This window comes from Colossoma macropomum, unplaced genomic scaffold, assembly GCF_904425465.1.
Source record: "Colossoma macropomum unplaced genomic scaffold, Colossoma_macropomum, whole genome shotgun sequence".
Lineage (NCBI taxonomy): Eukaryota > Metazoa > Chordata > Actinopteri > Characiformes > Serrasalmidae > Colossoma > Colossoma macropomum.
This window is the reverse complement of record NW_023494800.1, coordinates 32,691,161-32,818,323: the sequence shown is the minus strand read 5'-3', so window position 1 is coordinate 32,818,323 and position 127,163 is coordinate 32,691,161. Positions and strand designations below refer to the sequence as shown.

Here is a 127,163-nt window from a genome sequence, read left to right as displayed (position 1 = left end):
TGTCATTATAGGGACATAAACATGTGCTGATGATGAGATGACCCATTTGAGTATCATATCAATAGTATTTCTAGTACTGTATTTTAGTACCTGAGAAACATATCCAAAATAAGACACATGTTAGCCCTACAAGATGCTGAGAAATGAGCTATTATGCTTTTATAACGGCTAAATTAGAGTACTGTACTAGATCGCAGCAGGCCGTTTGCTCACCAGGAAAAGAAAGCTTGAACACATTTTTCCCTTCTTATTCTGTTTATAACAGTTTTCTGTTAAATTCCACATTGACTACAAGTTCCTGCTTAAGAAATTTAAAGCTCTTCATGTCCGAGCTCCAGCATATCTTACTGATCTGTTGAAGCGTTATAGCCCTTTCAGAATGCGTCACTCAGCTGAGGCAGATGTATTTCCAGGATTTCTCACGGCTCAGGTGGTGGAAAATCATTTTCTTATATGGCTTTGTGCAGGCCATGTCAAAGCATGTGTTAATGGAGCTGCTTTGTGCACAGGGGCTCAGTCATGCTGGAAAAGGGCCTTCCCCAAACTGCTGACACAAAATTGATGGCATATAATTGTCTAAATATCTTTGTTTGCTGTAGTATTAACATTATCCACCACTGGAACTACCTGAAAAACAGCCCCAGCCCATTATCCCTCCTCCACCAAACTTTACTGTTGGCACTATGCGTTCCAGTAGGTAATAATAATAATAATAATTTTATTTATATAGCACTTTTCATGCCAGTGGCAGCTCAAAGTGCTTTACAAACAGGTGATAAAACAGTTATACAGGAAATCATTAGTATTTATTTAGAATCAGAAGAAAATGAAACAGATCAAATGAGAAGATAAACACCACAAGACGTGAAGTTTTAATTAAATGCTGAGTTAAAGAGATGTTTTTTTATATGCTTCTTAAAAGTGAGCACTGAGCTTGACTGTCTAATAAAAGGTGGAATTGAGTTCCACAGTTTAGAAGCATAATAACTGAAAGAGGCCTCTCCATGTTTTATGTAATTTACGGAGGGTATTTGTACAACGCCACTAAGGTAACGTTCTCCTGGCATCCATCAATCCCAGATTTGTCCATCAGACTGCCAGATAGTGAAACGTGATTCATCACTCCAGAGAACATGTTTCCACTGCTCCAGAGTCCAGTGGCGGCGTTCCTTACACCACTCCAGCCGACACTTGGCATTGCACATAGTGATCTTAAGCGTGTGTGCAGCTGCTCAGCCATGGAGACCTATTTTTATGAAGCTTCTGATGCAGCTCTTATGCTGATGTTGTTTCCAGAGGCAGTTTAGAGCTCTGTAGTGTGTGATGCAACAGTGGATAGGCGATCATCAATTTTCATGGGTCCACTGCTTCAGGGCTGAGCTGTTGTTGCTCCTAGACACTTCCATTACAATAATCACACTTACAGTTGACTGGGGCGGATCTAGCAGGGCAGAAATTTAATAAACTTTCTTGTGGCTAAGATGGCTCTATGAGAAAGTCGCTGCGCTCTGCAGTACGACCCATTCTACTGCCAATGCTTGTCTACGAAGACAGCATGGCTGTGTGCTTGTTTTTATACCCCTGTTAGCAATGAGGTGTGTCCACACATCTTTGGCCATATAGTATATATGAAGAGAGAAAATAATGTGTAAGTTCCATAAATTGGGAACAACAACGCTAAAAGAACCTGCCACCCTTGAGAACTGAGAAATGATTATCCCGGATGTGAGTTTGCTCTTGCTTGTACACGTGAACGAGAGATGGGGTGGCTGTTGTAAGAGGAAGAAACACAAGCAGTTCTGCCAGGCTCTGTAAATGATTAATTTGGCCTGCAGCAAGAGTGAGCAACTTAAGGTTGGGGAATGGGGGGAAGAGAGCGAGAAAGAGACACGGAAGAAAGAGACACAGAGGCTGTCGATAACCCTGTAGCAGCCCTAAATATGTTAAGAAATCAGAAGAAACCTAAAATCCCTTAATTATGTCTTAAAAAGTGGCACAACTGACCAGAATGTGGCTCAGAAACACCATGCTGTGTCATTATGTCATTACATCATCCACCACAAAGAGAGCAAATGGAGGTCCAGTAGCTACACAGTGATGAAGCAGAAGCCTAGATTAGACTGCAGACGCCAGACAGGTTCAAGAAGGGTTAATCTGAATAGCCTTGTTATCCTGCAAGAGGACAGTTATGGGGTGGGCGGATGACATTAAACACTCTGTGTGGACGTGCCCTCTGTGGTTCACACTTTCACACAATGCCAGAATGCTCGGCTTCACCGAGTGAGCAGTGTTTAGCCTTGGTCTTGCTAAAGATCTGGTTTTGTTGCTTTAAGACATCATTCTTAAAGGGGATTTCCACATATTTCTCAAAACTGCTGAATAATTCAGTGTAAACAGTCATTCAGAGTGGGTTGGTGTGAAATGGTTGATTGTAGAGACTCAGATTTCCTCACAGTGGTGGTGATAGGAACCAGGGGTCCCCATTAAATATACATATATCCAAATATAGCCATTTTATTTACGATGTAAAACCACCAGTGAACCTACGCAAGTCTTCTAAGTTTTTATATGTAATGTTAATGATGGCAAAACGTTAACAAACTTGAAAAAACAAGTTTTCTTTGGGGACTATTTTGCCTTACATTGCCCTGCATGTACCCCTTAATCATGAATGCATTCAAATAAATGGATTTAAATACATTTTAAGCCAAAGCTTTATCACAAAACTATCGTTAAACAATGTGTCAGTCATTAAGCAGTGAATTCATAACCATTCCATATAATAACGTTCTGTGAGGGAGCTTTTAGAGGTGGACGTCTGGTTCCTATCACCACCACTTTGAACAATTCTGACTCAGCAAGTTTCATTAGAACAGAGCGTTTCACATCAAACCACTCTGAATGACTCTGTTTGCATCTTAACCATTTAATTATGTGAAATTTTTGAAAAATCAGTGGAGTTCCCCTTTAACATAATGAAAATCCAAGTAAAAAAACAGTAACTGTATAAGGTTACTGTAAAAGGGCACTCCTTAAAACAACGGTAGATGAATAAATATGGACTCACATGGCTTAACTGACCCCTGTAGAACTCAGCAACGAGATGATGACTAAGGACAGGGTGTCCCAGTGTTGCTTAAGTTCAAACAGTCCAGCTTTTACACACTGGATTTATCCAGTTGAGCAACAGCAACTGCTTTCCTAGAATGAAGTCAGAAAATGGGTCAGTCCAATGTGAATTCGCCGTATGCCTCCAAACATAGTGAGGTAAAAATAGCAAAAGTTGATAAACAACACGCATTTGCGTTTTACAGACTTTCTGATGATGGGAGGGGGACTTTTAAAGAACTACAACTGCTTTGGGGTTGATTTTTGCGGGCTATTTTTATTTATTGAATTTTTTTATTCACTTGTATTGAGAGACGATGAGTCTCAGGATTAAATCGGCCTCAACTTCCTCATTACTCAACCGATTTTTACCACATTTGTTTAGTTATAATCCTCAGACACAGATTAATCCAGGCTGCATTAACGGCTCTCGGTAGCTTTTATTACTAAAATTTTTTTATTACAGTTTTATTACAGTTATTATTTAATAACTGATCGTGATCATTAGCCGTCCAGACCAGCAGGAAAGTATTCAGTCTGCACCTGACATTAAAAAAGTAAAAACACAAACTCACACAACAGCAAATCCATCAGTGTGTGAATCACTTCTAATCTTCATACACATAAACATAAAATAAACCCCCAAAACACAGTAAGAAGGACGAAGCTGAAGTCGCTTCCTATTCGCCAGCTTCTTGTTCTTGTTCTTCTTTAAGGTGGAACGGGAAAATTCAAACAAGATGCTGGCTGATGCACCATTTAAGGTGGAACAGGAAAAGAGGAACAAGAAGCTGGCTGAAGCACCATTTAAGGTGGAACAGGAAAATTGGAACAAGAAGCTGGCTGAAGCACCATTTAAGGTGGAACGGGAAAATAGGAACAAGAAGCTGGCGAATAAGAAGCTAAATTCAGGTTGGTGTAAGAAGGTGCTAACGTTAATCTATTATCTACACGGATTAAGGAATGCTATAACTTACCCAGCTACAAAGCTTTAACCATCACTGTAAATAAATAACTACTACATAAAGTTAAGATCCTCTGAATAGACTATTAAATTAAATAAGCTTAATATAAAACCAGAGGAAAAACAATCACATCAACAGGTTCTCTGAGCCTCACCAACCACACGGCCATATCTACATAAACATCACACAAACATGAGCATGGATCACTGCGTTCCCTCTGTTATATAATCCTATCCCACTTTCTGAGAGCAATACTCCTCAAATAGTGTCATTTTGGACAGTATCTTTCTCAAACTGCCGCTCTGTAATGGTACTGAACACAGTCCAGCAGAGATGTTGACCGCCCCAAAATGGCGGCGCCTTTGTCGTGCCTGGCTGGACCCAACGTGGCATCTAGGTCTGTATATCTATGTGTGTAGCACTTACAGTGCGGCACTACATAATATTGCACAACATGACCAAAAACATATTAGACTTTAGTTTTAGGCTAAAATGCTCCGTTAAATGAAGTTTAAGAGTTCTAAACCATGTCTGGAGAAGATATCAGTGCTGGAATGCTAGTTTTAGACTGATGTTCACTTATAGGTTTATTAGCTTGGATGTAGTGTTTCTAGTGCTACACCTTAAAGGGCCTGTATCTAATGCTGCCTTCCAGTCATGCTGGAAATATCCTATTTGTGAGATGTTGCACTGGTCTGAGTGCATCAGACACAGCAGTGCTGCTGGAGTTTTTAAACACCTCAGTGTCTCTGCTGGACTGAGAATAGTCCACCAACCAAAAATATCCAGCCAACAGCGTCCTGAGGGCAGCGTCCTGTGACCACTGATGAAGGACTAGAGGATGACCAACACAAACTGTGCAGCAGCAGATGAGCTATCGTCTCTGACTTCACATCTACAAGGTGGACTGACAAGGTAGGAGTGTCTAATAGAGTGGACAGTGAGTGGACACAGTGTTTAAAAACTCCAGCAGCACTGCTGTGTCTGATCCACTCAGACCAGCACAACACACACTAGCACACCACCACCACGTCAGTGTTACTGCAGTGCTGAGAATGATCCATCACCCAAATAGTACCTGCTCTGTGAGGGTCAATGGGGGTCCTGACCACTGAAGAACAGGGTAACAAAGTATTCAGAGAAACAGATGGACTACAGTCTGTAACTGTAGAACTGCAAAGTGCTCCTACCTGGTCAGTGGAGCTGATAAAATGGACAATGAGCGTTGAAACAAAGGCGTGTGTACTTAATGAATTGGCTAGTCAGAGTATGTGTGCTTACCACTGTTCTCGGTAGTGTAAACACACAGGATTTAGCACCAGCTCTCCGTGCCATTTTCATAGTCAGGGGGATTAAGGCTGTGTGCATGTCCGTCCAGGTGTCACATGAGGACACAATGTAATTTTAGACTTCTGTGTAGCACAAGCGTGACCTTTGACTTCTTTTATGATACGCATGACTTTCAACTTGAACCTGAGCTGTTTGGCATGCACTTTCATGACCTTTGACCTTAGGCTTCCGTCCTAGCCGCAGCACGCATGGAAGCCTAAGGCCATATGCTGTATTAAAGAGGAGCTCCGCTGATTTTTCATTCGGTCATTCAGAGTGGTTTGGTGTGAAACGCTCCATTTTAGAGAAACCTACCGAGTCAGAGTTGTTCACAGTGGTGGTGACAGGAACCAGACGTCCACCTCTAAAAGCTCCCTCACAGAAAGATACTACATGAAATAGTTATGAATACACTGCCATTGTTTTATGATGGTTTCGAGATTCAGCTGAACAGATCTGATAGGATTCCAGTCTAGTGTGGTTGCAGCATTTCATAGCACTAATACGGTATGTCATGCAGTTCTGTTCTGCCTGACAGCCAGAGATCCCGACTGTACTGCTGTATTACCAAACCAAACAGGTAAATCAATCACCAGATTTCAGCCAAAGGCCCTGACTTTCTCAGATTTGCTTCACGCTCTCAGGATATGTTATCATTTTGTTCAGTAGATACTGCACATAATCTGAGGCTTGTATCCTTATCAGTTTCTAAGATATGAAGACTTTGAAAAAAGGGGCATGGGCTTAATTTTTGCCTCAAAATGACATATATATATATATATATAGTGCAGAATTTGATTCTGTCTTTTGTAAAATGAGATGCATTTGACACTAGTATTTGATATTTGGTGCATTTGTTAACTGAAATGAGCTCCTTTCAGTGGTATAAATTATGTTGTATAATCCTCAGATTCCACAACATAATTTATTTCCTCACTTTTTAAAATTGGTCATTAATCAGAAAGTTGTTTTTAACTGTAAGACACATATTCAGTTGTGCAGTGAAATATGAGCAAAAGATAGGACATTTTTTCATTGCACTCATTGTAAGGTGAAAATTCAAAGCCATAGTCACAGCAATAGATAGGAAAGTTCAAAATATATGACGTGTCTCAGTGTGGAGATATTGAGAGCTAAAGTTGTTCCAAAAAAAAATGTTTTTTTTTTTTCTTGAAGCAAGTTTTGATATCTCCACACTGAGGCACGTCATGTACTTTGAATTTTCCTATAATAAATGGTTTGGTAGTCAAACATACCATAAGACAATTTTATCTCTCTGGCATCTATAATCCAAAAGTTATGAATTTTTAAATTCTGCGTTTTTTCTATTGCACTGATTGTAAGGCTAAAATGAACAGCCGTGGTCACTTATTAAAGTCTCGATATCTCAGGAAAGCATAAAGACACAAGCCTAAGATTTGAGACTGACCCAGATGACATCCTCCACATGCTCAAATCACATGCACACACACACATGCACACACACACACACACACACACACACACACACACACACACACACATACTGCTACAGCTGCCCTTAATGGAGAATCATCAGCACTTCAGTGCCTATTAATAAAACATCTCTCTCCCTCTAACTTTCCCGCTCTTCCTAATTCCTCTCTCTCTCTCTCTCTCTCTCCTCTCCCTCTCCCCATGGTTATAGGCCTGTAGCCGCAGCTGTCCTTCACATGGGACACTCTAAAAAAGGAGCGAGGGCTGTAACATGTGGGTGACTCAGAAATAAACTCCTGATAGCAGGAATCTCCCCACAGGGCGTAATAGAGTTTATGTCCATTTGATTTTCAAATCAAAAGATGATCACAGATACATGCATAAAATTATTCCAGTATGATTCCACTACTCTACAACTTCACAGCCTTCAAATAATTACTAGGAAACTGTAAAAGCTAAGTAATATTAGGTGTGTTGACGTAGTGTGATTAGTAGAGCTGTAGAAGATTCTAAAATTTCTAAAATAACTGAAAAACTGCAAAACACTCAGAAGTTCTCATAAAATCCATGATGAAAAATGTATATCCAGAATTAAGTTATGATATATGTAACATCTGGAATGAATTTCAAAAGAGATAATATTCAGAATGAAGTTCTGATAAATGAAAATAAAAAGTATGTTCTAACAAAATTAACACAAAAAAAATAAAATATAATAAAATTAACATCTAGAATGAAATCATAATAAAATTAATTTCCAGAATAAAGTTATAATAAATTTAACATCTAGAATGAAATTCTAAAAAAATAACAACCAGAATGAAGTTCTAATCAATATAGCATAAAAATTAAATTTCTAATAAAACTAACATTAAAATGAAATCATAATGAAATTAATTTTAAGAATGAAGTTCTAATAAATGTAACATCTGGAATAAATTTCTAAAAAATGATGTCCAAAATGAAATTCTAATGGGATTAAAACACAAAATGAAATTCTAATAAAACCATAATCTAGAATGAAGTTATCAAATTAATATCAAGAATGAAATTATTATAAAGCTAACATAAAATTAAGTTATAATAAAATTAACACATAGAATGATGTTACTATCAAATTAATATCAAGAATAAAGTTGTATAAAATAAAATAAAATCAGTATCCAAAATGGAATTGTAATAAAATTAACATAAAACTGTAATTATAATCAAGTTAATATCCAAAATGAAATTCTAATGAAATGAATATTCAGAATGAAGTTCTAATAAAATTAATATATCCTGAATGAAGTTATAAACAAATGAATATCTTCTTGTTCTTCGCAAAATACCTGAAATGAAATTGAACCTGTACAGAAGAGAGGGTCCGCAAGACTGGAGCCGGTCTGGTCTGGTGGGCACAGGTGTTGCTGTTTGAATGGCAGATCAAAAAGTGCCTTTTCAGCCTAAAAATCAGCTTGGAAAAGCAGCAGAAGTGAATTCGACACAGACGTCATGGATAAAACAGGTAAAACTGCAGAATATTTACTACAGAGTTCAATCTTAAAACAGTAAATGCAATAGTTCTGTTTAGAACCATGAGGTCTCTATAGAACCATTTCATGCTTGAGTGTTTTTTGTATATGGATCTATGTAGCACCAAAAAGGGTTCTTCTACTGTTAAGATGTCAAGCTTGTTCTAATAGAAATATTTTGGTGCTACAAAGAGCCATTTTCAAAAAGGTTCTATATCCAGCACCACCCCTCTTGAAGAACCTCTTTTTTTAAGAGTGTGAAAAAGAATGAATGGTCCTATATAGAACTTATGGTTCTATGTTGAACAATTCTCTTTATTAAAGAACCGTTGAAGAACCATCATTTGTAAGAGTGTGGAAAATGAATGAATGGTTCTATGTAGAACTCATGGTTCTATGTTGAACAATTCTCTTTACAAAAGAACCTTTGAAGTTCCATCTTTTTTAAGAGTGTGGAAAATGAATGTATGGTTCTATATAGAACTGATGGTTCTATGTGGAACAATTCTCTTTACTAAAGAACCTTTGAAGAACCTCCTTTTTTAAGAATGTGGAAAATGAATGAATGGTTCTATGTTGAACAATTCACTTTACTAAAGAACCGTTGAAGTACCATCTTTTTCAAGTGTGAACTTCAGCAGCACAGACTTGTCAGAATGTCCAGCAGTGTTATGTTAAAGGTCATGAGAGCACTCAAACTGTGTCACTCACAATCTGCTGAATCACTCTCCCTCTCTCTCTCTCTGTATTTCTCTCTCTCTCTCTCTCTCTCTCTCTCTCTCCCTCTCTCTCTCTATTTCAGAGCAGTGGATGGTGGTTTGTAGGTCAGGCGCTGCTATAAAGAGCAGAGGAAAGCTGCCCAGAGCTCACGTGACGACTGTAGGCTTACAGAGTGGAGCCTTTGTCATCTCTGCTTTGTGTCAGTCATAGTAGAAACTTAATACACTGGCAAGCGTCAAATTTAAAGACAGCAGACAGAAGTTTGAACTCTATGTTTGAACAGTACTTGTTCATTAAAATGTGCTGAATTTCATACTATTATCTTTTAAAATGTACAAATTCAGGCTTTAAGATTGCCTAAGCTATTGTTTTAGCTAGGTGACGTACTTTAGTCCATGTTTGTAGATGACAGTGTGTCATAGAGAGTCATAAGCAAGTCTGTTCCATATTACTGATCAACTCCACACGGTTATAGGATATTAATTTTAGATTCGATGTGCATCAGTGTGAAGATATCAAAAGTTGCTCCAAGACAAAATAAACGTATACAGAGACCACCAAATCTCAAATCTTAGGCTTGTATCTTTATCCGTTTCTGAGATATAGAGACATTAATAAGTGACCATGGCTTTTAATTTGTGCCTTACAATGCATGCAATGGAAAAAAGTGCAGAATTTAAAAATTCATAACTTTTGGATTATAGATGCCAGATACATGAAACTGTTCTGTGGTAAGTTTAACTACCAAACTTTTATTATAGGGAAAGTTTACAGTATATGACGTGCCTTAGTGTGGAGATATCAAAATGTATACAGAGACCACCCTTTATTTCTTTAATTTCCAGTCAAAACAGCCTTTAAGTACAAGCTATTCATGTTTCAGAGGATATTTCTGAGGAGATCAGATATAAAGTAATCCACTTCTGTTAGGAAGTAGAACATTGTTTGTTAAAAAAACTGATTAAAAGCCACAAAGAAAATGTGCTTCCTAACAACCATCTGGAAGACCTGGTCGACACCAACACTGCCCCCATCAGATAAACAGCACTTAAAGCTTTCATCTCTGAGAGAGAGGAGAAAATCAAGCTGCTTCAGATCTGAAAACACCCACAGGTGTTTCTGTCCATCCTTCCACTGTGAGAAGACGACTCAGTGCTGTGGGTCTGAAAGGATGTGTAGCTGATCAAGAAGAACCTCACTGAGAAAAGGAGACGGACACATCAAACAAAGAAGCTGAACAATGGACTGACCACCCCAGAGTCCAGACCTCAACACCACTGAATGTGTTTGAGTACTTCAGAAAATGATCAACCAGCTTCTAAGACTGAACTTTGGAGGAGTGTCTGCAGATTCTTTGAGAGTCTAGTTTGGTTAACAAAAGCTGCTTAGAAGCAATTTTTCAAACTAATTAGTAAAAAAAATGATCAAATTAACATTGCATGTGATATTAAAGAACCGTTATACATGTGATATGAAATTATAACAAACTATTACAATACAAAAACAGTTACATGCAAGCAAAAATGCCAATAAAATTGAATTTATCGCAAAAAGTGCCTTAACAACTAGAACAGGCTTCAATAGGCCTACCTTTTGTTTGTGTCCCTCAACATTCACTCAGCTCTGTCACCTGAACAAGTCACATGTTCAAGATCTGAATTTCCTGAAGATCATGGGAAGAAGAAAAGTTCCCTTTATCAGTGTTGTGATGTTGACTGATGAGGTCACTTTGAAAGAACCACCCTGTTTCCTTATTTATAGACTGCAAATCATTAACTAATTAGAAATACATTTTAAGTAAATCATAAGAGTGTCTTTTATGCCCTCATGACTATTAACATGGATGCTATTAACCACATTTTGCACATTTGCTGACTGTATGCTTAAAAAAGTCAACCTTGCTACTTGTTTAAAGGGGAACTCCACCAATTTTTCTGAATTTCTGCATAATTAAATGATTAAGATGTAAAGAGAGTCATTCAGAGTGGTTTGGTGTGAAACGCTCTGTTCCAGAGAAACTGACCGAGTCAGAATTGTTCACAGTGGTGGTGATAGGAACCAGACGTCCACCTCTAAAAGCTCTCTCACGTGAAATGGTTGTGAATGCACTCCCTGATGTCTGACACATTGTTTCATGATAGCTTTGAATGCATTCAACATGGAGTGATACATGCAGAGTGTTGTGAGGCAAAATAGTCCCCAAGGAAAACTTTTTTCAGATTTATGAAATTATTATTTCACCATCATCAACATTCCACATAAAACTGTACTAAAATGTCTATATTTGTGTTGTCGTCATGGCGACCACTGGTTCCTATCACCACCACTGTAAAGAAATCTAAACCATTTCACACCAAACCACTCTGAATCACTCTGTTTTTATCTCAACAACAGAATTCTTCGAAAAAATTTGAAAAATTGGTGGAGTTCCCCTGTCTGTTAGGAAAGAGCGCACAGGAAAGGAATGAGATGTTCCTGAGGCAATTTTTCCTGAGTTGGTTAAATTCATGTTTTCTTCGAATAAATGTAAAAAAATGTGTATTTTTAAGTACAAAATTGCAACCAACTCATAGAATCACTCAGAAATAATGACCTGCAAAATCACTGTACTTAATTAAAAACACCACAAGTTTAGCCAATACAAAAATATCCAAGCTTTTGTCTTTGTTTTCAATGTCTGCTGGAAACACCAGTCTGCAGTTATATTTAAGTGTAAGAGCGTCCCCTCCTGTCCACACCCGGTAACACACACTAATTCCCCCAACCCTAAAACAGATCCTACCAGCACTTCCATTACATACAGTCATATACAAAGTTCCTCTACATATACAACACATCCTTTACAGAGAGCACACTTCTACACATTTTAATACACAATTACTGTTTACATGCTGAATTTAACATCTTGGAAACTTTTCCCAATATGTTAATTTCTGTAATTCTGTAGAGGAAGTGTTGAATTCTGCCCATTTGTTTGAACATTTCGGCATAAATGAGATGTAAGCAGAGTCATTCAGAGTGGTTTGATGTGAAATGGTTCATTGTAGACACTCAGATGTCTTTACAGTGGTGGTGATGGGAACCAGGGGTCGCCATGACTATAACACAAATATAGACATTTTATTTACTATCCAAAACCACCAGTGAACCTACACGAGTCTTCTGAGTTTATATATGGATGTTGATGATGGAAAATAGTCATAAATCTGAAAATAATACGTTTCGTTTGGGGACTATTTTGCCCCACAACACCCTGCATATACCTTTCTGCCATGAATATAGTAAAAGCACATTTTAAGGCCAAAAATATCATAACACAGTGTCTCAGTTATCAGACAGTGAATTCATAACCTTTTCATGTAGTAACTTTCTGTGTGGGGCTTTTAGAGGTGGACGTCTGGTTCCTATGACCACCACTGTGAACAATTCTCAGTACGTTTCTCTAGAACTGAGCGTTTCACACCAAACCACTCTGACTCTGTTTACATCTTAAGCATATGATAATGCAGACATTTTGAAAAATGGGTGGACTTCCCCTTTAACTTATGTTCACTTAGAAAATCAACAAAATGTAAATTGACCAGGTGTATTCAAACTTCTGCATATGACTCTAGTCAGCCTTTGACATTAGAGGAATACTGTCACTATGTAATAATTAAACCTCATAAAGGTTCTAAAGGTGCTAAAGTCAGCGCCATAAATATTGATCTCCAGGAAACAACCAGAACTTTTTTCTCCTGCACAAATAACGTTTCTGCCGCGTCTGTTATTGCGTAATGTACTTATGAAATTTGCGGTGAGACAAAACAATCCCTTCCCTGTTTCACCATGTCTGATAAGGAAGGGCTCATAGTCTGAACAGAACGAGACAGACAGATAGTTGATAACTGTTCTCGTTTCAACTTTTCTCAGCAATATGTAATTCCTGGGGCTCTAATATGAGTTACAGCAATGTGATGTGGTGGTTTGAACCATAAAGCACAGCTTTAGTTGTGTTTTGGATGCTGGTGTGCAGGTCAACTAGCATGGCCATGCCAGGTGACCAGCTAAACCAACACCTGACCAGTCTAAACCAGCTTAGACCAGCAAGGAAGACTCTTACGTTTAAGAACCAATGTTTTCAAATAGGGAAGGATATAATAGTTCGGCTAAAAATAAGATTTTAAGCCAAGACGGTGTCAAAAGTTTGCTTCTTTAGTTTTGCACTGGTGCTACAAGGCTAATGTAGCTAATGAATGAGCTATGGCACATTTGCCTCATACTATGTATAATATATTCCATTTCTGTCTATTTTTTATAGATAAAGTGATGGATAATGTGTCAGAAACCACATTAGCAAGTCTATTTACAATTTTTTAAACAACTTGGCATGGTTTTAGACAAATGTGTGGTGATTTATATGCAGTTACAATGCTAACACTTAAACTGCTTGTTAGCTACATTAGCATCGCAGCTCCAGAGTTAAGCAAAAGAACCAAATTTGAACTATGCGGGCCAAATAACTACATTTGTGGTGAAGAGAAAAATATGTGAATGTCATTTTTCTCCAAGTGACTCCTTAAAAGACCACAGTTCAGAATTCTCCACCTAAGAAGTATTTAAAATACAGCTGATGGCGTGATATGATCAAGACAAGCTGATATGTGGACTTTTAAGGAGTCGTTTGGAGAAAAATAACATTCAATCTCCGCAAATGTAGTTACTCAGCCAGCATAGTTGAAGTTTGCTTCATGTTGGCTAATGTAGCGGAAGCGTTGGCACTGCGCAAGCTGCATTCTGTTGAATGGCTCTACACACTTAAAAGAGATGTCTCTTCAAGGGTTCTTGAATAAAGGGAATGGTTCTATTTAGAACCATGAATTCCATATAACATTTTTGTTCAAAAAGGTTCTATACAGAAGCATATACAACACATTCTCTCTCAATCCCTCAAAAGAACCATTTTAGCATGAAATAGGTCTACAACCCCATTTCCAAAAAAGTTGGGACGCTGTGCAGAATGTAAGTGAAAACAGAATGCGATGATATGCAGATCACTTAAACCCTACATTTCATTGATAATAGTACACAAACAACATATCAAATGTTGAAACTGAGAAATTTCATTGTTATTTTTTTTTTTAAATATGTGCCCATTTTGGTTTTGATGCCAGTGACACATTTCAAAAAAGTTGGGACAGGAGCAACAAAAACTGGTAAAGTTGTGTAAAGTAAAAAAAAATGGGTGGAACATCTCACAACTAATTAGGTTAACTGGCAACAGGTCAGTGATTTAGTACAAAAAGAGCATCCCAGAGAGGCTTAGTCTTTTAGAATTAACGATGGGGAGGGGTTCACCATTCCAGACTGCGCAAGAAAACAGTGCAACAATTCAAGAATCTATAAATGTTTCTCAATGTTTCTCAACAGTTTCGAGAATAATGTTTTATCATCTATGGTACATACTATCATTAAAAGATTCAGAAAATCTGAAGAAATGTCTGTATGCAAGCGATAAGGCCAAAAACCTATATTGGATGGCTGCGATCTTTGTGCCCTCAGGCGGCACTGCATTAAAAACAGACAGAATTCTGTAGTGGAAGTCACTGCATTCTGCAAACCACATTCTGCATGTATTACAGCAGCATGGCTTCATAGTAAAAGAGTCCAGGTGCTAAACTGGCCTGCCTGCAGTCCAGATCTGTCACCTGTTGAGAACATTTGCCGAATTATGGAAAGATTTGACAAAGGAGACCCCGAAATGTTGAGCAGCTTAAATCCTACATCAAGCAAGAACAGGAAAATATTTCACTTTCCTGACTTTATATACAGAATATAAATATATATCGTATATACAACTCATGGTTCTAAATAATACCATTCCCTTTACTAAAGAACCTTTGAAGAACCATTTTTTTTAAGAATGTATAACATTGATAGCCACTTTTGATTCTACAGAGCAATTCAACAGCAGCACAAACACCTGATCCAGGATAATCACTTTATGAGCTGGATCAGGTGCGTTGAAGAAGGAAATACTTGAATCTGCGCAGTGCTGTGGGTCCCAGAAGCTGGATTAAGAAACAATGCTTTACAGCATTTCTCCTCATGGACTGCTGCAGTGGAGCTCACTGATCCTGGATCAGATGGTGTGAAGCTCTGTCACTCAAACAACTGCGTTTCAGACCTGCCGTAAGGTGTTGGCGCTCCTGTAGAGCACACATGAGCTGACCTGTTCAAGGCTTAATGCTAATTACTCAGTATTACATCAGGGCAAAGATTACGGATACTGTGTAAAATCTGGTTTGTAATCTGTAGCCCTGAGTTGGTGTGGATAAACAAGAGGAAGCAGAAAGGAAGAAAATAACTAGACGAGATATTCAGTAGCTCTTTGACACATATGGTCATGAGTGTTATGAGACAAAAAGTTCTAATTGGATTTATGGGATTAGCATTAACCAGTGTAGTTATTGGACAACCATTTAACTATTTAACAGTTTAATGCATTTACATAGTACTGTCCAAAAGTCTAGGCACTAAAGCACATTGTTTATAAACATTTATTTTGGCAATAAGTATGTTTATGCTTGTAAAAACACCATATATCTTTGGCATAGATGCACATAACCATAAATAAACTAAGCAAGTCAAAAGAATTCCTTGCTTTCAAAGAAGTTGTTGAGCTAGTTTTATGTATATAGCTTCTACACAAGCTTTCTCTTTTTCAGCCCATCATGTTTCATCATAATATGTGCACATCTGCGAGAAATTCCCTTTAATTTAAGGTTTTTAGGAATACCCACCTACCAAAACCTGTTGAAAGTTACTGAATTATGATTCATTTATAAAACTGGTCGCACAATAGGACGCTGTCACACAAAAACACAAGATATAAACCACTTTTCTCCGTGGAGGGTACTGGGTGTATTGGTAATGTTACATATTTAGCCTGCACTCTTGCCTTTAGGGTAATATATTATTGTTAATACTGAGAACAAACCTCCCACATTGTGACTTAATACACTGAGGAATGTGCAGTGTTGATGTTACCCACGAGTTCCTGCTGACTGGGTGATCCCTGGGGTCATGACCTGGACAGTATGGGTTGAATGTAAGAGGCTCAGACAGGCCTTAAAGACAAACTACTCAATCACACACACATGCATACATATAACCAAACACACACATATACATATACAGTACTGTACATGGCACTCACTATCTAATACTGCCTATCTACTATTCTCAGGTCGGCTTAGAGCTCAGGAAATGGAGCCTGCACACACACCCAACACGCACACACACACACACACACACACACGCACACTCAAGTTTGTTTTTGTGAACGTTCCATAGACTTCCATTCAGTTCCTGGAGGCTTAAACAAACCTTAACCAGAACTACTACGAGCTTAACCCTACCCATAAACCTACCCTTAACTTTACCCTAACCTTAAAACATGTCTTCTCCATAAAATTTAATGATTTACATTGTGAAAGGAAGAACGGTCCTCGTAATGTGAGTATATAAACAGGTTTTGGTCTCCACAATGTGGCATAAACCAGGTGCACACACACATTTGTTTTATACAATGTCAGAACATGGGGTCATACACTTCCCATACATGTCATATGCATGTAAGTATCTCTATGTAATAATAATCTGTCCCGTATGTATTACATAGCACATTATCAAAACAAAATCTTGCATCTACCTTTTTGTCATTTTGTATTTTCTTATATAACGTGGAAATACCATTTGGCCTTTACGTTGTGCAAACATTGCATGATGACCACCTTTCATCTATTTCATTTCCAGCCATTAAATAGAAGGGCTGAGGGCATCAGAGACACGGTAACCCATTCAAAAATTATGAAGAACTACGGAGAAAATGGGCCTCCTAACAACCACCTGGAAGACCTGGTAGATACCAAAACTGCCCCCATCAGATAAACAGCACTTAAAGCTTTCATCTTTGAGAGAGAGGAGAAAATCAAGCTGCTTCAGATCTGAAAACATCCACAGGTGTTTCTGTCCATCCTTCCACTGTGAGAAATATATATACACACACACACACACACACACACATATATATATTTGTTTAACCTTATTTACTTTATTTTTATTTAACCTTAAACCCTAACTTGACCTCAGTAACCCTTTCAGTTGAATCTGCTGGAATCTGCTCATTAATCAGTGGAACTGTTTTGTTTCTGTTCACTCTTCAAGCCTTGCAGTGCTTTCATATGTTTTGAATAAATCAAGGCCAAGTGACGTCGGTCTGAAAACACAAACACACACAGAGGCTCATTTCTAATTTCCTTTTGTTCTGCAAAGTAGTATCAGAAGAATGACCTCATCGGATGGAGGGCGGTGAGGTCATCGGTAAACACGTTCTGATGTGTCCTGTGGCGGAGAGTGCGGTGGCCACGCCCGCTGTGTCATGCCCCAGGTGTGCTTTTGTACTGAAGAAAAGTACGTTCAGGTGTGCTACTTAAAGGTGCAGCAGCGTTGGAGGCTACGCTCATGTGTGCTTTACTGTAAAAGGTAGAGTCAGAGGCCACACTTGGCTGAGCTTTAGTATTAAAGGTACATTTGGGTGCACTTCAGTGTGAAAGGAAGCGTTACGCTTAGGTGTTTGTTAGCATCTCTTTTTTCTCCGCTCTGTAATTACACGTTTCAGTTGTCGGGAAAGGAGTGCAGAGACATGTTCGAAACTGCCAACCTCATAGTGACATTTACAAAATGACTTTGTTGCGATGGTAAAAACAGAAAGACAGTTCTAAGGCTTATTTCCCATTTATAACCAGTGTGGAACTGTTTCCAGTTTGGAGACGATTGTAAAGACATAAGTAAGAATAATGACTGAAAATATGCATGATTGTGTAGCAGTGAGATATTAATATAATTCCACCAGTTTTTCAAAATTTCTGAATAATTCAGTGGTTGGGATGTCATTTGGAGTGGTTTGGTGTGGAATGGTTCATTGTAAACACTCAGATGTCTTTACAGTGGTGGTGATAGGAACCAGGGGTCGCCATGACTACAACACAAATATAGACATTTTATTTACTATCCAAACCACCAGTGAACCTACACGAGTCTTCTGAGTTTATATATGGAATATTGATGATGGTAAAATAGTCATAAATCTGAAAATAATGTTTTCTTTGTGGACTATTTTGCCTGCATGTATCCCTCCACGATGGATGCATAACAAACAATGTTTTAGGCCAAAACTGCATCTCAAAATTATCACAAAACAAGATCTCAGGTATTGTGCAACATATTAGTAACCATTTCATGTAGTAACTTTCTGTGAGGGAGCTTTTAGAGGTGGACGTCTGGTTCCTATCACCACCACTGTGAACAATTCTGACTCAGTAAGTTTCTCTAGACTTGATCATTTCACACCAAACCATTCTGAATGACTTTGTTCACATAATAAAGCTTTAATTATGCAGAAATATGATGGAATATGATAGAAACATGATGGAATATGATAATAACATGATGGAATCCTTTAAATGAGAGCCGGTAAATGGATCCAGCAGGCATCGAGGCAAGTCATGACTTCAAGTCACAGGCTAAAAGGCCTATTACTGAAACACAATGGCTAATTAGCATTGATCATGAAGAGAAATTACTCAAAATGTCTATCTGTATGTTTGTTCGTTTATTCTGTGAGAAACAGTGAAAAGATAAATGGTCTAGCACTGGTGAATAGAATGTTCTGGTGCATAAGGCCTCATTTGCAGTAAGCTGTGAGAGGTATTAATAACTCACAGACCAGTTAGCACTGGAGCAGCAGGGAAAGCCATCGCTCTCGATCTTCCAAGCGGCTCCATGGCTAAGACGACAGGGGCTTTAGGGACCCTATGTTAGAGATAAGACTCATTTATTGCATTAAACCATGAACATGCTTGAAACTCAAAGCAATGATTCAGCAAAAATCGAATTTATATAACTCCACCCCAATCCAAAATGTAAAAGTGGTCTGATCTGCCAAATATTTTTAGTGTCTGAAGACTGCTTCTTTAGTTTTACACTGGAGCTATGAGGCTAATGGAGCAGTTCCCAGACAGAAAGCACATATCGGTCCACTAGCTTGATAAGGTGGGGACCCCACTGACTGTCTGCCACGTCTTGTCCACCCTTGGACCACCCAGATTATTATTATTGTTATTAAATTCACATAACCTTGTACTTCATGAAATCAACTTAGGCAAATATTACAAGCAATAAATGACTAGGCCTAATATAAAATGATTTTGTTGAAAAGGTTGTTGCTGATTGGTTACAGCTGTATAACCAGCTTTATTTGTGATATTGCTGTTAAAATGATGTACTGAACTGATTTACAAAGGATAACGAAAGAAAGAAATGAAGTAAAAATCAGTAAATTGGTCTGTGAGAGGAAAATGAGGGATGAAAATTGGCATTTTGTCTAATAAATTGGAATTTTGTCTAATACTCTGCTTAATCACCAGTGGAAAACGCTGTCAAAAGGCCAACAATGGCCGACTGTCCTCTTGCTATCTGGGTTAACAGCATATCCTGTAAACAGTTTGCCCAAATCATCACTCTGCGCCGAGTTGTTAAGTAATCTTAAGTAGACTTGCGTCTGTGCTTTCTGACAGTGTATGACACGCAGTTATCTTATGGATTTATTTATCTTACATACATACTAAAAACACTAGCAGCAGCCATCTTGTAGCATTAATTTTGCTTGTACTTTTGTCCATTTCCAATATCATAAAGTGTCAGAAACCACATAATCAAGTCTATTAGAGACACTGAACAGCTCCACGCGGTTTAGGATGAGTGTGATGATTTAGGCATGCGGTTTGCACAATGCTAACTGGTGGCTAGAAGCTTCCACTATTGTTAGCTATGTTAGCCTCAAAGCTCCAGTCCAAAACAAAACCTGTGGCATCAACACAGCTCTCACATTCAGTTTCATGAGGGCTAAACCTCATTTTGTTTAATGTCTGACTGAAAACTCTGGAAAACGTGTAAATAGGTGGTGACTGGCTGTTGCTTATATAGATATTTAACAGGTTTACTTCACAGTAGCAACCTAAATCTGTGACTGCTGACTAATGTCTCAGACATAAATGAAATGAGTCAGCATAGCTAGCCTAATCTCTGCACCTTTGTTGGGTGAAATTGTGTCAAACTGAGTGAAATTCAGGATTAGAAGCACACAATTTTGTTGAAAGTGATACTAAAAATGACAGGTGTCTTAACATGTTTTTCAGTATCGTTCAAAAGGCTGTTATGCTAACAGTCTTAACTAGCAGCGTCTGTCTCATGAACCCATAAACATTGTTTACATCCGTTGTTGATTTCTAATGAAATTGAAAGAATCTTTGAATTTAACATCATAAAAACTTAACATAAAATAGCACGGACAGACTGAGATTGTCTTGTTGAGCTCTATGCAGCCTGCTAATTTGCATGACCTGTACCCTCCGGCCCCGGTGTTATGGTGTCCTCATGTTCAATCTTGCTGTAAACTAGAGATTGATGTTGAACTTTAGCCAGTGAGTTTGGCAGTTTTGTTTACATGATAGTTTACAGGGAGCTGGTTGGTTTATTTACCTCCTGCCGGACTGGTTAGCTTTGGCTAGTGAGGCTAACCACCAAGCATTAAGCTCTATGCCAGTGTTGCCAAAAAAAGAGCATTTCCTTCTTTTATGAGTTCACTTACATTTTGTCAAACTGGCTCTATTTTACTTTTAATGGTGTAGAGCCATGTGTTGTTTTGTACGTTGCTCTATGCTGCTTTTGATAGTGTTTGCACTGTGCTGTCCTGTTACACACAGTCTTGTAAGTTGGAGGCAGGTTTTTTGGAGCCACTGTGGCTCGACGAATCATTGTGCTCCCCCTCACCAGAGCGAAAATGAATCTGATGAATCATTTGATTCACTTGAACCGTTTGAAGGAATCGGTTCGGTAAATTGAATCGAACTGCCCATCTTTAATTGGCAAGTGAGTTTGCTAAACTGAATCAAACCTACCATCACTAACTGGTAAAAGATTATGGTAAACTGAATTTGTCTGCCCAGCACCAGTTGGTACATTGGACTGTAAACTGTAAAGACCTTTCTGTCACAATCTCTACACCGGAGTCATGTGAAGGCCAGTAGTCAGTCCAAAAAAAGCCATGGTGCTTTAGAAAAGCAAGTTGGCCCTCAGTGGATGAAAAGTGCTGACATGGATCTAACAGATCTGTAGATTTGGTAAAAATACAAATTAATAATAATAAAATGAATGTAAATTTTAGCGCATTTGATACACCCTGGGTTGCATTCAGTGTAATTACTGGTAAATATAAAACAACATATATAAAAAATTAATATACCCTTCTGAAATATGTTAATATTATCAATGTTTTCATTTGGATTGCCCAGTTTAAGCCCAAATATGTTTTTCAGTTGGGCAGCCTAACTAGGCCCCAGTAACAAGCCCACTCAAAGCCCATGCTCACCTGGAGCCCAACTAACCAGGTTCAAACCAGGTGGGTCCCTCATGGGTGTGTCGGCTGGGAAACTTTAGTCTGTTCATAGCTCTTGTTGGTCTCTTAATCACTAAACCCTGCATTAGAAAATCTAGATCACTATATAGAACACTATTGCAGTTTCTCAACTCCGGTCCTGGAGGCCCACTGTCCTGCACATTGTCGTGCTTTTCCTGCTTTAACACGGCTACTTTAACTCAATAACAGGCTGTTAATGAGCTGATTATTTGGATAAGGAGTGTTGGGAGCTGGGAAAACACCAAAAAGTGCAGGGCTGTGGACCTCCGGGACCAGGGCTGGGAAACATTGCCCTAGGGTACACTGGTTGTACACTACTTATTATGGTGCATAGTGGGATTGCTCAAATACACTGGTGCCCTGTCAGGTCATGCAATGGTCCCCTAATCATTATACCCTACATTCAAAAACCTGGATCATTCAATGGAGCTTCAATGCATTTTCACTGGCACTGTGGTCACCATACCAACATTTGCATGGCTTCGTGCCGCTGTCGGCTGTGAACCACTATGAGATGCAGAATGGCAATTTATTCAAGCATGTGAATGTGGCATCATAAGTGATTCTGATTACAGGCAACAGAGTTTGTGATGGTAGTAAACCATCTCAGACACTAACATTATACGGGTTTGCTCATTACTTACAAACAACACAGTGCATTATGGGTAACCCCTATGTGCTAGGGTAGATCTGTTGTACACTTATTGCGGTGCATTGTGGGATTGTTTGAGTACACTGGAACTTCTGTGTACTCTGTGTTTTCAGACACCACTACAGAATGGACAACCCCCCAAAATAATGCACTATACAGTGAACAGGGCAGTTTTGGACACAGCTTATGTTTTTGGAACTACTACAGAATGGAGGACCCCCAAAATAGTGCACTATATAGTGAATAGGACACAGTTTCAGGCACAGTTTATGTTTTCAGACACCACTACAGAGTGGAAGACCCCCAAAATAGTGCACTATATAGTGAATAGGGCACAGTTTCAGGCACAGTTTATGTTTTCAGACACCACTACAGAGTGGAAGACCCCCAAAATAGTGCACTATATAGTGAATAGTGCACAGTTTTGGGCACAGTTTATGTTTTCAGACACCACTACAGAGTGGAAGACACCCAAAATAGTGCACTATATAGTGAATAGGGAAGTTTTGGACACAGCTTACGTTTCTGGAACCACTACAGAATGGAGGACCCCCAAAATACTGCACTATATAGTAAATAGGGCAGTTTCGGACGCAGCCTAGGTTGTTTGGACACCACTACAGCATGGCAGAAGCCCAAAATAGTGCACTATATAGTAAATAGAGCTATCGAACATGAATCAATTGAATCGTTCGATTCATTGAACCGGAGGCTTCCAAAGAGTCGGTTCGGTAACTGAATCTATCTCCCCATCGCTGCTGTCCGCGCTCGCTGTAAGCTCGGCCACTGTGAGCCGTGCGGAGGGCGGGGGAGCCGGACTCCCTCATCCAGCGCTTCGGGGAGAAATAAGTCCCAGCGAAAGGACGACAAGTGTGGAAATGGATTCGACAGATCTGTTTTTGACTCTGACAAAACAGCTCGATTACTTTTTCGATCGGGCGACTTTGGAGTAACAAAAGGAAAACGGTCGGTGTGGAAATCTCGGAAGTCTGGTTAAACTTTCTGACTGGAGTTTTTGCTCTAAAACAAATATACAAACAAACAAACAAACAAAAAAAAACAACAACAACCAAACCGCTCGCGAGGCACCGCTTTTCCCGCTTTTCTGTGGACGCAGTGGATCGGAGCAAATCTCTATTGTAATGTTAAAAAGAAGTCGGGAGAGGGAAAAGGCGGCTGACGGACGATCTTTTAAATGAAGTTTAACTCCGACTCTGTCCCAAGTCCACTTTCTGCTGTCTTTTAACTCCACTTCTTCCTCCTGTGAGGTACAAAATGAGGGAAAGGTGCAGTTCTCCACCTCGCTTCGTGACGATGCTAAGCAACGGCTGATCAGGGTCGAGGTGGACGGGTCCGTTTTTAGCATGGGCTGTTTTTAAAAGCTGAAAAACACAAAAAAAGAAGCGGAAAAAGGGGACACAGTGGGTAACGTTAGCAGGACACCCTTCCTTTCCAGTAACCCGGGACCAGCCTGCTATCAGCCCCCACCGTTCCCCCCTGAGAGAGGGGCTGTAGTGGCTAGCATGGCTAGCAGCCCCTCAGGCAGCCGCAGGGACTCGGTGCTGGTCGAAGCTCGGCTCCAGGGCGGAGCGCCGTGGGGCTTCACCCTCAAAGGTGGCCTCGAACACGGAGAACCCTTAATCATCTCAAAGGTAGGCTGGACGACGGAGAAATACAGCTCTCTCCCTTTTTCTGTTTCTGTTTCTGTTTCCCCCCTTTCCATCCTCTCTCCTCTCTCCTGAGCCACGGTTAGCTAACCTGACTCTGAAGTGCTGAAACAAGTGAAAAAGTACGAGGATCAAATTGGCGAATTTACCGTTCCACCTTAAATGGTGCAGCAGTTACATTCTGGCGCCTCACCAAAAAAGTAGGAGTGTCTATCAGAGTGGACAGTGAGTAGCCACGGTGTTTTAAAACGTTTTGGTCCCCGTTCCACCTTAAATGGTGCAGCAGTTACATCCTGGCGCCTCATGTAACTGCTGCACCATTTAAGGTGGAACGGGAAAATTCGAACAAGAAGCTGACTTCAGCTTCGTGTGAAAAAGTGCGTTGTGTTGATGTATAAAGTGCCTGAAAAGGGGACAAAAGGGTAGCTTTGAATAAAAAGGGGGGCAACATAAACATTAATCCTCTTCATGTGCATGTTTTACACGGTAAAGTCAGGGTCAGTCTGTACTTAGACTCACTGTCCATTCTATCAGCTCCACTGACCATATAGGAGCACCTGTAGTTCTACAGTTACAGACTGGAGTCCATCTGTTTCTCTGAATACTCGGTTACCCTGTTCTTCAGTGGTCAGGACCCCCATGGACCCCCACAGAGCAGGTACTATTTGGGTGGTGAGTCATTCTCAGCAGTGACACTGACGTGGTGGTGGTGTGTTAGTGTGTGTTGTGCTGGTCTGAGTGGATCAGACACAGCAGTGCTGCTGGAGTTTTTAAACACTGTGTCCACTCACTGTCCACTCTATTAGACACTCCTACCTTGTCAGTCCACCTTGTAGATGTAAAGTCAGAGACGATAGCTCATCTGCTGCTGCACAGTTTGTGTTGGTCATCCTCTAGTCCTTCATCAGTGGTCACAGGACACTGCCCACAGGACGCTGTTGACTGGGTGTTTTTGGTTCTTAGTTCAGCAGCGACACTGAGGCGTTTAAAAACTCACTGCTGTGTCTGATCCACTCAGACCAGCATAACACACCACCACATCCTCACCTTCCGCTCCCATGATGATGTGTTTGCAATCCCCACCGCCTCCCCATCTCCACCCTGTTCCTCAGTCCTACATCAGTCCTACTACAGCTATGAGGGGGTCTGGCCTTCTAGCTACAGACAGAAGGTGCCCAGAACTCCAGCCCAAGTTCTCAGAGTTCTCCCCCCTCCCTCAGTCAGTCTTCCCTCATACTACCACCACCATGTTGAAGGCACAGTCTGAACTCATAAACAGTAGTTGAGCATGGCTTTAGGTTACTCTACCAGTATCCCTGTAGAAATCTTCAATGTGACGCCCCTGATGTACTAATGTTCTAGACGTTTCTGCCTGAATTCATGTGTCACACTAAGAACCAAAAACACCCAGCCAACAGCGTCCTGTGGGCAGCGTCCTGTGACCACTGATGAAGGACTAGAGGATGACCAACACAAACTGTGCAGCAGCAGATGAGCTATCGTCTCTGACTTTACATCTACAAGGTGGATCGACAAGGTAGGAGAGTCTAATGGAGTGGACAGTGAGTGGACACAGTGTTTAAAAACTCCAGCAGCACTGCTGTGTCTGATCCACTCAGACCAGTGCAACACATACTAACACACCACCACCACGTCAGTGTTACTGCTGAGAATGATCCACCACCCAAACAATACTTGCTCTGTGGGGGGTCCTGAGGGGTCCTGACCACTGGAGTATGCAGAGAAACAGATGGACTCCAGTCTGTAACTGTAGAACTACAAAGTGCTCCTATATAGTAAGTGGAGCTGATAAAGTGGACAATGAGTGTTGATACAAGAAGGTGGTTTAATGTTATGGCTGAAGTTTGAACCACTGACCCTGAGTTATTTATCAAACTGATAAAAAATGTCTGCATAATTCAACTGTTGAGATGTGAACAAAGTCATTCATAGTGGTTTAATGTGAAATGGTTCACTGCAGAGGAGCAGAACGGAGCGTTTCACACCAAACCGCTCTGAATGACCCTGTTCACATCTGAATGATTAAATCATGCAGAAACTTTGAGGACTGAGAGAAATAGAATCTGCTTTTTTCCCCTCAGTTTTCTGTGAGTCATTCACATTAAGTTTCTTATTCCTTTTTTGGGTTTAATTTCATTCTGCTGTGTTGGTTTAGTTCCTGGACTGCTCTGCTGTTGCTCATACCTTTCACTTTCAAACATTTTAGTTTAGACCCAAAGGTCCCAACAAAAGAAGGAAGAGAAGAATAGCTCATAACAAACAGCAGTTCCTGGGGCTGAAGGATGCTGCATATACTAAGACGTTCCACTGCAATTCTATAGGGCACTGGGTCTCAAACCAGCCCTCAGGGACCCCCAGACAGTCCACATTTTTTCTCAATCCCACTGTGGACTGTCTGGGGCTGAGTATTTGAGGGGTTTTTGGAGCTGCTACTCCCTTATTTAGGTTAGTTTCTTGGCTCCCACCTTTACGTCTAACAGTAACAGTAACAGCTAAATGTAGTGATGTTATAACTGAAGTATTGGGGGAGGAGCATGGCTGAAACCCCTCCTTCTTCAAGTCGAACGCCCTATAAATTCACATCCTCACCTTCCGCTCCCGTGTTAATGTGTTTGCAATCCCCACCGCCTCCCCATCTCCTCCCTGTTCCTCAGTCCTACATCAGTCCTACTACAGCTATGAGGGGTTCTGGCCTTCTAGCTACAGACAGAAGCTGCCCAGAACTCCAGCCCAAGTTCTCAGAGTTCTCCCCCCTCCCTCAGTCAGTCTTCCCTCATACTACCACCGCCATGTTGAAGGCACAGTCTGAACTCATAAACAGTAGTTGAGCATGGCTTTAGGTTACTCTACCAGTATCCCTGTAGAAATCTTCAATGTGACGCCCCTGATGTACTAATGTTCTAGACGTTTCTGCCTGAATTCATGTGTCACACGCACTTCCTAATGAAACTGAAGGCCACATGCATCCAGATCCTAATTGAGGACTGCAAGGTCAGATTCTTGGTGTGGCGTCCAGACTAGCGTGAGTAACCGAGTTTGACCATTTACATTCACAGAAACTCACTCTGCATTACAGTCACAAATCACATATAGGGCTCAGGGCGGCACAACGAACAAATCTGGTATGAACTTGATTAACCTTTTGGTAGCTACTAGAAGGTTCTGCTGGAAGCCAAAAGATTGGAGCTGTTTCCATTTAGTTCTTGTGGTTTTGCAGTCTTTTTGCACTGGATCTAAAGCATTTTGCCTGGCATGGAGAATTCTTAGCCACTTGTGCGCTGGAAAAAAGTCTAGAACTTCAGTTGATTAGGGGCTGGATGTCTTTGATACGGCTTTAACTGTATGTCATTATGGTTTTTGGGGAAAGATAAGAGGAAAGCCTCCTTTGAGATTCAGGGGTTTTGACATACGAAAAGAGTCTGTAAAAGTTTTTACAAGCGTTCGAGAACTTTGTGGGTGGTGCAGCTCCAGTCAGACACATTTTACCTCTTAAAGCTCCTACTTGGCTCCACTGAGCGCCGAGCACTGCAGGGGTTACAGACATTTTCACGGTATGATAACCTAGTCAACAGATATTACGGTTTTACGGTGTCACAGTAAGTCAACAATTGTAAAACGCACAGTGTAAAAATTGGTTTGATGTTTTGGCATTAAGTTATCAGAACAATGGAAAATGTTGTCACCTTTGTGCTCTTGAGTGTGTGTAGATTCTGTTCTTACCTAAGAACAAATCCCACATAAGAAAACACTGGTGAATATCAGAGTCTTTGTAAAACTGCATAAGTGGGTTTTAAGAAGAAATGTCTTCTTAAAAATAGGTGCTGAATGAGACCCGATAATCTGTTTTACATTCTGTTAACTTTTTTATTTCAAGTGCAGTGAGCTCAAACTTTTAATGCAACCAAGTTGCATACTTTTGTAAGTTAAAACATTGAATCATTTTTTACAATGCAGAAGCTAAAATACATTTTTTATAGCTTATAAACCACTCACACATGCACAAAATACAACAGCATTAATGCTGAACATTAATGCATTTGAAGAATTTATTTAGACTTGGAACAGAAATAGATTGTAATGTTTAGTGAGATGAGGTCAGATGCAAACAAACATTGTGCATCCTTGTGTATGAAACAAACCAAAAACAAACAACCAAACAACACCCCCCAAAATATTTATTATTACATTTAAATTGTTGCTATAAATAGTAGTTTTATTATTTAATGTTTGCAGGCTCTGTGTTGTTTAAGGCTGTGGTTCTCTTAGAGTAAACTCTGGGCAATCGTGGATGGTTGAAAAAAAAAATAACATAAAAAAACATAGCTAATTTCCATAATACCTCCCAACTCAATGATATCTGGTTCTCATTATAAGCCAAAACAGTGTGAATGTCCCTCACTTTTGGTAATCAGTGTTATGTGATTATTAGCTAACTGCGCCAAAACGTTCATAAACGCTGTGCATGTCGCAATATTTTGATATTTGATTATTCAGGTGAATCAATAAACTAATAACTGATTAATCAGGACCACCGGTGGTTCCAAGACGCACTTCATCATATTCTTCATAACTTTCATATTTCATAAGCCACATTGTAAAGGTGGGGGTCATATGAGGCTGAAACTGTCCTCTTTCCAGTCAAATAGATGGGTGATGTAATTTTAAACCCTTATAATAAAAGAAGCTGAACTCACAATTTTTTTGTCTACTGAAAGTCGACCCATTTTTCCACAAATCTGGGCTATAAACTATAAACAGATGGCGTCTCTTCAGCGATCTGCTCTGTAAAAATTAGTAGTAGCTACTAGCAGTAGTAGTAGTAGTAATTAGCAGCAGTAAATTGTAAGCATATAGCAATATGTGTGATCGTAAAACACATGTTTTGTTAATTTGAGGGGAGCTTTTACAAAAAAATAATAAAATTAAATAAAATATTTACAGTTATTTTATGCAGTTACTGAATAATTTGCCTTATGATTTGATCGTGTAAATTCAGATGGTTAGATGTGAGCTTAAGTGTGGGCCTGTAAATGTTTAGAGCCATAACAGAAATGCTTGGCAATGTACTGGCAAACTGAGATTCCATTCACCAAGAGCTAAATTACCACAATGTGGGTCTTTGTTTAAGCACATCATTTTTAGTCACAGCAAGTAATGAGAAATAGCTGGCGAACGATAAGTGTTGTAATTAAGCAGTAGAACACAGAGGGAGTGTGTTATCGTGAAATAACATCACGGCTGTGATTTGGTCGCCGTAGATCATCACAGCTGTGATGTTATAGTGATAACACACTCCTCGAGTGTTCTACTGCTTTAATACAACAGTTAAATAAATACAGTAATAAATTAATAAACTGGGCCGTGAACGCGGCGTTTAATATGTTTTAATGTTCGCAGCTCCTTCACCAAATTATAGTTCCTTAACGAGCAGCTCGTTGCTACGTCAGAGTAACGAGCTCCGCCCACTCGCTGCTCAGCCGGCAGTTCGTTCTCCAGCTCCACACAGACCAACTGACCGTTTGGGAGTTTAGTGTCGTCTCATCTTCAGAGTCTGACCAAATCGGCTGTCGGTCAAATGTGATCTTAAAAGTGTCCGTTTTCTGTTTGTGGCAAAGTAAGAAGTAAAAACGTTCAAATGGCTTGAGCGTCTCCTACAGCTGTCAAAGTCGTTGCTTAGCAACGGCATCTCAGCGGAGTGATACAGTGTTTGTGAAAAAACCGTGATGTTATGGTGAAATAACAGCACAGTTAGAACGCCTCTCAACCAATCAGCTTGCTGTCGGAACAAAATCTCGTATCTTCAAAATGAGACGTTTACAAGAGAAGGAAAAAAAACATTCTTCACTTTTAATGTAAGTCAATGTAACCAGACTTCTGTCCAAGGAATTTTGGGTCGTTTCTTTTGGTTCATTCATCATGAAATTTACACACAATGTGAAGCCCAACTAATATTTTCAAATTATGTCAAAAACTGAAAAACGACAAAAATGGAGATACGAGGTTTTGTTTCCGACAGCACTGATATGTAGGTTCATATTATAGCTCTTCAGGCTGCAGGTATAACATTTTAACATTTAGATGATCTGTTGGATGTTTGCTGAGTTGTAGGTTGGATTATTTAAGACCAGCAGTGTCGTTTTTTTTGTACGCTTGGTGTGAAGCTGTGAAGTCGACATCCTCTGTGCTCAGAGAAGTGTGAAGAATGAGCTCCAGAGTGTGTCGGGGTGAGCTGAGAGGGGGTTGTGTCATGGCTAAAATAAACAACCACTGGTTTTAGAAACTGTAACAGGAATGCATTAAAATCGGTATTTTCGAAAAGTCAACCATCTGATCAAACGCCGTGACTATTGGTGAAGCCGTCACCCCGTAACAGGCCCACTGAGCGCTGCGTGTGTGTTTTTGCTGATATCAGTGTGGATGTGTGTGTGCACCGATTGCTGTGCGTCTGCTAATCTCCGGCCCCGTGATCAGTTTGGGCTCGCACTGTCCGCATACTTGATTCATTCTGTTTGTTCCGGAAATCAGGGCTGATTCACGCAGTAAAGCAGTGAAGAGACACGCAGGAATGAAAACATCACTGAGAAGGGAGGAGAAGAGAAGAGATGAAGCCTGGATTCACAGATACCTCCTCCTCAGTGTTGTTCCGTTCTCTTGCTCCTTGTCTTCATAACGACCCTCTGTTGTCACATGTCTGTTTGACAGGCTCCTGGTGTTCCAGCGCTGTGGTTTGGCTAGAAAGAGTTTCTTCTCGCATCATGAAGTGTTTTCATCTGTAATCTTTGTTACAGATCTCTGTCAGATAGATTCCTTGTGTTGCAGCACACTGTGGTTTGGCTAGTGAGAGTTTGTACCAGGGGTCAGCAGCACACAGCTCCAGAGCTCTTTTCCTGCCCTGTTGTGGCTCCACAGCTGAATCAGATTTGTAGGTAAAAATAAAATAATCCTCCTTTACAGTAAAATAAAGCTCTGCTGATCGTTCAACACAGTTTAACAATAAATGCTCTGAAACGCTGGAGTTAATGTAGAACTGCTAATCTAAGATCAGCGCACAGACTGCTGGTCACCATATCACTTCGATAATTTGGAGATGAATGGACTTATTTGCATTTATAATCACTCCAGCTGGTTTCCTGATACGTTTAATCTGCCGTGAGAAACTGACGAACACTAAAAAGTCAGTTTCTCAATCGTCAGTTTCTTGTTCAAATTTTCCCGTTCCACCTTAAATGGTGCAGCAGTTAGCTAGCTACACATTTAGCTACATTCTGGCGCCTCAGGCACCATTTAAGGTTTAACTGGAAAATTTGAACAAGAAGCTGGAGAACGAAGCGACTTCAGCCTCTTAATAAGTTGAACGTTGAGAGACATTTTACAAGAAACTGTTCTACTTTTGCGAAAAGTTTCCTGCTGGAGATGAGAGAAAAGCGGCTAAAGCTGAGCTAAAGATTAAAGCAGAGCAGAGTAAGTCTGCGTTTTCGTTTACATTCAATAAAATTACTTCAATAAAATGGACATGAAATGTTGAGGCTCCCGAGGTGGTTGGATTTTTGTTGAAACTTGACAAAATGGCTCTTCTTAACATTTGGGTTGCGAGCCCTGGTTTATGCCTAGTCTAATACTCATCCAGCAAGACGAGACAAAGGAGTTTCAGAGCGCAGTGTACGGTGGTTTTAAAGTATACTGATGCTAAAATCCACTGGGATTGGGATGGGTAGTCCGGTAACTGGTTAGCCGTTATGAGTAAGAACTAATGATATGTTCATATCAAGCCTTTTTTTCATCCGTCCTGCTGTTAAGGGAACTGCACTTCTACATAGGCCATACTCATACGACAGTTGTAGGAAAACAGTCACTCAAAACTCAAAGGTTTTCTAATAGTTACGGGTGGCCAGTATGGCAAAACAATAACATCATCATACTTCCAGACATTTTCTTACAACAGCATTTAAGGGCCCCTGTGAAAAAAAAATAGACTTTGAGAATAAAGTCGTATTTTCTACAATAAAATTGTAATATTTTGAGAAAAAAGTAATATATAGAGAAAAAAGTTGTACTTTTTAGAATAAAATGGTAATATTTCAAGAATAAAGTTGTAATATTTTGAGAATAAAGTTGTAGAATGACGACATGAAAGTGGGATATTACCAGGAAAAGTCGCAATATTGTGGTCAAAGTGTTTGCAAAAGGAAGGTAGCAGCTTCCTCCTGTTAAAATGAGGGACTTTGAGGAGTGGGTAGAGTTATGCTTTCGTTTCACCCATAAAGAAATACTCAGTCTCCCTGTCTCTCCTGGCACATCAGCGCCAGATTGTTATAGTATAAGAAACGGCTGAAACGGCTGAGCAGGTGTTTGTTTAGAAGAAAGAACCAGACGGACTCGGAGAAAGTTGTCTATTTTGTTGAGCTCTCAGGCAGTGCTCGTCTGCAAGGTTATCGGTGGTTACATCTCCGTGCCATTCGAAGAGGGCATGTAGTTTCACAGGAGACAATAAGAACGATAATCAAAATGATCATTCCCGAAGAAGCGGATCTCCATCTTCGTCGTCGCCAGTACAGCAACCGAGACCCCAATGCGTTATTACCGGCCCCCCACACAATCAGCCCACTTTATCCTTGAAATATCGCTTATTCTTGTAGCGTTACGACTTTATTATCAAAATATTACCACTTTATTCTCAAAATATTAAGATTTTATTCTAAAAAACACAACTTTATTCTCGAAATATTACGACTTTATTCTCAGTCTATGATTATTTTTTAACAGCGGCCCTAAAAGCCATCGTATTTTCTCGATACATGATATGCATCACGATATTTCATTTTTGAAGTTTGATAAATTGGAATAGACCAAAAAGAACCAGTGGTGCTACATTTAAAGAAATGTGTCAGAATCTGTTAATACAGTGACTTTTATTCAGCGTTTCAGAGGCTGAACTGCACTAGCAGGACTAAACAGGACTAGTTATGCTTTCTGTGTAATGAAACAGTTGGTCAGTGTTCAGACAGCTTCCACAATATGCTCAGGAAAGCATTTTGTTTGGTAATGTACATAGTACTGATGAATATTGTCATATTGCCTGCGTCTGATCTTTGACCCGAGTGTTCTCAAAACAAAAACATCTAAAATGTCCAATTAACATGGACTGGACTTTTTTGCTGTGTTTTTGTCTGTGATCTCAGATCCAGTCTTTGTGTTGCCACAGGCCGATATGGATATCATTTCTGTCCTGTGACGAATCAGTGCAGGGTCAATCATTGACTTTGACTAAATACTAAATGTGAGTGATATGAATTTGATCATAGTTGTGTTTACGTGGATCATGTTTGGGCCAAGCGATCGCTCATTTCCTTCTAAAGGAAAGTCAGATGTAGTCCAGATACGACTTAGGCTGTGTTCACACAGCAGGTAAAAGTGGCCCAAATCTGATCTTTTTCCTCATATGTGACTCAGATGTGTGTCTGTGTGTCAGTGTGAACAGATAAACACACTGAATCTGACATTTTCAGTTCCGATTTGAGACGCTTTCATATTTGGTACTGAAATCTGATACGTATCCGATCTGTGGCAATGCGACTCTGAACAGCCAGATCACATTCGTCATAATTTTTTATGCTGCTGAGACTCATAAACATTTAGGCTGATGTTTCTGTACAAAAACTAGAAGAGACTCATCCAGACTCCTCCGTGTTTGAAGAGATTTCTAAAGAAATGTCCGAACGCGGCCGCAGGAGAACGAGACTGCAGCGTCAAAGAACAGTTAAAAGTCTGAAAGCAGAGTTTAAAGAATCCGAGGACGCGAACCAAAGAAGTGACCGCTCCCTTTTTACGGTGAGCTCGAACACATTCTGGGTGATGAGCCCAGCTGTCAGTCAGTGAAGCTTCATGATGGCTCCTGTGATGCTGGTGAAGATGAAGCTGATCCTCAGGGAGCGACTGGCGTTCGCTGGCGGTCGTGATTGTTTACCTCTGGATGAGCCGTGATGCTCTGATCTTTTGCGCATGTGGGTCAGTTTAGGAGCTGATCTGTTCAGACTGATGTCTCATACAGATCACATTTAAAGATCAGATTCGGTGAGAAAATCAGATTTGGGCCACTTTTACCTGCTGTCTGAATGTAGCCTTTGATGGGAAGGTCTTAGTGGCCAGTGAAAGACTAATGCATTTTACTTTGCTAGGAGAAGAAGTGACATGGCCATCACCATTAGACATCACCAGAGCCTTCAGGTGATGTGCTCTAGAAGTGGTGCTGCCTGCAAACAGCGTCTCATGCTTTTACCCAACCCAGATCTGTAGTCATTCCTCCAGTCTTGGCCTGCTGGCTTATTTATGGGGAGAAACTTGTCGGCCGTAACAGTCTGTACAGCCAAATATTTGGAACGGTACCCAAAAGCTGTTATTACTTGCTTCGTAGATAAGGACGTGCTGTAGAAATGGGTGAAATTACTGTTGGAACACAAGCCCAGAGGAAGCAATATTTCTAGAGCTAGACCATAATCCTCTAAATAACCATGAGAGGGATGAGAGAGAGAGAGAGACGGCAACCTTTCCCGACCTTGCTCTCTGTCTTGCCTAGGTATTAACCATTTGCCTAATCATTTCTGACTCTGACTGCCTTTTTGTACCGACGAAGTATTCATTCCTGGCATCCCTGGAATAGTTTTGAGGAGTTTTAGTATCGGCCTGGTGAGCTACCGTTCCCAGTGGAGACTTAGAAAAGCATGGGAGAGAGTGTAAACTCCTTTAAACTGTAGGCTTATTAGTCAGTTATTGAAGTTATTGAACTCTACCAATTTTTATCAAAATTTAACATAATTAAATGGTTTAGATGTAAACAACGCCATTCAGAGTGGTTTGGTCTGAAATGCTCTGTTCTAGAGAAACTTACCAAGTCAGAATTGTTCACAGTGGTGGTGATAGGAACCAGACGTCTGACGAGTTTATTGCCTCTGAAAGCTCCACTATAGAAAGTTATTATGTGATATGGTTAGATATGTATGCTGCCTGGTGCCTGACACATTGTTTAATGATTTTGTATTTTGTATTTTAATCCATTAATGGTGGAGGGGTACTTGCAGAGTGTCGTAAGGCAAAATAGTCCTTAAAGAAAACATATTTTTCAGATTTATGACTATTTTACCACTACCAACATTATATATAAAAGCTCAGAAGACTCGTGTAGGCTCACTGGTGGTTTTGATAAGTAAATAAAATGCCTATATTTGTGTTGTAGTCATTGTGACGTCTGGTTCCTATCACCACCACTGTAAACAAATCTGTGTCTGTAAGCGTCTCTACAATGAACCATTTCACAGCTTACCACTCTGAATGACTGTTTACATCACAAGGACTGAATTATTCATAACTTTTGAAACATTTGGTGGAATTCTTCTTTAATCTTAAGACTTTCAAGGTTCAGTAGCTACTGAATTATTCACTAATGACTGTGAAACCAACGTGTAAGTTCTGTAGTGATGAACTGAGATGGGGCCAATACAAGCCCTTAAAGGTTAAGCTTCACCTAAAAGCGAATTTTGTTGAACTTCTCCAGTTTGCAGTTGCCTCTTTTCTGTCTTTTCGGTCATTTTTGTAAGATTTCTGGGGAAATTTTCTCCCCAGTTTCTCCACAAACAGTAACTCTCAAGCTGAAATGTTAGTCCAAAGAGGCACAACAAGCAGATGAGACGCCCTCTGCCCTTATTTGGAGGTAGGGATTTCTTCGCATGAGTAATGACCTCCTTGGTCCGTCGAGTTGTAGAGCCAGAGAGAAAAAACGCAGAACGCTCGGGACAGTTTGTGGAATCTCAGCTGCCGTGACGACCGGGTCCCAGAAACCCATTGTCCTCCGTTTTGTGTTTGTTTACAGAACCGGCAGCGGCAAACAGGAATCCCTCACAATGATGTTTTCTATTATAAGCAGGATGTTATGTAAGAGGAGAACCGAGAATGGGGTTTCAGAACAGTCGCTTTGCACCAAAAAGGCAATATTTGGGATACTGTGCTGGAATGAAGGCTTTCTACCACAGTGCCGACGCCTCTGCGGTCTCCTGAGTTTGTTTCCGTCAACCATCAAACACCAAACTGCACATCGATCAAATACACATGCTGGAGTGTGTACACTGTCCAGTATGGTGGTCATCTCTCTGTGCACCGTAGTGTGGTTTTGCTGAGCTATTTAAACATTTTGCATAGTTACAAAGTTACATCATGAAGTATTTTTACATTCAATTGTTTTTATCTGCTCGCAAAACAAGACTCTGCACAAAAATAGCCTTGTGTCAACTTCCAGGCACAGTGAAATCCTCGTCTAATTACAAACATTCGTGTGGAATGCACTGAAAGTTCAGAATCTACGCTTTAAACAGACTGGTTTCTTGAAACTTATGTGAAACTCCATTTCACTGGTGTTGCAGAAAGTAAAGCCTCTTGCAACTCACTTGAAACTTGTTTGAAACTTCTCTTTGGAAAGCAGTTTACGTGAAACATTGTACATGATCACGGTAAACAATGTAATTTCAGCTGCTTGAGTTCAGTCGACACTGACAAGAAACCAAAAACAGAAAGTGGAAAAAGGTTTCTTGGAAAAAGGTTGCAAATTGGCTGGTAACCAGTAAACTAGCATGGACATGCAAGATTTTTTAAAAAGCTGCTTGTGCCAGCGTTTGTTTTACCTTGTACGTCTGCTCGATTGTGATCAGAGTGGTTCTTATTCCCCCCGTTCACATGAAGATGCCATTGTCAAACTTGTCAAGTTGCATGGAAATTCATAAAAGTCTCAGCATGTAAAGATAGTCTAAGGATTAAGAAAAGGGCTCAGTTTAGCATGAGAAACCGACACCCGGATTTAGGGGAGGAACAAACAGGTGAACCATGGCCCTCTAAGAACTGCAGCTTTCAGTCCACTTCCGTATGATCCTTGGCTCAGTTCGCTGCTGATGGGAACACACTTTTGGAGTGGAATTCCAAAAGGAAAGGAAGTCAGCATGGAGTGTTCACAGTATTTGTCATTTTCGTGAGATTAACCTGATGATGTAGTCATGGTGTTTAGGAAGAGCAGAATATTCAGATGCTGTTTGGCTGCAATGCTAAAATTGCCGCATTTTGTTCTTTTGATTTGACTCAATTATCTCCCCAATTTAGTCGTCTCCAATTCCACCCGCTAGTTAGGACTCCCCCAATCACACGATGCTATCAACGCTAGGAGGGTGAAGGCTAACACAGGCTTCCTCCGAGACCTGTGAAGCAACCACCACTTCTTTTCGAACTGCCGCTCACGCAACGTCACTGGACAGCCGAACGCGCTCGGAGGAAAGCGCCAACCGCCAGATCTGTTACGTCAGCTAACAGACGCCTGCGCTGACTAGCATCGCACTGAGTGATGGGGGGTGAAGGGGGGCCATCCTACCCACCCAGAGAGAGCGAGGCCAATTGTGCTCTCTCGGACTCCCGGCTACGGATGGCTGTAGCATCACCAGGGATCGAGCTCGCGATCTCCTGATGATAGGGCCAACGCTTAGACGGTTTCGCCACTCGGGAGCCCTATTTTGTTCTTTTAAATGCATTCGTTCTCCCTTTAGCAGCCTGTCAGCTGTACTGTGTTCATAGTCCGTAGGTCTTAACGTTTGAATCTTTACGGATGCTCACATTGTTCTGGCAGTACAAGCTGAAATGATAACAGACAAGCAATAAAAGAACGTCTGAAAATATAATTTGGCATATATACTGATTCAGAATCACATTCAGAATTTAGTCTGTGTTTTGACTCTGATCGAGGCAAACACTGAAGTGCTTTTATCCTGACACCTTCCTGACCAAAGACTAAAGTCTGACTCCCTCTCACATCTAAAGACAGTGTCACGGTTTTTAGTCACAGACTATGATTTTGCAAAGACAAGGAATCGTGCAGTGTCACTGTTTACAAGACTGCAGCTAGACTTTAGAGATTATTCCCCATCATGCACCTGGTGGACATTTACAAGCAGATAAACACTTTATCTTCCACTCTGTAGTGGTGCAGATGGGAAGATACGCTGGCTGAGCATGTAAAGATCTGGGGCTCAGTTCGCTGTAGAGCTGTGTATTCTGACAGATCATCACCCAGAATCTTTTTATTAACCTGTAAAATGTGCAGCTACTTTTTAAATGTGATATAAAGATTTACAACACAACATGCAGTGATTCAGCACTGTTGATTGGGTGTTATGAACTAAACCATAAAAAACAAACAGTGTAATAAACAACATTGATGACTCTTCAGTAATACCATTCTTAAAGTCCTCTGCACATTTCCTTACATCACTGTTACACTCAGTGAACCTGAAATATTAAAGCAGCCAGTTTACATTTTAAGACAGTATGATTATTGTGTTAAAGTGGAGCAGATTTGCCGTTTCACACGTGCATTTTCACTCTCTCTCTCTCTCTCGCTCTCTCTCTTTCTCTTTCTATTGCGCCGCCGCAAGCACTCACGCGCGCCCCTGGTGCGTCACTATTTGCATGAGCCAAGACGTAAAACTTACGATAATATTAAACACGGCTGATTTTGTCATAACGTCAAGACAAAACTAAACGGTCGAGATGACGTGAGCGCGATGCAACTCTAACAAGGCTCTCATGATCTTATTCTGACATTGGATATTTGTCTGCGACAGTGAAATCGCTTGAAAAGTCGTTTGGTGTAAGGCCGGCATAAGCTGTCGCAGTGTAGAACTAACACTAATGCTAAACGTACACTAGAGGACTTTGAGAAGAATTTTAAACTTTTGAAAGACTAAAGTCTGACACCCTCTCACACCTGAAGACAATATCACAGACTATGATTTTGCAAAGACTGGGGATCTTGCAGTGTCACTATTTGCAAGAACGCAACTAGAGTTTTGAGATTATTTCCCATTATGAACCTGGTGGAAATTTACAAGCAGATAAACCCTTTCCTTCCATTCTATATAGTGGTACAGATGGGAAAATACATTGGCTGGACATGTAAAGATCTGGGGCTCAGTTCACTGTAGAGCTGTGTATTCTGGCAGATCATCACCCAGAGTTTTAATTAACCTGTAAAACGTGCAGCTACTTTTTTATTTAGCATAAAGATTTACACATCAACACAACATGCAGCGATTCAGCATCGTTAAATGGGTGTAATACTGCTGATTCTTCAGTAATGCTATTCGTAAAGTCCTCTGCACATCTCCTTACATCACTGTTACACTCAGTGAACCTGAAATATTAAAACAGCCAGTTTACATTTTTAAGTTAATATGATTTTTGTTTTAAAGGGGAGCAGATTTGTCTTTTCTTTTTTTATGTTGATTTTAGGTGGTCACACATGCATTTTCTCTCTCTCTCTCGCGCGAGAGCCCCTGGCACGTCACTATTTGCATGAGCCAAGACTTAAAACTTATGATAACATTCAATTTTGTTGCAGTGACTGGGTTAAGACGGCCGTCCTGCCCACCTTACACTGAACCGTCGAGTTGACACGAGCGCGATGCGAGTCTAGCAAGACTCTCATGATTTTATTCAGACGCTGCAAAAATCTGCGACAGTGAAATCGCTGGAAAAGTCGTTTGGTGTGAGGCCGGCATGACGGTGGCACAAAAAATTTAACTCTGGCGCAGCTTTTCACAAACAAACTAGGTGTGAAAACAGCCTCAGGACTAGGATCACTTCATTTATCCCAGATTGGTGGTGGACTTTAGTCCAGTGAGTCCAGAAACTGCAGGAACCAGTGGCTGATGGGAGTTTATGTACTTGCTGAGCAGGGTTGGTGAGTTTATTGTGAGTGCCGGGCGGCGGGTTCTGTTTGGTGAGTTTGAATGCACTGGGCTGTTCGTTGGCTTTGATGTGGCGCTCCATGGCTAGCAGGGCTTTTGTGGTGAATGGCTGAACAGAACTGAAACAATAGCCAGAGAAACCCCCCCCACCACCACACACCCGCTCACGCACACATACGACACCTCCGCCGCCGGCAGGCCGCCGTCGCCACGGCAACAGGACGACCCTGGGACACGGTGTGGGGGGCACACGAGACAGAGGAGATAAGCAACAGCAGAAGGGGTTGGGGGGTTAGTTTAAAGAGTGGAGATTCATCCAAAGGAAGGGAAAGAGAAGAGGATCTTCCTGTGGAGCGATCGAGTAGTTTCAGCATTACAGCTCACTTTTAGATCATCGTCGTTAAGAAATGGTTTGGCAAAATGTCAGATGTACACAGTTTAGCCCAGATGTGGTCAGTCAGCCAAGACATGACTACATTTTCCTGCTTATTAGCTCGAGCTACAAGGCTACCTTTGCTATTAAACACTTGCGGTCAATAGTCACCCAAATTGTTCCAGTAAATACGACCCTAAAACTTGACTAAACCTGCTCAAACTGTGTCCAGTTAAGGTCACGCAGACCTTCGATGTGCTTAAAGACACAATATGAGTTAGAATAACACAGTATGATGTAAAAATGCACCAAACTAGCTGAACAAGTCTTTTTAGACTCTCTTTTGTGTTCACACTTCATGCAGGTTTGCGATTTCTGTTGCTTCTGTTTTTAAACCTATATCTTCAGCGTGAAAAATTGAGATTAATTGTTATTTATGAAACAACAGAAATGGTGAACACACTCATTTGCATCCGTATGCCTGCAAAACATGCAAACACCTGTTGTCTAAAGTGGCTGCCAGCTACACAGTGAAGTCTTGTTCATGTTAGTAGCTCACAGTAACTCACCCTGTGTCCCAAATCACTTTGACAAGCCTATGCGGCCGTAATGTAGAGCTGGGCGGGGTATGAGAGTAGGTTGAGTGAAGTTTTGGGGATGCATTTACAGATACAACTTGGGTGACTATTGATTTTTAGTGGTTGTTAGCAACATTAGCCTCGTAGCTCTAGTGCAAAACCAAAGAAACTAAATTGGATGGACACCAAACATAAATTTGAGTTTTGCCAAAGTGAAATAAATGTAACAAACAAATTAGCCTCTCATTTTTTAAATAAAGGAGTTGATGAAGGACGTAAACACTGGTAAAGTTTCAAAACGCACCCAGTCAATACGGTTCATAAACAGACACTGAGCTGCTAAAACAGACCGCTGTGAATTTACTGTTTTTCACATGTCTTGAGACCAAAACATTAACAAATATCCACCTATTAGGCCCACAGCAGTTTAGCCCCGCCCAGTCACACTGAAGTTATAGGGAGTGTTTCAGCCTGGACTGCTTTTTGAATGAGGCCCTATACAGGACAGCCAATCAGAACAGACTATTTACATATCAGTCTTAAGCCGGGGTTACACTACACAACCTTTACCCCGATTTTAGCCCCAATTCTCAGTCTGGCTGAGTTTGAGCTGATTTTTGGGTCAGTCGGAGTCGACAGTTGGAGAGAGAGTCGAGACGTGTTTGAGGGGCGCAGACTCAGATTTTTGGCATCCCGATCACGTTTTAGACCAGTCGGAGTTATCAGACATGTCTGATTTTTTGCGACCTGAATCTGTTTGTAATCTAGTGTAAACTGATCAACGACTCAATCTGAACAGATTCCTGCAACAGCCAATGAAAACTGAGAGCGAAAGAAGAAAATACAGCAAGTAAACAAAGAAAAATGGTGAAAAGTCTCTCACGTGTGGAGCGAAGCTTTTTAATGAGCTGAGTTTAAAGCACAATCAAGCTTATTTACGTTTAAAACTCAAAAAAATACCAAACTGATTACATTTTTAAATCCATGAGCCCTTAAACATGTTTACCTGCTGCTTCTTTACTGTTTCAGCGCAAACAGCAGAGAAAACAGCAGCAGCAGCAGCTCACGTTTGTTTATTTGCGTCTCCTAGTAACAGGAGAACGCGAGAGTTTGTGAGAGTTCGCATGAGTTCACGTGAGCTCTGTTCGGTTCAGCAGCAGCTTAAAAGTTGAGTAGTGTGTGATCCCCAATCGTTTAGCGTGTGATCCCCAATATTTCAGTCACCCAAAAATTCTGAACAAACCAGTCTGACAGTGTGAGACGCCCAGTCTGTTATGATCTCTTCAGACTTTAAAAGTCGTGTAGTGAACCCAAGGCTTTAAAGGCACAGTGACAAAACAGTCTGTTTACTTCTAAGGGACAAAGAGAGTTTGGAAAGTGGTCATGTGGAAATTAATTACGACGTTTTGATACATAAAATGAGACAAAAGTGGACCTCAGTGTCCGTATCGGCCAGTGCTCAAGGGTCCGATATTGTATTGGTAACTGTACTGGAAAAGAAATAGTGGTGTTATTATATAGTTGGTGTTATTGCCAAAACACGTGTAAGTGTATTTTATAAGTGTGGAAACGATGTGCACATCTCAATGAACTGCTTTATTTAGTGCAGAGAGACAAAAGGGGGAAGATAAGAGGTGGAGAGAGGGAGACTGGTGGATTGAGCGAGCGTGACAGAGAGAGAGAGAGAGAGAGAGAGAGAGGAGAGAGAGAGAGAGATGTTAAGGAGGTGAGAAGCAGTGGTGTAAATGTCACTGAGCAGATTCTTTCACTCTAATCTGCTGTTTGGTGGTGGTGTGTGAATGTGTGTGTGTGTGTGTGTGTGTGTGTGTGTGAATGTGTGTGTGTGTGTGTGTGTGTGTGTGAATGTGTGTGTGTGTGTGTGTGTGTGTGTGAGTGTGTGTGTGTGTGTGTGTGTGTGTGTGTGTGTGAATGTGTGTGTGTGTGTGTGTGTGTGTGTGTGAATGTGTGTGTGTGTGTGTGTTTATATGTGTCAGCACTGCTCTCTGTTCACTGAAGGCACAGAAGCAGCCCCCCCCATTACTTAACCCTAAGAGTTATTAATACTCTTCTAAACTATACTAATTACACATGATTAATTACAGAACCGATTACATAAATTACATTTGCGTTGGATTTACAAGCTGAATCTCTGAATCAGGAGCTTTGATTTGGTACTTTTAACTTCATTGCTTTTATTTAGGTGTCAAAACAGTGATCAGAAAATTATAAACATGTAAAAGATCTTCTGTTTCTGTAAGATATGACTGTCCATATAAAAATAACTTGTCAGCAAATGCAGATCATAATAAAATATCTTCTCCTCTGCTCACAAAAAATCTGTGTTTACATGCAAAGATTTTCTCCAATTCATTCTGATTATAGATGAAGACTGAGGTGTTTATTCTCACTCTACTCAACAATCTGATGAAAACCTTCATTTACATGCTCACTACAAGTGATCAGATCCAAAGTGACGCACATGTGTAGAGAACCGCTTAGTGTAGATGTTACCATGACAACCAGCATCACGTGAGTCCAGTCAGAGTGAGATGAGCAGCAGTGAGCAGTGCTTGTGTTTTTAATAGCTTTAAAATGTCAGACTCAGGAAAACGTCCTTCACATGTCCTTATTAAAGAAGGCCGAGAGGAAGGCGTCGTGTTCTGAGACACATAAGCTGGACGTCCGTCCCACCGCCGTCTTTTAAAGACCAGAGCAGAAACTTCGTCTCCTCTGCAGACCAGTTTCTGCTCCGCCATGTTGAACGGTATAAACTTTCACTATGACGTGACGAACATGATCAGAACGGACTTAAACTTTCCGATAGGGAATGTAATCAGATACAGGCGTTTACACAGATATTATTCTTCTATTTAACTGATTATTTACAGGATTACCCACCTCGATCAGTCGGATAGAAACTGTATTCCGAATGGCCTCAATCGGACTAGTCTAATTAGTCGGATTATTAACGGATTATTAGGCTGCATGTAAATGTGGCAACTGTGCTCCAGGCTGGGTTTGGCAGAAAGAATAAGACCAGACAGCCACAAAGAAACAGAGACTTAAAAACTGACAGAGAAGAGAGAGAGAGGAGCTGAGAGAATGAGGGAGGTCAGGCTGCTGAGTTGTTGATGTGGAGTCTCTGTGGGGTCTGAGCTGCAGATCCAAACATAAACGGCTGGAATACATACAGTACACTTTCCTCTCTCTCTCTTTCTCTCTCTCTCTCTCTCTCTCTCTCTCTCTGTCCCCTCTCCCCCTTCCTCTCTCTCTCTCTCACTGTCCCCTCTCCCCCTTCCTCTCTCTCTCTCTCTCTCTCTCTCTCTCTCTCTCTCTCTGTCCCCTCTCCCCCTTCCTCTCTCTCTCTCTCTCTCTCTCTCTCTCCCTCCCTCTCTCTGTGTCCCCTCTCCCCCTTCCTCGCTCACTCTCTTTCCTCCTTTCTTCTCTCTCTCTCTCTCTCTCTGTCCCCTCTCCCCTTCCTCTCTCACTCTCTCTCTTTCCTCCTCCCCCCCTCTCTCTGTCCCCTCTCCCTTTCCTCTCTCACTCTCTCTCTCTTTCCTCCTTTCCTCTCTCTCTCTCTCTCTCTCCCCTCTCCCCTTCCTCTCTCACATCCCCCCTCTCTCTCCCCTCTCTCCTTTCTCTCTCACGTTCTCTCTTTCCTCCCCCCTTTCTCTCTCTCTCACTCTCTCTTTTTCCTCCTTTGCTCTCTCTCTCTTTCTCTCTGTCTCTCTTTCAATCCCCTCTCCCCTTTCTCTCTCACTCTCTCTCTTTCCTCCTTTCCTCTGTCTCTATCCCCTCTCCCCCCTTCATCCCTCACTTTCCTCCTTTCCTCTCTCACTCTCTCTTTCTTTCTCCCTCTGTCTCTCTCTCTATCCTCTCCCCCTTCCTCTCTCTCTCTCTCTCCTCCTATCCTCTCTCCCTCTCTCTTTGCCTCCTTTCCTTTTTCCCTCTCTCCCTCACCCCTTCTTTCTCTCCCTCTCCCTCTTTCTTTCTCTCCTCCCTCTCTCTCTTGCTCTGTCTCTCCCTTCCTCTCTCTTTCCTCTTTTCCTCTCTCATGCTCTCTCTCTCCTCTCTCTACCTCCCTCTTTCTTTCCCTTCCTCTCTCTTCCCTTACTCTCTCTCTCCCTCCCTCTTTCCTTTTTTCCTCTTTTGTGCTCTCTCTCTGTCTATCCCCTCTCACTCTCCCCTTCTCTCTCCCCCTCTCTCCCTCTTTTCCTCCCTCCCTCTCTTTTTCTCTCTTCCCCTCTCTCCCTCCCTCTTTCTTTCTCTCCCTCTCTCTCACTCTTTCTCTCTCTCTCTCCTCTCTCCCTCCCTCTCCGTCTTTCCTCTTTTCATCTCTCTCTCTCTCTCTCTCTCTCTCCCTCTATCTCCCTATCTCCCTCTCTCCCTCTCTCTTTCCTCTCTCCCTCTCTCTCTCTCTTTCTCCCCACATATACTCTGCCCTTGCCCTCCTCACCTTCCCATCAAGAACTGGGAAGTGCAGACCGGAATGCAGCCCAGGACTCTGGCACCAGTTCAAGAGAGAGAGAGAGAGAGAGAAGGGGGATGAGAGACTGAGTCAAGAGAGGAGGAGGAGGAAGAGGAGGAGAGGGAGAGAGAGTTGAGAGAGGAGAGTGGAATGTCAGCGCTGGAATTTGTGAAGAGCTTTTGCTTGAAAACAAAAGAGAGATACGTGCACACACACACACACACACACACACACACACACACACACTTACACACACACACACACACACACACACACACACTTACACACACACACACACACACACACACACACACACACACTCACTCACACACACTTACACACACACACACACACTTACACACACACACACACACACACACACACACACACACACTTACACACACACACACACACACACACACACACACACTTACACACACACACACACACACACACACACACACACACACTCACTCACACACACTTACACACACACACACACACTTACACACACACACACACACACACACTTACACACACACACACACACACACACACACACACACACACACACACACAAGGACGAGCCGCACACACTCTTCATGCAGGCAGGAGAATGGATGCAGCCTCTTCTCTTAAGATGCAGCTTTTTTTTTTGGGCCTCACTTCCAAACACAGCGCGGTCGGCCTCGCTGCAGCCTGAGCGGGGAGAGAGACACTGGCCTTTGACCCCGGAGCCGAGGGCGACGGGGAGGTTAAGAGAATTAGACTCTTTGTCCGGCCTGGTTTTAAAAGCTTTGTTTGCGCTGGTTTTGGCACCACTTCTGTAGTTAAAGGCTGCTATTCACAGCCTTCTGCCTGGAAGTTAAGTAAACCTGTCCATGGGCTTTTCTTCCCGGCGGCGGCTGTGTCGGCTGAAGGGATAGGCCATGCTTGCTTTCCTGATTATTCTAAGCGTGTCATGAATTCTACGCCTCTTTTACGTCGTGTTTTTGTGAGTGCGGGAAAAGCTGAGGAAGAGAAAAGGAAGGGAGGATGTCGCAGGAAGCGAAACACAACAGGAGGCACCTTTCGTACGTGGGAGTCAAGAGAGCAGAGTGACGCAAATCTAACGTACCTGACCTTCTGGGTCAGCGCCACCGGCCAGCTCTCTGACTTTAGATGTGTTTGACGTGATCTCTTCTTCCGTTCTTTTGTCCGAGAGACGGTACAAGATAGGCAAGACGGTCAGTCGGTCCTTGGACCATAAGATTATGAATCACGTTCCATCCCCAGCCTATCAGCTCGCTTCATAATTCACTTTATAATGCAAACTTTTCTTAATATATGTGGATTCCAGTTCATGTACTACACAATTGTTCACTTTAACTTTATTTATTATTATTATTTATTTATTATTGACTTTAACTTCTGTTGTTAGGGATGCACAAAAAAAGAGAAACAAGGAAGAAAATGTTGGTAAAGAAAATGAGAAATAGTGATTAAATTTGCCTGTGTGCACCAGAATGTAACTGCTGCACCTTTGAAGTTGGGATGGAAAATTCAAATAAAAATCTGGTGAATATGAAACTAACCTGAGCCTGGTTCTCTTTCCTGCTCTGGTTTTCACAGACGTGTTCAAACAACTTGAGCAGCAGAGCAACTTTGAACCATGAAGAATTTGACCGTTTTTATGAGGAACATTAGACAAGTGATTTGTATCACTGAGTGCGTTTACATGCACTCAATAATCCTATCATAATCAGATCTCTGCGGTTATCTGGTTATTCACATGGTCATGTAAACAGCATGCTCCGATTTCTTAGATCGGAGTAAGGTCTAGAAATGCGATTAAGAAATCTGATAAAGACGCTGGATTTTAGCTCAGCAATCAGATTTCTGTACACTTTTTCTACATTTTCTATGCACTTCAGTGCATGTAAACTCTTACTCTGATTTCTTTCGGATTTCTCATTTGGCACATGTGTGAAAACAGGCTGTGGTACCGGAAATAAGAGACGCCTCGAGACGCAGCAAAACACTTTTGGAGCGATGCTGAAACCAAATACATGCTTGACGAAATAAAGGATTTAAATATTCTTCATCTTCTAGATTATGATTGTTTATAGTTTCAGATATGAAGCATGAAGTTTGAGTTTTACGTTACGTTTACATCACATCTTGTTCTGTGAGTTGGCTCTTTGGCTGGTTGTAAAGCAGAAATCTAAGTTACTGTCTGACTCATGTAGACCGGGAGTTTCCCCATTATCTGATTACTCACGTGCATGTAAACAAGTTTTTCGGATTACTGACAAAATCAGATTTTCTGCAGTTATCGGATTATTAAGTGCATGTAAATGTAATGTAAAACTCAAACTTTTTTAAAAAACATTGCGCCACTTTACCTGAAAATATGAACATACATCATCTAGAAGATGAAGAATATTTAAATCCTTTATTTCGTGAACGATGTGTTTGGTTTCAGCGTTGCTCCACAAGTGTTTTGCTGCGTCTCGCGGCAAATTATTTCCGGTACCGCCGTCTGTTTTCGCGCATGCACAGTCTGAGATATCTGAAAGAAATCAGAGTAAGAGTTTACATGCACTGAGAAATCCGATTGCTGAGCTAAAATCCAGCGGATTATTGGATTCCGATTTCTTAATCAGATTTCAAAACCTCACTCTAATCTAAGAACTCAGAGTGTGATGTTCACATGACTATTTGGACAATCTGATAACTGCAGAAATCTGATTATGGTCGGATTATTGAGTGCATGTAAACACACTCATTGTTCATGTCGAGTACAGCACCGAAAATGTCTCCATTAGAGGTTTGATTCCACTGGAAATCATGATGAGTCAGCAAAATGAGTGACTAGAATGTGCTTTGTTTTGTGTTATATGAATAAAATCAATTGAAAAAAGAATACAGAAAAACAACAGGAGCAGAAAGGGGAGTTCCTGCGAACACGCCAACGCCACCTGTAGACTGTTTGAAAATACAGCTAAAGTGTCAAAACATGGTTAAAAAAGTGGAATTCATTGCTTTGGACCACCAGCCGTTCTCTGTAGTCAAAGAGTTTGTGGCACATGCTGCAGCCTACATACTCTAATCATTTTAATAAGTCAATTTTATGTGACTTGATTTTATTTATTGTCAGCTTTTTTGGTTTTTAGCCCGGAATTTTCATTTCAGCGCATCACCAGGCAGTGTAGGCACTGTCACTTTACTGACCCTTATCACTTTATTGACTGTGTTGACCATGTCAAACGTGTTTACTGGATGCGAGTATGTGTGCAGGTATCACTCTCCAGTATGTATGTAGTACCGTTTAATTCTGTTCAGCAGTCGCTACTTTTTCTGTTGTATTATTGAAGTCTGTTGCAATAACAGGTAAGTAAGATGTTCATTGCACTTTGCGCACATGACAATAAAGAGCTTTGATCTTGACCTTTGATCTCAGAAGTTTCACCACAGATCTGCCAAATGGCAGAGATTGCCAATAATGCCATGCTGGGAAATGCGCTCTATAATTTTTTAAATCAAAAACACGGCCTGATAAACTTCCTTCACTGTTAAGGCTAGGGGGCAGCGTGGAGCCTCCTGATTTTCTCTGTCTTTTAAAGAAGGAGCACAGCTTCGCTCCAGAATCCTACTGTTTACTGCTTCATGAAAGGTGTAATATTTTCAGTGGAAATTTTAAACTGTTTCAGTCTCTCATTTAGCATATTTCATGGAAAACACTGTTAATGATCAAAGCTAGGCATCCGGGGTTAGTCTATCAAGAGTAAAACGGGTGGAGGGTGGGGTGTATCTTAAATGACTGGGGTTTTTGAATCACTTATGAATTCTGAGGGTTAGTTAAAAGGCTAACGTGGCTTCTTTTTAAGAACTTTTATTTTTCTGAGTCAACCCAGTCTGTGTAGTATACAGTTAGAGCTCTGCACAATCAAGATGTTTTTAACATATAAAAGAAAATTTAATCTTTTGAAGAGGGGTGGGCTTAGAAAAAGAAGGGTTGAATTAGAAGAAGAGGGGTGGAGTTAGGAAAGGATGGGTGCAGGTAGAGGGAGAAGGGTGGAGTAGGAAGAAGAGGGGTGCAGTTAAAAGAAGAGGGATGCAGGTAAAAGAATGGTGGAAGTAGAAAAAGATGGGCACATGCAGAAGTAGAGGGGTGGAGTAAGAAGAAAAGGAGTGCAGGTAGAAAAAGAAGGATGGAGTTAGAAGAAGAGTACAGTTAGAAGAGGAAGAGTGGAGTTAGAAAAAGATGGATATAGGCAGAAGAAGAGGTTTGCAGGTAGAAGAAGAGGGGTGGTGTTAGAAGAAGAGAAGTGCAGGTAGAGAAAGGGTGGACTTAGAAAAGCATGGGTACAAGTAGAAGAAGTGGGGTGCAGGTAAAAGAAGAAGGGGGGAGTAAGAAGAAGAGAGGTGGAGTCAGAATAAGAGGGATGCAGGTAGAAACAGAAGGGTGGAGTAAGAAGAAGAGGGGTGCAGGTAGAAACAGAAGGGTGGAGTAAGAAGAAGAGGGGTGCAGGTAGAAAAAGAAGGGCGGAGTAAGAAGAAGAGGGATGCAGGTAGAAAAAGAAGGGTGGAGTAAGAAGAAGAGAAGTGGAGTAAAAAGAAAAGAGGTGGAGTAAGAAGAAGAGGGGTGCAGGTAGAAGAAGAAGGGTGGAGTAAGAAGAAGAGAGGTGGAGTAAGAAGAAGAGAGGTGCAGGTAGAAAAAGAAGGGTGGAGTAAGAAGAAGAGAGGTGGAGTAAGAAGAAGAGGGGTGCAGGTAGAAACAGAAGGGGGAGTAAGAGAAAGGGTCAGGTAGAAAAAGAAGGGTGGAGTAGAAGAAGAGAGTGGAGTAAAAAGAAAAAGGTGAGTAAGAAGAAAAGGGGTGCAGTAGAAGAAGTAGGGTGGAGTAAGAAGAAGAGAGGTGGAGTAAGAAGAAGAGGGGTGCAGGTAGAAGAAGAAGGGTGGAGTAAGAAGAAGAGAGGTGCAGGTAGAAAAAGAAGGGTGGAGTAAGAAGAAGAGAGGTGGAGTAAGAAAAAGATGGGCACAGGCAGAAGTAGAGGGGTGGAGTAAGAAGAAAAGGAGTGCAGGTAGAAAAAGACGGATGGAGTTAGAAGAAGAGTACAGTTAGAAGAGGAAGTGTGGAGTTAGAAAAAGATGGATACAAGTTTAACAAAAGGGTTGCAGGTAAAAGAAGAAGGGTGGAGTTAGAAGAAGAGAAGTGCAGGCAGAGGAAGAGGGGTGGAGTTAAAAGAAGAGGGATACAGGAAGAAGAATAAGAGGTGGAGCTAGAAAAAGATAGGTGCAGTTAGAAGACAAGGGGTGGTGTAACACGAAGAGGGGTAAAGGTAGAAAAAGAGGGGAGTTAGATAAAGATGAGTGCAGGTAGAAGAAGAAGGGTGGAGTTAGAAAACGATGGGTACCGGTAGACGAAGAGGGGTGGAGTTAGAAAAAGATGGGTGCAGGTAAAAGAAGAGGGGTGGAGTTAAAAAACGATGGGTACAGGTAAAGGAAGAGGGGTGGAGTTAAAAAACGATGAGTGCAGGTAAAGGAAGAGGGGTGGAGTTAGAAAAAGATGGGTGCAGGTAGAAGAAGAGGGGTGGAGTTAGAAAAAGATGGGTACAGGTAGAGGAAGAGGGGTGGAGGTAGAGAAGGGGTGGAGTTAGAAAAAGATGGGTACAGGTAAAAGAAGAGGGGTGAAGGTAGAAAAGGGGTGGAGTTAGAAAAAGATGGGTACAGGTAGAGGAAGAGGGGTGGAGGTAGAGAAGGGGTGGAGTTAGAAAAAGATGGGTACAGGTAAAAGAAGAGGGGTGCAGGTAGAAAAGGGGTGGAGTTAGAAAAAGATGGGTACAGGTAGAGGAAGAGGGGTGGAGGTAGAGAAGGGGTGGAGTTAGAAAAAGATGGGTACAGGTAGAGGAAGAGGGGTGGAGTTAGAAAAAGATGGGTGCAGGTAGAGGAAGAGGCGTGCTACAGGTAGAGGAAGAGGGGTGGAGTTAGAAAAAGATGGGTGGAGTTAGAAGAAAGGATTGGGGTAGAAAAGGGGTGCGTTAATGAAGAAGAGTAGTGTTGGAAGAAGAAGGTGGAGTCAGAAGAAGGGAGTGTGGTTATACGAATGGGGATGAAGCTGTCTAGGTGGGGTTCAGCCCACAGAAGGGGCTCATACCCATGAAAACGTCTGGGTTTTATGATCGGTTCTAAGACGTATAGAGGGAGAGCCCTTAATGGCCTCGATGCCTCGTGTTTACACGATACATTGGATCAGCTCACTCGATCTGTAGCAGCGCTGCGAGGGACTTTTCTTAACCCGCAGATAAAGCCTGCTCTTTATCTGTGTTTATCGCTGCTCAAATGGTCCTTTAGCCTGAGAGAAGTCTTAATGCAGGTCCCAGAAGCTTTTACTGAATCTGATCCGTTAAGGTCGGCGTAAATGCCGCATACCTCGTTCCTCCGGTGGGACCGTTTTAACCGTTACGCTGCCTGAGTGCTTCCTGTCACTAGACTCCTTAGATAAGGCCGTGCCAGTGTGGGCGTTGGAGGGAGCTGCCCTTTTGTTCTGATCTGGGACCGTGGACACGTCCAGGAGCTGTAGGCGGATGTAATGGATACACGCCGCCCTGTGTTGCTAATGTGAAACCCCCTAAAGCGAAGGAATGAGGGTCCTGATCTAGGAACAGCAGGTCCATTATGGTTAATATAGTCATGTTCATTAGAAAAAAGAAGGCAGGCGCATAATTTTACATTCCTCGAGTTTTTTTGTGTGTGAATATCTCGTGTTTTATAAGCCCACCCTCAGCCTCTGTATGTAAACACAGTGTCTGTTTGTGTGTGTGTGTTTGTGTGTGCAGGTAGAGGAGGGCGGCAAGGCAGGGCTGCTAGAGTGCCCCCTGCTGGTGGGAGACGAAGTGATCATCATTAACGGAGTGGAGCTGAGTGGTTTCAGACAGGAGGCCATCTCTCTGGTCAAAGGCTCTTACAAAACACTGCAGCTCACCGTCCGCAGGTACGAACGCACTACCTGAGACACGCACACAATATCCTTCAGACATCCGTTCATTTGAATATTTTTGGCCATTGTTATTATTATTATTTTTTTTTTTTTCAATTTTTGAGTGATGGGGGGAGAGGGGCAGCCATCCCACCCACCCAGAGAGAGCGAGGCCAGTTGTGCTCTCTCGGACTCCTGGCTACGGATGGCTGTAGCACCACCAGGGATCGAGCTCGCGATCTCCTGATGATAGGGCCAACACTTAGACGGTTGCGCCACTCGGGAGCCCTTGGCCATTGGTTTTGGCCAATTTTTACACTTAGACCAGATGTAGTTGATCAGTCAAGGCATGTGAGGTGCCCAAATTTTGCTTTTTTAATTGAGTGGTGGGGCTACGAGGCTGACGTTGCTAACAAACAGTAGGAGTCTATAGTCACCCAAATCTTAAATACATCCTCAAGACTTCTCTCCACTTGCTCAGACCTTGTATCCCTGTCAAGATTGTAATCTGTAGCATCCATATGCCGGCATGACACACAAAGCAGAAAGGGATTCTGCAAGGCTCTAAATTACACTAGAAGTCAATAGTCACCCAAAACACCTGTTATCTAAAACAGTAGTGTGTGCTGTTCTGTTCATTTTGATAGTTTACAGTAAGTCATACTGTGTCCTAAACCACCTCGACAAGTCTGTGTGACCATAATGAAGTCCTGGATGCGGTTTGACTGGGTTTAGAGAGGTTTCGGGCCTCTATTTATAGAAAAGAGTTTGGGTGACTATTGACACCTAGTGTTGGTCAGCAGCTTTAGTCTCATAGATCCAGTTTCAGACTAAAGAAGGAAAATTCGGACACCAGACATGTCTTGGCTGATCGACTGCATCTGGGGTAAGTGGAAAGTTGAGTACATCTGATTTTTTGCCAAACCATTCCTGTAACCTCAGAATTCACACGACTATACTGATGCGATTAGCATTGATTTTCACTGAGTGTTGAGTTTGTTCTGCTCAAACCACTCTGGCTTTATCACACCTGAGCTGCAGGTGCAGACATTTGAAACAGTCCAGTCATGGTAGCTGGCAGTAGCGCAGCTCTGCCTGCAGGGGGAAGACTGTGTAGAGTTTAATCCTCAGGAACATGCTGCAGAACAAAGAGAGAATGTGTGGTTTGTGCATGTGCGTGTGTCAGCGGGGGGGAGGTCTAAAAATGAGGAGGTTTTCTGGGGACAGAGATAATATGTAATTAAAGTGGGTGAATCTGGGACATGGACTGCAGAGAGACCTCTTTGTCACGTAATACTAATACCCCCCCGTAACCCACACACCCGCCAGACCCCCACTTACAAGCACACGCACTTTTTTACTGTACACATTTACAAAGTAAGAAGTTTTCTGAAGCATTGTAATGGTTATGGTATTGTTCTGTGAATCACTGTAATGATTCTGATTCTTCTGTGAGTCATTTTAATGATTTTGGTGGTTCTGTGAAGCATTTTTTCTTATTCTGATTATTTTTTTGAGAATTTTGGTGCTGGTGAATCATTGTGGTGGTTCTAGTAGTTCCTTTGAACACTTTGTTGATTCTCATGGTTCCTTGATGAATCATTGCTTTGATGATTCTGATGATTTTAGTGATTCTGGTGGTTATATGAATCCTTTTAATGATTCTGATGGTGCTACGGAGCATTTTGATGACTATGATGGTTGAAAGTTTCTGATGATTTTATGAATCATTATTCTGATGATTATTTGGTGGATTGCGATGATGATGATGGTTCTGTGAATCATTTTAGTGATTCTGGTGGTTCTACGAATCATTTTGATGATTCTGATGGTTCTGTAGGGCATTTTGATGACTATGATGGTTGAATGACTGATGATTCTATGAATCATTATTTTGGTGATTCTTTGGTGTATTTTGATGATGCTTGTGGTTCTGTGAGCCATGTTGATATTGATGGTTCTGTGAATCATTTTAATAATTCTGGTGGTTCTGTGAATCATTTTGATGGTTCTGATTATTCATTGGAGCCTTTTGATGATGCTAGTGTCTCTTCAAAGCCTTTTTATGATTCGGATGGTACTTTAAAGCCTCGTGTATGGTTCAGATGGCTCTATGAAGAATTTTGATGATTGTGATGGCTGTGATAGTTCTTTAACATGTTATGATTGGTGGATGGGAGCTATGAAGTTCTTTAAAGCATTGCGATTGGTGGATGTGGTTATGACTGCAGACCTTTGAGGTCAGGTAGCATCGTTTCTGTACTTGCATACTTGAACACACACATTCCTTACATGCAGGCAATCACACACACACATACACACACTTTCCTTCTCCCTGCTCTCGTTCTCTCTCTTTATCCATCTGTCGATTGTCTGTCTTTCTCTCTCAATCTCTCACTCACAGACACTCAGACCTGGCCTTTCTCACGCTGAGGAGCATAGTGATAATGGCAGCCATTGTGTGATACTTGCCTGGATGGGTGGGTGTTGGGGGGTTAACAGGGCTTCAAGTCCAGGGACTAGAGGGACAAATTGAGTGAATGAGTGAGAGAGAAATAGAGAGGGTGTGAGATATTCGGTAAAATTGAATGTTGGCCTAAGCTTAGCAGACCTTTAGTACAATAAAGAGAGATAATGAGAGAGGAAGGCAGCCAAGCTGACAGAGAGACAGACCAACAGACAGAGAGACAGACAATGCGTCCATAGTAGTGCTATAAAGAGGAGGTGGGATTGAGACGGATGCTGATTTGCATATGAGTCCGGAGGTCATGTCCCGAGGGAAGGTGCACATGACAGCGCAGTCCTAAACTCACACTCACACACACACACACACACAGTGGTCACTGCATGCTTCAGGCTTGTCCATGTACTGGTAGCAGAATCCTCTTACTCAGGTAAACGTGAGGAAAATAACTGTGGAAAATGGTTAAACTGGGTTTGGAGGCTTTTTTTTCTTTTGCTTTACCTTTTGTTCGACGAACATCAAGCTTCTGCTCACATACTGTCACTTTCCCTGCTCTCCAGTCTGGAAGAAGAGTGCTATTATTATTACTATTATTATTATTATTATCTCTGTAAGTAGAGTACCGTTCAAGTTTTAGGCACCTGAGGAAATTATATGCGAGAAGCTATTTTTCTGGGCAGTGAACATTTTTTGCAAACGTCAGAATAAAAAAAACAAGTAATGTTGTCATATAGACCGATCAGGCATAACATCATGACCACCTCCTTGTTTCTACGCTCATTGTCCATTTTATCAGCTCCACTTACTATATAGGTGCACTTTGTAGTTCTACAGTTACAGACTGTAGTCCATCTGTTTCTCTGCATACTTTGTTAGCCCCCTTTTACCCTGTTCTTCAGTGGTTGGACCCTCACAGAGCAGGTACTATTTGGGTGGTGGATCATTCTCAGCACTGCAGTAACACTGACGTGGTGGTGGTGTGTTAGTGTGTGTTGTGCTGGTCTGAGTGGATCAGACACAGCAGAGCTGTTGGAGTTCTACAATTACAGACTGTAGTGCAACAGATGGACTACAGTCTGTAACTGTAGAACTACAAAGTGCACCTATATAGTAAGTAGAGCTGATAAAATGGACAATGAGCATAGAAACAAGGAGGTGGTCATAATGTTATGCCTGATCGGTGTATGATATAATAATAGTGTCGTACTGCTACTGATGTCAGTAATGTCGATACTGGCACTTAAAAGCAGTATTGGTATCAGCAATAGAGAATACGTATACCATAATAACTCAGCAGTGACTGAGTGACACATCTTTGGGCGCCGGCAGATGGACCTTAACTGAAGCAACACGTCGGTGGTGTGAGATTAGTTCACGTAGAAAAAAAGTGCTCAATGCAGAATCTTTAACGCCAGTGTTTCAAGGGGAGGCGCTGGCAGTGGCCAGTATACCAGTTGAAATTCTCCCGAAGGTATTGCCCACAAATAAGTGCAGATAACAGAAAGTACATACTGAGCAAATCACGCCAATGTTATCTCTTTTTAGCTGAATATCTGAGTCAGGAACCTTTTATCACTCTTCTCCTGCTGTGGAGTCACAGTCGGAGTTGATGTGAGTCCAGGTTGTTATCGAGGAGGTGAACATTACAGAGATATATAGATGGTGGTGTTTTCTTTAGCCCAGCCTGCAGTGTGCCTCGATTGGTCAGCCTCCATCATTCAACGGTTAGCCGCTGCTACTGACAGCTTGTGAATGACAGTTGTACTTACTTATATCCAGAGTCTGATGCTTGGAGAGAGATATAAGCCCATATGTATGTGTGTGTATATATATATATATATATACATACACACACACACACACACACATATATATATATATATATATATATGTATATATATATATATATATATATCTGGTGTATTACCTACTTCTATAAGTACGTGATTTGTTGCTGCAGTAAAATGAATTGAGATTTTCTGAACTTTATGCAGATGAATTTCGACGGGGCAAAAAACCTACCAGCATTTTGTTTCTATTCCCAACCGTATCATGCAAAAAAGGATCTATAACTGTGGTTAATGTTTTAAAGAAAACTATGATACCTATATATATAGGATATTTCTTATCAGGAGCTGGACAGTGTACAACAACAACAGGAGTGGCCTCGTGCGCACTCACAAGAGACAAACGTGGGGCGAGGTTAGTGATTTGTTGCCTTCAGATGTGACTGTATGGTCAGTGTAATGTGATGTTAACTCTGTTAAGTTGTATACAAGCACAGACTGTGTGAAAATCTCACAGTCGCCAACACACACACACACACACACACACACACACACACACACACACAGAGCAGCTAGCTTCAGCAAACAGCCCGCGCAACCCAGCAACGGTCTCCACGCGGCCCGTGACGTCATCGTTCCCCTCTTCTGAGGAGTTACACAAGGGTGGACTTAGGACTCACCATTCTGGGAAGGAGAAGGAGGAGGAGGTGCACGTGAAGAGAGGTCCGGACAAGACAGACACTTTCTAACGTTCACGCTTCTGCGGCGGAGAACAAGATGTGGAAGTCTTAGAACCCCAGCTGCGTCTGTGGAGAACTGAAGATTTGTTGGACATCTCTGTGCACTTTTCTCAGGGCTCTGTTTACGGCAGGTCATTGGAGGAACCCAGGACAGACTGTGGTCGGGGACAAACAGCAGTAGAGCCAGCGCACTTTTTAAACTAGTGCACTATTTTATACTTTCTGCACACAAGATGCTTTTAACACTAGTGCACTAAACAAGTTTTAGGTACTTATTAGTTTAGGAACTGGGGCATTTTCTGACTTGTTTTGTGGACTTTGTATTTTAGGAACTAGGACAGCATGTTTTTCAAGCTAGTCCACTAGGCCATTTTTAAGTACTTCTTATTTGAGTAACTAGTGCATTTTTTTCCTTTTTTTAAGTGCTTCATACGTTTGGAACTAGTTTACAAGATGTTTTTGAAACTAGTGCAATAGACCCTTTTTAACATACTTCATACTTTTTGAATTAGTGAACAATACAGTTTTCAATCTAGTGCACTCGATACATTTGAAGTACTTGTTATTTTTGGAGATAGTACACAACACGTTTTTCAGACTAGTGCAGTAAACCCTTTTTGAAATACTCCATACTTGAAGCTAGTGTGCAAGATGCTTTTCAAACTAGTGTACTAGACTCTTTTTAAAGTACTTCATACTTTCTGAACTAGTACACTTCTTAAACTAGTGCACTAGTACTTCTTGAAGTACTTCCAACATTTTTGAGCTAGAACAAGATACACTTTAATGCACACATGGATGCATGGACTTAGTGCTTTTGTTGGCATCTTACTCTCCCATGACAAGGCGCTGGGTCAGTGGAGAAGTGAATGAGGGAGATCAGACTTGCGTCTGATGAAGCCGTTCTCAGAGCAGGTGGCATGGAGAGCTCAGACTCCAGCACTGATTCAGACAGGTATGTAGCCTCACCTGTTCCTCAGGCCACACACACACAGACACACAGTTCAGGCCCTGTTTAGATGGCAGAAGGATTTTTGTGTTTGGGTGTTGGTGCGTTAGGCCGGAAACATACTCCACGCAAGGACGCGAACGCGGACGCTTCGAGCTACGCAGACGGGGTTTCACGCGTAGTTGCGTTCAAAATGTTTCACGACGCATTTCATAACGCGATGCAAGCGCGAGCTGCATTCTGAGCGTTATAGCAAGCCTGTCCAAGCGGTCTTGTACCGCCAGCATGCTTTCTCAACTCCCATAGCAGGCGAGCAGTTGAGTCTCACGCAAAGATGGCATAAAAATATGATTAAATATTGCATTTCCAATCCAAGAGAAGAGGTTAAGCAGCTCAATCTCCTCTACTGTCCACGTTTAGCTGTTGAGGCTGTTGGAGTAACAGCAGCATAGATCCCTCTCTGATTTGTACTCTTATCGCCCCCTTCAGTACTGAGTGTTTTAACCTCCACAACAACGTAAAAACGTTGTGCAGTGCGCTGACCGAGCGTTGTCGTTTGCGTTCGCGTCCTTGTGTGAAGTATGTTTCGGGCCTTACGTGTGGTTAAGGTTAGGATTTAGGGTTTTCTTACTATATCACGTATTGTGTGTTTTAAGGAAGCAGTACTGCAGTTGCGATGTGTATTGCCGCATAATAAAAGACATCACTGAACAGTTGATGTGAGGTGGGTAAAGAGTGGTCTGGATTATCATTGACCAAATTAATAGTTTGTGAATCATGTACATTTTTCTTAGGATACCCGCAGAACACAGTAAAACGTTGGCGTTTATGATACGTTGTTTACTCTTGTCGTGAATGCCACTCTTGAGTGCCGATTCTGTTCTTAGAGCAAATGGAGAAAGAAAGAGGAAAGAACAAATCCCAAATATGAAAACAGTGGAGTCAGAATCTTCATGAAGACTGTGTAAGAAATTTCTTCTTAAGAGCGGTTGGTGAATGAGGCCCATTGTTATTGATTAGTGCAGGGGTCACCAAATCTTAGGTGTAGGTTTTCATTCCAGTTAGACAGAAGCACACCTGAATCCACTTATTTAATCACCTGGTCTCATGCTTTATGTCGCTGCTGTCGGGACAAAACCTTGTATCTCCATTTTTGGCGTTTTTCATTTTTTGACAGAATTTGAAAAGGCTTGTTGCCCTTCATGATGTTTCAAAATTTCATGATGAACCGACCAACAGAAATGGTCCAAATTTACTTGGAAGAAAATACTTGTCTATTTACTTCCGTGTAAAGTTAAGAACGTTTTTTCTCATCCTGTAAAGTTAGTGTTGGAGATGTGTGGTTTTGTTGAGATATGTTATGACAGTAGATGGACAAGGGCAAACTAGACGTGAATGTCAAGTCAAGTCAGGCTTTGTCGTCATTTCAGCTATGTAAGTACACAGTGAAACAAAACAGCATTCTTCCAGGAGCAACACAGGAACACAAGTGAAAAACAATACATAAACACAGTGCAGACAATACAGTACAATAAATAAATATGAAAGACTTGAGCTGTGCAAAGGAGGATGTAACATAATATGACATAACAGCTTAGCTGATATCCTAACATATATGAGCATAGCAGTCACTGAGGTAGCAACCAGAACAGCAATACACAGTATATAGTATTTGGTTAATACAGTAATTCTAGCAGCTAACAATGTTAAAGTGAAGTAAAATGTACAAAAATGCAGGTATTCAGATCTGCAGTCATATCAAATGAAGTATTTCAGTGAAAGGCAGTAACTATATTTGAATACAGTTTTACAGATATAATCTGGAACTGCAGGAAGTGGGGAGTGAGTTAGTTCCATGTTGTTATTTACACCGATCAGGCATAACATTATGACCCCCTCCTTGTTTCTACGCTCATTGTCCATTTTATCAGCTCCACTTACTATATAGGTGCACTTTGTAGTTCTACAGTTACAGACTGTAGTCCATCTGTTTCTCTGATACTTTGTTAGCCCCCTTTTACCCTGTTCTTCAGTGGTCAGGACCCCCATGGACCCTCACAGAGCAGGTACTGTTTGGGTGGTGGATCATTCTTAGCACTGCAGTAACACTGACGTGGTGGTGGTGTGTTAGTGTGTGTTGTGCTGGTCTGAGAGGATCAGACACAGCAGTGCTGCTGGAGTTTTTAAACACCTCAGAGGATGACCAACACAAACTGTGCAGCAGCAGATGAGCTATCGTCTCTGACTTTACATCTACAAGGTGGACTGACAAGGTAGGAGTGTCTAATAGAGTGGACAGTGAGTGGACACAGTGTTTAAAAACTCCAGCAGCACTGCTGTGTCTGATCCACTCGTACCAGCACAACACACACTGACACACCACCACCACGTCAGTGTTACTGCAGTGCTGAGAATGACCCACCACCCACATAGTACCTGCTCTGTGAGGGTCCATGGGGGTCCTGACCACTGAAGAACAGGGTAAAAGGGGGCTAACAAAGTATGCAGAGAAACAGATGGACTACAGTCTGTAACTGTAGAACTACAAAGTGTTCTGACCTACCTCATCCATAGCTACCCAGTCAAGGATGCCTTCTCACTCATTTAACATGAAGGAAAACCTAGTATTGGCTGTGTTCAAACACACCCCGTACAAACATTAGCACAAGCTGAATGTGAAACGTTTTCTATTTATTATTATATAGATCAGTCATGATACGTTTACTGATTCTCAGTCTTCCATGTTCTCTCAAATCGCTGTGTCATGTTTACATACTTGTCAATCAGATGTGTTAATCCACCCCGTGAAGCTCGAGACACGGCGCATTAAAAAACATCATCTGAATGTCCTTTAAAAAGGCCTTGACGCACTCAGAGGTTCAGTGTCTGTGCCCTCCCTCATGGGTTTAGGGGCAACAAACCTGGAGCCATACAAAGGACATGAATAGACACATGCCCAAACAACTCAACTGACCACATCCCTTTAGACAGAAAGAGCAAGAAAGAACAATATAGAGGGCCTGAGAGAGAGAGAGAGAGAGAAAGAAAAGACATAGTCACAGTGTGATAGTCAGGAATGCTGTAAATATTTAACAATGCCTTGTTAGACGATGCTTCCTTGCCAAGTGCCTCGCCTTGCACCTGCCCGACTTCTCTCTCTCTCACATTCTCTCTCTGCCTCCTCCTTTTTTTCTCCACTCAGAATTTGCTATTTAGATTGAGAGTGTGGTCAGCAGCTGGGTTGCTGGGTGTATCCGTTTTAACGTTAAATGTTGTTTTTTTCTGTGCTGTTAATATGTAACCTGTATATGCAAAGCAGCAGCAGCAGCAGCAGCAGCAGCAGCACACCACCTGTCCTGACCACTCCTGTCTGATTAGTTGGCGAACAGCAGCTGACCGGAGCTGAAAGTGAGCGTGGCGTTCCCTCCCACTGCAAAATATGACCCACTTTAGACCTGCTGGGTCTCCGCGTGTCTAATTGCGATATTTTACTGACCAATATTGTGACTGCGATTTAACCCCTTAGCAGGCCATGGGATCGTCGGCTGACCCAAAGTTTTATTATCACACTTCTATAACCTAAGAATAGCTCAACCAGTTTGCATAAGCCTGGGAATTTAAGGGGTTAAGTTTATTTTGTATAAATTCAGGTTCAGCTCTGATCTTCTGATCATGAAGTCAAGCACATCTAATTCTCAAACATGTTAAATCTACGGCCTTCTTTATGAATAATAAATGCCACTGCATGCCCCACCCATACTGTGGAAACATTTGCTTTGTCATTATATTTATCCCTTTGTGATGGGCTCTTTTTTCAGGCTTTTTTGGACAAATGTAGTGAAGTTATAACTGAAGTTTGGAGGGAGGAACTTGGCTGAAACCCCCGTTTCTCAGTCTAACACCCTGTAAATTAATATACTCACCTTCCGCTCCCGTGACGAAGTGTTCGCGATCCCCACCGCCACCCCATCCCTGTTCCTCAGTCTTGCATCAGTCCTACTACAGCTATCGGGGGGGGTGGGTCTGGTCTTCTAGCTAGAGACAGAAGCTGCCCAGAACTCCAGCCCAAGTCTTCAGAGTTCTCCCCCTCCCTCAATCAGTCTTCTTCATACTACCACCACCATGTAAACTCACAGAAACATGTATGATGTTAACTGGTGAGTAAGATGCGAACGAGTGGCTTAAACGTAGCGGTGGAGCAGCAGAAAAAAATAAACTTCTCCAACGTTGACTAGCAAGCTGCCTTTATTAGCTACAGCAGTAAAACATTATAGAGACCCACTAGAAAGTTCAAACGTGAATTGAGGTGGTAACGAACAGAAGGAGAGGTTGTAGGAGAGAAAGACAAAGAACTGATTCCTAAAAAGTTAACAGAACTCTTTAGTTGCACAGTGTTTGGTTTTACAAACATAAGAAGGAAGCTTATATAAAAATGAACATAATTTAGCGTAACATCATTAACATAATAATAATAATGTCTTTATCATGTATATAGTCCAAAATGTGATGTTGTGAGTTCGTATCGTCCTCCCCTACTTTGTCTTGTAAAGCCTTGTGAATGATTATAGTGTAGAGTGCAGGAAATCTTGCTGATATCTATCCATCATTTGTCCTGTTTTAATTCATCCATCTTTTCCTGTGTTTGCACAGTCGCCCAGTGAAAGGAGAGAAAGAGAGCGAGAGACTGGGAAGTCAGCGTCGACATAAATTAAACAGTGCGGCCATTGAGTGGCTTTACTTCTGCCCCAGTGGTCAGCAAGTGACAGAAGTGCCAGGTGCACACAAACACACACACATGGTACAGGTTTGAAAGGGAGAGAAAGAAAGAAAAACAAAAATGAGAAAGAGTCATATGCTGGAGACAGAGAGAGCCCAAGAGTACAGACAGAAAGCGGGAGGGAAAGAGGGAGAGAGAGAGAGAGAGAGAGAGAGAGAGAGACTTTGGTAACTCTAATTGAGCTGAACAGTAGTCTGGTAGAATGCTTGGTTGTTTGTTTATGTTTATGTGATCGCGTTCTGCTGGAGAACATGGTGATCCGATAGCATGCACTAGAACACAGTCGTGCTCAAACGGAACAGTGGGTGCTTTGCGAGTTCGAGCTGTGCCTCCAACATATGGTGGCAGCATAAGGGAGACTGTGATTGAGGGAGAACTCTCAGAACTCGAGCTGGAGTTCTGGGCGGCTTCTGCTTGGATCCAGAAGGCCGGACCTCCCGTGTTTTTGGATGGTGGTAGGATTGATAGATGGAACTGAGAGGCAAGGAGGAGATGGGGTGGTGGTGATGTGCGAAAACTTCGTCATGGGAAACAGAAGGAAGAGATGGGAATGTATAGGGTGTTAGATTGGAATGAGGAGGAGCTTCAGACATGGTAACCCCCCCAAACCTCAGTTATTTCTCAACTCCGTTAACCTTCTCAGGCTGACAATAAGTGCGTATACATTTAATAACCTGTTAATAATCAGATTTCTGCAGTTATCCGATTATTCAAATGGTCATGTAAACACCATACTCCGATCTAGAAATAATAAGAGCTGGATTTTAGCTCAGTAATCAGATTTCTCAGTGCATGTAAACTCTTACTCTGATTTCTATCGGATTTCTCAGTCTGTGCGTGTATGAAAACAGACGGTGGATGTCGCGAGACGCAGCAAAACACTGTTGGAGAGGCACTGAAACCAAACACGAAAGAAAGGATTTAAATATTCTTCATCTTCTAGATGATGTATGTTCACAGTTTCAGGTAAAGTGGCGCAATGTTTAAAAAAAAATGCGCCACAAAGTTTGAGTTTTCTGTTGCGTTTACGTCACGTCTTCTTCTGTGAGTTTATTGGCTGGTTGCAAAGCAGAAATCTGATTACTGTCTGACTCATGTAGACCCGGAGTTTCCCTCCTGATTACTCAATCAGATAGATTCCCTATCTGATTACTCAAGTGCATGTAAATGTGTTGATCAGGTTACTGACAAAATCTGATTTTGCGCAGTTATCAGATTATTAAGTGCATGTAAACGCACTCAGTGTCGTATGCAACATCAAAGGACAACATAGACAAAGGAAAAATATTTCATGAACACTGCATGCTAGAGACTAGTAGCATTGTTCTGCAGACAAGTCATGAACACAGCCTCTGATTGGTCGACAGACTCAACATTGACAACAGACAGACAACAGAGCCCTCACAGAAATGGCAAAACACTAGCCTTCCAAGAAGAAATGAAAGGAAGTCTGTAGCATGCAGACAAGCATAAAAAGCAATAGCTCAGAAACACAGTGTTAAAACACCAGGCAGGTATTTCACGAAAACTGGATTTCTCAGCAAAGCTGGATAACTTCAAACTTGATTTTCATCACTGTATCTGCTGTATACATGCTAACTGACCTACAGTGAGATTTCCCAGTTTGAGTATTGAGGAAACGCCCTTCTGATGATGTATCTTAAATTTGTGTGAATACTTGGGGGCTGTTTTTTTTCTCTAGTTGGCTAATGCCTTTGGACTAACCATCAGGGTGACCTGCATGTGCACCCTGGGACCCTGTGTGCTAAAGAGCCTTTTCATATACAAAAAAAAAACAACATACCTAATCAGAAAAAAGTCCTGCATTTCACTGGCAAGCATCTTGCTAAATAGCGTACCCCAGCAAACACACATAGACACAAGTAGGCCAACACTGATGAAAGGCCTCCCCAGTTGGTTGTACTTTCTGCTTCCCATGATCCAAGTAACCTCAGACACAGTCAGTGATGTTGAGGTCTGGACTCTGGGGTGGTCAGTCCATTGTTCAGCTTCTTTGTTTGATGTGTCCGTCTCCTTTTCTCAGTGAGGTTCTTCTTGACAGTTACACATCCTTTCAGACCCACAGCGCTGAGTCGTCTTCTCACAGTGGAAGGATGGACAGAAACACCTGTGGATGTTTTCAGATCTGAAGCAGCTTGATTTTCTCCTCTCTCTCAGAGATGAAAGCTTTAAGTGCTGTTTATCTGATGGGGGCAGTTTTGGTGTCTACCAGGTCTTCAGGTGGTCATTTTCTCTGTATATTTTAATCAATGTTTAAACTTTTAAGAATCACTTATTTTCACCTTCCTTATGCGAGTGGATTATCTTATATCTAGTTTTCTCCTAAATATCTCTTGAAAAATTACATTTCAAGATCACTGACTCAGTTTTCTGTCAACTTGTAAAAGAAACTGGCCTGTTTTGAAGTGTTTATTACCTGTTTAAACTGTAGGACAGATGTGAACTCCTGTTTCAGGTGCTGGGTGGAACGCATAACAATTCCATCTGCAGGGAATCGGCCATGTGTTCCAGTCACTGATGAACACAGCTGTGCTTTGTATGCTAATGGCTTACGAATGTATGCAAAGTCAGGCGCGTATGTTTGCATTGCTGCAGCATGAGCTAACACTGCTTTTCTTTTTACCTGAGAACGACCAGGGTGACACAGTCTGCATCCGCTCAGTGTGTTTGTGTGTGTGTGTGTGTGTGTGTGTTCGTGAGTGTGTGCTACTACGGTGGTGGACAGAGCAGACAATGGTGTAGGGTTGACGACAGGTGTAGAATAGGGCAGGTGCTCCTTGGTTTCAAATCACACGCACACTCACCCACTCACAATTCGCTTATATATATACATTTCCAACCTCCATCTGCCCATTTGCCTGGAAGACTACTACATACAGTCATTTCATAGGAAATATTCTGAATATTTATTGAATCAAAACACGTTTATTATAGAAACCCATGGGCAGATGCTGAATTAGGTTGAAAAACTCTGGAGTGAAAGAGTTGGGACAGTATATAAAATGCAAATTAAAACAGCAAGCAGTGATTTTTAAATCCACTTTGACCTATGTTTAAACAAAAAACAAAAAGGACAAGATATTTAATGATTTTTCTTATCAACTTGATTACTTTTTCAAACATGTGCTTATTCTAAAAGTGATGCCTGCAGCACTTTACAAAAAAGTGTCCATAGGGCCAATTCAAGTCTAGGACCATTGTGAGATGTTCAGAAAACTCCTTAAACAGGTGATGCAGTCATGTTTGGGTTTTGAAAGAACATCTAGGAAAGATCTAGTCTTTTATGAGCAATGATGTGTTGAGGCTCAGTGCATCTGTGAATATTTTGACAGTTTAAGAACAACATTCTTCAGTGAGCATTTGCAGAGATTTTAGGCATGTCACCCTCTGCAAAGCAAAATATCATCAAAACTCTGTGCGTGAAGGGAAAGGCCAAAAACCTAAACTGAATACCCGTGACCTTCGACCCCTCATGCGCCACTGCATTGAAAACTGGCATGTTTCTGTGATAGATATCACCATCTGGGCTTGGGAATACGTCGTCAATAAACACTTCATTGACAAAATTCCCTAGTGTGCTTAGTTTAGACTGTACTAAGCACAGCAGAAGTCATATGTTAACAACATCCAGAAACGCCGCCAACGTCTCTGGGCTTGAGCTCGTCTGAAATGGACTGATGCTCATTGGAGACGTGTATTGCGCCCTGATGTTCATGGAGATAATGGATGATCTCCGGCCCAAAGAAGAGAAACAAAAGCCAGCATCTGTCATTAAATGGGGGCGTATTAGTGGGTAACTTGCATATCTGTGGAGATGTGAAGACACCATTAATGCTAAAAGATATATGCACATATGCACATGCCGCCTTCTAGACAACGTCTTTTTCTGGGACGTTCGTGCTTATTTCTGCGTGACAACGGCAAGAAACATTCTGCACCTGTTACAACAGCATGGCTGCTTAATCAGAGAGTGCAGGTGCTAGACTGGCCTGCCTGTAGTTCAGAACTGTCTCCCGTCGAAAACGTGTACAATTGCAACAAGGCCCGTACAATTGCACAGCTGAAGACTTGTAAAACAGAAGAATGGCAAAAAAATCCACCTGCAAAACTGGATCAGTTGGTGTCTTCAGTTCCCAAATGACTATGAAGGGATGTTAAAAGAAAAGTGATGTTCTGTTGCAGACAAGTTTGTTTATATATTTTCTTCTCATGCCTGCAGTATAAATGTGTATCATCCCACTGTTTATCTGTGTAAAGGAGCAACAGAGAGCTCATATTTGCCCACATCTAGTAGCAGTCCCTCACTCTTTCTCTTTCTTTTCCTTTCTCTTTCTCTCTCTCCAACATTCTCTCTTTCTCTCTCTTTTACTTCATGTGCCCCCCCCAATTCTCATTTCACCCCATATTCTCTCTTTGCCTTCTCCCTCGTTTTCTTCAGTGGTGTCAAGTCTAGATCTACCACATTTATTATATGTCTATATATTATTAAATGGCCTGATCACAGTTATGTCAGCAGGTCGCTGTAATTTGTGCTGACCAGAAATATTTTCCACAGTTGTTAGCCTTCACAGTCTAACAGTGTGAATTAGGTATGTTTCTATCAGTTGAGTTGAGGCAAATACATGTAAGTTACCTCAAACAGAAAATGTGTTTATTGAGACGCATTATGGATTTTACAAAAGCAACAAAACTTCTGACTGTTGCTATAACACCTTTAGAGGGCAGCAGTGAGTAGTGTTCGTTTATTTGATGTCTGTTAAAACCTTTAGAGAGTGGCAGTGAGTAATGTTTATTCATTTGATTTGTTTGTTAATAACACCAGAGAGAATCACTGCTCTCTAATGTCTTCCGGGTTTCTCAAACGCTAGAGGGCGCTCCCGAGCGAGTCCAAAATGAATGGGTTAAGATGGAGCATTTGAGCAAAATCATAGTTTATAAATCTTAAACATCTTTAATGTAAAAGAATACAATCATTTCCTGAACACAGAACAGCATAAAACATTTTAACACTGCTGTTATATAGTCGTATATTGTTAAGAGCTTTTAAACTCGAGTTATAGGAGTTTAAAACAGCGCCTCATGTACGTTCATGATGTCAGTGAGTGTGAACAGCCAACTCACCAGCCGATCAGCACACAGTAGCAGTAATACTAGCTACCTGCTGCCCAAAACCCATTTGCTGTTGAAAAAACAAGTATATAGGTGAGTTTTTTTTTTGCTTTAGTGCTTTTTTTTTCTTTTGTGAAGGACATCCTTCTACTTTTCTAAAATTAAAGGAAAGCTCTGGGTGAGTGATTATAAACTATTTTAACTTTTAGTTTTTAGCCGTTGGGCCACACTTACTGCCATTCATTGAGGACTCGCTCGCGGGCGCCCTCTGCTGTTTAGTAGTCCTGTTTTTGAATATAACGGCGGAAATAAGAAGTGGCCAGGCTCCTCATAAACCGGCTCTGATAAAACCTTTAGAGCGCAGCAGTCGGTAGTGTTTGTTTATTTGATGCTTGTTAATAATAGAGGGCAGCGTTGAGTAACATTTCTTTATTGGAGCTCAGTTAGGAGCCACTAATAATCAACAGCTGAAAGGCCTTTTAGGTAATCAGCCATTCTACTTTAATATTTGCATACAATGAACTAAAAGAAAAACAAATTAAATTGTTAATTGCAGTTGTTTATATGCAAAGTAATTAGCTAAAATTTCGGTCAGTAATTTTCAGGACATTTCGGTGCATCACTACTGAAAACAAGATGTTTAACAGGTAGTTGGTGAATATATTTGTCTCTCTTCAGACCAATTTTAGCCAGAGGAGAAGGAGAGAGAGAGAGAGAGAGAGAGAGAGAGAGATAGGGTGCCTGCAGGATATGAGGAACCTGCTCCGTGACATCACACCTGTAGCTTCCATTCATGCCTGTGGTTGTGCTGATTGGCCGAGGGGAGGGCAGTAATTCGAACTCCGCGCTTGAGCCTCTGCAGTGTTTGGAGAGAGAGCGAAAGAGAGAGAGAGAGAGAGAGAGAGAGAGAGAGAGAAAGAAACAGAGGACATGGAGAAAGAGACAAAGTGGATGTCGGTCACTGTTTTTGCTGGAAATTCGAATGTGAAGAAGAGCTTCTACTGAGCAGCGTACAGTGAGTAGATGTGTCTGTATGTCAGAGTGACAGAGGCAGTGTTGGAGTTTGAGTCGGCTTGCTGGCGTTAGCTGTACAGGTGCTACTCTGTCCACTCTGTCCACTCTGTCCACTCTGCAGACGGGTTGTTGTTTTCTTTTGCTGCTGGCTCACACTAAGGGACTTCTGTCTTGGAAAAAACACTGTGACACCTGAGCCGAGAGTCGGTTCCGGATACAGCGGAGCGCTTGCTCACCTGTGCAGGTGAAACTACACTCACACACACACACACACACACACACACACACACACACACACACACATATATACATTTAGTTTCACTATAGACAGTATAATGAATTTGCTTTTAGATAGGGATGCACTGCTCATGATTTTTTGTGGCTGATTTCGATTTCTTTACAGAAAATTTACAGCCATTTTTTTATTGTTTATTTGGTTAATTATTTAATTTACTTTAATTATTTTATTCACATTCTATGATGTAAATGAACACGTAGAACATATATGTGTAACATTAGTTGCTCTTTAATAGGCCAAACTGGCATTTTAAATAAAAAAAAAACAATTGCCGATTTAAATAACATGAAATCATATGAAACGCCACATCTAAAGTAAGAGGTAACTGATAAACAATGGTGTATAAGCATTGTTCATGAATTATAGCAGCATTCAAATACAGCATCAATTGCGGCATAGATTGACCATCATTAATAATCATTAGTTTCACTATAGACAATATACTGTGTTCACTATTGGATTAAAATTCATTAGTTTTATTGTAGACTGTATACCATATTAGCCATTTTATTAACAATTATTATTTTTTTTTCACTATAGTTTTACTACAGATTATATTCCATGTTAACTATAGTTTTACTATAGACTCTACACCATATCAGCTATAGTTTTACTATAGACTCTACACCATATTAGCTATATTAGCCATATAGCTATATTAGCCATATAGAGTCTATAGCAATAGTTTTACTATAGACTCTATACCATATTAGCTATTCAAATTAAAAATCATTAGTTTTACCATAGACGATATACTACATTAGTGATTATATTAATCAACATTTATTTTACTATAGCGTGTGTACCATATTAGCCATTATATTAATAAATATTATTTTTACTACAGATTATGTCATGTTAACTATAGTTTTACTATAGTCTGTATATCGTATTAGCCATAGTTTTACTACAGACAGTACCATATTAGCTATTTAAATTAATAATCATTAGTTTGATTTTAGACAGTACATAATGTGGTTATTAGATTAATTATTAGCTTTGCTGTAGACAATATTCTATTAGCTTTTAACTTAGTTTGATTATATTGTATTTTGTATTTTGACTCGCAGAATGTCAGAGTTATATTGGAGGGTATGCAGAGTTAGGGCCCTAACATCACAGTGGTGAGCAAATCCTGATCTCCTGTGCACAGTATGAGTGTCTTATCCACTCGGCTGTTTAGCCACTTGCAAATGAATACACGTCTACAGCACAACAACGACATTAACCTCAACTACTACGTGGGAATGACGTGGGAAAGCGTTTGATTAATGTTTGCTCTTTGTTTAAAGGAAGGTGACGGGTTGCAGTGATATTCTCTTTCATGAAGAACCTGCAGTATGTGCATTAGGCCTATAATGAGTCCTTATTGAGAGGAAACTTTGGTGAACATCATCTCTTTTTGAATAAGATGCTATGGCAGTATTTTAGGTGGAAATTTGGTTTGTTGGAGGGGAGAAACAGGGTGGGAAATGCTGATTCAGAGTATTCAGAGTGAGATGATAAAGAAGCTTTGTTTCTAAAGTATTCTCGACGTTAAAAATCCAATTGTGATGATGTGACAGATTCTGTTGGACTTCAGCCCTGCTGAATTGTGTTTGTGTCCCGAGTACAATGATGTTTTCTGTGCTGTAAAACATAGAAAAGGGCAGAGGTTGATTTGAGGTGTTTAGGAGATTTGGATTGACGAGAAATCTTGTTTTTGTTCATCTGAGCTCTTATTTTGTTTTGCTTCATTTTATTTAAAACATTTATTTGACCTGAATAAAAATGGTTCCACTGTCTGTTGCCACATTAGCACATTTTTTAGGTTGAAGGACAAAATATTTTAACAGTAAGAGATGAAATCGTCATGTGGTCTGATTGTGATTGTCGGGATGAGCTCATTCCTTCATTTTGCATGGATTTGAATGTGGATCCTGTGTTTACATACGGAACACGCAGCTCACGTCTGTCCGGGCTTTCTGTCAGAGAGATAGGCTGGTTTTTATCTCTGAGGGGTTTGAGTTCTTCTCTCCTGCGTAGTTCATCTCTGCCTGCCTTCTCCAGTATTGCTGATTTGACTGATTTTTGTATGCTGACATGCCTGATTCCCCAGAATGAGCTCTCTTGAACACAAGCCAATTCCAAATAATTGACTTGAATGTCTGGGTGGGGCGTAGCCTTTCTTTTTTCAAGACACACACGCACAGATTCGCACATGTGGCGTGACTGGAAGACACAGTTTGTCTCACAGCACATGTTGTATGTGATTGTGCAGTGTCTGTGTGTGTAAGGTACAAAAGACCTTCCATTATAGAAGCTCTTTGCAATGAGTTTTGTTTAATAAACTCTTAAGGGTCCATTTGTGTGTCCACAGCTCAATTCCTCACTCTCATAATTACAGAACCTGCACATTAGTTTCATAGTAGTTACTGAAAAATTCATAGCAGAGACTGTAAACTTTATAGTAGTTACTGAATAATTAATGTACTTATGCAAGAAAAATCATAGCAGATACCATGTAATTTATAGTAGTGACTGAATAATGTGTAGTAGTCACTGAATATTTCTTAATAGATATTGAATGCTTAATAGCAGATACTGTGTAATTTATAATAGTGACTAATTAATTCATAGTACTGACAATAATTTATAGTAGACACTCAATAATTTATAGTTGTTTCTGCATAAGTCATAGCAGACAGAATAATTTATAGTGGATACTGAATAATTAATAGTACGTACTGGACAATTTATAGTAGTTACTGATTAATTCATAGTCATTACTGAATAATTAAGCGTAGATACTGGACAATTTATAGTAGTTACTGAATAGTTCATAGTAGTTAATGAATAATTCATGGCAGATACTAAATTTATAGTAGATACTGAATAATTTGTTGCTTAGACTGTGTAATTTATAGTAGTGACTGAATAATTCATAATATTAAATAATGTATAGCAGATAAGGAAAAATGTATTGTTGTTACTGAATAATTCATAGTAATTATTGAATAATTCATAGTAGTTACTCAAAGTTATAGTAGATACTGAATAATTTATAGTAAATACTGAATAATTTATAGTAGATACTGAACATTTTATAGTAGATACTGAATACTTTATAGTAGATGCTGAATTCTTTATAGTGGATACTGAATATTTTGTAGTAGATACTGAATAATTTATAGTAGATACTGAATACTTTATAGTAGATACTGAACAACGTATAGTAGATACTGAATACTTTATAGTAGATACTGAATAGTTTATGCTATGTGCAGATTATAGACGTGCTGGAATAAATTGTAGTAGTCACTACATAGTTTACAGTTAAAATGAAATAATTCGTAGTAGTGAATAATCCATTGTAGTTACTGAATCATTCATAGTACTGAATAATTCATAGTTAACGAGAAAGACAGATAAGTAAAACCCAGGAGAGAGGAGAGTGGAGAGCTCTGAGGAGTGAACGAGTGATGGACGATGGTGAGTAACGCCATCAGAATGTGATGTTTGTGTATTTCTGTGTGTGAACATCTCAGACTTTTGTTTTGAAGGGCTTTGGCAGAAGTCAAACATGTTTGGTTGTCATCTAATTCATTATCTCTTTAGAAAAGCTGTGGAACGCAGTCACGTCTGATCCAGACCAGAGTTCCATTACACTTAAATATTTCTGCCATTGTCCACTTTATCTCCTCTCTTCTTCTTCTCTCCGTCCCTCGTTCCTTTCCTCTTTCAGTTCATTTTTCCTCTGCTTCTCTCGTCTGAGATCATGTGTCATTCTTTCTCTTCTTCCTTGTTTTTCTTTCCTTTGTCTCTCAGGGTTGATGGTGTGAGGTCAGTCTCCCTCCACCTGACCTGGGCAGGTATGCAGGTGCGTTTCAGCTTCAGGACAGATTAAGGCCTGACTGATATGACAGTGTTGTGATCGCTACTAATTTAAAGGTGCTAAAAATTCTGCTGAACTTATATTTATGTTTTATTTTAGATTTTTATTTTATACTTCAGTAGATTTAGATAAACAGTGCGTTACTGACTGATTGTCAATTCTCAATTAGCACACTTCCTAAATTCAGATTAACAGCAGAAATTCAGTGTTAAATAGTATAAACGATGTAGCACTGGAGCTGGATATAACCTGAATCTTTAATAGTTTTTTGGTTGTTAATTATCTCTTATTTTTCTATTTTTCTTGTTTTTCTTTGTGTTTTCTTCATACAGTAGTTTTTGTTTGTGGTATTACATGCTAAAGGTTAAGTTTTTGTCATTTTTACCATGATGTTGCTTGACCAACTGAACTACAACAACTAAATACATTTTCAGTATTTATTGTGTCCACTCTCACGATCCACTTAATCCCAAACACAGTCAGTGATGTTGAGGTCTGGACTCTGGGGTGGTCAGTCCATTGTTCAGCTTCTTTGTTTGATGTGTCCGTCTCCTTTTCTCAGTGAGGTTCTTCTTGATCAGCTACACATCCTTTCAGACCCACAGCGCTGAGTCGTCTTCTCACAGTGGAAGGATGGACAGAAACACCTGTGGATGTTTTCAGATCTGAAGCAGCTTGATTTTCTCCTCTCTCTGTGCTGTTTATCTGATGTCCTGCGGGTGGTTGTTAGGAGCCCCATTTTCTATGTAGTTTTTAATCTTTTTTTCCACTCCAGTTTTGGAAATTCCTGTTGACTTTCTCCTCCTGTGGGCAGGTGGATTATCTTATATCCAGTCTCCTCAGAAATATCTCCTGAAAAATGAAGAACTTGTACTTAATGGCTGTTTTGACTGGAATTTGAATTAATGAAGGGTGGTTTACTTAGTTTTGCATAATATTGTAGTTAAACTAATACTGATAAATACATGCATTGGTAAACGACCAGCTGATGATTGTTATTCAGTTATTAATCTTAAGGCTGGCTTTACATGATGAAGCTTTCATGCAACTTTAGTCTTTAAAACCTACGTGACGCTAAATTACATTTTAGTAGTATGATGTAAAGCATCCTGCAGCTAACTTGAAACTCAGCTAACAGTGTCTCAACTTCATGAAACGTTTCATGAAACAGCCAATCAAAATGGCAATAACACTTGATGTGTGTCAAACTATGTAATTTTAAACCATTGATTTCACCGTATTATTGGACAAGAAGCTAAAACAGAAGATGGCTTATTGCGAGGTTGAAAAGGAGACTTTATATTGACTATTAAGACTTATTATTAAGTTTAAGGTGTATTACTCAGTAGCTACTGCCATAGCTGACATTTCCTGGAGTTAAAGAGTGACCTGCCTGTCTGAGGCTGACGTTTGTCCTGCTTTATGGAGCGTTTGGTCTTTGTTTCTGTTGTTTACACCCAAACAGTCCTAAGCTAAAATATTTTCGGTGATTCCAGTTTGTAGGGTTGGCGTGTGTGTGTTCCTAGTGTGTATCGTGCTTCTATAACCAGGTTATGTCCAGTTGGAGTTTCTGCCTTGAGGAAGTTTGAGAAAACATTTTTTCTCTGACCTTGAAGACCTGTTTACCAACATTGACCCCCCCCCCACAGCTCCACCACTATCTCTCTCTCTCTCTCTCTCTCTCTCAGTAAATGGCTCACCAGGTCAGCATTCCAGTAACAAGTAGAGCTGGTTTAGCTTTCTAAAGACTTTCTCTGCCTCGTGCGTGGGAAAGGTGTGTTTAAATGGTTTTTAAAGGCCACTTTCTTTCTTGTCCTGCTTTCTTACTGTGTTATTATGCACGTCTATTTTAGTGCCTGTATTAGTCTGTATTGAATCTCTGTTGTAGTAAATGTTACTGGTGTTTAGGGCTGAGTATTGAAATCCAGCATTATGAAAATAAGGGTACAAACAACGTATCCTTAAAGCTACACTGGGTAAGATTTGGGGATTTGGCGACCTCTCTGGTGGAAACATGTTAGTGCATGCAACGTGTGGAAGAGCATTTTGTAGCATAGACTGTGCTTCGGACCCCTTCCCCGAGTGGATGAACCTAACGATTGAAAGAGAATTCAAAGAGAACTCCGTCAAAACTTGGTGAAGGACGTGTCTTCTGAGGATGTGAGCGAATTATCTACTACGGTCATCATATTTTTGTCAGTATAATGTTGATTTTGAGATCAGTTGAGACCTAAACATTGAGCTGGACCTACTTTTTGAGCCTGTGTGTGTAAGACTCAATTATAGCTGAAACATCTGACGTAGTTCAGCTTTGAAGGTACAACAGTGGTCTTAAGGTAAAATAAAAAGCCTGGAGTCAGGACAGGATATATAGAGTCAGTGGAACAAATGACAATATATTGCAAAATATATTCATATATATATATATATATATATATATATATATATATATGTATATATATATATATATATATGGTTTGGGTATTTACCCTAACTAAAGGTGCTGAAGACAGAGAACCACAACAGTTACAGACTGGTACCCCTTTGTCCTGACAGTGTAGTCAGTCTCATCAGCATCTGTGAGCCTGTAAATATGCTTATTATAAGCAGGTCAGAGTCGTTGGCATGTGTGGAATGTTTGGGGCAGTGATGAGCAGAAGGCCCCTGACCTCTCCACACACACACACACACACACACACACACACACACACACACACACACACGCGCACAAACTGTCTGTGTCCAGTAAAGCATCTAGAGTGTTACTCCACCCTAGGTGATTCAACTCAGCTCTCAGCTGAGTCTGATTGCAAAAGTTATGGCACTCTGTAGAGGATGTCATTTAGAAAATCAACAGAACATGTAACTTCCGCATACGACAACGTCATGCGTCAATGCTTTACCTCCATTCTAGGCTCTCACTCTCGTGGATTCTCGTTACAGTGGAGCTGGTCGATTTATCCATAGTTCTCATATGAGCACTAACCAGCATAGTCGGCTGAATGTGCTAAAATTATCACTTTAAATGCCGTTAAACTTAACCCTCCTCTGCTGTCACTGCAGACTGGCAGCGTCACCTACAGAGCATCCCTAGTAGCTGTTAATGAAGTAATGATCTTTTTATTTGAGGGTCTCATTTCATAGAGGAAGATTACAACCACTCTTCCTTGTAACTGACTTCCGAAGGGGCAAGGTGGCACTCAAAAACAAGGGGTAGGGGTAAAAATAAGAAGTGGAGTTGGTTTTCGGTTTAATTAAATTAATTAATTAACTTTAATTACATCCAGTTTACATACTGCAACAACAAGTGAAAGTCTTCTAGTTTTGATTTTAAAAATATACATCCACTACACTTTTTTGAGAAGTGTGATTATGCTTCATTAGGAATTAATTTATGATCAGTTCTATTATACATTAAGAGTGTCATGTTTGACCGAATGCTTTACAGTCCATAACGGGTCACGGAATAATTTGCATATATTTCTGTAGAAATGCATAAATTAAAATAATTTAATAACTACTTTAAAACTACGTTATCATGTTGTACAGTCTTTGTGCATCAGCACTAAATAACATTTGGACTGTCAGGTCGATATAAATGCCCAAATAGATCTGCATCTGATTATGAGGCCTTGTAAAGAATGCTATAGGATGTTGATTGTTTACATCTGCAAACATCCAACAGGGGGAGCTCTTGCTGGTTTTGCTCATCGATAAAACGGCACCACGTGTTAGTTTCACTTCTTTCATTTTTTGTTTTTCAGGAGCACAAAACAGATTTTATTAAGAAAACTAATATCTCGGATTGTAAGGAGCGTTTTTAATGAAACTATGATTAAAGCCTACTGTGACCGGATACTATAATACTATGCTGCTCCTTCGGCACAAAGCAGCTCGCTCTGCCACACACTGATCAGATCTGCGCTGTATATGGGATCTGAATTTAGAGCATCTTTAAATTTGAAAACTGATTATCGAAAACAATTAGAAAATATTTTTTTTTGCCAAAAATTGAGCAAATACTGCTTAAAAACGAACGCTAACACACAAACATTATCGTACCAAGTACATCCTACTTTCTGTGTCTCTTCCGAGCTGGCCAATGCACAGATTTGGCTGGATGGTCAGCCTGGCCTATATTATTATAGGGGAAACGCTGGAATCTGCACTTTTAAAGAGTGAGGAATAGTTCTTATGAAATGAGATCATACCTTTGTTTATCTCTGGCGATAAGTGCCGCTGTTAAAGGTTAGTCGTGTTCAGTAGAGTCAGCGGATTGGAATGTTTTGGTCAGACTGAGCGATTGTAGCATCAGTGTCTCGTTCCATCACACTAATAAAAATCAATCAGAGGCTTAACTCCTGTTCAACACTGGCAGCACTGCTAACACCCCGAACTGTGAGTGATAAATGAAAGAGAGGGAGAGGGAGAGTAAATGTGTGTGTGAGAGAGAGAGAGAGAGAGAGAGAGAGAGAGAGGAATGAAAAGAATTCTCTTTCGACTCAGGAATGTAGTTTATTGCAGTGTGTTTAGTTTAACGTTTAATTTTAGCCTGTTGTATTATTAGGCTTTTGTTTTGTGCTGTTTCTAAAGAATGAGTGGAATAAAGAACAGACCAGGACACCAAACTGTGAGCCTGTGTGCCACATTGATGAACTGACAGACAAGAAGAAACAGCGTTTGCGCTTAAATGTGAATTCCACTGAATTTGTAGAAATTTTCTACATAATTACAGCAACAAGTCATTCAGAGTGGTTTGGTGTGAAATGATCTGTTCTAGAGAAACTTACCGAGTCAGAACTGTTCACAGTGGTGGTGATAGGAACCAGACGTCCACCTCTAAAAGCTCCCTCACAGAAAGTTATTACATGAAATGGTTGTGAATTCACTGCCTGTTGTGTGAAACATTGTTTTGCGATAGTTTTGCAATAAGATTTTGACCTAAATCATATTTTTTAAATTCATTCATGGTGGAGTGGTACATGCTAGGCACTGAAAGGCAAAATTGTCTCCAAAGAAAACTTATTTTGTCCAATTTTCCTTTATTTTATTATCATCTACATTCCGTATATAAACTCAGAAGACTCCTGTAGGTTCACTGGTGGTTTTGGACAGTAAATAAAATGTCTGTATTTGTGTTGTAGTCATGGTGACCCCTGGTTCCTATCACCACCACTGTAAAGACATCTGAGTCTCTACAATCAACCATTTCACACCAAACCTCTCTGAATTACCTTGTTTACTTTTCAGTAATAGAGCTGGTGGAATTCAGTAATAGAAAAATTGGTGTAATTTGCCTTTAATACAAAGCACACAAACATAACAGGGCCTGACTAATAGCAAAATGGTAGTTGTAGTTAAACAGTGCTTTGCTGACTGAAATGATTGTCGCTTCTCAACTATCACGTTTCTTAAACTCAAATAAACAGCAAAGAATCATAGTAGATAATATGAATATTGTAGCACTGAGCTATCCAGACTCTTCAGACTCTCTGTTATCATCTGTTATCAGAGAGCATCTGATAGAATCTGCGATTAGTAATGCTCTCATTCAAATACAGCTTTTAAATGGCTTTTAAAGCGACACCTTCCTTCAGCAGACTACATTGGTCAGTGCTTGCCAAAAACTATGGCTAAATCAACCAGCAGCAAACTAACAAAGCAACAGCAAAGTGGTGCTCCAGATCACCTCGAGAGCCTCCACTGTAACAAGAATCTATGAGCTGTATGAACAAGAGCGACAGGCTACGAGGAGTTGAACCATTGACTGTACACATGATAAAGGTTTAGATACATTACACAGTACTCTGCACAAGTCAGAGACCACCTTTCATTTATTTAATTTCCGGTCAAAACAGCCATTAAGCACAAGTTAATCATTTTTCAGGTATTTTGGAAGAAATATTCATTCATAAAGAAGGAGAAAGTCCAAGGAAACTGGAGTTCAAAAATTGATTAAAAGCTACAAAGAAAATGTGGCTCCTAACAACCACCTGGAAGACCTGGTAGACCCCAAAACTGCCCCCATCAGATAAACAGCACTTAAAGCTTTCATCTTTGAGAGAGAGGAGAAAATCAAGCTGCTTCAGATCTGAAAACATCCACAGGTGTTTCTGTCCATCCTTCCACTGTGAGAAGACGACTCAGCGCTGTGGGTCTGAAAGGATGTGTAGCTGATCAAGAAGAACCTCACTGAGAAAAGGAGACGGACACATCAAACAAAGAAGCTGAACAATGGACTGACCACCCCAGAGTCCAGACCTCAACACCACTGATTGTGTTTGATTACTTCAGAAAATGATCAACCAGCTTCTAAGACTGAACTTTGGAGGAGTGTCTGCAGATTCTTTGAGGAACTGAAAGTGAGGCTCCTGAAAAGAATGGAAGCTGGAATAAAGGACTCACATCTGCACATTTTAATGCACAGTTACTGCTTATTTGCTGAAAGAGATATTGGGAAAAAATTTAAATGTGGCCTGTAGAAAAGATATGGCACATTTTATATTTTATTTTTCCCAATATGTTAAATATTCTGTTAATGTTGCGCCATATTTAAGTTTGTCCTCTTAGAAACTCAAAAGCATGCAATTTGACCGAGGGTGTTCAAACTTTTGCATACCACTGGATATGTGTGTTTAGTTTCTGTGGCTTCTGGTCACTGACTTTTGCACAGTACTGTCGATGTTTTTGTTATTTGACCCATGATGGTGATCTGGGTTCATATTCTCCAGTTCAGTCTATAAAAAGTAAATGATGTTTTTAAAAGCCACTATTTATAATATCAGCCAATATTATTGGCCGACTGATATATTGGTCGGGCTCTGACACACACAAGACAAAGATCATCTCTAATAGAGTTCCTTTTGAATTCATTGAAAAGGGAGTTGACATTACAGTCAAACATGCATGTGCACACAGGACGCACACTAAAGCAGTGGCAGACATCGTCTCATGGCTTCTCTTCTGAATTCAGGACCGGAATTGCCTTTATACACTGCGTCAGCTGCAGAGTCCCAAATCCACTTCCAGCAGAGCATCCAGCTAAACACGCTGCACTGGCAGATGTTGAACAGGTCCTTCACACTCAGATACATATGATCTCTATTTTAATTGGCTTTGGCAGCACAGGCTCCGTTCTGTTCCCTAAGCCTCGTTAATTGCGTTAATCGATGTTAGAATAACGTGGCCAGGATCCGATTAGGATTTCCAGAGTGCGTATTTCATGCTTTACTGGGGGCAGCAGGAATGTGCTCGTTTCCTTATTTTCTCCGTCCGTTATTGCGTAAAGGGACGCTCGCCCGGGGCCGAGATTTTCACCGCAGAGCCCAGATTTGGTTTTTCAATAAACACAGAATTCTGTGTGTTTGCATATTCCACAAAAATCCTCTGTCCTGGGGGGGTTTGTAGGGGATCCGATGGATAAGTGTGTGATTGTGTGGTAGGATGGGTGGGAATGGGATGTGTTTTTCTGGCTGAGCTGGTCCTGAACTGCGTGAGCTTTAGGTGGTCAGTTTTAAACTGGAATATATTTCTGTGTTTGTATGGCAATAACTTTGCATGTATCTGTTTTCCTAATTATTTGAGGGAAAGATACAGTTGTATGGAGAGGTTTGAACACCCCCATCAAATTCCATGTTTTCTTTAGTTGTTTTATTTGACATATTAGGAAAAAAGCATGAAGTATGGCCTGAGCAAGTGTTCTTTTCAGTATGTTAAACACAGAAACTGCACTAAAGTTAGCAGAAAGATGCCTTATTTAAGTGTGCTGTAACTTATTTTCACTTAGAAAATCAACAAAACATGTCATTTGATGGGCAGTGTTCAAACTTCTGCATATAACTATAGAAAGAGAGGGAGAGAGACACTGAGAGATAGAGAGAGAGGGAGAGAGAGAGAGAGAGAGAGGAAAGCTTAGTAAAAAGTGTAATATGATTCTGCTTTATGACTTTCCCACGACACCTTGGACTTAATCAGATAGAGCAGCGGCCAGGAGTGGTTAAGGGTAGTGTGTGTGTGTGTGTGTGTGTGTGTAAATCTCATGTCATTTAGAAGTGAAACTGAACCGAACTGACCAGAAACTGAACTGATTGGAGCTGATTTGAATGAATGGAACTGAATTTGCCTTCAGCAGGTGTGTTAAAACAGACACACGCTTCCTTGTGTGTGCATGTGTGTCTGTGTGTGTGTGTGTGTCTGTCTGTGTGTGTGTGTGTGTGTGTGTGTGTGTGTCATCAGCAGATATCTATGAGGAAGTGTGTGTTTAAGCTGCTCTAAAAATTTTGCTCCTTCTTGGGGCTTTTTTATTTTCCTTGGCCATTTTATCAGGAGTGAAGGCTGCAGCTGTCAAAGATTTTCATTTTTAAATATTCCATCAATTATTATCATTATAATTCAAATATTATCTTGAATTGTCTTGTTGGCATATTTATTTTTTTTTGCTTTTTAATAAAACTTGAGACACTACAAGGTAATAAAAACAGTTAAAACATTATTTTAGCAACTTTTAGGTCAGAAAACTGGGGAATGATGGTTTTAGACATGTTCATAACTGCCTTAAACCGGCGTACCTGCTAAACTTTAGCCATATTGTATTCCCCTAAACAATGTATTACCGTGATCCAAATGGAATTAGGTTAAAGTACTACAGGTGAGCATTACAGAGTCTTACTCTATATTATTTTGCATTTTCTCTGATGATAATATAATTTCCATATAATTACGACAGCATGTAACGCTGTTACCATCTGGTGGTTCTCTGCATTTGTGTGATTGAAAATCAAAATATTGCCAAATTGGTGCGCTGGCACTCTTCTTCTGGACAAGTTCATTTTATGGTCTTTGCAAGTGGTGTTCAAAGTATGTATGTGTGCAGTTAATTGGTTGATGATATTTAAAGAGCGATAAAATGCATAATGTCATCACTTTTGCGATTTTCAGTAATATTGATCGTATATATACTGATCAGGCATAAAATTATGACCCCCTCCTTGTTTCTTCGCTCATTGTCCATTTTATCAGCTCCACTTACTATATAGGTGCACTTTGTAGTTCTACAGTTACAGACTGTAGTCCATCTGTGTCTCTGCATACTTTGTTAGCCCCCTTTTACCCTGTTCTTCAGTGGTCAGGACCCTCATGGACCCTCACAGAGAAACAAGAAGGTGATCATAATGTCATGCCTGATCGATGTGTGTATATATATGTGCTTGCCCACAGATATTCTGATTAAGCTCTCAAGCACTGATCCGGTGGGTTCAGAAGTTCTGAACCAAACAACACAGGAACTCGCAGAGCAGTCGCGGGTGTCATGCTCTCCTCTGCCTGTATCCGGTTTGGACGTTGTGCCAGATACAACACAGCAATTAACAGAACGCAGGAACGGTGTGTGGTTAAAGGCCAGACTGGTGCCTCCTTAGACAAATACAGTCTTAAATTACCAAACAGAAGTTACTGATCAGAGCCTAAGCCGACCAAGAGCCAGTGCAAGCTAAAACACAAGATAATGCACATGCTAACATGCTACATGGTTTAGTGCTGGTGGTCTAGTGTCCTCGCCTGTACAGCAGTGGGGAACCCTCAGAGCCTTCTAGGCTTCGGAGAAGGCCCAGTGATTTTGATAATTTTAATGTAATCGTCATTCTTGTTGCATTTGAACTGCGGATGTGTTGTAATATTCTTATTTCATTGTTAAGTTTTGGTTGGAGTCAAAGAGTTAAATTCCTGAAAATTATCCAGTTATCCAGAGGTTTTTTCCCCTCAGCCTGGTGAGCTCTCCCATTGGTTAGGACTTCAGGAGCTCGACTAAAGGCCTACACATTAGCTTAACTGCCAGCATAATTAGGAAGTAACAGAGGATATAAATTTACATGCCCTGTTTCCAACACTCATTTAAGATTTTTTTAATGCTGTATATAAATTGGATTACACACTCTAAACAGTTTTATATTAGATGTCTGTCTTGCCTCACTGGCTCGGCTAGAAGATCATAGGCAGAATTTTGATATCAAGACTTATGATCTGAATGCCTGATATTGACATTGGCTTAAGATACTTTCTTAGGCTCCTGTAGGCCTATAAGACCAGCCACAATGTCTTTAGAATATCACTGCTCCTCAGTTCTCCTCAGTTATCTGGTGAAACGAGCCAAAGTTGATCAGTTTCTTCCCTCATTAAACTAAATTTGTGGATAAAATGGTCCACTGGTCAGATTCTTGGCCTAGACGTGCAGAAGGATTTTCAGAGTGTTGCCTCGGGTTGCCTTGATTTATAAGACAGCAAATAAAGTCTTTTAACTGCGTCTTCTGAAGAAGCTGACGGTCTCAGAAGACCCTTCAACAGAGGTCAGCACTGGCTGTTTGAGGCCGTGGCTGTATTATGACGCTCTCATTTGGAAAGATTCCCTCACCGAATCCCCAGTCGTATGAATTGGAGCGCATACAAAAGTGCATGCCAAATCAGAGGACACTGGGGACGCTGCGGTGAGGTACTGGCTAAACTCTCCCCCACCAGACCAAGTGAAAAAAGGCCTCGTCCACATGTATCTGGATATTTTTATGACCATAGTTTTTTTCCTTGTTCTCAAAAATATCTTTGTCCACACCAGCAGTGTTTTTCGGAAAGATCTCTCCGTCCACTTGATGACACAAAAATGACTTGAAAACACTTGGACATACCAGCCCAGTTGGGAGCGATAATACCACATTCAGTTTTGCACCAGACACCTCAAAAAGAACATGGTGTGAATCAATACTGGCATCTGATTCAAAGCAGAAGCTCCAGAAGCTCCAGCCCAAGTTCTCAGAGTCCTCTCCCCTTCAGTCGTACAGTCTCTACTCATACTGTCAGAACAAAACCTCGTATCTCCAAAACAGTAACTTTACAGGAGAAGGAAAAAACCTACTTTGCTTTTAATGTAAGTCAATGGAACCAGAATTTTTTCTAAGTAATTTTGGGCCGTTTGCTTCGGTCCATTCTTCATGAAATTTACACACAATGCAAACGGCAACAAATACTTTCAAAAACTGAAAAACGACAAAAATAGAGATGCAAGCTTTTGGTCCGAGCTTTTGATATATTGAAGGCGTGGTCCAAACTAGGGAAACGTAGAATGAAATGCTACAGCGGACTATGAAGTTTACTGCTTAAATGCAGTGGTTGTTTGAAATATCTGTATGTGAGGAGTGTAATTATATCCTGTATCCGTATCTCTGTACGTGTTTGTTTAGAGAGTGCTGTGCAGGTCCGTGCTGCGGCGAGTCCCGACCCCTCACTCCGTCCTCCTGCCAGCGGGCCCGCAAAGACCGATGCAGCGGAGGAGTTCAGCTACGCATCAAAAACAGGTCTGCTTGTGTTTATATGTCTTACTGCGCTGAAAAACAGCACTGACTTTAGTAGGTTTAAATTTTATTCATTGTACATGAATAAAATGGCGCATCGCCACAATTTTTTGTTTCGGTTTACTCACATTTGGCAGAAATTGCGTTGATGTTATATATTTAATTCATGTGGAACTATTTTTGAATCACTTTTGAATCAAGTACTCCTGATTCCTGACAAGATGTGCATTCTGTGTTGTTTTTGTGTGTTTTTATGTTGTACTGTACGTCTATTTTTGGAATCTGTACTGTTGTTTTGGCATCATCACATCTGATAAAGATACTGCAGAGAAATTCACTTTGCTTTGTGTGTGTCCTGCAGGTACAGCGGCGCTCAAAAGTTTATAAACCCTTCAGAATTTTCTATATTTCTGCATAAATTTGACCTAAAACTTCATCAGACTTTCATTTTCAGTCCTAATAGCAGATAAAGACAACCAAGTTAAATAAATGAGACATAGATATTAGATTTGGTCACTTATTTATTGAGGAAAATAATCCAAAAGTACACATCTGTGAGTGGCTAAAGTATGTGAACCTTTGCTCTCAGTGTCTGGTGTGTCCCCCTTGAGCAGCAATAACTGCAACTAAACGTTTCCAGTATCTATTGATTAGTCCTGCATATCGGCTTGGTGGAGTTTTAGCCCACCATGCAAAACTGCTTCAACTCTGTTATATTGGTGGGTTTCCTCCCATGAACCTTCCTCAATATTTCTACAGGATTAAGGTCAGGACTTTGACTTGGCCAGTCCAAAACATTAACTTTATTCTTCTTTAACCGTTCTTTGGTAGAACTGGTGTGCTTAGGGTCATTGTCTTGCTGCATGGCCCACATTCTCTTTCACCTTCAAATTATCTGCTAATCCTAAAGATTTACATACTTTTGCCACTCACAGATATGTAATATTAGATCATTTCTATTCTAATATTCTAAAAATTGTGTCTCATTCGTTTAATTGGGTTCTCTTTATCTACTATAAGGACTTGTGTGAAAATCTGATGACTTTTTAGCTCAAATTTACACAGAAATATAGAAAATTCTAAAGGGTTCACAAACTTTCAAGCAGCACTGTAGGTGGTTCAGTGATTAGCAGTGTTGGGGTAATGTGGTAAAAAGTAACGTTACAGTAATAGGATTATATAATGTTACATATTTAATATACTTATGTTTTCCTGTAATGAAGTGAAATGAATTATAGTTTAAATTCACTTAATAAGAATTATGTTGTTTGTGTTACTCATACGTCTCTATGAAATGCAATGCAGTTGAACATAAATTCCTCTATATAGATTATCCCTGTTTGTTGGCGTGTGCCTCCTGCGCCAGCTGACTGCGTGATATTGTAAACATGAATAGTGCAGTGCGAGTGCGGGAAGCTCCGTAAATTCAGCCAACAGTCTGTCCAATCATCTAAACATGTAGTATCTCTGTACAATAAGATTCCTTTATTATATAAAGTGTTTACGAATGGTTTAAAATTAGCTTATTAAAGGATATTAATTAGACCATAAACCTAAAATAATTAATAAGCAGTTATAACACTAATACCATAAATATAAAAGGCATCAGTCCCCTGTTATATCTGATGAATCTGACAGGTTTAATGCTGATTGATGCTACCTTGATCTGTACGGATGAATGTGGGCCCACTATTAGGCAAACTGCGGGTCTCTGTTGCCCCTTTTATTTCTGTGTTATAACTGCTGATTGATGATTTTCAAGGTGTTTAAGAAGAAATTTGTATTCGTTTTTCACAAAAAGTACTGAACAGCTCTTTCTGGAAGACGTGCCTGTAACATTTCTCTCTGTATTTTTCTTTCTGTTTTCCTTTTTTTGTGTTTTCATCCCTCATCCTTTCTCGTTTTGTATACACATGCTATAAATACAGCTGCGGCTGCCTCCTCCAACTCCCTTTCGTCCTAATAAGGTGGCGATGGGAAGGTCGCTTAGTGGAATTCTTCAATAACTGGATTCCTCTGCGCTGCTACCAGCGGAATCCAGGACAGGGGCGTTGCTATGGCAATGGGCTGAGGGGGTTCTTGCATGGTTCATCTACTTTCTCAAGTGCATCGTTGTAGTTCATTTGAACTGAATATGTGCTGCAGTTTAAATATTAAATGTAGTGTAGAAAAGGAGCAGACGCACATGAGTCTAAGGTCACCATGCCCAATGCCAAGCATGGGCTAGAGGGATATAAAGCCCCCTAGCACTGGGCAGTGGAGCAGCAGAACTGCACTCTCTGGAGTGATGGAGCTCCATCCAGTACCTTTGGGTATAAGTTGTGATTCAGAACTGATCATCCAACATTAGTACCTGACCTCACTAATGCTCAATCAAATCCTCACAGCAATGTTCCAACATCTAGTAGAGGCTTCCCAGGAGAGTAGAGGCTGTTAACTGCAGCAAAGGGGGGACAAAGACCTGACAACTACTGTTAACTTTAGTCTCAGTCCAAAACTTAAGATCAGAGTCGTTCAGAGTGGCTTAATGTGAAACGGTTCATTGTAGAGAAACTTACCAACTCAGATTTCCTCACAGTGGTGGTGATAGGAACCAGGAGTCACCATGACTACAACACAAATTTTATTTGCTATCACAACCACCAGTGAAATTTCACGAGCCTTCTGACTTTTTATATTAAATGTTGATGATGCTAAAATTGTGGAATATCTGAAGTTCTCTTTGGCCTCATCTACCGTGGGTTTACGAAAAAAAAAAATCAGGTCAAACTTTATCTCAAAACTATCGTAAAACAATCAGGCAGTGAATTCATAACCATTTCATGTAGTAACTTTCTGTGAGGGAGCTTTTAGAGGTGGACGTCTGGTTCCTATCACCACCACTGTGAACAATTCTGACTCGGCAAGTTTCTCTAGAACTGAGCGTTTCACACCAAACCACTCTGAATGACTCTGTTTACATCTGAACAGTTCACATTGGTCAGTAAAATGGATCAGTGTGTGGAATTGGAGCTTTCTGTCTTTTATAAAAGAAGCAGCCCCATATATTTAGCTGCCTTTATTGCTGGATGCACTGCAAGTGTGTGCGCACATTCAGAAAAAAAAAATCCGAATTTTTGGCTTTTTCAGTAGTACTGAGAAATCCTTAACAGAGAGAGAAGATTAAACGGCAGAAATGAGCTGCTACAATGAAAATATGAGAACTTCTTGAAAGAACTCACAGAGAATACGTCTCATTCTGTAACCCAAACATCGCTTCTTGCCCTTGTGTTTGTTATAGTGATAGTTTTATAAGTGCGCAGTTTCATCACTTAGAAGCGCAGACCCCCACACAAAGCCCATCTCCCTCATATATACACCATCAATCGCAGTATGACACTGTTTGGAGCAGTGCCCACTGAGCTTTCACTGACTTCGTAATCTTGTCTTTACAACACTGTAAGAGATTGTAATCTCTCAGGCTTAATCTGGGCTTGAGATATAGTTGTTTAGAGTTGTGCGGTTAGCAGTTATGGTATAATAGCAGCAGACATGATACAGTACATGACCAGAATATCTCACAGCAGTTTCACCGCAGTAATGACGACTCTATTCTGGGACGTCATAACATGCAGTCAGACAGTACTGTGCAGAGGTCAGAGACCACTTTTCATTTTAATTGTGATCAGAAAATTACACAGAAGCCTCCACAAGTAAATATAATGTGGAATTATCTTATATCTAATCTCCTCAGAAGTAGCTCCTGAATAAACAGTAAGTTGTACTCAGCAGCTGTTTTGACCAGAAATTAAATATATAAAAGGTGGTTTCTGACTTCTGTGAACTCATTGTAAAGAATATGACTTATTGCCTGATGAGCGATCTTTGTTATGAGCTAGTTTAGTCCAACAGATGGCGTCCTGTTTGTTTTTGTAGATACACACAGACAGATGCGGAGCCGTGTTTCCTGTCTGTCCCTCAGATTAGCCCACACAGAGTGATTTAAAATTCTACTCTGTTTTGCGTTTTTGTGTTTTTAAGCCCTAAAAGTCGTTATCCTCGTCATTTTCTTTTACTGTTTAAATGTAATTGAATACTTTTATACAGTAGTTAGTTCTGAATACGCAATCTGATTGGTTGTGAAGTGCCCTACTCAAATAATGCAAAACATAATTAACACCATGTTTTTTCAGAGAATTTCTAGTGTGGACAGTCATCACTCAGTAGCAGTAATGCTAACCAATCAGCACTCAGTACCAGTAATGCTAACCAATCAGCACTCACTAGCAGTAATGCTAACCAATCAGCACTCAGTAGCAGTAATGCCAACCAATCAGCACTCAGTAGCAGTAATGTTAACCAATCAGCACTCAGTACCAGTAATGCTAACCAATCAGCACTCAGTAGCAGTAATGCCAACCAATCAGCACTCAGTAGCAGTAATGCCAACCAATCAGCACTCAGTAGCAGTAATGCCAACCAGTCAGCACTCAGCAGCAGTAATGCCAACCAGTCAGCACTCAGCAGTAGTAATGCCAACCGATCAGCACTCAGAACCAGTAATGCGATGTGATTGCTGCAACAGTTGTGATGTTATTTGCGATGACATACAGTATCATTTAACGTTAAGTAATATTGATTATATTAATTTTGTTGCATTTATATTGTTATGTTGCAAATATTCTAAAATTATGCTAATATTTTACATCTTTCAGCTTACAATAAAATTAATATCCAGATTCCAAAAGTGGTGATTACCACTGGAATACTAATATGACTATTACTATAAATAAATACATTTTGCTTCTTATTGTTCCCAAAATACTTTCAATTGTGAATAAACCATCGTTTTGGGTTTTGTTATCAAGGTTACAAAATTTCAGTCTCATTTCAAGCAAACTTTATAAGTGATTATTGAATAACAACTATTAATATGACAAGTGATACCAAACTTTTAAATGGTAGTGTAATTAATTACAGAGTTACATAATAAAATACACAACAAATTTACAGTAATTGTGCATAAAAATGTGCAGAAGTTTGTTCTCCGTAGAGGTTTTGTCCCTTTTTTCATTTAAGCAATAAAAAAACCAATACTGGTATTTTCAGAGGAGGTTGGTTTTTGGGGTCTCTGTGGATAGTTAAGGTGGACCAGTACACACATTATAACTGCTGCAGTGAAGCCCTGATCACATACAATTCCATCCAAATCTCTTTTACTGTTTTTTACTCTCTCTGTCTCTCTTTTTCCTCATTTTCTCTTACTTTCTCTTCATCCATTTCACATTCTGTTATCTGTGTCTGCTCCCCTTTCGTTCCTCCTCATAACTAATACCTTGGGGATAATGATGTATAGTTCATGTACAGTTCATGACCAGTGTTTTCCACACATTCCTGAGGTCCATGCATACCAGCGCTACTCAGCTCATAGGCAGGATTATACGTTATTCAGTGGTGACCTGAATTAATCACAGTTCCTCCTCTGCCTGGACTGCTAGATCCCAAACCAGGTTCTCTTCTCCTGCCGTCTGTCAGTTGGAACATTACTGCCATGGTTCCTTTGGGATCTGGATAGCAGGATAGTGACAGAATCTCTCAGAACTGGCTGGAGATAATGATCTGAGGTCCCTGTGGGAGTCTAGGGGGACAGTCACTCTTGACCTGCCCCCTCCTCCTCAGTTCCCCTCTTGCCCAAAAATCATAATGTGTGCCTTGTCTGGCGTTTGATATCCTATCTCTACATGTTTCCGTACAAGGAAAGAACCACAGAATCCGATGTTTGGGATCGTTGCTATGTATACCGGGCATGTCCGCTTTGACTTGTCACAATTTTTTGTGAGGACGTGTTAAAAGCTGACTGCCAGCTCTGGAATGTGGATGTTTATTTGAGTTTGTTTTGGTAATGTTCGGAGAATGTGAAAGAGATTGTGATCGTAGTTAGTTGTGTTCTATTCTGAGACATTACAGTATGTCTCAGACATTAATATGTTGTCACAATGGACATAAGAAGTAGGATTTAATGCCTTTTTGTTGATCTTGTGAAGTGTTTAGAGAATATGAGTATTTCAGTTAGCTTGGGTGATGTTGGGGGAATTTGGATGTTCGAGTAGCGTTTACATTTACAATTAATTATTCAGCAGATGCTCTTATTCAGTGTGACTTGCCAAAAAGATGCAAATGGTAGAAGGCGTACATAGAGATAGAAGAACAGTACACGGAGAGAAGATTCATAACCTAAAACACGAGAGCCGTAGTCTAGCTTGACCGTTTGCAGGTATAATTTTTTAAAATACAAAGCTAACATAAAAGCAAGAGCCCAGTTAATTTACATTTAGCAAAAAAAAACACTTGCAAGTGAACAGTAAAGTGCTTAAACATTATGAAGTGCATCCGCACTACCAAAAGAGCATTTATGTATAGCATTGTATTGATGTGAAAGATTCATTAATCATGTTTGGCCAACAGGTGAGTCTTAAGACCATTAAAAGTGCAGAGATGGGGCGATTCACATTCGAGAGGGTAGTTTATTACACAACTGACAGAAAAGGACACTAAAGTCATAACATTTATCTTTGTATATAAGTTTCGATCTTTAGGAAGGACATGCCAGACATAAAGGCAAAGATCTGAGGTGTAGCTGTGAACCATAAAATGGTTGACTCATGGTAAACGTGCCAGGAAAAGCCATGTGCAGTGAACATTGAGTCAGTAGGTGGAGAATAAGAGTGGACCAAGAACTGGTCCCTGGGGAACACCAGTTATTATGCTATGACATATTGAAAGTGACCCTCTCCAGACCACCTGGTCCAGTCAACCTTGTAAATATAATAGCTATAGACACTTCCAGTAGTTCTCGGAGGTTGATTGGAGAGCATCACTGACTGCTTCAGTGACTGAGGGTGGTTTCTGAGATGAGACTCTTTTCACTTGTTCAGGAGTTTGAACAGAAATAAAAGCAGAAAGCTTGGTAAATAAAACCTGTATAGTATCCGGAGAAGGTATTTTGGTAGTGTCGGTAGTGTTCTGGGAATACTGGTGTTAGTTAGTTTGACTTTAGTGATTTCAGACACCCTAAATCTCTAACTTTATCTTATTGAGAGCACTGCAGGCTGAACGGTAAACAGGCATCTGAACCTCTCCTCAGTCCTCACCCCATCCTCTCTCTTTTCTATCCCTCCATTTCTCTTTCTCCCTCCCGCCATCTAATCCTCTCTCCAGTTTCAGTTTCCTCAGATCAAACAGATTTGCAACCAGCATTCCCCAGGCTCAGATAAGGTTTCTGCACCCAGACACACCCTGCTATAGACCAGCCCCGCAGAATACAGGGAAAGAGAGAGGGAGGGAGGAAGAGAGGGGGAGGGAGAATAAATAACATAGACAGATATTCATTATAAGAAAGGGAAAGACAAACAGAAACAGAGACAGATGGACAGAGAGAAAGACACACAGAGATATTCACAGATGGTGAGAGAGCGAGGTGTTTTTGAGCCGGAGCTTTATGGAGGTCTGGGTGTGAATAAGTGAGTGTATCAGATCTGTCGCATTCCTGGGGCTCAGCTTACGTTGGGAGGGTCCGCGTGTCCGAGGGGAAAATCCTGGAGTCTCCCAGGAGACGCACCACGGAAGAGCGCGGAAATCCGCCGCTATTGTGTCCGAGCTGAAAGAGAGGTGCCAGGGCTGTGTGATGGCTTTGTGAAACACTTCCCTCCCCAACTTAACCCTGAATCCTGTACTCTAGACCGAGATGTGGAACGAGGAGGGGGGGTGGGCGTTGCGCAGGCCCATGTCATCAGCCTGTTGCCCTGAATCAACACACAGGTGAAGACACCTGTTGCACTACACCTGTCTCCCCGCAGGACAGGAGGTGCCTGTCACTGGTGAACTAATGTAGCCGAGTTACACCCTAGAACTGGTGTTATACAGCTTTCCTGTCCCTTTCAGCCCTAAAAACGCCCCCCGGGAGTGGATGTGCCTGATGAATTCACACTGGAGTCACGTGTTGATAGATAGGTTTGGAGAGAAAGAGGGAGGAAGAAGCAAAAAGAGAGAAAGATGAAAACACAGTCCTCTTTGTTCAGCTGTGGGTGCACATGCTATCATGTGTTAGTGTTTGCTCCCAGCCTTCAAAATGGAGTAGAGCGCTGCATCCGAACTCTGTTTTTCTTTATTTTTTGGCCTGATCTTTCCTCCGTCTCATTCTTTTCCTCACTCTGCCTTGCTTTCACCTCCTTTTTACCCCCACCCTTTCATGTATACCTTTCTCTCATTCTCTATCTGTCTCTCTCTCCGCCCTCTCTGTGCTGGTTTGTCAGAGGCAGGATGTTTATTCTACTGCCTTATCGTACGAGTCGTAATGACGTTTAATTGCGTGATTTAATGACAGTTTGCATCCCCGCGTTGCTAACTGCCTGGCTCCGATCGCAATTCACCATTCGAGCGCAAGAGTTCACCGGGCAAGGAGCAAATGGAGCTGCTGGGTGCATTTTACCGCAGGAAACTGCGCAGGAAGCAGAAAAGGTCAGAACTCGGGAGGTCAGAAGGCGCACTGTGCAAGACGCCCTCGGAGACCAGTGTCAACAGCCTAGCGACTGGTCTGATCTCCAAGGTGCTCAGATTCACCTCCAGGTAAATGTCACTTAGGTGTTTGGAAGACGTCTGTGACCATGCAGCAATACCATGGAACTTGATGTTAAAGTGACTGTCTTCGAATGGTTGTTGTGCCTGTTCTGTGTCCAGTAATGGACCTTAGGCACTTGCGTTCCAGGTGACTGTCTCTAGGTACTTGATATGCCTGGAAACAGTCACTATGAACTTGGGTGTTCCAGACAACTGTCTTTAGGTGCTTGTTTTGCCTGGTAATGGTCCCTAGGAACTTGGTGTGCCACTTAGGGGTACCCCTCCCAAAGTTCTTCTTTTAGGTGCCAGGTGCTTTTTTGTGCCTGGTAATTGTATCCAAGCACTCAGTGTTCCAGGTAACTGTCTCTAGGTACTTTTTTGTGCCTGTTAATTGTCAGTGGGCACTTGGTGTTCCAGGTAATTGTCTCAAGGTGCTTTCTGTGCCCAGTAATGGTCAGCAGTTCATGTTCCAGGTAACTGTCTCTAAGTACTTGTGTCCGGTAATGGTCCATAGGAGCCTGGTGTGCCAGGTAACTATCTCTAGGTACTTTTTGTGCTTGTTCATGGTCAGTGGGCACTTGGTGTTCCAGGTAACTGTCTCTAAGTACTTGTTGTGTCTGCAAATGGTCCTTAGGAACTTGGTGTGCCAAGTAACTCTCTTTAGGTGCTTTCTGTGCTCGTTAATGGTCAGTAGGCACTTGATGTTCTAGATAACTGTATCCAGGTGCTTGTTATGCCTAGTAATAGTAACTAAGAACGTTTTGTTCAAGTAATGGTCTATAGATGCTTCTTTTCGTGCCTGGTAATGGTAACCAAGCACTTGTTGTAGCAGGTAACTCTCTCTAGGTATCTTTTGTACTTGTTAATGGTCAGTAGGCACTTGGTGTTCTGGGTAATTGTCTCAAGGAGCTCGCTGTGCCCAGTAATGCAGTCTGCAGGCATGCAGTCTGTGTTCCAGGTAACTGCCTCTAAGCACTTGTGTCCAGTAATGGTCCATAGGAGCCTGGTGTACCAGGTAACTCTCTCAGGGTGCTTTCTGTGTTTGGTAGTGGTCAGTAGGCACTTGGAGTGATTGTGTATGACCGGGTAACTGTCTCGAGGCACTTTGTGTGTCATGTAAATATCGCTAGGTTCTTGAAGTGCCGGGTGAGATGTTTAATTTACGTTCACCACAAGTACAAAGAAGCCACTCAGAATGATATTTGTTCTAGTAGAGAAAGAACCAGGTTCCAGAAACCTTTAGATAAATGTTGCTCAATGCTAAACACCTTAAATGATGTAGTTCACTACCAGGTGACTGTGCAGATGTGAATGGGGTAGGTTTTGTACACATTTAAAAAAGATGGTTCTTCAAGGGTTCTTTAGTAAAGAAGATGGTTCTATGATTAAAGGGTTCTTTGCATGGTGAAATCGTCCTTCAGATTGATGGAAAATGTATTGCACATGGTTCTATGTAGAGCTATTATAGCACCCAAAATAGTTCTTCTATGGTTATAAGCTTGACATTGTTACTATAGTAGAACCCTTTTGGGTGCTATGTAGAACCCTTTTCTAAAAAGGTCCTATTTAGAACCATATACAGTCCATTCTTCATCAATGTGAAGAACCACTTCATGATGAAAAGAAGCCTTTAATCATGCAAAGGGTTTTTGACAGAAGAACCATTGAGGAACCTTGTTTTTGCAGAGTGTACTGTTAATGTAATCTGTGTTTTCGTTTGTGTTGTTTTGTAATGGCTGTAGATTGGATTTCAAGGGAAACTGGTCCTAGATTGGACGTTAACAGACTACTTCCACATGAAGCCAAGCAGAAGCCACTAACTAGTTTGCCTGCTCTGGCCTTTTTGCTTTAAATATTTCTGTTTGATTTCTTTCTTCATATCGTGGTTTTAGAAACCTTAGCTGAAAGTACTTAAGCAAAAACATTTTTTAATCTGTTTGATCAACACTTTTTTAAAAACCACAAATGGAATTTTGATTGCTGGGTAGAGCAAATATGTCAGATATGTGGGGTTATTATCCTCCCTTGATGAGATAACTGCTTTGTTCTTCCTATGAATCTAGTCAACAGAATTTCCTGTTTACCCATCCAGCCTTAAGTGATGTGTGTCCAATCAGACGATCAGCTTCATCACTGGGCTGGACAAAGATCAGCAGCCTATATCTTAATGTATTTATTTATTATAAATTTTCTTAATACATGTTTGCCAGTTCATCGCAGTCACAGGAAGTTACCGTATGTACTGCGCTTTTCTCACCACGGCTTCTGGGACGGCTCTTGATTCTTGAGCTTTTCCAAAGTCTCTAACAAACGCTCAGATGTTTTTGACACTGGGCCCAGAACCATGGTGTTCTAGACTCTAGACAATATTTGTGTAAGTTTCGCTTTGGTGTCATTGTAAGATAAACAGAACAGAATGAAACGATCCAGTCAAAGCAAGCTCCATCAGGTTTATAAGACATTCTTGTAGTTGCAGCCCCCAGTAAGCATGAGTTCATTAACTTTATAATAAATATATTAAACATCATCTGATACAAATATAGTGGTGTTGGATTTTATCATCAAAACTCTATGCTGCAGTGATAATAATAGCTCTATCTATTCTTAGCCATGGTAGCCCAAAATGAGGGGATAAAGATACAGGGAAAGAGCATATTAGGTAGTTCAAGGTGGAGTCCACACCTACGACTGACCCCAGAAACTTCAAGGTGCCTCAGGGTCACCATTGTGTGCACCATGAAAAAAGTTGGAGCAGCCCAGAGTATTTTCTTTAGTCTAGAAGCTGTTCTTGAACTTCGGTACTGTATTGAGTAAAACTTTGGGGCAGGGTGCAGAGTTGGTTTATTAAGGCTTATCCAAAAATCATAATCACAAGGCTGAGCAGAGGTCACGGTGCAGGCAGTCAGGAGTAGCAAAGGCGTACACAATTTGAGAGTCAAAAAACAGGTAAAAGGGGTCTAAACTGGGAGGATGGCAACATCCACAGAAGACACATCCAGATAAACACAGCTAGGAAACTCAACAAATATGTGACGGTCTTTGCAGAAGTCAAATCGAACAAAAGACCTGCATACAGTCACCAAAAACTGTAATCAAATAGAAAGGTACACAGGACCAACATACATTTGCACGCTTGTGCGCCATAGTTCTGATATGAAATGTAATTTAATTGACATTTAAATGGAATAAAAGTACAAATATAGAGTATATAGAGTATAAAAATAAGAGTATATACTACAGGGGTCTTTAATTAAAATTCAGTAAGGTCCAGTTAGAGAAAATTTCCTCAAGCGAAGGTCCGGAACATCATAATGTCTGACTTGCATTATGATTCAGTGCCATATACTGTTTACTGAAGTAGCCTAGTAGGTATATCAACATCTTATACAGTCAACAACTGAATGTCAAATCAAATAAAGTACAATTCAGTCATATTTCAGCAACACTTATCGTCAGTTTTCTCTTTTTAGATCACGCCATGTGAAATAACTTCCCTCTGACTCACTTTCTTTACCGACTGCTGTTTTTCACCTCGTCCCTCCCCTGTGTGTGCGACACTCACTCGAGTGTCAGTGCTCATCATAATGCACAGATCTGATTGGCTGAGTAGCGCCACGTGTGATATTTACAACGCATGTGATTGGTCTGTGAGTCTCCTGGGCTGCTCAAGCTACCATAAAGGCTAGAAAAGTTACGGCAATTAAAATAGGACCATCCCGTCGAAATTAAATAATCATCCCTAGTTTATCGGTTATAGGTCCAGGTCCTCATAGGACAGCGTGTGCGTCCGGACTCGGACCACGGTCCGCATATAAGTGACTTCTGATTTAGTATTTTCTGTTGAAACAACTCGCACAAGCATGATTTATTCATAAACCTTGGCTGTATCAGTTTTGGGGATTTGGAGACCTCTCTGGTGAAATTGTGTAATTACATGCAAGATTTTGTAACGTGGGTTGTGCTTTGGACCCCTTCCCCGAGTGGATGAATCACATGCCTATGAGCGTGTTGAAAGAGTATGCAAAGAGAACTCAGTGAAACTTTCGTGAAGAACATGTTGTCCAAGGGTGTGAGTGAATTATCTACTGTTGTCATCATATCTTCATCAGTATGATGTTGATTTTGCATTTGGGACCTAAACATTGCGCCAGACCTTCCTTATGAGCGTGTGCGTTTGACGTTAATACGTAAAGACATGTGACGTGGTCTGAAAAACTCTTGACGCAGGAGGAAGTCATAATGAGAGGGTGGGATTACAGAAATGGTGTTTGAGCTCAGTTTAGAGCCAGTTGTGTAGAATCAGCCACATGTGCTAGAACCACATATGAACAAAATCTTGATTAGCTTAGTCTTTGGCCTCTTTCTGAGCTGGCTGCTGGTCTTAAGCCATTTAGATCTGAATGGGTCAGGCTGGTCTGCAGGGTTAATGCTGCCCAGGGCACAGGCTAGGATTAGGACTAAGGTCAGTTAGACATTTGTCAAACTAGTATATCGCTGTTGTCGGAAGAAAACCTCGTATCTCCAAAATGACAACTTTACAGGAGAAGAAAAAACCTGTTTTACTTTTAATGTACGTCTGTGGAACCAGACTTTTTTTCCAAGTAATTTCGGGTCATTTCTGTTGGTCCGTTCTTCATGAAATTTACTCACAATATATATGAGCATGGGTACTTGTCAAAAATGGAGATACAAGGTTTTGTTCTGACAACAGCGATATATGTGTATGTGCTGAGCAGCAGAAACAGTTTGGGCTAAAACGTATAAAATTCCAGGTTACTGAAACAAATATGTTTCATGCAGTGCTTTTATTGTTGTTCCAACAGCTGTTTAGTGTTAAAACGAATAATCTCTGTCTCTCTCTCTGTCTCTGTCTCTCTCTCTCTCTTTCTATCTCTCTCTCCCTATCTAAATTAAGAAAAAAGGATGATAAGTGCACAGGCACATATTTGGTCACATATTGCCCAGCCTTATAAACCTTTTCAGGAAGGTCAAGCAGTTGAAAACCATTTACAACCTGTACACTCGTTGGTCACTTTATGAGGTATACCTAATGTAATATGATATCTACCACGTATGTACACTGATTGTCCATTTTTATCAGCTCCGCTTATCATATAGGTGCACTTTGTAGCTCTGCGATTACAGACTGGTCAGTGTTTAAAAACTCCAGCAGCACTGCTGTGTCTGATCCACTCAGACCAGCGCAACACACACTAACACACCACCACCACGTCAGTGTCACTGTAGTGCTGAGAATGGTCCACCACCCAAATAATAGGAGAGGGTCCTGACCCCTGAAGAATAGGGTAAAGGCAGACCTATAGGGTAAAAAGTGCACCTGTATTGTAAGTTGACCAGATTAGACAATGAGAGTAGATACAAGGTAGATATACCTTATAAAGTAGCCAGTGAGTGTAAAATCAGAAAATCAGTGGTGTTGATGCCGTTTGAAAGCCACCTGTCACCTTGCATTGTGTGCAAATCTGTAAAGCTTAGACAATGACAGCCCTGTTTGAGAAAGAAGACTATTTCTGTATAGACTGCAGAAAAACAACCATCTGTTTTTTTGTTTTTTATTGTCAGTACAACGTCAAAATACACATCTCCACATCTCCACATATACACATTTGAAATTCTCAAAAGAGCTGAAAGAGCCTGAAAGTTCCATTGTATCTGTTCTAAAGTCCTCCTTCTAACCTGACTCAAGCATAAGGTAGTTATCAGTTTGTTTGAAGCTGCTTTGGGAGATGCTCTGGACTAGGAAGTGTTTATTTGGAGGTGTTTATCTGATCTGACTCTGATAGAGAGCCAGTTCCACATTCCTCTTGCACTTTGCAAAAGGCCGTTTGGACACATCCCCAGTGGCCTAGAAAATTCCTTGTAGTAATTGGTCAGTTTGAGCTGAGTGTTTAAATTGCATTCATAGGGCTTGTTTATCTTTGGGTGTCTCTGTATTGAACGTCTTCTTTTAAGGCTTGTTTTGGTGTTATAAGGATGTATGAGAGTATTGGGGTTGTGTTTCAAAAATATGTTGTGCACAATTGTGTGTGTGTTTATGTGTAAAAAGTAGGAACAGGCAGAGAGAGCGAGAGAGAGAGAGAGAGAGAGAGAGAGAGAGGAATGGGTCTCCCCATTGTTGGCTGTTCTTTGTCCGTGGCCTAAATGCCTGGTCCCTGTCTGCTTTGCACTTTGGCAACTGTGCTTATCTTTGTCTCTCGTTCTCTCTCCCTTTAAGGCGCAGTGAACCTGGGTCCCGTCCCCACTCCTGGCACTCCACTAAGCTGGGTGAGGGCCCTTTGGACCCCGACAGCATGATGCAGATATCCCAGGGTGCGATGGGGGCTCCCTGGCACCAGAGCTACCACTCCAGGTCAGAGACATCACACACTTCACTGGAGCTTCATCAATTAGTCAGAATGTTCGTGACAATAATGGAAAACTGTGTCGTTTAAATAAAAAGAAAAGCGCCCTATAATGCTTTATAATGTTTATGTTGCTTCTGTTGTTTCATTGCACCCTAAAAGAAAAAACTGCTTGTATCAGGTCGAAGTGAGAGGAAACTACGAAAGCTATAAGCCATGGTTACGTTACTTAATGAATTGAATAATAGTCAATAGATTGACTGCTTTCGGCAGGTCAACTAATGGCCATTCTGCTGTGATGAGCTACGATAGTGGTTATACTTACATGCACAGATTTGTGCCAGTCCAAAAAAAATACATTCCAATTTAAGACCAAAGTGTTTACATGTTCACTCTACTCAACAATCTGATGGAAAATCCCCATTTACATGCACACTACAAGTAATCTGATCTAAAATGATGCGCATGTGTAGAGAACCACCTAGTGTAGACGTTACCATGACAACCAGCATCACGTGAGTCCAGTCAGAGTGAGATGAGCAGCAGTGAGCAGTGCTTGTGTTTTTAATTGCTTTAAAATGATGTCAGACTCAGGAAAACGTCCTTCACATGTCCTTATTAAAGAAGGCCGAGAGGAAGACGTCGTGCTCTGAGACACATAAGCTGGACGTCCGTCCCACCGCCATATAAACTTTCACTATGACGTGACGAACATGATCAGAACTTAAACTTTCCGATAGGGAATGTAATCAGATACAGGCGTTTACACGGATATTATTCTTCTATTTAACAGATTATTTACAGGATTACCCACCTCGATCAGTCGGATAGAAACTGTATTCCGAATGGCCAAAATCGGACTAGACTAGTCCTATTGAAGTGTATACAAGACGTATTCTATTCCGATTGAGCTATTAGTCTGATTATTAACGGATTATCAGGCTGCATGTAAATGTGGCTACTGTTGTTTCTCTCTGTGTGAAATGTTGTTGAGCTGCTAGTGAGCAATGAAGACAGAAAGGGGAGAGGTGAGAACCCCCTGCTGTGAAGCAACTCACAGTTCCTCTTCACAGAGATGGAGATAAAACAGACAGCACTTCAAAACTGCATTTTCCTTGATATCAAAAAATGTAAACACAACAAAAACCCTTTTATAAATGGTGACTTGCTTCCTCACCTACAAAGATGAAAAACTAGTTCGCTTACAGTTTTGTGTTGCTGGAGTTTTTAAACACCTCAGTGTCACTGCTGGACTGAGAATAGTCCACCAACCAAAAATATCCAGCCAACAGCGTCCTGTGGGCAGCGTCCTGTGACCACTGATGAAGGACTAGAGGATGACCAACACAAACTGTGCAGCAGCAGATGAGCTATCGTCTCTGACTTTACATCTACAAGGTGGACTGACAAGGTAGGAGTGTCTAATAGAGTGGACAGTGAGTGGACACAGTGTTTAAAAGCTCCAGCAGCACTGCTGTGTCTGATCCACTCAGACCAGCGCAACACACACTAACACGCCACCATCACGTCAATGTGGCTGCAGTGCTGAGAATGAGCTGCCACCCAAATAATACATGCCCTGTGGGGGTCCTGTGGGGGTCCTGACCACTGAAGAACAGGGTAACAAAGTATTCAGGGAAACAGATGGACTACAGTCTGTAACTGTAGAACTACAGAGTGAAACTGTGTGGTCAGTGGAGCTGGTAAAATGGACAATGAGTGTAGAAACAAGGAGGTGGACATGTGAAGTGGCTGGTCAGTGTATTTCATCAGCATTAAATTGCATAGTTCAACCGAGGGACAGGTGAAAACAGTATTTTATGGCTGCAATGAAAAGGGGCTAATTGATGATAGAAGTATGCACTGATGAGGCTTTCTTGGGACTTACGCGACCCCACCTTGTGACTCACCAGTGACTAGCCACCCACAGTTTGAAAACATCTGATCTGAACCAGTCCTCAGGAATCCCTAGATAGTTCCGTATTTTAGAAAAATGGATCTAAATGGATTTTTTTCACATTTTAATCTTGGTAACATTTTCAATTTTTGAAAAAGATCATATGAATGGTATCATTGATGATCAAGAGAAACAGAGTGAGAATGTGTTTGTGTGTTTGGGGGAGCGATCTTCCAAGAGAACATGCCTTAGGGTGAATCTCCTTCAACTCCGATGTCCCCATGGCAACCATTTCTGTAGGCACGCCTATTGGGATCCTAAATTCTAAGCGCTGATTGTCATTGTTTGGTGGTTGAGCATTGTAAGGCTGGCAAATTTTCAGAGGACTGGTCTGTAATTGGTTGATTCTCAGTTGAGGGAGGAGTGAAGGCAGAGCCATTGTGTCCACTGAAGGGTCACTGACATCGTGTTAATTATGCCAGTCGAAATACCAGCATGCTGGTGCCATCTAACCCGCCCCATACAAGGGCAGACGCCACTACATCCCCATGAGATCACTGTCCTGGACACACACACACACACAAGAAGAGACACAGACATGCAAATTCCAACCTCCCAAAGGGAGACAGAGTGGCTATCTTAGCAAAGAGAGAAATCAAGGTTATCGCGAAGAAGGTTAGAACGAGAAGAGAGGACAAAAGAGGAAAGCAGGAAGAAGTGTTTTTTGCTATGTAATCGATACCAAATATTTGTTGCAAAGACTGTAAACATACCACACATTTATTGGTATTAGACTTTGTGATTGGGTATAGTTCACAAGACATATAATGTCTAATCCTCAAAAGAATATTACATTAAGCCATAAAGATAACACACACAAAGAGTGACAATAATACCACCTTGTTTGAAGATATGCAATTTTATTATATCTAAGCAGGGACTGAATTACTCTCTTTGATGGCAGTCCAAGTTCGTAACATCCATTAATTTACCTGCCACCTGTAATGCGCACAAAGGAAAGTACTGTGCATTTCCTTTAGAAGGTTACTGTAAGGTTCCCATAATCTCTAAATAACTATGGCTACAACATTCTAGTCATTTTCACTAGTCAGCTATCTCACTAAAGCATAATGTTCTGTTTTTGTGACATCTTTTGTCTTGATTTTAAAACAAACCTGGCGTGACCAGTTTCAGAATCAAATCAAAGTCAAACTTGGTGATAGGGTAACAGATGTTAAAGAAAAGAAGACAAAATTTGAGTGATAATTAAGCAGTAGAACCCGAGAGGGAGTGTGTTATAAAAACGTTAAATGGCTTGAGCGTAGAGCTGGACGATAACGATAATTATCGCGATATAACTTTTCCTCAATAGAGCGATAAGAAAGGTTCGATAAATTGTCAATATAATACACCATACAACACACTTCCACGTTCTAGCGACAGCCCTGACTTTCTACTGCAAGGAATGCGACACTACTCTGCTGTCGCCAGGAGAGGGCGCACTTCTGAGTTTTTAGATACAAGATACAGTCCTGATTTAAACAAAAGTAAACTGAGGAAGCTGTGAGGCATTGGGAAGCGGGAGAGCGCTATCTGTCCAGGCTAGCTGTTTTTAGCAGCTGGCTAACTTGAAGTAGCGCACCGTCACTCCACAACACAGCGAACTGATGATACTGTAGATCAAACAAGACACAAAAGCACCGCTTTCAGTTTAAACGAAACTAAAAAGAAGACTCTGTTTGTCTGGTGTTGATATTTTGCGGTTCACCCCTCAAACTACTATGATAGAATAGAGAAATCCAGTCGGCGGCTAGCTGGTGTTTGAATACTGTGATGTGCTCTGACATGGATGTGGTAGGAGTGATGGCAGTGAGGCAGTGTGATCCATCACTGACCTACCGAGCCAGCTAATGTTTGCTGTTGACAGTTTAGCACTGTTGTTGGCCACTTGTTTAGCATTTGTAATGGGATAGCCGAGCGCTCGTCACCAGACAGCTAAAAATAATGTTTTCTTTCTTAAATTATGACTATTACAAAAATTGCGGCTGTGCTTTTCCAGCTGATAAAAACAGCTCAGCAGACACTCTCTCCCACTTTCCCGTGACAGATTTGTGAAATGTTCCACTGTTTGAGTGTTTGTCGTGTTCTGACCATAAAGGATAGTTTAAAACAGCAATTAACCACCCAGGAGCAAAAATCAGCCTTCAAACTTGAAAGAAACAATGATTTGACATTTATCGCGGTATGTATCGATATCGAACGATATGAATTTTGTTTATCATGATAACATTTTTGGCCATATCGCCCAGCTCTACTTGAGCGTCTCCTACAGCTGTCAAAGTCGTGGCTTAGCAACGCCGTCTCAGCGGAGTGATATAGTGTTTGTGAAAAAAATGTGATGTTATGGCGAAATAACAGCACGGTTAGAACGCCTCTCAACCAATCAGCTTGCGTGGCCGGAGCTAACTGTTGTATAATTTCAGATAAACTATTATACTCATGCCTTCCATCATTCTGTGAAATTTTTTGCCCTTTTTACATACTGAATTTGTTGTTTACTGTTTCACACAGTGCTTCCACCACAGACCTGTCTGGCTATGATGCGGGCTTTCTGAGGAAAAGTCCAGACCAGTACAGTTCACGGGGAAGCATGGAGAGCCTAGATCCCCCTCACCCCACCTACAGTTCCTGCAACCAGCTCTCAGCCTCCAAATCCTCCAACAGCATTGACCACCTACACAGCAAGCGCGATTCTGCATATAGTTCTTTCTCCACCAGCTCTAGTATCCCAGAGTACCTTGCAACTGCACCATCATTCACCAAGGAGCGGTCATATTCTATGGAAAGTGTTCCGCAACATAGAATTGCAGAGGGCATGCAGCAGGCAGATATTCGTTATGTTCGCACTGTCTACGACTCCCAACAGGGTGTGTCGGAAGAACATGAGGTCTCTTCCGCAGCGCTGCTGAGGAATGAGACGAAGGCACAGTCAAGAAATGTTCAGGGTGGGGTTTGTCACCGGGCCAACAGTAGCAGCAGTAGTAGTGGGAGCAGCGGAAGCAGCAGTGGTGGCACATCTCACCGCCACAGTGTAGGCCCAGTATGGGGCCCAACACATAACCGCAACTCCTATGAAAACCTTAAGGGGGCGCCAGCGCCTCCTTTACGCAGTGACAGCTATGCAGCTATCCGGAACCACGAGCGGCCTAACTCATGGTCGAGTCTTGAGCATGCTCGGTCCTTGAGGGCCCTTCACAAGGGTTCTTGGCATCACTCAAGTGGTTCTGTAGCTTCAGGGAAGTCATCTTTTGGCCTTGAGGGTCAGCTTCACACTGTCATTGAAAAGAGTCCTGAGAGTAGTCCCACCATTAAACCCAAACAAAGTTTCCCTGCTTCTTCGCAGCCTGGACGGGCTATGCTACCCACTGGAGTCTACCCTGTTCCACTGCCAGAGCCCCATTTTGCACAAATACCTACTACTAATCCTAGCTCCAGTAGTGTGTATCCAGCACTTGCCAAGGAGAACAATCACATGCCTGAAAGGGACCATTGTGGAGTATCAGAGACTGGAGCCAGGATGGCTGTAGAAAATGGATACCAAAGCACTGCTGCCTACTCCAGCGCTGTCCAGCCCCATGCTCTTCCACCTCCCAAGCAGTCCGGCCAAGTGCAAGATGACCCCCAAGCCAAATATGGTTTCTACAGGTCACATTTACAACCACAGGGGTACATGCCCCCAGCATCGTCCATGGGGCCAGAGAGGAGAGACCCTTACACCCCGGTTCAGCCAAGGGGGGAGAGACCCAGGTACTCACATGGCATGGACATTATGGAATCTTACAGACAACCTAAAGATGAAGAGTATCAGGAACAGAATGTCCATCCACAGCTTGCTCATACATCCGTTAAAGTTGCACAGGGACAGGTTGCCCAACCTCACAGAGGCAGCACAGCCCAAGCACAAGGAAGTGACCAGAAAATCAGCTCCTCAGGAAGGCACCACAGCGACTCCAGCGCCTATCAGCAGAGGGACCAGGATCTAGATCATCCCTTAACCCGACTAGAGAATGCTCTAGCAGAGGTCCAGAGATGTGCTAGCCCACAGAGCAGTACTAGTCAGAACAGCGTCCAGAGTGAGCGTAGCATGTCTGTGCTAGAGAAAATTAGTCACTTTGAGAGACAGCAGACCAAACCACGCAGTCACAGCAGCCTTTCCAGTTACAGTTCCTCTACACGTCCAAGTCAGGCTGCCCGCAGTGCCAAAAGTTCCCTCTCTGGTCTGGAGGATCTACAAAACCACTCTTATCCTCAAGGGAGAACTCGGAGTGCTTCTGCTATGGCAAGCCATGAGGGAAGCATGGAAGGACAGCTAGACTTACGGCCGAGGTATGGGAGCACTGATCAGACTCAGTACAGGAAACCACATGATCTGCACAGGAGCAAGAGTTCCTTCCAACTTGGTGAGAACAATGGCAAAGACATCCACAGAAGCAAAAGCACTTTTCAACTTGTTGAGGAAAATGGCAAAGACCTCCAGTGGAAGGATGATCTTCAGGATTTCTTAGGCACAGTTCAGGACCCCTCTTTTAATCGGGCATACAGGGATAGCATCAAGGATGCTCAGTCCAAGGTGCTGAGATCCACTTCATTCCGAAGGCGAGACTTGAGTGTAAACCCTCCTCCTGTGCCTGTCAAGCACATGTCTCTGGAAAGGAAGGGACCCAAGACGAGTCCCAAACCCACCACATCTCCACACACTCCTAAAGAACGACATGTTGTCCCTGTTGAGGTACCAGATAGAAGTGTTCCTCCTGAGCTTCCCAGTGTTCCTCCAGTAGGGCCTCCAGTCATGCGAATATGCGGACGCAAGCGACTGACCATGGAACAGAAGAAAATGTCATACTCTGAGCCAGAAAACATGCATGAAGTTGGGATTTCTGATCAAGAGTCTGGTTCATTTCAGAGGAAGGCACCACAGTTTTTGATTCCTGAGACAAGCGTTGCAGATCGGCGCAGGATGTTTGAACTTGTGGCTAGTCGCAGTGCAGGCCCTAAACCGGCAATTTCAAGGCCTGATTTGAAGCAGATGCAGCAAGATGCTCTGGCTGAGTACGTGGAGCGCAAGACAGGTCGACGGATGGACGGACGTCCACATCGTCCCCACAGTGCCTACATGCAGTCAGCCTCCTCTTCCTCTACAGATTCTCAAAGCCTAACATCTACACCCAGTCTGTGCTCCCTTCAAGAGCTAGGGCCGGAGGGTGTTTCTGGAGTTAACCGCCAGTCCTCCACACTCATGGCCAATGTGCAGCTGCCTTTTTACCCCAACAGGGGCACACAGGCACAGGCTCAACCTGAAATTTACCAGCCTAGGCCACAGGGTCAGCCTCTAGAGCCTCAGAAACCAGAAAGGATTCTAGAGAGACCCATCCAAGTCAATGTTCCGGCTCAAGACCTCTGCAGTGGCCCTGTTCCTCAAAGAAAGGATGGAGTGTTTGAAAGATCTGCCCCAGCCAGGAGTTCAGGCAAGTCAGCTTCTGCAGAGGACCTCTTGGACTGCACTGAAGAACGCCCGGTTACTCAGCACTTCAGATCAAGATCCTCTCCAGTTGTGGAGAATTACAATAAGGTAATGAGTGGGTTTATCATTAGTATAGGGCAAAACATTCCTCACATAATTTCCATTTTGTGATTACTGGGGTTATGCTTTGTGAACTGTTACATGGTTTTGTGACTGCAAGGTCAAGCTTACATAAGAACTTTCTGCAATGTCTTTATATATCTACAAAGTTAAACACTAACTTTCATGGTTGTGATCCTTCTTGTCTAGTTATAATAACCACCCTACTGCATCACCAAACAACAAAAACAAACAGAAAAAAGCAGGACATCTCACAGTGTGTCTAGTTTTTGTTGGCTGCAGAATGCAAAACAAGGCAAAATGCAAGGCATACTTATAAAGAGGAATCAAAGGTTGCACTCCACACCCAGTCATAACAAAACCCCACTCATAAAATCCTCTGAAAATGTCCCTTGCCCTGTTGAAATCTTGACATGGAGCAACAAAGCAGGCTAACAAGCCCAAGTGCATTCTGCAAGAAAATCAGTAAAATCTGTAGTGTCAAGATTGGTCTGAACAGTTTCCTGATCTACATTTTTAGTACATAGGCATAGAGGGCTATTATTCATGCACCAAATTAGATTGTCAGTGGTGGTTCCGCCTTTGAACATCAGTTTTTGTCTAGAGCTGGTTTCTAAACTGCAGTCTAAATTACAGTAGTCTTTGTAAATTTTCATTATGAATTAACCATTGTTTAATTAATATCTGATGAGTTCAGATAAGCTTGAGCAAAGCACAAGGGTGGGTAAAACAAGAGCACGGTCAGATATGGGCTCTGTGGTGTTTAGTGGTCTGGCTCTAATGGGGGGGGGTGTCGGGGCGTTGTCCCATCTCTCATTTTTCCTCAGCTAAGGACGACAAGGAACAGATAAACGGCTTAGTGGCCACTCCAGGAAATGTTCAGTGCTCTTCACTTCCTGTTTGGTGCCACCGAGCCTGGCTGCAGACAGAGTGCTGATAGATGTGCAATTGATAAAAGTGTTCCCTCCGTGACTACGGGGAGGAGTCGAGGGAGATAACGGACAAACTGCCAGGGTTTCAGCCAGGAAACGTTTGGGATGGTTAAGGGGTGGCTATTTATCTCTGAGAACGATTACACTTCACATAAACATCAGGGTTTTTCACACGACAATGAGTTACTGCAGGGACGGCAAGCATTGAAGAGTTGGAGCACTGTTAGTTTCTATGCACTGTCCAAGTAAACATAACAAATGTACTAGATTCGTCCAGGTTGGGTGATAGAATAAAAATATAATGATACTTGAAGACATTTTCACGAGTAATGATGCGCATCGTCATATTTTGTTTGATAAATTGGGACAGAAAAATCACGTCTCAAAAATACTGTGTAGGGCTGTATTCGAGACCACTTTTGTTGAGTCCAAAGGAAGCTTAAGTCTATAAATAGTCAAGGTTGAGTCTAAAGGGGGCCAAGACTAAGACAAGACCCAGTCCAAATGAGAGATCGAGCCAAAAAAAAAAACAATTCCTTTTCGAGATGAAACCTGAACTGGTCTTTAACTACTTTTAGTCCAAACTTCTTGGTCATTTAAAACTCTTTGGTGAATCATTGAAAAGTGAGCTGTACCCCTGCAGATTCACTTAGTATAACAGACTTAAGGCGTAGAATTCTAGAGTTGTTACTTTGATTTTGCTGTACTGTTTGACTGACATAATTACATAATTACATAATTGTGTAATGAATCAAATCAGCTTTCAGTTAATATTCTATATTGACAGAGTCAAGTCTGGTTTAAGTTTCCCACAATGAAAAGAAGCAAAATACAGATCTAGTCTTTCTAAACAGTAGCTGGTCTTGGCAAGACAGGTTTACAGGACAAATACTATAAAAACCCATGTACCATGATTTTGTTTACCATTTACATACTGTGCTGCAATATGTCCAGTTAAACAGGACTAATTATGCTCTTTTTGTAATGAAATATGCAGTTGGTCAGTGTTAAGTACTGACAATATCCACGTGATGTAAAATATCGTCACAATACGACAAAATATCGTCATATTAGTCCCCCTTAGTCACTATCACTGAAACTAGTCATCAAAACTTTTTTACAGATGCATTAAAAAAAGAGTCTACCGTTACTAATTCATACTAATATTATGTAATGACCCTTAAGATACAGTGACCTTTTCACAATATGTTTTCAGAGTACTGATCATGCTGTAGCTAAATCAGTATCTTTTTATCAGATATGTTCAGTAACTGCTTCATGGAACTGTTTTGGGTTCACACAGATGAAAAGTGTCAACAAAGGGCTACAAGCACATCAACAAAGCTAAATGGACCAGGACTGCTTTGCACAACAGAAAACATATGTCAGATGACGGCCACAGCAAAGCTACATTTCCTTGTAATAGCTGACCATTTGAGTGTTTTCAGTATTTCTCATTAACAGTAGTTGAGTGGTTAAGTGATCATGGCATGCTTTTGAGATAAAAAATTAACGTGATATGCTCCACATAACTGGGCCCCTAGACCTAGAATGCTCCGGCCTTGCTGTAATTACAGAATAATGGTTAACTTCCTGTGCTCTGATTCATTTCCCTGTTGCTATTCCAGCTCCACAGTAACAATTTCTTTTTCTGCTTCTAGGACTTCTTTGCCGGAGACCTCAGATTGTTTGGGATCGTCTCTAAAGAGCCGCCTGAAAACAGGTGTGTGTCCATATGCTTTTGTACCATGGTTAACACTCTCAGCAGACTTCATGTCTGTTCATTTGCTTTGTCTTCTGAATGATCCGCCTCTTCCAGGTCACTGTCCTTCTGCCCACGGCATTGCATGGGAACTCCCAAAAATACAGAATTGCTAAGCACTACATTACTACTATGTGTGTTTATCCTTTTGTATACCCAGTAATGAGCTCCAAGAGGACTGTCAACTGGGATAAGAAATTAAATTTAAATTTCCTGCTTGCTTTTCAGTCACACATTCAAATATGTTCATATTGGGGTAGTGAGATGGTTGTCTAAAAGAGGTGCATAAACCGATTCTTTAAATTCTTATGTGTTTTTGAGAATGACTTTTCCATTAAGTCCCTCACACCAGTGGTAGCACGTTGTCTTTATAAGCTAAAACTGAATTTAGGGGCTCTTCCAGGATTTACGTACTGGGAGCAGTAAAAGTCTTTAAGTGACATGGGTGGCTGCAGTAGCGCTTAGCCAAGCAGCTGTTTACTTCATCACCTTATATATATCACACGTTTATTAGTATACTGTACTACAAAACATCCACATTTAGAACGTTGGCTTGTCAGAAATAGTCGGCCATCTGAGGCAGACAGTTCAGTTACCACAAATTAAAATGTATTTCTGCATTAGTCAGAATGACTGAGCTGCTAAAGAGCATTTGGATGTTTACAAATACAATATTTCAAAACCTAAAATAACATTGTTGGGTCTTTTATTTATTTATGGTCAGTAATGCCATTTTGTAGCCATTGTATGTTTGACAATGTCACAACATAACAGGTAGCTTTTAATATTCGAGTAGACATTTTCTGACAGCCTTAAAGCGCATGATGTAGGCAAAACACCCCTGGCAGATTTGCATCACAACCTACAGGCAATGCTCCTGTTGATTACACTTGTCATAGATTGTCAGCTTGTCACTGTTGCTTTGACAAATATTTAAATATTAAATTTAATTCTGACAGCCTGAAATGGTGCTTGTGATGGTGCTGCTCCAGGCGGAACACAGTATTGATGCCCAGGGCATCTATTGATTACCGAGTTTGTCTGTATGGACACTTCAGCGAACTTGCTTTTTGTAAGAAAACATTGTATCCCCTGAATTGTAACCCTATAGGAGAAGATAAAAACTTTCATGACTTTCATTTCATAAACATGGAAATTGGTCCATTGTCAAATAATTGTCACATGGTGTAAGGGGCAGTGGGTGGTTTCAAATGATGTAAAACAGTGAAATCCAAAAAAAAATAATACTTGGAGTTACAAGTTTTTTAAGATGTACAAACTTCATAGATTTACACCAGGGGTACCCAGCTTGGTTCTAATATTCTGATTCACTTGTAGTCGCTTTATGGATTATATCTGTTTCTTTACAACAATCCGGTATTTGCTATGTCTCTCTCTCTCGAGTGATTACTGTCAGTATTGTATGGATCTTCAACAAACAGGGTCTAAAATAAACAGTACATATTTAACACCAAATATCAGGGATTGAGACGTCCTGGAGGTCAGTGCGTCAGATCTGTCCTTTACAGAGTAAGCATATTGATGGCAGATGAAAACTGTTTAAAAAGCAGTGACTTTTATGGCAATCCTGATCTTCTCTCTGCCTTAATTGGTCAATGCCTCTATCAGCCGCAAGCCCCGCTGTTGCTATTTTGGATCTTGTGTTGTCGTGTGAAAGAATTCTAAGTTGGCAAAATGTGGTAAATTATCTTTGGCTTTGAATGAAAATGAACAAGAGAGAAATGAAAAATATGCAACCTGTTTTGACATTTGACAGATTCACTTTTATGCTTTCTTTCTTTGTGTTTGTGTGGAACAGAGCACTGGGGAGTGCAGCACCTGAGCGAGCGTCACTGGGCTCAGTACTTCTGGAGCGGAACTACCTGCTGAACCCAGGTCCGAGCCAGATGAACACCCCTGTGACAAGGAGGGAAAGACAGCGGCACTCGGACCGGCCCCGGGCCCACAGCGCCTCCGGCCTGGCTGCCTCTGTGGGACTGCCGTGCCCGTTCTCTCCTCCAGGCTCCCTCACAGCTGGCGAGACGCAGTGCCAACCCAACCTGGACGCTATCACCTTCCCAGGCACCGTTCACGAGAGTTCATTCAGAACATCAGGAACGGCGCAGCGAAATTCTGACGACATTTCCGGAGACGTCCTGAAAGACCTCTCGGCCACCCAGAAGACCGCAGCACCAAAGACGACCACTAACCTGACACCTCCACACTTAGAGGTCAAAGTCACAGATTCACACGCACCTTTCTTCTCTGATCCGCCTCCTAGGTCGTCCCATTCAGGACCACCCACCGCTCCCAAAAGCCCCACCTCTCCCACTAAGCCCCTTCTATCTCTGCGGATCTCAGAGTCCAGTCTCCACTTCGCTCCACCTCCAGTCGTGTCACAGGAGGATGATGAGGTCTTCTTAGCTCCGCCTTCTCCACCACCACCTCCCCTGCCTATCAGAGAGACAGACATTACAGAGGACCTCCCATTTCCGCGCCCGCCGCTCACGATTGAGGACATTGCACCACCTCCTGAGCTGAACAGGTAGCCACATATATATAAAGAAATACATGTTTAAACAATGAGCTTTTATTTTGATTGCTATATGAACAAAGCTTGCATCAGAGGAAAGTGAGAGAGTGAAGGAGACAGTGGGAGAAAAAGCGGTGGAATAAGCAGCACTTTCGAAAAAGTAACTTACAGAGTTGTCCTCGCCGAATTTCCCAACTCTTAGTTTGAAAGAATATCTAGTTGCAGTTATACTAGCGATTCATCTAATACTTAACAGATGAGTATTGAGAAACATTTTAAGAAGAAGCCGTGTGAGGAGGAGAGACTCGTAGCTCAGCTACCCGATGTGTGCAGATTCTCAGAGAAGAGCTTTGCAGCCATTCGGCTGCTTAAATCTTAGTGAAATGCAATCATAAGAAGAAGTGCATGTTGGGCATGTCAGTGTCTGAGTAAAAGATCTTATTCGGGTCTACCTCTCGTTTTTTTCTGATATTTATTTCTGTTTAACCCTTTTTGGCAGTGATGGTTTATTCGGTCAGTCATAAAACACTTCTGTTCACTGTTATTCGCCTGCAGAGCCTATAAAAAGCGGCTGGTAGGGTGTAGAGGGTCCTACTGGAGCACAAAGACAGAGAAATAGTATACAGTTTCACAGAAGACATAAAGACATACATTATGTCTGCACATAAAGTAATATTTGTATGTAACTGACTTCTACGTAGTCTTATAAATTAGAAAACTGTATGTATTTGTAATAGCTATAGTGCAATAATTGTAAAAAAAGGTGTTATTATGAATTTTGTTATTTATGTATGCTTTAGAGTTGATAAAGTATATATACATCTGTATATAAATATACATATATAAATATATACATATAAGTATATTTAAATATATAGTGTATTTTAACTGCAGATCGGGGTGACCAGCTCAGGTGCTGGAGGGGCTCCATCCAGCACAGTTTGGTGATTTCTCTGCTTGAACACTCCTGATTCAACTCATCAGTTAATTTGCCTCTGAGCCGGACAGTCACCAAAATGTGCTGGACTTCAGCCTCCAGGACCGGAGCTGACCTGCCCAGATAAAGATAAACCGATTGCATATTTTCATTCCAGTGTCTCTGAGCATCAGTTTCACCAAGATGGACCTCCACATGATTACTCCTCTGTGCCAGTATCTTCTGACCCCAGTTCGGTCCCCATCAGAGCTGAGGAGTCTGAAGCTGAGTCTGCGCTCCAGTACCCCGAGGGCAGTTCTGTGGAGAAGGAGGAGGAGGAGGAGGAGGAGGAGGCCTCTTCAAGCCTGGGCCTTGAGTCACCCCCACTGTCCCGGAGAGAGCGCTCAGCAGCGGAGGTGAAGGTGGAGGTTTTGGCTCGTGAGCTGATGCACAGAGACGAGGCTCTAGCTCCACTCCTGGACGCCTGGTCAAGCACCAGCACACTGGACCTAATGGAGGACATCTTCCCCTCCCGTTCCTCATCTACACAGCAGCATATGAGGAGCAGCACCACTTGTCCAGGCGACAGGTAAATAACCCAGAAACTGAGGAGACACTGCTTTCACGCCAATTTAAACACAAATTTCAGTTCGATTTTAGTATGATTCAGAATATACTGAATACGCGAACACTGAGTGGAGAATACATTTACACAGTAGCAATAAAAATAATATTTTTTTATGTTTAAACATAATATTTTGGCTGAAAAATGAGTTCATACCTTTTTGAAAATTATGTAAGTGCCGTTTCTTACTGTAAATCAGTCTCCATGATTATGCTGGATTATTAAAACTGTGCTATGTAAGATTTGGGGATTTGGAGACCTCTCTGGTGGAAATTTGTAATTGCACGCAACGTGCAGAAGAACATTTTATAGTGCGGGTTGTGGTTTAGACCCCTTACCCAAGCAGATAGAACTCAAAACTTGGTGAAGGACGTGTCTTCTGAGGATCTGTATGAATTATCTACTATTGTCATCATGTCGTCAGCAGTATAACATTTTTTGCAATAACAACTTTTCAATAATTTGAGACCTAAACATCCAGCACAACATTTTAACGGGTTCTACCTTTTATAATAACATAAAGTAACAAAATAATAACATAAAGACGCACAACATGGTGTCAAAAACTCCCGATCTGATGCCTTTTTCCGATGTCATTTTATGTAGTACATATTTTTCCATATGTAGGCAATTTAGTTGAGAGACAATTAGAAACTGTTTTTTTTCCCTTTTTCATGTACCTTAGCAGTTATTAATCTTTATTCCGTGCTAAAATTAACGTCATGATTGGCGTAAAAGGGGAGGAGAATGTGGTTTAGGGCCCCCAAACTTTCAGAAATGACACTGATATTACATAGGCCTATGCAAAGGTCTGGGCGCCCCAGGTCAAATGACGTTTTGTTAATATAACAATATAATATATTAATATAACAGAGAACACACTCAAAATATGGCAAATTTTAGTACACATTTTCTGTTTATTTGCAAATTTAACATGGGAAAATCAATAAAAACATCATTTGACCAGAGGCGCCCAAACTTCTGCATATGTCTGTATGTTATAGGGGTGCACCAAACTTTGTGAGGCTTTCCTGTGCCAGTCTTCCCGGCTTTTGGTTTTGGTTTCGGCCAAATATTTTCATTTTGGTGCATCTAGAATATATTATAATCTATTATAATCAGCTCCAAACTCATTGCAGAGATAGAGGTTTTAAAGTGAAAGAGAGAGAGAGCTGGAGAGCTGGGGGCTCTGTGAGGGTTATGTAACTGAGTGATGTGGGTGATTCTGAGCCCATAGGGACAGTAAACACTGCAGCTCTTTGTTGGAGTTGATGTCATTAGCACTCAGATTATTGCTTTAGCTGTGTGTTATCACAACAAGTCTTTCTGTCGCCGGTAGCCGCACAGATTAACAATGCCACGAGGCCACCAGGGAATATGATACAGAACAGAGATGAACACAAGGGCTTCTTTGGATCAACTGTATTAAGTGGCTTTTACCAGGTTTACAGTTTATCAGTGTTCTGGGCCGCAGCTGTACATGCTTGTTGTCTGCATTGGCTGCTATAATAACATTGCTCTTTAAGGGGAATTTCTGCATAATTCATCAGTTGAGATGTGAACAGAGTAATTCGGAGTGGTTTGGTGTGAAATGGTTTATTATAGAGACTCTTTTCTTTCCTTGCAGTGGTGGTGATAGGAACCAGAGGTCACCATGACTACAACACAAATACAGACATTTTATTTACTATCAAAACCACCAGTGAACACATGACTGCTGATGTTGATGATAGTAAAACTGGTGTTGATGTTGATGATGGTAAAATAGTGGAAAGGTGAAAAAGTTCTTTGGGGACATTGTTTTGCCTTGCAACACCTGGCATGTGTCTCTCCACCATGAATGGATAAAAAATGTTTTAGACCAAAATCTTAGATTTTGGACCAAATCCATCAGAACTATCATAAAACATTGTCTCAGGCATCAGGCTGTGTATTTATAGCTACTTCATGTAGTAACTTTCTGTGAGGGAGCTTTTAGAGGTGGACGTCTGGTTCCTATCACCACCACAGTGAACAGTTCTTCTCTAGAACAGAGCGTTTCACACCAAACCACTCTGAATGACTCTGTTTACATCTTAACAAGTGAATTATGCATAAACTTTGAAAAATAGATAGAGTTCCTAATGAACAAAAGACACATAGACAGCTTAATACTCAAGATGCTTTTACAAGGAGTTGACATTCAGGCTGGACGTTGTTTATTAAGGCTGTATCAGCCTTTATTAGATAAGCTAAAGTTATGAACTGGTTCTCAGACAGATCTTTCATTGAAACTCCGTGGGTTTGAATTTCTAGTCTTTTGTGATCTTTGTGTAGCCGTCTCTGCTGTGTTGTTTGCTCCAGTTCTGACAGGGAAAAAATCAGGGCTGCTCCAGCTTCTCCAACAACATGATAACACTGACACCTAGTGTTGAAGGACCAGAATATACTCAGCCTAAAAAATATGTTGGAGCGTTCATTTCGATGATCTATTATAATAACCAATGAAATAGTAATTAAGTAAGTAATATCATTTAACATAACTAGTATCATTTAGAGGCTTGTAGAATTTTGCCTGGGTGTAAGATGGATTTCTCTATGGGAGTTTTGCTACCTAACACTCCTGCACACTGAACTGACATCATAAGGCAGCCAACCTCACCCATATATCCCACACAAAGCAGCAAGCTTTGTCCAGTGTGGTAGTTCAGGTGCTTTGGCAGTAATAGGGCATATTTGGAGGAGCTGCCCAAAATGTAAAAAGCATCTCGAACGTTAAGCTGCATTTATCTCTGAATGTCTTTTGATTATTAGGAATTCCTTCAATTTTTCAAAAAAGTGTTTAACTGTAAACTCATTTCATGGGACGCCATTTCACTGTGCGGAAGTGTTGGACTGGCTGTACACAGTGAAACTTTCATGCAACTAGTTGCGTGTTTTGAGTTCCCTGCAACACAATTTCTGTTCAACCCAAAAGTAAAAACAAAGCAGTTCAAAAACAGTCATCCGAAACCAAAAGTTGCACACAACACATTCAGTTACTCCACTAGTTAGACAAATTAGCAGCTTGTAGTTTTGATACACCATGTAGTTTGTAGAGGTGAAATCAATATATTTATAGCATTTGTCATTTTCATAGATGTTCTCAAGCTGTCGTTGCCAATTTTTTATACCTATATCTATATTTCTGGCTTTCATCCATTGAATCCTAAAGTAATCTGAGTTGGGGTGTCAAGAGAGGAGAAATAAATCTAGCTACATAGATCACAGAAGAATAAATGGTGGCACAAGCAGCCGTTTCAACGTCTGTTAGCTTTAGCTCGCTTTTAACACAGCTGGTTACAGGAGTATTAGCTTAAAAAATTATTATTATTAAAATTATATAAAATATATTATTAAAATTATTATATTACAGGAATATTAGCTTAAAAAATGCTCACATTTGTTGTCAAGGCTCAGGCAACTGACAAAATGTGAAAAAAAAATCAGTGGTCTCTGGTTTGAAAGTGTGTCGTTAAGCATGATCACATGATGCGTTATTATTAGCGCCTCGATTGGCTGTTTCATTAAACTTGTGTCACAAAGTTGAGACGCTTGCGATTGTTGCAGCTAGGATTCAACTAAGTTGCAGGATGCTTGACATTATGCAGTTCATTGAAATTTAGTTATGTGTAAAACCAGCCTTAGCTCGCTGTTAGCATGGAGGCAGCAGTGTTCACATTTCAACTCCTTAATGGACTCATAGATCAGAGGATCCAGTGATGTTCAGGGGGAAAATGTGTAGGACAAGACATACCACAGTATGACAGTTATACAGTATTTTGTGTGTGCATTTTGATGTGCTTTGTGTTAGTTAAATTGTGTGTGATGGGCAGAGGCGGCGCATGCCTTACGTCATCACTGACATTGTTTCTATTGAGGCATGCGTGAGTAGGACGATTACTTCTGCCCTGCTTACTGGGTGGAATCTAGTTTGTTTCTGGGTTCACTATGTCTGCATGTGTCTGTTTCTCATTGTCCTCTCTTACGCTGCGTTTACATGCTGGCATTGAAAAAACGCTGTGCCATTCATGGTAGTGGTACCACGGACATGCAACCATTGAAACGCTGTTTACCAGTGAAATTGAATGAATACAGCTTTAGCAATGTCAGTTGTTTATTTAAAGTGGAAAAGGGCAGGGAGATGTTGTGTAGTCTATCCAATTTTTTGTTGGCTAGCACTAGTTGTGCCTGAACTTCATTAAGGAGACATTCGGCATCCATGCCTCCGCAAAAATCAACATCCAGTTTATTCCACTGCTGCTGTGGCGCAGCAAAACTTTCAGCTGAAAATGGTCAAAAGTGGCAAACAATGGATGTAAAGAAAAAAAAGATTAAATGGGATCAAAACAGTGTCAAATTGTTGGACCTTACAGTACTTTTAATGGCAGAGTGAGTGAGAAATAGTGATGAAAATGCTGTTTGTTTCCTTTTGTTTGCACTGGTCAGCACAGACACGTTCGAACAGTTTGAGCAGCAAGAGATCAGTGAAAATATCGGCTGTGTGGAACTACTTCATGGTTTCTTTGAGGAATACTGAACACGAGACTTGTGATCTTTGTTTGGAGTATCAAGACGAGATACGATAACTTGTCCACTTCAGGTTTGATGCCTGTTGCAGAACGCAGCAAAACAACAGAAGCAGAAAGGAACGTCACAGCGAGGACGCCGACGTTGACTTCATTAATGAAGTGCATAAATGACCACCAAAGTGCAAAGTATAACTAGAAATAGTGAAGATCATTGCTGTGGCTGACCAACAATTCTCTGTAGAGGACATTGGGTTTTGTGGCACAGCTGTGGCCTTCATACTGTAATCATTTTGTAAATGTATATTATCCAATCTGGATAATCCAATTTTTATTCACTGTCAGCATTTTTCAGTTTTGGTTTTCAGTCCAGTGTGTCTTGATTTTCAGCTTCAACCAAATATTTTCATTTCATTGCATCGTTTACATTTTTCTCCGGGTTTGGTGTTTCCTCACGCAGGGCTCCTGATGCAGCCGGTGTGGCAGACACTACAGCGAAAGGGGGGATGGAGACGGATCTGGACGAGGAAGAGTCAGATTTGAACCAGAAGAAGGTCAAATTCTCATCCATTCTGCGAACATAATAAGAGTGTTCATTAAGGATTAATACACTTCAAAACACCCTCTTAACTGTGAATTCCTACTCAGAAAGTCAGGCTGGTGCTTGTGGGGTTTGGATTTTGATGTCAGTTTAAATGCAGACATTTTAAGCTTGTAAAAGGGTCACAAGTAACATTATTTACTTTCAGCGTTGCAGTATTGCATTAACTCCTTCTCTAAAGTCTTGAACTTGAACTTGAACATCTGTCTTTTATTATAGGAGCATTAATCTGTTAGCGGGTTAACTTTCTGTTGACCTGCTTAGCCTATTCTAGTGAGGGCAGAATATATGCAGTTAAAAAGAGAATATAAAGTGTAACACAGTTAAGTGAGTTTGTCAGCAGCAACCAGTGATGTTCAGCAGACAGTTTATCTGGTTGGATTTTCTGAGCATGGATTTTTTAACAAAAACAAGTTTTTTCAAGCCGTGATGATAAAGCCACGTTTTCCTTTGAATCTCTGCTTTTCTGAGAGGTTTATGCTTGTAAGATTCCTGTTCTTGGCATTTTTTCATCTTCACTCAGCTTTAGTGACAACAGCATCAATCTCAGAACATGTCACAGACATTTAATTGGACATAAAACGACAACCAGATAAAGAGTAAGCAAAAACAAGAATGAACAGTGTTTCTGTTCCCCAGCTGGATATTTAGCCAATACCTTTGGAATACAGTGATCCTATTAGAAATGCCGTGGCTAGACTTGCTTATGTAGTTTCTGATACTGTATGACATACTGCTATCTATAAAAATGGAGAGGCGGTTGCAGTTTAAATTTACAGCATCATTGCTCACTGTAGTACTCTCTCTACAGACAGACAGCTACCTGGTTTCACTAACAAGTCCCTAGACCAAAAGCAAAAAACTCGAGGGAACTCAAGGGGGTGTAAACTTCATCATGCAGGTGAAGAGCTAGTCTTTAGATGGATGACATAGCCTGGACTGTGCTGAGTGCATTGTGTCCTCCTGTCTTGCAGGTGGAGCTGATGCAGGCTCTGGCTGTCAGTGTGGCAGTGCTGCACAGGGAGAGAGCGAGCCTGGCGGAGGACCAGCAGCGCTACAGCGAGCTCGGTTGCAGTATGGAGACGCTGGTGCAGCAGCGCTGCAAACCCAACGAGAGGGAGAAGTACCGCATGTTCATCGGAGACCTGGAGAAGATTGTGAACCTGCTGCTGTCTCTGAGCGGGCGGCTGGCCCGGGTGGAGAACGCCCTCAACGCCCTGGACAAGGAGACGGAGCAGGACAGCGCTGAGGAGAGGGTGAGGGTTATATTACACTTACGCGGATAGACAAACTGACTGAGCACATGGCAGATATTTAGGCTATGTTCACATCACAGGGAACAATCTGATTCTGAATCACTTCAGACAGATGCAATACCTGGTGTCTGTCATGGGCCGCTGGACTACACTGATCTTAGTCAGTCAACGGGTGCATCTATATGACCATCCCTATGACTCCAGTCAACAAACAGTTAATAGGTTTTTCTGACCTTGTGCAAACAAACCAGAAGGTCTATAGAGGTTGTGGGACCCACCACAGTATCTTGTGACAGGGATGCAAATTTTCAGTGTCGCACACAAAAACAGGCAGTTATCCAATCCGGTGCAGGTGAGAGCATGACATCACATACGTGTAGAGAAATCCCACAAATGAATGAATGGCCTTGTAAAAATGATAACAGTCACCTAATAATGAGCATATTAAAATAAAACATAACAGCAAAATACCGAAAATTAATAAAATAGAAACCAGTTATAACAAAGAAGCAACCAATCACGTAAACAGTCGTGTGAACTGCTTTCTTGTAGACTTCAGAAACTGCTGAGCTTTCAGACAGTCAATCGGCCGTAGCTGTGGAAAGTGCTCTTAACCCCTTATTATTCCAGGTTTATTTCATACAAAGCCTTATTATTCAGTAAGTATAGGGACTTAAGTGCAAACTAATGGAGCTATTCTTAGGTTATAGAAGTGTTTTATGAGCCCAAGGGGTTCATAAAAGTAAACATGACAATACAGCCGACTTAAGGCAAGTTTGAAATGTCATTTTCAGTCATGACTAACACAGATGGACATGGCTTTGGGCAGAAACAGGACCAAACGGAAGGAGTGGGACAAAAGGTGCAGATTTTCTGTGGAAGTGGGCGGGAGCAGGATGAAACTTTGTGGGAGCAGGACTAAAACAATGGTCCCATGCAGACCTCTAGTCTAGAATACACAAGATCATTTTGGGAAGCCACGGAATGGCCAAAAATGGCAACTCATTTTTAAGTATGAGTATATATATTAGGGATTGCACAATTATTCATTTATACTAGTTGACAAGACATCATTACCACATTAAAAAAATATGTGTGTGAAAAAGTGTGAAAAGCGTTTTGCTAGTGCCTTGCTAAGAGGAGCCGGGTAATCAGGAAGTTTCAGTCTCAGGCATACAGAAGTACAGACTGTCTGATATAAACTGCACACTAAAATCACCACAGCTCTCAGGAACTCACCTCTGACACAGAGTTAAAACTGGCTCTGGAATGTCTGATGGGAAACAGATGACTGTTTATCAGGCTAAATGCTAGTAGCAAGCAGATGCATCTCTACTCACAAGTAAGTCGTTTAGAGCGAGATACAGGCCAAGTCGCTCAACCAGGAGACATTCGCGATATCCCATTTTTAGTTGGTATTCCTGAATTTTGTTTGAAACCGTAGGTAGCAGGTAAATGAGAAATTCTCACGCGTTTTCCAGCAGGTGACCAAGATTGCGCATGTCGCACTAAACGGTCCATGATTCAATGTTTTGCATGTCAGTCAAAAGCGGTTCTCTAATCCTACCTGCTCTGGCTTTCGTGCCAGTATTTCAGCACAGTCTAACACAGTTTGCAGTGGAATTGGTTTAATCCTGTGTAGTATCCACTAAAGCCGGGTTACACTACACAACTTTAACCCACGATTTTAGCCCTGATTCTCACTCTGGCTGAGTCTGAGCTGGTCGGCTCTAGTCTGCAGATGTTTGGGTCAGTTGGAGTCGACAGCTGGAGAGAGAGTCGAGTCGTGTTTGAGGGGCGCAGACTAAGATTTTTGGCCTCCCAATCGCGTTTCAGACCAGTCGGAGTTTATCAAATGTTTGGTTTTTTCGACCCGACTCTGAGTGAAATCTAGTGTAAACTGATCAACGACTCAATCTGAACAGAGATTGAATAGTGAATAGAGATCAATCCTCCAACAGCCAATGAAAACTGAGAGCACAAAAGAAGAAAATACAGCAAGTAAACAAAGAAAAATGGAGAAAAGTCTCTGTATTTGGAGCGAAGCTTTTCACATTTTCCATGAGCCTCACTGAAACATGTTTACCTGCTGCTTCGTTTACTGCATCAGTGCAAACGGTAGAGAAACCAGCAGCAGCAGCTCCACGTTTGCTTATTTGCGTCTCCTCGTAACGGGAGAATGTGTGAGTTCGCACGAGTTCAGTGAGTTTTGTTCAGTTCAGCAGCAGCTGAAAAGTTGCGTAGTGTGCGATCCCCAATATTTCAGTCGCCCCAAAAAATTGCAAATTGTGTAGTGTACCAACGGCTTGATAAGGTGCTTTGTTCTTTGTGATTTCTGATTGCTGTTCTCTGATTCTGCCTCTTCACTGCAGTTTTTTACATCTCAGGCACTGTAGTCAACTTGTTGACTATCGCCTACAGCGCCTACTAGTGGATTTATTAGTTGGTTAGTCTATGCAACCCCTAATATACACATAATAGACAAAGACGAGACAACCGTGCCAAAACCTGCAAGCTTTTCCTTTGTAATATTTTTGTCAGGCGTCCTCACAATACAAAGTATTTTCATCTGTCTGCTTTTTTCCCTTATGAATTAGGAGAGGGCAGCATTGTCAAACTGAACACTGACTGGTCTAGCCTACTTACAAAGAATTCACTGGGGATACCAGCAATTGTGAGACTGAAACGGATGAATCATAGTGTGTTTGAGTTTTGGGATGGTTGCGTGACTCTAAAGACAAAGCAGACACTGGAGAACGCTGTGAGAGCACAGTACACACACATACAGCCATTGTCCCAGCACATACTTGCTCAGTCATCATTAGCTGGATTCTGTAAAACCCTGATTGTTTGTTTGTGCCAGTAATAGCAAAGTTAAACAATCACTGATCTCTTAATGATGCTGAAAACCTGATATGGTTCAGAGGAATCGAGTTTAAACTGCCGTACATAATCAGACTGTGTGGCAGCGTTGAATACGTGTAAGTGTTTGTAAATGGGAGTTAGATATCTCATATCAGTCTTGACTCCTATTACTCAGACCCAGCTCTGTTGAGCCATGGCGCAGCACCGTGTACCATTCTACCTGCTTACACCTGAGTCAGTTCAGGAAGGGCTTCAGAATAGATCTGTCACTATTGATAGTATTAGTAATCAAATAATCTACCAATATTTTTTACTATGAACAATAAAAATGAAAATAGACTTAACTGAACAGTGGGGCTGAGTGACAAATTGTATTTTAATTGTTTTGTAGTATGAATTTACACAATAAACATATTCAATTATCTCAGATTATTCATAAGACTGAAGGAAGCATATCAATAGAAACCCAGCAAGTGGAGCCGATTATGCTAGTGGTACTTAGCAGGCTAACTTAGCTCTTTGCCGCCCAGTCCTGGTCCTGGAGATCTACTGCCCTGCAGAATTTAGCTCCAACCCTAATCTAACACTCCTGATCCAGGTTATGAAGGACCTTGGGGCGTCTGAATGATAGAGCCAAGTGTGTTGGACCAGGATTGAGCACCCCTGATAAGCTCAACAGACCTCAGAACAGGTTAGATTCTGTCTTTTCTATCATTTTGTCACTCTAGTGACAGCCACTCGCCCGGTATAATGGAAGAAGATTAGCATAGCTAACAGCTCAACACACAACCAAACGGTTCACTGCTTCCGATTTGAGTCTTTATCCTCAAAAGCTGCATCAGTAAAGATTCACTAAGCCGGAACTGAACTTGCTTTTAATTGAAGCTACTTTCTGCCCGGCTCGTTAACCCAGTGTTAGCATCTGCTACCAGGACAGTTCTGCACACACCACATTTGACTCTTATTAGATGGATGTGGATTATAAATTTGACACTGTCATCATTTTAAATACCACCACCATTTATTTATTTTAGCTATAAACAACAGTCCAAATATCGCACACATTAAGTTAGCTATTGTTGCGACACGGTCTCGGGTCAAACGGGAGTGGGCTCTCTCCCCAGACCTGCTGCCAGACCAGACACCGGACACCATGGAAGTCAGAAAATGGCAGGTTTATTTACTTCAAAAGCTCAAACATAAGTTGGGTTGATGGCTTCAGGAACGAGCTTTTGCCAAAATAACAAACAAAACAACTAATGATTACTAATCTAACTAAACCTGAAAAACAAAAGGAGCAGAAGGACATACGGTGACCCTCACTCCCTACCTTAAAGAGGAGAAAAAGTAACCAAAACAAAGTGGCGCGTGTCCCCTGCTTCACCAAGTTCACCAAGTTGCACAGAGTCTTAAAAAAAATCTTTCAATTGACTTCACAAGCAAAGTGAAGAGTGCCGGGCTGGTCTGGACAGCTGTTCTTCCAAGTCATGTCAAAGGGGAAAGAGCCCTGAACGTCTCCAAAGAGGGTGGCTAGGTGACCTCTTACACATCAGTGCTCCCCCGTGTGGCCAATCGTGTACCTGCATGTAAAGGGACACAGGGCTCGTAACAGCTATGTTAGTGCTAGCTGAAAGTTTCTGGTCGCCACAGTGTAATTGTCTCATTAGCATATTTTAGTGAATTGGACCATGATAGGTTAAAGGTCATATGTGGCGTACAAAACTAAGCTGCTATGTAGCGTCCCAAAAAAAACACTTTTTTAGGGGGGTGTATTGAGAAAGCCTGTGGTTCCAATTGAAAAATGTGAACTCTGCATTAACACTTTTAATACAAATATCAGTCTGTGTAATCATAACAGGTCAATCAAGAAGAGATACCATTTAAAAAAAAACACATTTTTAAGTGCAGGAGGTCTTTAAACTGAGAACCAGACTTGAGTAGCACTGATCCACATCAGTGTTTTCCAGCTTACCTCTGCAGTCCACATAAACGGTTTCAGAGTGACATCATCAGTGGAGCTGACTGTGTCTGAGAGCAGGACTGAAGGACTGAAGATGAGAAACAATCAAATTGGGAGTCCTTAATTTTTTTTTCACTTACAGTGGACTCTGTTGATATACTGCAATTCACAACCACCAGGTGGCACAATTTCTACATCCATCACTTCCCAGTGCAGCCAAAATAGTTATGAAAGATGACCCAAATGTTATCAGCAAACAGGGCCAGCAAGTCTAATAAACTAGCTGACAGCATGGACCAGAACAAATTTAAGTAAGAAGTGTAATATCCAACTAAATACTAACATATTAATGAGTGTATACTGAGCGGTAAGAGCTGAACTAGTTAATCATCACTAAGCTTTAGACTGTTATGTTGTAGCCCTTTGCATCATGGTCAGCTATTGTGTTTGTATAGATAACAGTGATGATGAGTAAAAGTGGGCTTGACCTGGACTTCCTTTTCTGACCACAACAGTATCTCTACATGTGAGTCCTGGGTGGAAAATGATGGTGTGTCCGTGAGCTTTATTAGCAGACAAACATACCGTGTTATCTTGAGGAAAGAACCACTGGAAGGAAGCTGCAGAGGCTTCCTGCTGCATATTTCAAACAGAGTGTGGAAGCAGATATTCAGATTCCTCAGTAAGCTTTATAAACCCGCAGAGAAGTTCAAAGGACTTTTCACATTTCACAAACATTGTTGCATCTCGAAATCTCTATATCTTTACCGAATATGTCTTTTGAATCATGGGACATTTTGAGATTGATCAAATCAAATCATGTTGATGTCGGAGATTTACAGCCCCAGTGTTTGTTGTTGTTGCTCTGTAGGTGTCTCTACAGCAGAAGCGCAAGCAGCTGTGCAGCCAGCAGGAGGACGCGCGAGAGCTGAAGGAGAATCTGGACCGGCGCGAGCGCGTGGTCCTGGACTTCCTGGCCGGTTACCTGAGCGCGGCGCAGCTGCGAGACTACCAGCGCTACGTTCGCGCCAAACCGGCCCTGCTGATCCGCCAGCGCCACCTGGACGAGCTCATCCGTCACGGCGAGGAGCAACTGCAGAGACTGACTGAAAGCATTCCCCCGGAGCTCCACCCACCTGGCACAGACTCCGCCTCCGTTTCCAGTTCAGACACTAGCCAAGCACAGGGTTCTAATCCCCCTGCCCACCCACCACGACCCACCACTGTGACCTCACTCTGACTCCGCCCATCAGTGCAGAATAATGCTGCTCTCAGCTGCTGAGAAGGTAGAGAACTTGAAGAGATGAAGGTGAGAGAGGGAAAGAGAGAGAGAGAGAGAGAGAGAGAAAGAAAGAGAGAGAGTAGTAAAGTGGATAAAAGAGGGAGGAAGAGAAAATAAGCGATCTAATGTAACATGTCCTCTTCCACGACCCCGTATATGTGCCTTAACCGAAGGATTTTGCATCAGCATGAAGGACGATGTTACTGATTGTAGTCTGTTGCCTTTAGAAAGCGTCGTTAGATCTGTCCTCAGCACCACAAGCCGCACAACGCCAGCAGAAAATGCCGTACGTGCCTTGACGCTGTGTTTCGGATCGGACACATCGGCGCCAGGCGATTCTAAACCTGCCACACTGTGTTTCTGATCCAACAGAACGCCTCTGCACCGCACTGCCTCCACACTGTTTACCCCAGACAACAGCTCAGTACTGCACACCCCAGACAGTGGCTGTGACCGAAATGCTTTAGAACACTAATACATACATCATATTTTTTCATTGCGTCCGAATCGTAACATGGAACTCCTGAGTGGTTCTGAAGGCACTACACTTTCCAACATTGCACTCGGATTTTCTAGTGAACATTATAGATCACTACATCTGCTGAAAATGCAACGCAGGACTGAAAGTTTGCGGTAGCCGCTAAACCGTTGAAAACGGAAAACAAAAAGCAGCACAGATAAAGACAAAAACAATGCGTTTACTACCCACTGCTCACCAAAAAACACTGAACAGCAGCTGTTATAGGTTCCTGCTGTAGGACTGAAAGATTGATTGTTTAATGTTAAAATTGCATTTGAGAGAATGCAAGTTTCAAATAGCATGAGCTGCAATTTTAATTATAGACTATATTATCAAGTTTTATGTGGGAAAATTTGACCCGGTATCACAAAACTGCCTGTAGATGATGCTTACATGACA

The 127,163-nt window shown here is 41.3% G+C and overlaps 1 protein-coding gene and 1 long non-coding RNA gene across 6 annotated transcripts; both read left to right on the top strand.

Annotated features, from left to right (window-relative positions):
* The first annotated feature begins 8,076 nt into the window (after window positions 1-8,076).
* LOC118820015 lies at window positions 8,077-9,633 on the top strand. Its single transcript, XR_005008219.1, has 2 exons — window positions 8,077-8,364; window positions 9,174-9,633. It is a non-coding gene; the product is annotated as an uncharacterized LOC118820015 (long non-coding RNA).
* Window positions 9,634-23,031: 13,398 nt separating this feature from the next.
* On the top strand, window positions 23,032-126,721 carry shroom3 (shroom family member 3). 5 transcript variants are annotated; one of them, XM_036587471.1, is made up of 11 exons: window positions 23,032-23,915; window positions 51,962-52,116; window positions 84,360-84,473; window positions 99,301-99,435; window positions 103,896-106,953; window positions 109,559-109,620; window positions 111,479-112,204; window positions 113,287-113,697; window positions 118,741-118,834; window positions 119,856-120,137; window positions 125,834-126,721. In XM_036587471.1, the coding sequence occupies exons 1-11, from the start codon at window positions 23,787-23,789 to the stop codon at window positions 126,200-126,202; spliced, it is 5,535 nt and encodes a 1,844-aa protein (XP_036443364.1). In that variant the 5' UTR covers window positions 23,032-23,786; the 3' UTR covers window positions 126,203-126,721. The 5 variants fall into 5 exon arrangements, with proteins under 5 accessions (XP_036443364.1, XP_036443365.1, XP_036443367.1 ...); XM_036587472.1 differs by lacking the exons at window positions 23,032-23,915; window positions 51,962-52,116 and adding an exon at window positions 57,043-58,047; XM_036587474.1 differs by lacking the exons at window positions 23,032-23,915; window positions 51,962-52,116 and adding an exon at window positions 68,796-69,206.
* Window positions 126,722-127,163: the final 442 nt, after the last annotated feature.

Excerpts from the sequence above, each read along its gene's own strand:
- shroom3 (XM_036587471.1), top strand. The coding sequence starts at position 23,787 with ATGGCTAGCAGCCCCTCAGGCAGCCGCAGGGACTCGGTGCTGGTCGAA. Across the intron at positions 23,916-51,961 it reads AACCCTTAATCATCTCAAAG|GTAGAGGAGGGCGGCAAGGC; the intron begins GTAGGCTGGACG and ends TTGTGTGTGCAG. Across the intron at positions 106,954-109,558 it reads TTGTGGAGAATTACAATAAG|GACTTCTTTGCCGGAGACCT; the intron begins GTAATGAGTGGG and ends TTCTGCTTCTAG.